The following is a 144179-nucleotide window of genomic DNA, read 5'->3' as shown; positions in this document are numbered from 1 at the left end:
AGGGCCTTGTGCCAGCATTTGGTTTAGTGAACATAAAACTTTGCTTTGTTTCAGTCCTCTAAATTGTTTAAAGACAACCTGAGACAAAATAGGTTTGTAAATCTATGGGTGTGGTCTAGTCATAAAGCCAGAGGTCTGAAAGCTTTACAGATGGTGATGCAGACTGCTGTAAAAAACAAACAAACCCGACTGTTATGGTATGTATATATGTTTATATGTTTGCTCTGCACTTTACTCTGCAATTTCATTCCATAACATTTGTTATACTTTTTCATTCTACTTAAAAATCTGATCCAAAGAATTCAAAGTATCTTTCCAGTCCTGTACCAGCACATTTATTTTTTCCTAAAACATCCTTCCTTTGGCATCCAGTAGCACACGGCATTCTTAAGTTTTCTTTATGAGCATCAAAATTACAGCAGTTCTTTAGAATCAGGCGTTTAATTGTAGACTTTTAAAACAGATAAAAATTGTAATTATCGTTTTTAATCTTTTAAGAGGAATTTGAGATATTTATCCTTTGGTATTTGAGTCTTGATTAAGTAAGTTATTCTGCTTGGATTTGAAGCAGAAATCCATGTGATCAATCAACCTGAATCAAGGATTTAAAACTGTGAATGGCTTGAGGGCACATATCACATGTAAATGATTGAATAATTAGATTTGCATCATCCTATTGGTAATGTCCTCAGAAGTTATGCTAATAAGAATAGGAAAGACTTAACCAGTTTTTGGTTTTTTTGCATAAAATTTGAACTCACCTACCTCACAGCTCTCAATAGCTTTCAGATTCAGAAGTAAGCAGACAGATGGATCATTTAATGCAACTCAATGAAACATTGAAAGATTTGACAAACTTAAATGAAAGAGCTAGTTTTTAATGTCAGTTTGTTAGCATTTTAGCTGACCTCAAAATCATTCACTGGCCTACTCATTTTGACGATAATGGGTTGGGGGAGAGAGACATGAACAGTGCAGTGTACACATGCGCAATCCAAAAAGATCACAAATGCATGCCGTAACAGCTCGGAGATATTGGTCGGTTGGGAGAAGAAGGGAAGGCAAAACAAAGCAATTCTGCAACACCATTGGGAGTGGGAAGCAGTGATCAGCTGCATGCATGTTAGATACAGTGGAACACGGATACCATACCTTAGGGGTGAGCCGATGAGCAATGAAGGAGGGGTAGGGTTACTCCCTGCATTGTGACGGCGCCGTACTGCCTGACGCCTAAATGTGCTGCGCTCACGACGAACTGTGACCACCTCCTCACTGGCTTGTGCTGCTGCATCAAGACAGACCAAGTCAAATTGGAGCCCAGTCCAGTTATGTACAGAGCATCTCATGCTTTCCCCCACAAATTAACTTCCTGGCAGCAGAAGGAACAATTGTTCTGATTGCAGAGTTTGTTCACATAGAGTTTAAGTGTGGAACTATCATTTAAAAACAAAACAAAACCCACCAATGTTGTTTTATGTCTGCCTTTTAAAATATATCTTTATTTTAAATTAATTTTAAATGCAAAAACAATCTATACTTATATATTAAATTGAACCCATGAACTTCTAAAATGCACAATATGCTTTTCTGTATTAGAAAGTTAACGACTCTGAGGGAAGGTGGAAAAAAAACAACCTTAAATCCACCTTGGATTTAGGAACTAAATTTAATTATTCTTTGGACCTTGGCCTTAAGTCCTTTTGAGCACATACAGAAAGTCAAAAGAAAAATCAATTTTACAGTTGTCCCTTTGCCTCCAAGAAAATAAAATTCTGTAGTGCAAAAAGCATGTGTGCTGCATTAGCAAGATTTTACAGCATGGAGGACAAACACTCACTCCATTTAGTTCCAAAACAATATGCTTGAATTGTTTTAGCAACCAATTACAAACATACTTGTTCTGGAAATGTATAAATTATAAAATGGATAATTTTTGATCAACGATCTGAATTGTGCCTTTTCTTTTGATGATTTAACTCAATCCATCCTGGTTCCAATATACTCAAGCATGACACATAAGCTCCAAGGGTCAGAGATTCCCTTCTGTTAAATCCTCCTGAATTTGTTTTGCAGGGAGATCAATCCAGCCTCCTTCCAATGGTGGGATGGATGACAGAAAATAAACTGAGCTTGAATCCTGGCAAGACAAAGGCACTGTGGTTGAGTGGTTCCCATGTCCAAGGAATCAGTCAATTGCCTTCTCTGGATGGAGTTGCACTCCACTAAAAGGAACAAGTATATAGTCTAGGGTTGCTTCTCAATCCAGCTTTGCCACTGGAGGCCCAGGCAGCCTCTGCAGCTAGAAGAGCCTTTTACCATTGGTACAACAGGTATGGATGTTCCTGAATCTGGTAGAGCTTGACCCCAGTAGTTCAGCCATTAGTGACTTCAAGTTTGGATTGCTGTGATGTATTCTATGTGGGGTTTCCCTTGTGATTGATCCAGAAATTCAGAATGCATCAGCACGGTTGGTGACATGAGTGTGACCCTGCCAGCATATAACACCTCTCCTCAGAGACTTGCATAGGTTACAGATTTGCTACTGGGCCAAGTTCAAGGTGTTACTTTTAGCATCTAAAGCTGTTAGCAGCTCAGGACCAGTTTATTTGCAAGATTGCCTTACCCCATATATGCCCACTCAATCACTTCAGTCTGTAGAACTGACACTGTTACAGGTGCCACTTAATATTCATTCCACACTTGTAAGAAACAGATATTTTAGTGCAGTGGCACTGAAATCTCTGTCTAGTGACATCAAGCAGGCAACTTCACTGTACTCTTTTCAAAGCCTGCTAAAAACATGTTTGTTTAGGCAAGCCTATGCAGATCTGTAGATGCTGACGTGTTTTGATTTTAGTTTACTGTTGATTTTAATTACATATTTGATATTTTTTAAATGCCTGTTTTTAACTTCGTATTATTGACAATGTTAAACATTCATAAATAAAACCTCTAAGTGGTTTGCAAAAAATCAAGTAAGCAGGCAGTTTACAAAGTTTGTTATCTACTGTTCTATAAACTGGCATTTAACCATAACATTACATTAAAAACGGCAAATGAATATCAAAGCATTATGCAAACAGGAATACACCCAATCCCATTTAACCATACATCAAAGGAAGCCCGTTTTTCTGGATTAAAGCAAATCAGAGTATAGGACAGGGGGTAGGGAAGAGTGCAAAAACAGGGCTAGTTCAACTGGTGCTAAATCACGGTTTAACATTATGTCTGAAGACACCATCAAGTTCTGCTGCAATCCTATTAATGAGTTCAGTCACCACTCAGTGGTGGAGAGCAGAATCCTCTAATGTAGCTCATCAGCTTTGAGATGGAGCTTTATCTGATCAATTCATTAAGCACAGAACTTTTCAAGCACTGCCTATATTCATAAAAGTGAAGCACAGATTTACTGTTAGATCAAGATACAATTCATGTAAAGGCCTGCTGCTATAGTAGCTAGCTGTGCCGCTGCTTGGACAAAAAAGGAAAATCTACCAGTCATCCAAAGGAATGCAGTGTCATTGTCAGAATAGTGTTGAAGCTTCTCCTAGTTAGGTTGTGTATGTTCACTCTCCCACCTACTTCCACACAACAGCAAGCTTTCCACGTAATTTTCAGAGGAGGAAGTGCATGCACTGTTTTACAAAACAATTGCTTGGTCCTTACATGCCCCCTTCCCGCAAAATAAAATCTTAGATCACATGTGTCTCCATTGACTGACCTGCAAAAATCATGGATTTGGTGCTTTCAAGATCAACTGTGAAGCAAAAACATTGATTCCCTCCCGCCTAAGGGATCTCTTCAAAACCACCATCAAATCATAGGTCATAACAGATGTCTTCTATGATTTGTTGGTGCATTTGTTGTCATCTAATGTAAAATATTCATGAAGATCTGCGCCTTAAATCCTTGTTGCAGTGGTGCTGTCATCTAGAATATTTACTGAGTGTACCAGTGTAAGTTCTTTTAATATCTTTGGGAGGACCCCACGAAAAATCATGCAAATTCAAGAGGATACATTTTAGTTCTAATGGAGCTCTATTTTACCCAGACCCAAGGAAAAGGCAAAGTGTGTCTCTGTCTGTCTCCTGGGGGCAGCCAGAAAGGAAGATACCTGAGTGTGCCCATGGCCATCTCTCAAAATTGCATGTGCATCTATAGGCCCAGAAAAATTTGTGATCCCCGCAATATTTGTTTTAGCTAATGCTATAATATAATAACTAAACCCAGGTTTTCTGCAACTATATAAAAAACCCAGATTTCTCTTGAGTTATAATGAATTCTTAAATTCAAGTAAAACTTATTGTATCTTTCTCCCACAGGTAGCAGAAACTTCCAATTACTGAGTTTTAAGGGAAAGCAACAGGATTTTTAAAAACCATGACAGAACTGAAACACTAATGTGTTTTTACAAAAGCTCCAACTAATGGAGGATAAATAGCCAAATTAAGTGTATAAGGAATTTCACTTCAAGATGTAAATTAAAAATAAAATAAAATGACAGAGACAACATAAGAACATGATGTACTACACAAAGCAGGAATGGGTATTTGTAAGTCTCTCAGATGATGTTGGATGCCAATCTCACCAGCCCCAGCCGGTATGACAAGTGATAAGAGATGACAAGGATTATAGTTCAACAACATCTGGAAGATCATAGATTTCCCACACCTGGCATAAAATATGCTGTATAGGAAGCTGCAAAATAGGATTTTTAATATACCTTTAGGTCATTCTGTTGGTGTTTTCCCTCTCAAGGATGGACTGAACCAGACTAGCTTTAATTCTGCATGATCTTGTTGTATCTTGCATACAAGATACATTCCTTAGATGGAAAACAACAAAGAATTGTGGAATTCTGTACACGACTCCTTAGTGCCAAAGCATGTTTTTGTGGTGGAGCAATATACAAACAACATATCCTTGCCCCTCTGTATTATGGAGCCATTATTTCTAAACATCCCCATTGTACCTGCATAGAACCCTATATGCATTACTGATCAAGCTGTTCTTTGATGCAAATCATAATGAATCCAAGGTGGCTATGGAACATTAAGAAAGGAATTACAAGTTCAAACAGTCATTTTAATTATAAGTATTGGCATATTTTCCAGGCAGATACTTAACACATCAACTTGACAAAGCAAATGCATAGCCCAGTTAAAAGCTTTGTAGAGAAGCAGTGACAAACTTGCAGCTTCTGATATATTTATTATCAGTACACTCAAGGCCTCATATCTATTAGCACAAATGTGTGTTTTAGTAACTCTCTTCCAGGATCAGTACTATCTTCTATAGCCTTTGTCCTAGAAAACTTCTCAAAGTTCTAGATAACAGCGGCTTACAGTTTCCACTTAGATTCTGTACCAAAGCAAAAGTATGAGAGATCATTACATCTGCCAGAGAAAAGGATGTAGCGGTTGTTAACAGAGATCCTCTCTAGCCTTCCCATTTAATCCGCTTGTGCACTGCTTTATTCAGAATCACACTGCAAAACTGTAAGTCTCTGTAAAGTCCTTCTGTCCCTTGAACATGAAAGCACCCTCTATTCTTGCACATGAACTTTAGGCAGAAAACCATCAAAAGAAGTAGCACGTTCAAGGGAAGGTATACATCAAAGTAGCCAACCTCTACATAACAAAAAAGCCAGGTATGTTGGAACAGGATTCACAATTTATGGAAAAGATGAAGCACATGAATGTGGCATTAGGAAAGCAAGTTGTAAACAGTCTAATTCCAGACAGTGAGGCTAGAAAAAAAATGAACACTGAAATATGAGGATTACCTTTGCTCTGTTTAGATTAAAGTATGGACATCTATGTAGGAAAGAATAAGTACAGCACTAGGCAGAGCTCTCATTAAGTCACAAACTGATTTCTATAAACCAGTGGCACCAATAGATGAGATTCCAGTAAGGATGTATAACCATTAAGGACATAGATTCAGGTAGGTAGCCGTGTTGGTCTGACACAGTCGAAATATATAAAAAAATTGTCCAGTAGCACCTTAGAGACCAACTAAGTTTGTTCTTGGTATAAGCTTTCATGTGCATGGACATACATAGTTAACACGGAGGGAAGACCTGCTGGAGATCAGGCACTGATGCTGACTTTGAGGAAGTGCTGGCCCCCCAAAAAAGTTATGTGCATGGAAATACAAAACAGCCTGACTTGCGTGTGACTGCAAACGAAACCAGTGCTTAGCCCAAGCTCTCAGGGAAGTTCATGGCCACTTCACTGCTGCCGGCTTGTTTTGCTGCTGCGCTGCGCTAAGCTGGGCTCATGGTTTAACTCTCTCCAGACTAACTGTGAACTGTAACCAAGGTTTGTTCTTTGTTTATAGCTTGTGGTTTGGGCTGGGAAAACTGAAACACAAGCCTGGGTTCAAATTACACGCTAGGTCAAGCTTAGCATGGCAACAGCAGCAAAATGACCAGGGGGACAGGAATAATCCTTGGTATCCTTTCAAGGCACAAGTGAAGAGAAGGACAAGCAGAAGCAGAAGCAGAAGCAGAAGGAGAAGGAGAAGGAGAAGCAGAAGCAGAAGAGAGAATTTAAAGCACGTTTGGCAAAAAGGAAAGCTTAGGAGCCAAAACTTCTTTTCTAGGGCCCTCAAGATTATACTTCCCATACCCAACTTCCTATAAGGTTTTTGTCTCCAGCCAACCAGGCAACAGAAGTGCACAGAGCAATAATTTCATCTCACATCTTGACAAAGAATTCCCATGTTAACTGGCAACAATATTTTCTAGTTTGCTTTTAGCAGCTATGAGTGGTAGGGTAGTGTATCCAATGTTCGTTCAAGTAACCATTATTGATAGATAATCAATATGCCACTTGATATGTCCATATGAGGATGTATAAATTAATAATTTGTTAATTTACTTCCACAACTAGAATTAACAACGATATCCAATTGATTTCAAAAGTATGTAGGTACACCGCAAAGCATATCTGCAGTCTTGATTCTATCTTGTCCAATTATGAGACTCGTCTTTCACAGATTCATAGCAAAGGTCTGACACCATTCCAAAGTTTTAAAACAGACAATGAAATAGTTCCTCTCTGCTGCATGTAATGCCACTATCTGTAAACTACTCTTCTGTGCCAAGTTAAGTATGTTTAACTGTCAAGAATAAGTACTATGTAAATCCCAATCATTAGTCAGTTATTACCCCCTTGTAGGTCAGGAGAGGACAATTTGTGGCCCTAATTTCAAAAGCCTTCTGCAAGCTATCAAGTCAGAACTGTGACAAGACCAATCCATTCCTGCCCCAGCTACTCTCTGGGTAGTCAACTTTTACCTCTGGCCCCAGTCACTTTCACCAAGTGGCCTCCAACAAATTACGCCAGAGAATATGTGGCGCTTCACAGGAAAAAAAAGGTTGCCTAGGTGTTTACAATGAATATCCCAACTTTGTTTCTAGGTTATTGCATCACATTTGCCTGACACAGACATAAAACCACCCAAGTTCTTAACCATGAGTGGGAGCACCCTATGGGCTCCTGCATAACTTGCACACTTCCTTTCTTTTCTGTTTTCACATATGAAATGCCCCTCCCTTTCACTTTTGGAGCTAAAGCTGGTTCGTACCACCTCTGTATCACAGTTAGCTCAGATCAGAGTTTTCAAGCCCATGTCTAATCATGATTAAAAGGGAAGGAGGACACGAGACAGAGATATTCTAACTGTGGTTAGATTAAGCAGTGTGCTGATCAGAGAAGTGAAGGTTGAACACTTGCTAATCCAAATTCAAGTTAATCTCTTGCTGGCATTAGATGGGAAGCAAGGAATAACCTGCCACAAAGGCATAATAAAGGCAAGAATGCTATCTTAGATGAAAATTAAGCATGCTTGCATCACTGATACTCACAATGCAATTTTATGCTTATTCTTCATAAACTGTTACAGTTGTTTCATAAGATAAAATAAATTATTCTGCCCAATATGCTGCATTTAGGCTTAACTTTAAACACACTCCTACAAAATACCAAACATCTGCTATTTGGTAAATTAAGCAAAAAGTGAACAGTTCAACAAAAGCATTCATACAGTTTCATTTATACATACCCATGTCTTGCAGGAACTTAATTGAAACAACCAAACAAAAGCCCATGGGATTATTATTAAGCTCACAGGAGATTCCCATGGGCAAGAAGCAGTTTTATAAATCAGCATCTCCATATGGGGACTGCTGCCATTTGTGTGGCTGTTGCTCAAACAGGAACACACTTGATTATGTAAGCTGGCATTTATAGGTACAATCCTTATGTGAAGGCGCATGTTCATACCCAGGATGACATTATGTGAGTGTCTCCCATAAGCTCCTGATATACATTTGAAGGGTTGCAAGAAAGAGCAAAACAGCCCCTATGCCTACGAACCAGTCCTCTAAGACTGAGACTCCCAAGTATTATTTTTCAACCTCTACAATAACAATAAAAAGTAAAAGAAAACTTGAGTGGCAAAATCTGAGCCATCGCTTAGCCCAGGACTAGCAAAGACTAAACAAAGGAAAGATATAGCTCACAGCATACTTTAAAGATGAAAAAGCACGGAAGATAAAGTTTTTCTGGACTCCAGAACATGTGAGTACAAAGAGCTGATCTCAGTGCCTTCAATGAATGTAAATCCACTTTAGCAAATTGTTTGCACCTTCTTTAGGCCTACTTTAGTATAAGAACTACTCCAATAGGCAATTCAGAAGGTGAAAACAAGCTCAGTTTTACATTTAGTAAACATAAAATGAAAGTGGAAGTTACATCCAACAGCTTGATGGTGCTATTAATCCTAGTGCAAATAAGTGCTGTTCTGGATATGAAGGTAAAACTACACCAAGGCCTAATTATATGGTGCACACAGATTGGCCACACTAATAAGGTGTGAAGCCAAATTTTACAGGGAAAATGATACTCTATATATATATATATATATATATATATATATATATAAAACCACAATTGTAACTATATTGCTTACTGATTTGCTACTGGATGAGGACTGCAAGTACTTTCAACATTAGGCTATTTTGTTAACAGTAACTAAATTATTTCAGAGAAAGAAAATTATGGCAAGTAATTATGCTAGTTAAAGCATCCTAGAAGGTTGCACATACACATTTTCTTCAGAAAGTACCATCCTTTGAAATAATGTTCGGTTGAGACAACCACGCAACTATTTACAAAAGCGAAAGAACTCTAAATAATACTGGCAGGAAGCGATCTTGTAGTATTGCACAACAGAAAATGATCCAAGAGATACAGAGGCTCCATACGAAGGCATTAGCTTCATAAACAGAAAGCTGGAGTTCATTACAATGGAAATGGTGCTATTAAGAAAACAATTGCAATGACTAGCAGTGTTACATCCAGGACTCCGATTACTTACCAACACTTCCCTGCTCCTGCTCCTCCCCTTCAGCAAAAATAGTCTGGTTTGGTAAGCTATTCCTAGAACGAGTGACTGATTCTAGTTGTGAAGCCCTTCCCAACAGAGATAGCTCATCAAGCACCTCTCCCTCTTTGGCATCCAAATCAGATTTAGAAGTTGTTAGTTGTTTTATGGTATCTGGCATCATTAGATTTGGATCGTTCAAGCAGGCTACAGTACTGCTATCCAAGCTTAATACCCTGGTACGACTCTTGGCACTGTTTGCGCTGGAAGTCCGTCGTGTTGAGTGCTTTTTGCCATTTGCCTCAGAGGCCAGGTGGATTTTGTAAGTGTACTCCAAGTCTGTGCCCCTCTCTTTTGCAATATATTTGGTCTTTAGGGCATTGTACTTTCCCTCAGGAGACTGGCACGAATGGGAGGTGGTGCTGGACGAGCTATCACTGCTGAACTGGTGGGCTGACTGCATGCTTGAGGTCCTGCTCAAGTCACTTTGATCACTTGAGTCCTCGTCATGACAAAAAACTGCACTGTGGGGTTTGGTACCAGAGACACCTCGGAAGGAAATATACTCCTTGTGTCGACTCGTGTCAAAACTACTAGCCCGTTTTTTCCCTGTCCTTCTCCTGCTGGACTTGTGAGCTGAAGCTGTTCGGTGAATTAAGCTACACGATTTGGGCCGTACATCCCCGTCCTTTTGCTTTCCTACCATCTCCTTACAAGTTCTCGAGTCAACCACAGAAGACTTCTCTTTCTGCTCATCTCTTTTCTCAAGCGTTTTCCCAGGAGGCTGGTCTGCTTGTGTCGTCAGTTCATTTGCGTGAGGATTCTTATTTGCTTCTTCTGAAGCAGAGGTACTAAGAGCCCTCTGATTGTGTGCCTCCTCTGATGCGTTCAGACTGCCTTGCTCTTGAATGTTACTGCCAACGCTCATCTCTACTGCAGTTCTTTCGCTACTAGTCCTTTTGTCAGTAGCAAAACTACAATCATCAGAATCAACAGAGCAGTCCTTTTTCTTGCTGCTTTTCTTCTCCTCTTTAGGTGACTCCTCATGCTCCGACAACACACTTTCTATGTGAGTGGAGCTCGTCTGCTCACTTTTGTAGCTGCTGACAGTACTGATAGTATCACGATCGGTGCCACTACAATAGCTCTCCGTTGAGCCACTACTTCGAGTACTGAGGCTTCTTAGACTATCTATACTTTTGTCCGCTTGTAATGATTTGCTCTTGCAGCTTCTGGCCAGCAGCTGTGGGCTGCTACATTTCAGAATATCATCCAGTTGAAAGACTCCAGAAATGCAGGAGTTCTCAGCTAAGGATTCTTTGGATCCAGATCGAGGCTTGGAAGCTTCTAGTTCACTGACAGGATCCAGGCCTCGCCTTTGCTGATAGAGGGGAAAGTCGTTCAGCGAAACATCTGGAAAAGCAACAGCTGAACTAGAAGTCCTGGGCACCCCTCGTGGCCTATGGTCTTTCCTATAGGAGTGCGAATGCAAAGGCACAAGAGAAGCCATTTCAGTGTCACATGCATTGGACATAGATTGATCTACATGGTGGTTATTAGGGAGGCACACTTTGTCAGTGCTATCCCGTGGCAACTCCTGTGCAGATGATAATGATGGTTGAATGGACACAAAGGAATCAATGGAGACCAGATGGAATGCCTTCCGATCAGCTGCCAAATCTGTTTTAAAAATAAATAAAAAAGAAAGTTGTATAGGCATGTTTGCAAATTAAGCTAGTTGCTTTATGTTTAGTAGCTTAAGTTCGGGCAAAGAAAGCAATCAATTTGATTATATTTTTGTAAATTCCTACATGAAACAATTGCTGTTTGCTTGTTCACATTTAAATAGTGGTTATAAAATGTTTAAAATACATTCCCTTTTCATCTAACATGTACACATAGCATTTACTCTGGTGTCCACTATTAAATTACGCAGAGACAGGATCACTTTTTGTAAGTTTCCACTACATAAGCAAATCTTATTTGAGAAAAGATCAGAGCCCATCAATGCAGTGCAATGAACAATGGTAACTAAGGTGACTGTTCTATTAAATTAAGAGTAGTGTAGGCGATAAGTCTTTCTCAGGCATTATATTCAGGGTACAACTCTGTCTGGGGTTCTTGCGCACTTTCCCACTTATTGTGGAGGAAATGGACTGCACCCACTTGAATGTGGTTATCTTCCAAACTACCTGTGCAAATAAATAAGGTACAACTCAGTTCATTTGTTATATTCCCCTTACAATTCACAATATGCCACATCCAAGATTAACATAAGGTGCAGTGTTCTCCCTGGAATGTAATGCCAGAACAGACATAGTGAATGTTGTTGTGCATGCTACTTTAAGTGAAGATATCAAGTCCATTTTATTTTTGAGGGATTTTTTTCTAATACAGAAAATGCATTAGACAAGGAAATCAAATTATGGTTTGGCTGCAAGTTCATCTTTTAGGGGGCTTCTTTTCCACACAATTCTAATAGTGTTGATTGCAATCAACTCTCTTATTTGACATGAATGAAAAATTAGTTCAGTCTACATTTTAAATCAAGCCAACCAGATTCATTTCAGTCTGGCTTCAGGCCTAGGTATGGTACTGAAACAGCCTTGATCACCCTGATCCATGACCTTTATCAGAAGAAAGGCAGAGAGAGCACTACTCTCTTGATTCTCTTGATATCTCTGTATACTCCATTGAGTATACCGGGTGCTGAGGTCTAAACCACTGAGCCACTTCGGCTTGCTAATCATAAGTTCAACAGTTCAAATCTGCCCAACGGCGTGAGCTCCCATTGCTTTGTCTCAGCTCCTGCCAACCTAGCAGTTGAAAAGCATGCCAGCGCAAGCAGATAAACAGGTACCGCTGCAGTGGGAAGGTGAACGGCATTTCCGTGTGCTCTGGCTCTTGTCACAGTGTTTTGTGCGCCAGAAGCGGTTTAGTCATGCTGGCCACATGACCCGGAAAAGCTGTTTTTAGACGAACACTGGCTCCTTCAGCCTGAAAGTGGAGATGAGCACCACAGTAGAATTTGACTGGACTTAACTGTTCAGGGGTCCTTTACCTATTACCATTGTTGAGTATGGTACCTTCCTTGAACAACTTTGGGGATTGGGGCACTGTTTTACAATAATTTCACTTTTATCTGTAGGGCAGGTGACAGAGATAGCATTGAGGAACTACTACGCAGACCCATGGTATTTCAGGGGTCCATCTTGCCCCATGCTGTTCAACATCTATATGAAACCACTGGGAGCTGTCATTGGACTACCATGCCTTCGGTATGGAGATGACACCCAGCTAGCTTTCCATGCCATCTGAATCAGGAGGGGTTGTTCACGTGCTAAATCAGAGTTTGGAAAAAGTGATGTGCTGGATAAGGGTCTATGGACTAAAGGGGACCCTGTGAATCAGTTTCAGGAACCAGCTTTAGACGGGGGAACCCTCTTCCTGAGAGGTATGCATTCTGGGGACATTCCAGCTGTTGGTGGAAGCACAGGTGATCTGTGGCAAAGTGAAATTATGCCCAGCTAAGGGTGTCTCGTCAGCTATAGCCATTGAACCTCTGTGATTCATGCTGATAACTTCCCAGAAATTTTTATGCTATCAGCCAAAGGTCTGGATAAATAATCAGTGTTTCCCAAACTTCAGTCTCCAATTGTGTTTGAACTACAATTCCCGTCATCCCTGACCACTGGTCCTGATAGGAGATGTAGTCCAAAAACAGCTGGAGACCCAAGTTTGGGAAACACTGCTATACATATTATTAATAACAATAGGAAGAAGAATCATTTGTGCACCTACCTAGTACGTACAGAACATGTGGGAGAAAAATGTGAATCAAAACACAGCTATCAATCATATTATGCACCTCCAAATTTAGGGATGCTGCTTTGGTTCAAAAATTCATTTAACACAAAAATGCATGCAATTTTTTTCCTGGGGAGCCAGGAAAGCATCCAAAATGCTTTATCTTAGAGGAAGAATGCATATAAAATGTGCAATTCAAATGCAAAATGTCTGTGCATTATTTTAAAAATCTGTAGAAAACAAAAACAAACCTGGACAGACTTATGACTTAGTGCATGTAAAGCTATCTTAGCATGGAAATAGGTCTGATTTGTCAATTCCAGCAATTCTTCACTGTTAAAAGTAACATACATCACATTGATAGAAAGCTTAAATAATGGAAGCATCTCTACAAGGTAGAGATCATGAAATAAATATTATTTCATGGACCTTGGATACAAATTAGAAAAAGGAGAACAAAATGTTTGGGGCCAGATCAAGAGGCAAAGCATTGCAGTTACACAAATATATAAACAAGCCCACAGATAATACCCTCCCTGCCATCAAATTAGCACATTTTTCCTGACTGTTTTCAATCTCTTCTATTTGCTTATAGGAAGCTTTGTCCAGTGACAGAACTAAACTGTTGATAAACGTATTAAGAAGCATTTATCTAGATAATAAGTAGTGGCTTTCATCACATACAATTAACCTAAGAACAGTTGTCTATGTCTTTGGTCATGATGTGCATTCTGGTAAGTGAATATGTGGACTGGGCTTTACAATGTCTGTACCAAGATCAACATACACTCAGTTCAGCAGTTCCTACTGTTGGTGGAGGGGGGAGAAAATAGAAATGTATATGTGTGTAAAAATATATTTAAAAAGGAGAAATCAGTAATGAGTTGACTTTCTGGTGAAGTCTTGTGTCACAACAGAAAGAATTGTGCACATCCAATCATTAATGTTGTATGAATGTCATGTTAAGTATATAAGCTTACTGAGCAAAAAAATGCTGCAAACTGGAAGCCTGTGAAAATGCCATATGGCCATGTGGGAAGATCTCTTCATTAATTCTGTTCCAGATAAACTTTAAAGTAACTCATCAGTGTTTCATTTTAACTCACTGCAAACCTATGTCTATAAAGACTCATATTCTATGCATATGAATCTATGAAGGAAAGCACAGTAAAGTGCCTCCTTCATTCACACTTTGCCAGAAAAACAGAATAGGCGTCAGAAAACTTTTAAAAGGTGCTAATTTATTAGAAGGGGTTCACACCATCAATTTGCTTATGGAACGGATTTATGACGCATGCTTAAACCTATCAATTGGTCACAGCACAATATGCAGCTAAACTAATAACACCATGCAAAACCATAATTTCTAGACAGTGTTCGTCTTGACCTAAATAGCATCTCAATGAGCTTAATATACGACAGCTTGCATAACAACATAATGTGCCTTACCTTGCTCCTCGCTCCCTTCTTTACAGAGACTAGAACTTTGGCCAAGACTCAGACTGATATCATCAGAAGTCTTTGCAGTGTCTGTATCACCTGCACATCAACAGAAATAGTGTGTTAGTTTACAAAGCTGTATCCTGCAAACCTAATAAGAGAATGCGTCTTTGAGGGGCATTATTTCTAGCTGGGATACTTAAGTACTGCACGTGGTATTATTTAAGTAAGTTACAACATTCCATCCTGCCAAAGTACCAAATGAGCACAAAAAAGGTAAAGGACCCCTGGACAGTTAAGTCCAGTCAAAGGCGACTATGGGGTTGCAGTGCTCCCTCACTTTCAGGCTGAGGGAGCTGGCGTTTGTCCATAGACAGCTTTCCGGATCATTTGGCCAGCACGACTAAACCGATTCTGGTGCAACAGAGCACTGTGACAGAAGCCAAAGCGCATGGAAACACTGTTTACCTTCCTGCTGCAGCAGTACCTGTTTATCTACTTGCACTGGCATGCTTTTGAACTGCTAGGTTGGCAGGAACTGGGACAAAGCAATGGGAGCTCACCCCATCATGGGGATTTGAACTGATGACATTCTGATCAGCAAGCCTGAGAGTCTCAGTGGTTTAGGCCACAGCACCACCCGCGTCCCCCCATGTACCAAAATGAGCACAATAGCATTGGTACTCATTCCTCTTGTACTAGTGCAACACTGCATTTTACAGCTCATGAAGTTATGCACATGTTTAAGTGAGAATCACCAGAGAACTTTTGTTATTGGGTGGCATATACAGGCTGTACAGAAAATAAAACAAAGAATGCTGTGCAGTGAGGCTGCTACTATGTTGCCCAGTCACCATCCTGTCCACTATTCCAGTATCAGACCATTTCTGATGCCAACAGCGCTATCTGCAAAAAACAGTATACACCCACCATACCCAATCAAGAGCCGTAGGCCCTCTTTCAACAGCAGCTCTCATGAAAATGACACATGATGAAGTGATGAACAAATACTAAAACCAAGGGAAATTTCATGATTTGAACTTAAACTGCAATTTTTGCCTTGCATCTCTTGCCTCTCCACAGAGCCATCCAATACTCAGAGATTCTCTAGCCTACCTTCTCACAGTTGGAAAGCAGAGCAGGAAGATTACCAGGCACTTGTCAATTAGTATGCACAACACTGTGACACAGAGAGAGATAAAATATGTCCAAAGCAGAGAAAAATCTTGCTAAAATGGCTTGGACAACAGGAGAAGGAACCTGGACCATGAGTTAGAAGCAGCTATCTACTTAGGCTGACAGAAGCACCAATATGTCACAGAATAGGAAGTCTTTCCCAATCTAGAACCCAATGACAAGAAACACCATGGGTTGGCCTAGAGACCACACAACCAATGGTCTGCCACCAATCTCTGGCTGCTTATGATGCTGAGCAATATAGCCCAAAATCATGGGCTGTGCATGATTTCAAGATATAGTGGCCAGGAAAGGGTGTGCCCATTGGAGGAAGCTAGAACCTTTCCCAACAAAACCATTGGGTTATACAGCTCATATCAAATACAGAACAGTATGATCCAATCAAAATGGATAGAGATTGTTCTGATAAGCAATATTTACTCAAAACTGGGAGGTGAGAATTACTACAAAGCATAACATGAAAGCACTGAAGTATTTAGCGGTTAGTTATTTCGCCAAAGGCATGAACACTAAATAGGAAAGGTCATCAACCAGCTCACTTACTGTAAGCTTAAATGTCACAGAACACACTTATGAAACATCCAGGAATTCATATATTCACTGACAAACAAATGCTAATTTTCTATTTTATAAATTCATCTAATCCAAAATATTTTGGCAGAACATAAAACTTCCATTTGATGTGCCAGATCATATACAAGCAGCAAGTTAGCATAATATTGCAACCACTGACTACAGGAGAAAATGTGAAGTGGAGAAAAATATGGCTCCTGTCAATCTGCTTTATGGGTGGGTGCAGCCATTTTATGTGAACAAGCTGCAATAGCATTTTATTATAACACTTTTTGCTAAGTCTTGGCGATCTTTACAAATAGTCCTACACTATGCATCACTTTCCCATGAACCAACTGTATGTTGATCAATTGAAAAGGCTACTTGATACCAGTTGTGCTTGAAGATGAATTTAATAACTAGGCCTTACCTTTAATCGTAGCTGCAGTTCCACGCCGAGATAAGCCAGATCCAATCTAAAATAAAGCAACAAAGTTTATTTCCCTGCCTAAACAATTACGACTGGCAAAGACAAGTTAAATACCCAGTTTCTCCCATGTATGCAGCAGGAGTATGGCACTTGCAAGAATAATAAAACCTGAAGAGCTGCAACCACTGGCGCTCCTTGTGCAGATCGCAGCCTCTTTGATCCAGCAGAGGCTTGTGCAGGTGGAATGAGGAGAGAGATGACTTTCACCAAGTCCCTCTGCAGTTTTCTGTCCCACCTCCCATGCTGTTCTAAAGGGTTCCCAAACTTCTGCAGCAGATTTGGGGAATTGGCAAAAGTCACCTCCCTCCTTTTCTACTGATGGAAAGCCTTCACTAGATCCAAGTGGCTTGTCACTAGATGCAACTCATAGTTGCTTGGTTTCTCTTTCTGAAAAAGCCACTGCAGTGGTGCCTCGCAAGACGAAAAGAATCCCTTCCCCGAGTCTCTTCGTCTAGCGGTTTTTTCGTCTTGCGAAGCAAGCCCATTAGCGGATTAGCGGATTAGCGCTATTAGCGGTTTAGCGGCTATTAGCGGCTATTAAAGGCTTAAGGGATTAGCGGATTAGCTGCTAAAAGGCTATTAGCAGCTTAGTGCCTTAGAAAAAGGGGGTGGGGAGCGGAAAAAAATTGCAAGAATCGCAAGACATTTTCGTCTTGCGAAGCAAGCCCATAGAGAAATTCGTCCTATGAAGCGCATTGAAAAACGGAAAACCCTTTCGTCTAGCGGGTTTTCCGTCTTGCGAGGCATTCATCTTGCGGGGCACCACTGTATGTTGCTACTGTGTTGCTCCTTTTCTAGAAACTGATTCTTCAAGACTTCATAGAATATTTTTTGTTAAGAGAAAAAAGCAAAGTAATTAATTTGGCATGATAGCAAGGAAACCCCGGCAATAAATGCCACAAAATAACTGCAATACATGAGGACACTTTAGTTTGCTGTTTTAGTGATAGGAGTTAAAACTAGATTCCTTTCCACAAACACACCTTCCCTGCCATTCACAAAAGCATTTGCGCCTCAGACAATAGAAATAATTAGGTGTGAAAGAACAAACAGGTTTAATCTCTTTCCATTCTCACAAATTCATCTTCACAAAGTTTTGTCAACATCTGAAGAATAGGAGTGTATTATGTGTTTCAAGGAGCCACAGCAGCTCAGGATTAAAAACAAAACATATAAAGGGCAGCAGCCAAAAACAAAAAACCCCAACAACGTTACTTCACTGCAGGAACAGCTTCAACATGCAACTTAGAAACATTTGAAATTACGCAATTTTTGATCCACACAATTTTGAAATAGGTAAGAATCTTCTAAAACCTGCAAAGCTGAAACCAACAAACTAATAAAGTATGTTTAAAAGACTAGCAAAATGAGATTCTCAGCTGTCCTCAGACAGAGAAGACAGAACTAAAAATAAAGGTAACATCATGTATTAGAGCATATTTCTGCTGAACTTAACTGGAACAACAACAGTATCCATTATAATGGTATATAAAAAGAAAGCAGTTGTTGCATGATTATTTCTTACCTGGTTATTTAGGTCTAGGCCAGCAAAGGAATTTCGTGAACTACAGCCTACAGGAGGAGTGGCTTCTCGTACAAACTCTGACATCTCGATCCCTCCACCAGGATCACTAAATATGAAATGTTTAAGAAATCTTGATTATTACAGTATTCTGGTTGTTCATGACAAATAAGTCAGAAGGCACATCTGGGGCAAGTCTCTAGACAGCTGATAATGAGTTCATCTACTAAGCATATAGAACAGGGTTGTGAAACCTTTGATACTCCAGATGCTGTAAGACAACAACTCCAATTATCACTCCTATCACTGAATATGATGGCTGAGGCTAATAGAGTTGACAGCCCAACAACACCTTGAGGACTACAGATACAGAAACACCACTACTACAATCAAAGTTTGCAGCAAAGTTTCAAATATGGCTGCAGAGATTTTGCTCAATTCCTTCCAACCAAAATAAACTTAGACAACAGTGCTTGTCTATATTTAGGGTGTCCATCAGAATAACAGATTAGAAGACCTTTCTAACAGAATGGATGGACTTGATGAAGTACGTTCAAAGGGACTAAACTTGCAGAAAATTGCAGTCAAACATAAATATGCATGAGTGCTAGTTGGTACATGAAGGGGTTAAGACTACAGAACTGGATTGCTAGAATCAGTTAGGTCACACCCCTCACCAGAACTACAACATGCTTTAAGTTGTTTAAGCCTTAGGTCATGACGGGGGGGGGGGGGGGAGTATCCATCACATGAACTTAAGTTTCCTTACCTAGGTCCATTACTGTCCTTTCTTCTGGCAGAAGAGTTCCCTTGTTCTGTTTTTGCACCTCTATCCATACGTTCACTGGCATTATTCTCCACAATCTCACCTTCATCAAGTGCCCTGTGCAGACGGTAGTTTACCATCTTCAGAACAATGAATAGAGCGGCTATCACAGGGCAGTAGATTGCTACTATCACCATAGAAGAAGGAAGGGCCTTTCAAAAGAGACAAAAATAAATGAAGTCATTAAGGGTGCAAACAGAAAAGTCACCTATCATCAGGATCTTGAAGTTTGTGTATGACAATCTGAATATACCTTATATAAATATCATTTTTATACTGCATTCTATGCAATGTTGTCCAAAACAGGTCTTATTGATATACATATTAGGGTCATGGGGAAGAATCCTGAAACATATTCACATATTTAACCACATACAAGTTCATTAACGTTAGCAAGTAACACTGAATTGAGTAAATGTATTCAAGTGAAAAAACAGCCCTCTTTGGGTGGTAGGCTAAAAGTTAAGTAAACATGTGAGGAGGTTAGTGGGAATGAACATGCTAGTTCCACCTCCTATATCACTGTTCTTGACACTGTTTGTGAAGAGTGATTTTCTGAAGCAGGATGTCCTCCCTGTGTATTTTAAAATAGACACCTCTTATTCAAAGTGGCTGAAGAGCACATCTTTATTTGCAACAACACAGGGACAAAAGCGATGAGATCTCTTGCAATTTTCAATAAGAGGATTAATATTTCTTAGGTTTAGCTCTGGGCTACAATATTTTTCTATATCTAATCTTGCATTTATTATTATCACCATCATCAGTTTATTAATCATCTTCTGTACAATCACCCAACGTGATGTACAAGAAAAAATAGCCAAAAAAGTTTAAAAACCATTTAAATAAACCCAAGTCCCCATATATATTTAAAACAAAAACAAAACAAGTAGGTATTCGTAGCCTATACCCATTTATACAGCCGTGAAAGCCTGTCAAAATAAAAATGTTGTCAACTGTTTCCAGAAAGAGCTGATAGTCGGCACCTGTTACTTCTCAACAGGAACTCTGTTCCAAAGTACATGGGCAGCCACACTAAAAGTCCTGCTGTCAGTTATTGCTGGTCAGGCTTCTGAGATCTTTGAAACTTGCAGGAGAAACGTAGCCACAATAATCTACTGGACATATAAGGGATAAGGTGGTCTTATCCAAGAGACTTTTTTTTAAAAGCGCCCATTTCTAGGTCATGACTACGATCCACACGAAAAATAACATAAGTAACAGTGCCAGAAATAGTCTCACCTGAAGACTTAAATAGCTCCCTTTGGTCAAGGCAAATAGGGAAACACGAAACAAGACTTTTGCTGTACAGTTCCATAATCAACCCCCAGGCTCATTCCTCCTTCTCCCACCCTCATATTGCTTTCATTACTCTCAATAAAGAATTTAGATTTCGCTATATAAAGAATCCCTAGCCTCTGTTTAGGTTTACAAATAGTTTTTTCCACTTCTGAGGCAGAAAGGATTAGTCACAGACACACCAATCCATTTTAGCTATAATGCATCCTTTGTTAAATGTTACCCTGAGAGAAAGGGAAGGAAGTTATGGTACTAAGGTTGCATGTAATGGAACCACTGACATACTTTTGCTTCCACCTGTACGACCCGGAGCAGAAATTCTGCAGGCCTCTCATGAATTGCTTTACATGTTTTTCCCCCCTTTTAAAACAACAAACCCCTTGGTAATGATCATTGGCTCAGGTGACTAGTAGACGGCAAAGCAAAATAATAAAATAACCCTTGGATCACCTAAGTACAGTGACCTCGGAAAGTAATGATTAATTTTAGACAAATAATAAGAAAAGCAAAAAGAACCAAGCACATTAACACAGGCAACTCAAAGTCAGCTACCCTTACCCGCAAGGCAGCAGAGGTTTATTATATATTGCAAAATGAAATTTTAAAAATTGTACTAAAAAATAATAATCCACTGAAGATTTTGCACAAGATTATACAGGGAGGGTATGATTCTTCATCAAAATTCCCTTAATTATCATTCTAGCAAATGTGCGTTTTCATTATCACCCCAACTGATAATATCCTCTTCCAACTCCTTTTTTTCTAATGAACAAATGATTATGTACAGATCAGAAACTGTAGACCCTGAGCAAGCCATCTCTTTTCAGCAGCTTAATGCATACGAAAGCTGTCAGAAGGCTACACTAATTAAAACTTTTTCCCCTGACAAGATGTAAATGACTTTTATTCATTCAACTATAGTTGTAAGCAGGTACCAAGGCAACCACCTAGCAATTATAAGAACACTATAGAGTTTCTAACAATGCATTTTCCCAATTTAAACAGTATTAGACAGTATGTGCACATATATATGTGTGTGTCAGATCACCAGTATTTCTTCAAGATATTACAAGGCAACACCAGGGAAAAATGCACCAAGGAAAACTAGCAACACTCCTGTCACTTTATTTACCTGGCACTTTCTTATGCCACAATGTATATTCAGTACCTGCCAGATTCACTCCAGCAACGTCCTCTAGCTATTACTGCACAGATCCAGCCTCTTTTATCAAGCTCTTGGTGTACATTCCTCACAGTTCTATGAGTCTGGATAGCCAATTAATTTTCCGTTTTCTTCAACTATCCAGTTTGCTCCATACATCAGATCTATTCTACTCTAAAGGTCATCCGTTTCAACCATCCATTCATGATTCAAAAGCCCTCAGACTCCAATATGACTCCAAGTTCATAGCTACATAAAAAAATAAATGTGCTAGTGTCAAGGCCCCAACTGGGAACCCCAGCACCTGAGACTTCACATACTAAGCCTCTTGTGACAGCATGCTCAGGTGCTAGAAACTCCTTCCAACACAGCAAAGAGCAGGATGCAACACTGACCACAGATCCATTGACCAAGCTTGATTTTAGATAAGGATGCTGCACGGCCCCAGCCCTGGCCCAGCCCCATACTATCTTGGAAGGACAGAGAATGTGGGAAGTATATTTTAGGAAGCCTTATAAAAGGGAAATGACTTGGCATAGAGACCATTTGGCAAGAAAATATGCATTAGAGGAAAGTGGGCTTCTGAATTGCTACTGTTAAAAATAGAATTTGCACTCTCCATTTATACAGCGTTGAATATAATGAAAAGGTTATTTGCAGGAGTGTTTGATGAATGGTTCACAATGGATATTTTGTATAATGCATTTAACTGATAGTCTCAACCACAGTTTTACTCAGTACAATTACTTTTTATTCTTTTATCTTTCCCTTCAAAATATTTGACTCCCTTAGATATAAACAACTGATTGTCTAAATGTAGCCTGAACTTACTGTTTTGCTATAACCAGGCCTTTGGCTGATTAAATATTGTATGACCTCTTAAATGTGAGGTCATACATTTACATGGAGCGGATCATTAGTTGTTTTTGTTTTTTATTATGTATTTTGAGTTCTCATTTTGAATTTTTTTGTTATGAACCACCCTATGATCTTCTGAAGATGGGCAGTACTGTATAAAAATTTAATAACAACATTTTGGTGCCCCATTACTGGAGCAGTACTTTTTCCCATATCAACATACTCATACTCTAAATTCATCTACTGGGGCTCTTCTCCATTGACCTCTTCCACCAGAAAAATAACAATCATTTTCAAGGCTTTCTTGGCATGGCATCCCAGTAATGGAATGCCCTATTCAAACAGGTCTACTTGGTTCCGACAGTGCTATCATCAATTAACCATTTTTCCCAAAAAAAGAAGAAGAAGCTTTGACTTCAACTCTATAGATTAGCATATCAGCCAAATATTTTATCTGTTACTTGCTTTTGCATTTATTGTATTGGTTTTATACTGTATACCTCCCTGAAATTTAAAATATACATGTTTTAAATAAAGTTTGCTGTTTAAATGAAGGTAGCTAAGTGTTATTAAACTTCAAAATTCACATTATTCTGAAAAAGTACTTCTCCAGCCCAATTAACAAATGTGTACAAATCAGAAATCTTGAAATCATCAGCAGGTTAAAGGTTTTTTTTGTCTTGTTACACACACAACTAAGAATATAGCAATAAATAAAAGTGTAAGAAAACATAACCAATTAAACATTCCAGTGGCAAAGAGAGTTTAATAATAAGTGGGTGGAACAGAAGAGAAGATCAAGCTATCATAATTGAACATGTTTAAGAAATTTTAATATAACGATTGCCTCATTTTATCTTTGTACTTTGTAGGTTTCTGAAGATGCAGCAACTGGACAAGCTTCCAGCCACATTAAACATTGGAACAATTCATCTCACTCAACAAAGCAGCCCAATTAGGCTTTAGTGCAGACCTATTCTAGGCTACACATCTGGACCACTATGATCTACTGCAGTGTTATAGCCATATATAAGGTATCATTACAAAACTTTTCAGATTCTGTACAGTCACAAAGGGACATAGAATTCTACAGACCTAGCGGTCATTTCTGTGTTTAAAATGAGCCATAGTCTTGATTTTTAAAGGATCGGTAAAAACTATTGAATGTCTGTATATAAAAAGTTCAAGCACATACTGGTGCATCAAATAAATCTTTTCATCAATAACAAACCCCTTAAAGAGTTCTGAGCCACTACTAAACCTTGCTGTTTCTCCACCAAGGTCATATTTGCACCTTCCCCCTTTTCCTGCTCTGAGTTAGGGAAGGGTGATGATGGGCTTATTTTTCAACAGCAGCACTTCAAGTTGTACTGCCCAGCAACAGCCAAGATCATAGGCCAAGCTCTCTTTTCTACAGGGGGGAACGTCCTCAACCAATGCTCAGTGACAGTGGTCCAAATCAGAACAGGGAAGGAGGGAGGAACCTGACAGGCACAATTGGTGGCTTGTTAGCAAAGCCAGTCAAAAATTGCAGATCACTGCCTTGCATATTTATTCAGTATAGGTGTACAGTGGTACCTCCGGTTGCAGACGGGATCCGTTCCGGAGGTCTGATCGGATCCCGAGGTTTCTGCAACCCGAGGACTGCTGCGCATGCAGCGGTAGACCGCTTCTGAGCATGAATGCACGGCAAAACCCGGTAATATGCTTTCAGGTTTGCCACTTTCGCATCCCGAAGTTTATGTAACCAGAGGGTTACTTAACCGGAGGTACTACTGTATATGAGAATAAAAAGGTAAAGGGACCCCTGACCATTAGGTCCAGTCGTGGCTGACTCTGGGGTTGCGGCACTCATCTCGCTTTATTGGTCGAGGGAGCCAGCGTACAGGTTCCAGGTCATGTGGCCAGGATGACTAAGCCACTTCTGGCGAACCAGAGCAGCACACAGAAACGCCGTTTACCTTCCCGCCAGAGCGGTACCTATTTATCTACTTGCACTTTGACGTGCTTTCAAACTGCTAGGTTGGCAGGAGCAGGGACCGAGCAACGGGAGCTCACCCCATCGTGGGGATTCGAACCACCAACCTTCTGATCGGCAAGTCCTAGGCTCTGTGGTTTAACCCACAGCGCCACCCGCATCCCATATATATGAGAATAGAAGCACACAAATTACTGTTAGGTACCTTCAAATTTACAGGCTAGAAAGCCTAGAAATGAGTCAGACAATTCAGGAGATTCATGCAAGGTATGAAGAGAATAATAATAATAATAATAATAATAATAATAATAAATTATTTATATCCTGCCCATCTGGCTGGGTTTCCCCAGCCACTCTGGACGGCTCCCAACCAAATATTAAAAACACAACACAAAACACAATAATAAAATATTATTTATTATAAAGACATCTGAAGGCAGCCCTGTTTAGCGAAGTTTTTAATGTTTAAAAACTTCGCTAAACAGGGCTGCCTTCAGATGTCTTTATAATAAATAATATTTTAATTGAATAATAAAAATGTTAGTGCTCTGCAGATGAGAATGTCTGCAGAGAGAATATTGCAAATAAAAAGATGTCCATGTTGAATGGGGAGGGGGGAAAACATTACTGAAATTTGTTCAACATAACTACTGTTCACTGTTTTATCTTTTGTAAACCACTTTGAAGTTTTTAAAAATCAAGTGGTGTAGAAATATGTAACATATCTACAGGTGTAGAGAATGTGGAGTTGCCCAGAGATTGAAATTGCTCATAGAATGTAGAATCTTACTAGTTGGAAGGGACCCCGAGGGCCATCTAGTTCAGCCCCCTGCATTGCAGGAAACTCAGCTAAAGCATTCTTGACAGATGGCCATCCAATCGCTACTTAAAAACCTCCAAGGAAGGAGAGTCCACTATCTCCCGAGGGAGACTGTTCCGCAGTTAAATGATCCATCGTTAGATGAGCAGTGAGGTAGCCAAGTTTGCTGATGATACCAAATTGTTCAGGGTTGACCGGTGTTAGAAACTGAGATAAGAAAGCTAGGAGCTAAATAGTACCTTAAACCTAGGTTACGGGCACCACAATGGAGTGTCTAGGGCCGGCACACTTTTTTTATAACAAGAATACAAAGCTGAAAATTAATTAACTGTGGCTAAAAACTTATCTTCATTTTTCACATGGTCTAGTCCTCATCTGAAGACTGCAAAAAAGGCCATACTTCTCCTGCCCGCCCTCCTAATATTCTTATGAGGGTCCCTTCTCCAGTCTTGAGAGAGTGGCTGGAAGTGGGGAGGCAGAAAAAAGATCCTCCTTTCCTTCTAGCAATGGCAGTTTTAATCTCAAATCTTGGGCGCAATACTGCGCCCAAAGCTCAGAAACTGCTCACATTAATGAAATCCCTGTTGCAAACCATGCCTAGAACAATAGGAGATTTGAACACTGGGGTTGACCCAGTGTGTGACAGCTGCGAAAGAGGAAAATCCCTTATTGGGGATCATTAGACAAAGGACTGAATACAAAACTGACAATATTATAATAACATTATACAAATACTGTTTAGAGCAGGGATCAGCAAACTTTTTCTGCAGGGGGCCGGTCCACTGTCCCTCAGACCTTATGGAGGGCCGGGCTATATATTTTTTAATTTTTTAAAAAACAACGAATTCCAATGCACACTGCAAGGGGGGCAAGTAGTCCTCCTCCCCACCCCACCCCACCCCCACCTTTTCGGTTTGCCCCCTGCCTCATTTGCCGAAGGGCTGGCTGCGGTGGCACGAAACGGGCTTCCTCCCCACCTAGAGAAAGAAGGCGCTGCGCTTACCTTCCCAGGGGCTGCGCACCACCACCACCGCAGCTACTGCGCAGCGGTGATGGTGACAGGAGGAAGAGGCTGAGCGGCGGAGGCTCTGCCAATCAAACACCGCACCTGGTTTACCTCAGCGCGGCACGGGGATGACTCCGCTGAAGTAAACCAGGCACGGTGTTTGATTGGCAGAGACACTGCCGCTCGGCTTCTTCCTCCCATCGCCATCACCAGGAGTCTCAGCTTCACGGTGGGTTCCAGCTTCATGGTGCGAGCCAGATTTAGGACCCAGGTGGGCCTGATCCGGCCCAGGAACCATAGTTTGCCGACCCCTGGTTTAGAGTTCCAGTTGCATCACTCCAAAACGGATACTGTTGACACACCAGTAAGTGAAGCTTAAAGGCACTTCCATATAAGCTACTCGTAAGCTTTGAACATGCCGTGCAAATCAGTTCTTTGGTAAACAAGATTGCTCTGGCAAATCTATTATTAATAGATTAATGTATTGAGATTTCACCAACAGCCACCAATGTCTCATTCACAAAGAGCACCTTGACTTAAAACTTCATTTTAAAATGTGTAACTAATAATTCAACCTCTTCACCACACCAGTAATTTAATGCTCTGAGTTCTAGACTCCCCTGCATATTAACCCTTTCCCTGACTTAGGAGGACTGTCCCCTTGTAACTTATTGAAACATCTTCACCTTGCCAGACTGGATCAAGCTTGAGCGCTCCCCGCCCTAAAGCACCATGGTGATGAAAACAACACTGCAATACCCAATTGCCTCAACACCCCCAGAGATATATCTACTTAAATGCAGCTACTCCTTTAATTATGCAAATCAACACAGTAAAGGTTCCTCAGAGTGCTCATAAACAAAACTGAAGTTGTCAAACCGAAGTTGCCATGGATTTTTTTTAAAGCCCATGTATGTTGTTGCCAGGATGCTTAGGAATCCAAAATATTTATTCAGCCCAGAGTCTAAGAACTGAATGTTTGATCTCTGTTTTTTAAATTATTTTTGGAGCACTGTATATCAGAGACCCCTTAGAGTTTACCTTCAAGAAAAAGCATTTGTCATAGACCTGACAAGAAGGGTGTTGACCCAGTTTAATACTCATCAGCACCTGATTAGAGATGGGTTTTATACAGATCAACAGTGGCCCATGACAGTATCAAATTCAACATATATGTGAAAAGAAAATTGTCTGGACATTCAACATAGTAACATAGTTATATAGTTTCTTCTTTGAAGAAAAAGAATCTTTCAAAGATGAGGGTGTTAGTTGAAAGGGGAGAGAAAGGAAAGGTTGCTGGAGCCTGAATTGGTTATGGCTACTCAAGTAAGATCTTTGGGTCAAGAGTGAACAGTTCACTAAAGACATCAGCTAAATATGCTGAGGAGGTGAAAAGACAGAGGAACACAACTGGAAATAAAGCTGCCACTATCGTCACACAGTGACATAAATGTACGGCAGCACCACACTGGGACTAATATGCACAATTCAGGTTGCCAATCTATGGGACACTATAGATGAAATATTTATGGGTATTTAGTTTTAAGAAATATGAGCTAGGGAAAATGTGTTACAGGTTTATAAAATTATGTGCTGGTGTGGAAAGATTTAAAAGACTCTCCCTCTGTCACAATATTTGTTATTAGTTATTCCTTAGCTAAGTTTAATTCCAAATTATCAATAAAACTCAAGAAAGCATAAGAAAGAAAAAACATTATAAGAAGAACACAAACAGCAATCTAACATCAGAAGCAACAAAAAAATCAATTTCCAGAGGGATCACTGTATTAGTATTTTGCCGCAAACATGGCACCTTAAAGATTTACCAATTACCAATTTATTATATATAAAATAAAATCAGTATCGATGCTCAGTTAAAAAGCTTTATTCAAATAATTTCAAAGCAAACAAAGCAAGTGCCCTGCAAGCATCTCTGGGAAGTTATTCCACAGCCAGACCAGGCCTTCTCCTTGGTCACTACCCATCAAACCTCCAAAGAGGGGAAGGAAACCTTTAAAGCAGTCCCTGATGAACTGCAGGTTTCACATGAGAAAAGGTGGTTCTTTAAATGCCTGGGTACCAAGCTGCATATAGGGCTTTCCAGGAAACAATGGCAAACTATTATTACTACAATCACCTCTTACACACATTTAATGTGATTTCAACCTTACGTGGTTGAAGGCCAGTTGTTTGGAATCACACACATTAAATGCATGGAATGCACTGCTTATTGCACTCTGGAGTGCTTTTGTGAGATGTCTCCTTTGCTTGGGGGCGGGGGGGCAAGGCCCAATCACCGCACTGGCTCCAGAAAGGTAACGATGTTCACACAGGGATGGTTCAAGTATAAGCGTTTTTGCATATACAAACCATCCCCAGATCATAACCCTATGCAAGATACATTCATACTGTACTTTTACTGTTATTTTATTTGTACCACACTTTTCTATCAGAAACACCTAGCAATTTGAATTATACACTAAAAACAAACATAAAGCTCCCCCCCCCTTTTTTTTTACTAGTTCTGGACTGAATATCCCTTTCAAAACTGGAAGGAACAATTGGCAATTTAGGGTGAATTTTTAATCCTATGATGCTACCCTGAAATCAGCCTTCCGCAACCTGGTGTCCTGAGGACTACAACTCCCATCAGCCCTGATCACTGACCATGCTGGCTGGGGTCCAAAACACCTGGTTGGGGAAGTCTGCCTTAAATACACCAAGAGATCTCTCTTCTCACTTTAATAAAAGCCTTGCTGTTGCTTCAAGCAGTGGTGCAGCTGCTCTAGCCACATTCCTGGAACAGAATGCCCTTGGGAATGACCCCACGTCATAACGTAGCATCATTCCCAGGGACATTCTTGAGGAGAAAAGATGGCTGTCCCCAAAAGACTCTTATTTTCGGTTTGCCACTTCAGCCATTTAAACCTGCAAATTAAGTTCTGCATTAACAGAGGTCCTCTACTTTCCCTACACATTTTTATTCTTTCCCAGTTTTACACCACAATTTCCTCTCATGCCCTGCCAACTCCCTTCCTCTGTCTGCATCCAAATTTAAAGTACTGTAAACTGAATTGTGTGTGTGTGTGTGTGTGTGTGTGTTTACATCATCATGTCTGTGTAGCCTGGGAACAAGTCAACAGCTGATGTGAAATGGACAATGGGGGAGGGAAAACACAACCAGCATTTCTAAACATAACACATTTGTGTGTGCTAAATATCAGAGTTATTTGTTAGGCTTTTTATAAGACAGTTTGGAGAAGCTTTAACATGCCCATTAAGGGTCTGAGCATTTCTTTGGGTGGCAGAACTCAAAGCAAACCTTATGTTAGCATAGCAGAGATCTATCCCTACACCGACAATGTACCTCCAGGCTTTCATGATGCAATTTCCTTTTACCACTCTGTTGACAAGAGTTCTGCTTGTCTGCCACTTCCAAATATAGTCCTTTCAAAAACTTTTTTAGACTTACAGAAATGTACAGAACTAATGCAGCATTTTGTGCACTTATGTAAAGGCACATAAAAAGCCCTAAGCAAACACCAAACCAACAAAACAAAACTGGCTCAGTATACACACACACACACATATTTTGCTTCATATGGAAGTCCAACAGTAGCAAATGAGCAGGTGGGGGGACGGGACAAGGGAGGACACAAGCTGAGGATTGCTCAGCCCGCACATGGCAACGAAGACAGCCAAGTTAGAGATTAATTAAGAATTTCTGTACCAATACATCTCCATGTGTGACATTATGACTCTACAGGAACGTTTGTCATTCTTTGAAGCAAAGTAACCTGTACAATGCAGCTATACAACTGCTGACAGCAGTACACTGGTTCCCACATATTTGCATAATAGGAACTGCTACTAGGACACAGGTAAGATTCTATTCATCACTGACACACAGTCAATTCATAAGGCAGACAAAGCTCTTCAATCAAGTATAAAAATCTATAGTCACCTTTGTACAGTTTTTCAGGCTTTTCATGTTATTAACAGAATCTACACCCAATTATGGAAGTCTGTTTTTCCTCATGCTATTGTGATTACTGTGAGCCACTTTGAGCGCAAAATTTGTTGTTGGAAAAGTGGAATGCAAATATTAAATCAAATCAAAGTGAGCTAAACTTCAGATGAGCGTACTGAATTCTCTAAATTGTTCCTGCTACTGTTCCTTCTAGTTAAAGGGTTGCCCCCTACAACTCCCTTTTTGAAAGAACAAATACGTAAGCTTAGGACTCAAATTCAAACACCAACAATGGTGAAACACTTCCTGGCACACATCTGGATATTTCTTATGCAACAGCCAACATAGCCACACCCATGTACAGCAGTTAGCCCCATTAATTCTGCCCCTCAATAAGCAACACAGTAGGGCTTTACGGCAAAAGACAGGCATGGCTAAAACTGCCGATCATAGTGGGAAGGGTCTATTACAAATAAGGCAGAGCTTGGGCTGTAAGAAACCCACACCAACCCTTGCTATTGGTCTATGCCACTGTGCCAACTGGGGCAGGGGGATTTACCCTGAAATGTACTTGAAAAATGAGAAACTGTAATTTTGAAGCTAACCAATCCTGTACACAGTCACAAACCACATCCTAAACGACTCCAGTTACCTCAAAAATGTGCTGTAAATATTTCTGTATTGTGCAACTGCTTCAAGGGCACAGCTCCAGAATGCCTACAGTAAACAGCACTTCAAAAAGTAAGGAATGAGATGACCACAGTGGTTCTATCTATTTAAAATATGTCTAGACTACACACATGGCAAAATATGAAAAAGTTAAAACAGACAATAATGATTCAAACCATTTAACTTACAACTAATTTGATCTATATCTATATATTTCCTGTTACCATCCAAGGCTATGCAACAATTATTTTCCCCCAAAGAATCTAATAGATTACCATTTTCCTGCTTTTTCCTCATTTGCACAAGAGACTAACAATAATTATTCTTATGCATCTGAAGAAAGAGGATTCTAAAACAGTCACTGCTCCAGCAACAGCTCTGAAATGTCAACTCAATTCCATCACCTTGTATATTTTTCTCCTGGCAAAGCAGGCCTTTACAAACTATATCCTACCCATGCAGACTCCAGTTCGGGGCAGTGTACTGAAGCTCAGGGGTAGAACACATGCTTTGCTGGGAGAGAACCCTATATAAAACCCTGGAGAGCCACTGAGCTAGACAGACCAATGATCCAACAGTGTAAGGCAGCTTCCTCCAGTCACAGTAGCTTGGGTTAGCATTCTCCAATGATGTACAATAGGTTTTAAGAGAAGGGCAGACAACATCTTTTGCATTTCCTACTGAGGCACCAAGAACAATTTGCATTTACAAAGTGGGCAATGAGCCAGCAACAGCTGATACATGTCTTCTTGCTATATAAAAGGCTAAAAAAGAAATCGAAACACTGTCACTGCAAAATGCTCGTGCTCATGATATCATCTCTTAAACCATGACCACACTGAAACTGTTGATTTAGAAACACAGCACATTTGGAGTTCTTCCTTTCCCCCTTAATTAGGCCTTTCAAAATGCCACTCTAGAGGTTCATGCTTCTCTCCACTAGAACTAGAAAGAACACATTTTAAAGAAGCATTAAGTCTGGGAGGTGCTAAGAAGAGTGTGGAGGCCGCACAAAAGTTCCTTAAGGATCACCCAACACCAGTAAACCCTCACAACCACACAGTGAGCCTGTGTCTTGAGTGATTAAGTACAAAGGTTGACAAAACAGTTGTGCAATTGCTTCAGCATGTTTGTATCACTCATCTAGCCTTCCCACATTGACTATGCTACTACAAAGTTTTTAGATGTAGACACACAACAGGCACACGTTAACTGCAAGTGGGCACATACTGAGGCAAATACATGTATCAAATTATGTACAAATCAACCCAAAACATATTCCAAATATGCCAGTTTGATTTCTAATGGTCTGTAGTATTACCAGAGAAACAAAAGAGTACTGGATCCCAGTTACACTTGGCTATCCTTCAGAAAGACAACTTGCCTGATAAGGCAACTTTCAGAAATGGCTTTTGCTAGAAAATGTTTAGTCATAAGCAAGCTATGATTGCTCATCTATTACACATTACAGCTTCGGATAGAAAGCCATGAGCTGTCACTGTCTCCCATTTCCTTGCCAATAATATATTGCTTTCAATCATGTGATAAAGCCTCCCCCACACGCGTGATAACAAGAAATAAGCCAAGAAGACTGAAGTTCAGAAATGTAACCATAGCCATGGAGTCTTTCCCAATACTTTTTTAATTGCAAGGAGTTTACTCTCCTGTCAAACTGCAGCAATTGCTAATGAAACAAGTAGACACTTGCACTGAGCTCTTCACTCCTATAGTTGCAAGCTCATGCAGGGTTCTCCCTGGAGTCTCATTTGATGAACCACACATACATCTTTTACAAGTCAGCTTTTGCCTTGTATGTTTACTTGAATTTACCAGGAATGAAATGTGATCAGTGTCTGGTTGCCACAGCAACACCACACTGACAAAAAAAATTATTCTCATGCATAGTAGGCAAAATAAAGTCATTGATGGAAGTGGGGGTGAAATAGTATCACTATATGAATGCCCTAGCTAGAGGTGCCCATTTCCCCATTCTACTCCACAACACTCTCAGTTAATTATTTTGGATCCTGAAAGCTATATTACCAAAAGTGGCACCAGAATGTTAGTGTCATTATGTCAACAGGCAAGCATTTAGAAAAAAAGATTCTCAGAAACATCCTGCATACTAGCAACATACATCATGGAGGCAGGTGCCTTAAGGTAGAATAAAGGGACAAAGGAGCTGGGCCAGGACTGGGCAGCAGAGTCTCAAACTCCGCACTTGTCAAATTTATTGCACATCCATGGATTTGACATTGTACAGATAGCCTACAAGCTAATATGACTGGACCCAAGTTAATAGTAATTTAATATGTATATAATATCAAATGGCAAGAGAATATGATTCACTGCTATCCCACATAATTCATCCCACGTATTAACTCACAGTATACATGGGGAAGGGAAACTGTGGCCCTCCAGATATTGCTCAAGTATGATTCCCATCATCCCTGACCAGTGGCTAAGAGTTGCAATCCAAAAACATCTGAAAAGTTATGGCTCCAAATTTAAACCATACTAGCAGAAAGTGCCGTAGCTTTTCAGAATTGTGTGCAATCCTTGTCCTATCCCAATAGTTAAGTGCTGACCCTCCACATTAGAAGAAAGACAAGTGTTCCTATACTTGTTATTACCAGGACAACATTCCACCAAAGGCATACATAAATGCATTCTATACTTCAGCCTTTTAACTCACATTTATACAAGTTAAACTTAGCAACAGACATCAGCACAACCAAAGATAAAAAGAGTAGCCAGGGCCTGAACCTTCGGGTATTTATCAGAACTCCAGCTGTGGTATTCTTTGTGCAAGAGAGAACATCTTCTACCCGACCTCACAGATATATTTTGCAACATTAGCAGTAACATTTCCCTTCCAGCTGTTTCTGTACTTTTAGGGACCACAACGATAACAATCACAGCAAAGATGTGCAATGGTGTGATTTATGCACAGGCCTTTCTCTGCTGCTGCGTGCAGGGCAGTGTACACATGTTGAGAAGCTGCAGCCAGTAGAGGATTCAGAGGGCACAAGACACACAGCAAGAGGATCCCACGTGTAAAACTGCCACCCACCACTATTTACACAAGAGACGGAGCATCACCTCCACACTTACACAAAGCACTTTTTGTGCATAAATTCTGTTGCGCATAAAGCGGCCCCAAACCAGCGGATCAACCCTTACAGTATATTAAAACCAAAACCAAAAAAAAAGGGAGAAACCACCAAAGAGCCATTACACCCGACGGGCCAGATGTCACATTTCCATTACTCATTTTCTGTTTACGTTTTTAAGTGGCAGGAGAAGCAGCCTCCCCGTTCGGCCGATTTCACATTTCCAGGCGCGCCAGATGCAAGCGCTCCATCTGAACGGACTGGCAGCGGTACCTGTGGAACAGAACCACCCTCCGCCTCGCAGAAAAAGCCTCGGAAATAAAGTGGAAACGCGGGGTGAAGGGGAGAGAGCGGCTGAGGGGGTCGGGCGGCAGCTAGCCAGCGCAGTCCGGCTGGGAAGGGAGACCCCCCCCCGAAGGGAAGAGGCAGGGACCGAGGAGAGTTAGGCCGGGCCCCTCACTCACCATGTACAGCGTGAAGGGGAAGCCGAGCAGGAAGAGCCACAGGTAGAGGTGCAGCGCGTTGACCCCGGCGCCCTGGTGCGGGTCCTGGTACCAGCCGCCGCTCAGAGCCGCCCACACCCCCTGGCGCAGAATCTGCAGCACCTGGGAGCCCATGGCGCCCTGGCCCGGGTCCCGCCAGGCCCGAGCACCCGCTCGCTCTATCCGCCCTGCGAGCCCGGCCACAACTGCCCGCCGCTTCCACAGCCCGAGCCTCGCGACAGCCACAGGAGCCGCCACCCCCTCCTCCGCCTTCTCCTCCTCCCCCCACCCCCCGCCAACGCCGCCGCCATCTTACGTCCGGGCCCCGGGGTCGCGCGCGCGCGCACCCGCCGCTCGGCTGCCCATGGACCGGCGGCCCTTGCGGCGCTCGCGGCCAGGCCGCAGACACCCCCCCTCTACCACCCTGCGCGCGTTGAGCTGGCTCTGCCTCTCCCTCCGCGCGGAGACGAGGAGCCGCCGAGGCGAAGAGCGGCGCCCCGGCGGCTCAGCGCGTTCTCTAGCTCGCCCCCAAGCGAAGCAGGCGAGCGGCTGGAGGGACCCCCCCCCTCCCCGCCACAAGCCAGGGCTCTGCTCGGCAACGGCGTGTTTCTCGGGCTGCATTGGGAATGCAGCAAAGCACCCAGAAGCGCAGGCATTACAGACGTCGCTCCTTTCGGCCTTGGGTTGGCAGCTCGGAGCCCGCCTCGTATTTTCCCCGCGTTTCAGTTGTTGTTGGCCCCGATGCATAGCACTGGGGAAGCTTTCAGCCGTGAGACGACAGAAGTTCCTGCCAGAAAAAGGCCGCCAAGCGAATACCTCCCAGAGGAATGTCTTTTTTTTTATTTTTAAAATAAAACAATGGTTTGAGTTTCGGCCATTTTTTGGTTTTTAATTATTTTAATTATTTTGCCGCTTTGCCCCAAAGTTGGGGCCGAAATACGGAACACACACACACGGCTGCGATCCTAACCACATCTATTCCGCAACAAGTCCTGTTGAATCCAATGAGACTGACTCAGGAGTAAGAGGTGTTAGGATTGCAGCTTAGTTTCTGGGAGACACAGCCACCCACCTCGCATGGGCCGCTGAAACTGCTCTTTTGATCCGTGCAACCGCAGAGTTTTAGCTGCCAACGCTGAACAAACATTGAGGGTTGTAGTGTGATGGGCAAAACTGCATTCATAGATGCCAACTTTTCCCTTTTCTTGCGAGGAATCCTATTCGGAATAAGTGAATTTCCCTTTAAAAAGGGGGGGGGGAGAGTTGACAGCTATGACTGCATTTTCATAGTCACTCCTTAGTTGAAGCAGATCCAGAAGCTGGGAGATGTGGGGCTGCAATCCCAACAGAGACGGTTGGGATTGCAGCCCCAGATCTCCCCCGAGGCTACATCCCCTGTTGATTTTACACCTGTGCAGAAAGTGACCCTTGCAGAGGCACCCCACTTCCCCAGGCCCCCGAAGGGGGATGTTTCCGAAGCCTGCAGAATTTTTTTTGAAGACTAACGTGGGTTTCCATTCGGAACTGGATTCATCAGACTAGAAGGAATGAACGAACTCGGTTATATTTTCGGAGAGCGGCTGCAGACGCCCGAAGCCTCCCTCCCTCATCTCGCGAGGTTGCGTGCTCCTGCGAGAACACAGGGAAGCGTCTCTGTTGCCATGGCGACAGGGCAGCCCTCCGTACACTTGCTCCTGGTTGTCCCGCTGAAAAGTCTGCTCTTCCCGGCAGTGACTGATGAGTGCCCGCCCCGCTTTTTGAAACTTCCTTCTGTGGCTTCGGAGCGGTGAGCCACCCCAGACGAGGTTCTGTCTTCCAGCCTTGCCACATTCCTACGTATCTCAATTACTCCCCCCCCTTTTTTTCTTTTTGCAGGGATGGGGCACCTGTGGCCCTGTAGCTGTGCGTGGACTCCAAATCCCATCTGCCCCAGCCAGTCTGGATGACGAGAGTTGTAGTACATTTTGTGACAAGGGGTGCTTACTCTTTCATCAAAGATCACCATGCTGGGAGGATGTAGGGACAATATCCTACAAATGGCAGCTTGATGCAAACAGGATTTATGATTATTTATTAACTTTCTATACTGCCCTTCGTCCAAGGATCACAGGGCGGTTTGCATTATAAAAAGACATAGTAACAAACAGAATGATAACACTCCCTGCCCCAACACATTTTAAAAGGCTATAGATTGCCTAATTAGCCAAAGGCCTGGGAGGAGAGGAGTGTTTTTGCCTGGTGCAAATGATAACTGGACAGTTTCCTGTTATAGAATTAATTGTGAGCGTTGGGACAGTGTACCCATGGGCAAAAGCTCAGGTAAGGGAATACCCTCCATAGACCAGCTCAAGTGCGTTATTCCTATAAGGAAGCATGTTTGCAACAAAGATCAGTGGTTTCTGTGAGTTGCTCTGGCACCTTTGCTAACAGCCTGACTCCATCTTTAGTCCCTTCTGCTCCTTACTTCTTGGAGGAAGAGCTTTGAACCTAGACTGTATCACCAAGTTCAGGAGTCCTGAATCATTCCTTTGCATTTCTTTTAAGCATATGTCACTTTGGCAAGCTTTGTGGGTGGGCGAGCAATGAGGTGGATAATTGCCGCAGGCGTATCACCTGTAAGGAGCCCCAGCAACCTTAACAGCTAATGCACTTCAGCTGGGGGATAATGTAATTGATGCAAGTGCTGTTGTTAGTATACCGTTGGTGATAATACTGTTAATAAGACCTAGCACATATACAGTGTGTGCCGAGTACTCCACATAAATTATATTGTACTTACTACAATAGCCTAGTAAGGTAGGTCAGTATTATTATCTTCATATTGCAGATGACAAGCTGAGGAGCAGAGAAAGTGGTTTGCCTAAGGGCAGCTGCTGAGTTTTCATGCAAGAGGGGATACTCAGACTACTAAATTCCTTGTTCATTGCTCAGCCTCTTAGTCACTACACTCACTGATTGTTACATGAGTTATAATTTCCCTAGGAAATATATAGGAGAGGCAGGGACACCCCCCCCCCTTCAAATGCAGGAAGTACTTATGGGCACTGGTATGGTAAGAAAACCAGGGCTCAGCCCATGGTATCAAATATTATGGGAAACAGCCTTATTGGAAAAACTAGCCAATAAACTGAAACTGACATGGGGACAATAGAAGATGCCTTCACCCCAGTATGGCTCCCCTTTATCACATACACAGCCCAACAAGACAACGACAAGAATCCGCCAACAGCATATGAATCATCATCATAGACTTTTATTGCGCTAGCCATAGGCCATGGCATCATTCAGAAAAATAACATAAGGAATAACAGCAATAACCATAAAAATCATCAGGCACCACACATACAATATAAACCATGGTCGCAACTACTAAGATGGTTTGTTGCATAAAATAGAATAGCAGAAGATTCTCTAGTAAAATGTGCCAAATTATATATCTGAATCCTCTTTGCAGTTGACCACTATTTTATCTAGTTTTTTCCTCCTGATCTTCTTAGCTGCTAATGCATAGAGTGCTACTTTATAAGCTACAAAGTCATCAGTATCGCTCAGCAGCCATTTCACCCTTTCCACCCTATTCAAGTGAGTTCCATTCGGAAACAGGGGTTTTATGAATCTGTCTCTTGGGTCTATATATAACGGGCACAGCAATAAATAGTGGCACAGGTCCTCCACACAGGGTTGCCCACACAGACAAAGTCTATCTTCATAATGTACTTTGCCGTAGCGTCCATCCAACACTGCCAAGGGCATCGATTGGAATCGTAATTCTGTGAAAGTGGATCAATATGGCTAACCTGATCCAAAAACACCCACTCACTCACACATGAAAACAAAGTTCACCACAGCCAATCACAAACAAACAGCTACACCCTAGGCCAACCCCAACTTCTCTCACAATCAAAGAAACACAAGCAAATAGTAAAGAGAACCCGCACAAGTGACACTGACACAAAACCGCACACACACACTAAGTGGAATAGAAGCAACCCTAACCCCACTCACCATGCTCCCTTCCACCTCTTTCCCCCTTTTCTTCCTAATGTAACACTAATGTCTCAACAAATGAAACTGTTCTGTAGAAAATGTAACTTGAAAAAAGAGACATTGCACATACTTTTGTAAACCAAGAAATCTTTAATAAAAAATATGTTTTTTAAAAAACAGGGCTCAGCCCTACCAAGTAAAATTATTTTTGTCCCCCTCCCCGCAAAAGATCTCAAAGCTGTACTCTTATCCCACACATCCTTCTGTAATCCATTTTAACTGAGAAGGGCTATTTTTGTCAGTTTCCCATGCTCTGGCCTATCAGCTCTCTGCACCACTCAGCCAATCTCAATCCAAGAGTATTGCTGTGGCCAGGATGTCCCACCCATCTGTCTCCAGGCAGAAAAACTATGTGATCGTAATTTTTTTTATCTTATCAGAGCTACTGGCTCTTAGCTTTGGTTAAGCAGTTTTCCCCTCCCTCCTGATTTTGTGCTGACAATCCAGCCATGGATTCTAACCTTACCAAGTCTGTTAGTAGGTAGACCCAGGAGCCAATTTGACTTGTGTTCTGAGGATGCTCAGGGCTGTTTTCTTGAAAGACCACACCTATGCAGCCAGCCTCAAGAGTGTTTGTTCCCTGTCTGCTTCTTTTTCTCTCACTGCCTTTCTGAATGAGTGACCCCCACTGGACACACTGCAAGTGTCTTGTTTGTAAAATCAAATGTTTTTTTTTACTAAGACTATTTGCTTTTATGAATGGGGATAGTTGGAGGACTTACATTGTGTGTTTTGAAAATGTGTTTGCTAATCCTGAAGCAGCAAAACTTTATGCTGGGATGCATTTATTTTATTTTTTTGACCAGCAGTGGCAGTTGTGGAATCATCCTAATAAAAACAGAGACCATATTGGTGAAAAAGGTGCACCCTGTGCATACTAATGTCATTTATTTCTGAAGCTCATCATTCCTAATAACGTCAGTACATTTTCCTTCTCTTTAAGGCAATTGGCAAAAGTCTTGCATTTACATCTTTTCATTTCCTTTTTTTTTAGGCAGCTGCACCAAAAGATCTGGAGACCTAATTTAAAATTCCTCCTTATTAGGCAGTATTGGGCATATTACTCTGGTATGCTTTCACTCAAAGAGGTAGCCAGTTAATTGTGTTTACAGCAGGGATGGGGGGAACAGTGCTTTAAAGGCTGGCAAATGTATTGTTGCATGCCACCCGAATCTTTGAGCCGTCCAAGATTCCAGGGGTTCCAAGCGCTTCCTCAGGGTCCAGTTTCTTTGGAATGTAGGGCAGTGAAGACTGTGATATATGGTTTATTTACGTGTATATACACCTGAGCCCACGGTGGAAGGGCTCACAGAATTAACACCTCAGAAAGTCTTTGTTGGGAATCTGAATATGTGCAGCTAATCACACAGAGTCAATTAAGGTTTGGGAGGCAGCCAAAAGGTCATGTGAAGGAGTAAGTCTGCCTGGTGTTACAGAGGCATGGAGACAGCTCTATGATTGGTCAATCTCTCTCAAGGGAGTGATAATTAATGGCCTACTAACTGTTAGTTCAGTGTGTCAGTGTAGGAGTTGGAGGTTAAGAGTTGTGAGTCATGTATGAGAGAGTTAGCTAAAGATCTGTGTTCTGTTCTGTTCCTGTAAATAGTCCACTGTATATAATAAACACCTAACTATAAGTTCCTGGTTCCTGCTTTGTCTATCCTGTCTGCAGCCAAGTCGCCAATTGCTTCTGTGGATTCTGCGTGTACTCTGTTAGGTCTGGCTAAGGTCCTGCAACTAGTCAGAAAGTTGCGAAACACCAATAGGTTTTGCCAATAGTCTTGCCATAGCCTTGGATTCAAGCAGTAATCAAGCATGGCTCTCACTCTCAGACTTCTGCCGCCTTCTAGCCCAGTTCTCTTACACACTAGCCTGGCCTTTGTCTTTCTCACAACCCAGTAACTGGAGCCATTACCAATAAGATTCAACTATAGAATCCCCCCCCCCCCCAACTCACAATAGTATTATTACATATGTTTTCAGTGATTTCCAAGAATGATGGAGCTGGTGAAGTTGACTGTAGCTCAATAAATCTTATGCCACAATCCATTGGTCTTCAAGGTTCTGCTGCTGTTCTTTTTTATTTTTGTGTGAAAAATGCACTATGATTTACTTTACAGGATACTGGTGAGGGTAAAAGTGTCCACAGTATCTATAATGTATATATCTTTTAAAAAATCCGGGGGGGGGGGGCAGATGGGAAGCAAACCAGAACAACTGACCATACCCCTGTGGTCTCATGGCTATACGCCCCCCTTGGTTTCTTAGCAGCCCTGCCAGGTTCAATATATGCCAGCCACTACTGTGTGCAAGTAGATAAATAGGTACCACTCCGGCAGGAAGGTAAACGGCGTTTCCGTGCGCTGCTCTGGTTTCTCCAGAAGTGGCTTAGTCATGCTGGCCACATGACCTGGAAGCTGTACGCCGGCTCCCTCGGCCAATAGAGCAAGATGAGCGCTACAACCCCAGAGTCGTCTGCAACTGGACCTAATGGTCAGGGGTCCCTTTACCTTACTGTGTGTATGTAACTGTGTTCTGTTGAGCTAGAAATAAATGGATGTGGACTATACCATCTTAATACTGTTTCTAGATCTAGGGTAACAGAGTTTGGGGGGTGCAAGACCACCCACAACTGCTAGAGTTAGAGAATGTTAGAAATTAATAAATTGTAGAATTTATTTAGATAATATTTGGAGGGAAGATGCCAGACATTATATTTATGCATGCAAAACCAGGAAATTCCTGGGCAGAAGAACCATCAAGTTGTAATTACTGGACAATGGTCAGTCATTGACCCTCTGCTCTGAGTAAATAGCAGAGTTGGGATGGTGAGGTTACAGGAGGCATGAAAGATATGCCCTTTTGAAATTTAGAGGTTGGGAAAGAAGGAGGGGAACTCAATGAGCTGCTGTGAAGGCCAGAACCATCTTGGTGGGCTGACTGAAGGCAGGCTGGGAGAGAGGCACAGAGATGTCTGGGAATTCAATGCTAGACTGCTTTGAAGGATGGGCTCTTTCTGAGATGCGAATGCTGTGACATCTCTCTCCATTGAAAGCTTCTGGTGTAAATAAATCATATTTCAAAGACACAGCAGACTCCACCATGCCTCATTTCCCCCAAAGAGTTCCAAGACCCCTTGGAATCTCATGCACCACTCGCCAAAGATTGGGGTGGCCAGTAACAATACAAGGATGAAGGGGAAATGTGGAACCCAAATTGGAATTACATGTTGATCCAGGACACTGAAAAACAGCCTGGATGAGAACTGGCGGAACTCACTGCAGGGCTGAACAGATCAGAATGTCATGTTGCTATACTTCCAGGAGGGCAAAGGATTAGCCCTTTATGCAGCTACCTGTCAACTGTTTTCTTTCCTTTACATGTCTTCACACACAGAGTTTCAGTCTTCTACTGGGTTAATTGAGGTCCTTTAAGACTAGAGTAGCCAATTAAGGAAAACTCCTGCTGGTTAGAAGATTTCCACTTCCACTGAGAACAATAGCCAAAAATGAATTCTGAAAGGTTACTGGAAATGTCATGTTGTGCACTTATCTTCTTGAAAGCAAAGTTTAAGAAAAGACAGATTGGGCAAGCAACAAGCCTGTGACTACTCAGTATGCAACATCCACAGAGGAATAGCTTACAAGTCCATGATTTATGAGTAAGGGGCTTAATCCAGCAAATAACATTTTTACATTTCCACCCTTCTCTGTGAGGGGAAGTTAATTGCTGTGTGAGCAGTTGTCATCAAGCTTGAGAAATAATACTAATGATCCACTGGATCCCTGGCTTATTTTCTTTTCAGATAAGAAAAGACTGAAATAATGCTGGTAACATTAGGGCATTGTGTGTAGATCATAAAAAGAAACATAAAAGAACTCATAATGTAACTATAAATTTATTTCATTATTCCATCTAAACTGTAATATATGACTAGACCTATGCAGAAAATACTGTTATGTGATTATTTTGCTATCAAAAGCTGCTATAGACTATGTCTTAACTAGAAAGGGGTGAAATAAATTCCCTAATACAGTCTATCAGTAGTTAGAACCATGCAGAAGGCAAAAGGGATAACAGACTATGTTGGATTGTAGTTGCTAGGCAAACATAAAACTCACGTTTATGGCGGGGGGAGCTTAGAAGAGTCATATAATTGCATAGCAACCTTTAATTAACAGTGCAAACAATTTCAGCTGGTATTTCCATATTAAAAAAGACAGCAGGCGAATGCTAACTGCTCATTTACAATAACTGAAAAATAACTGTTATGACTATTAGACTACCGCTTTATTGTTGTAGTCCAATGTTTATTATCCTGAGCAGTAAGTTAATCCACTTACATTCTATTTTTAAAATGGAATATAATTTTCAAATATCCTCTTCTCTCAGGCAGTAGTTTCTCATTTTTTAAATAGATAATTGTGTAAAGTTGGTGTCTTATAGTTTGGCTCCAGACTTATACCATGCTTAAGAATGATTAGATCTGCTGCATTTATTTGAAGTTCATAAGCCTTGGATAGCATGCATAAGCCCAGGGATCCATATTAGGCCCCTTGAGAGTCTCCAGAGCAGATGACTACCATACAGCATACAAATCACTGAACTGCCTCCAGGATTAGGGTGTCTCTTAAAAGGACAAAGGAACTTATCCACCAGTGTTGGGTGCTGGATCCCACAGCAACAGCCCCTTCTCGCATTCAATTTACATTTCAATGCATGCGCCAAGGAATGAGTAATTTGTGATTGAAGAGACATGTTAATCATGGTTATTAATTTCAGTGTGTCCACTCTGAATGAAGGTAAGTTGAACACAACCCATGCAGAATTGTCAGAGGAAGAATGGTGGAGACTGCCCCCCTCCTCCTGCACTTCCCAGAGAAGAGGGAGATCAGGCATAGGCAAACTCGGCCCTCCAGATGTTTTGGGACTACAACTCCCATGATCCCTAGCTAGCAGGATCAATGGTCAGGGATGATGGGAAGTGTAGTCCCAAAACATCTGGAGGTCCGAGTTTGCCTATGCCTGGCATAGATTTACAACAGTGGTTTGCAGAAGGTCACAGTTCAGAGGCTACAGAGGGGAGAAGCTGGGAAATATTGAGAGAGGAGCAGGAGGAAGAGAAAGCACCTGGGGAGAGACAGCTGACAGGCTCAGTGTCATTGGAAAGCATGCCAGACCTCCCTGTCTCCCAGGCAGTGGCAGAGCAAGCCAATTGGGCGCCTGGGGTGGGGTGAGCTGCCTGCGGGGGCAGGACAAACCAGGGCAGGATGTTCTGCAGGGCCTCTGAGGAGTCTGCCTGCCTCTTTCCACTCAGCCGCCCTATAGCTTAGGGGGAGGTGGCAAGCAGACCGTTTGGGGCAGCGCAGAGCCTGCGGGCGCCTAAGCCACCACGTTACTCCCAGGAGAGACGCGTGGCTCAGGGGCGCTGCAGGCTCCGCGGTGAGTGCCGCCCACCATTTTGTCACCCCCCTCAGTGGTGGCACCCGGGGAGGGCTGCCCCCACCACCCCCTTCTTCCGCCCTTCCCCCAGGTCCTGGCGTGCATTGAGAGTAGGAGAAGAGGAAGCTCAGAGGCAGAAAGCACAGATCAGCCAATGTAGGGATTGTTATGTACTGAAGTTCTCACCCTGGGCCAGCAGGGGGATACTGTAGATAGTTATGCAAATGAAGGATCAAAAGTGACGTTCAGTGATTGGATAGTTTGCATGCAAATGAAGGATCGAAAGTGACGTTCAGTGATTGGATAGTTTTAGAAAGTTGCTACAGTAACTGTTGTACTGGAGCTCTATATAAGCAGGCTGACTGAGCCCTTCAGTTCAGTTCTGTCTGGCCTCTGAATAAAGAAGAGCTGTTTGAAGAATCGCTGTGTCGTCTGATATGTTCACCCACAACTTAACAGGGATAACATATAATAGGAGAGACGGAGGGGGTGGGACTTTACTCAGAGCAATGCCATTATCTGAGAGACGGCATTTCTACATCTCTCTCTGTGAGTATTGAATAAAATATGCTGTGAGGGAGGGGAATCAGATTCCCTGAAGCCTGACAAGAATAATGCTTCTGTATTTGAGGTGCTACGCCTCTGAATACCACTTGTCAAGAATCACAAGTGGGAAGAGGGCCATTGTGCTCATTTTCAGCTCCGTCTCCTGCCTGCAAAAAATGCCTTGCAGATGATCGCAGATGCCTTGCAGATGACCGCAGCACCTGGAGTCAGACTGGTAGTGTAACCACAGCAGTGGCCAGAGGAGAAATGGCTGCTGGCAGGAGTGCAGAGAGAAGAAACACCATTCTACACCTGAATCAGCACCAACAGACCCCTTCATCTGCCCCAACTTCATCTGCAACAAAACCTGTCTCTCCCGTATCGGTCTCTACAGCCTTGGCAGGTGCTGTAATTCTCCAACAGCTTGACTTCACCCCCGGAGGCGCACTCTTCCATGGTCTCCCAAGGCAGACGGATGCCAACCAATCCCACCCTGCCTTCAGCATGCCCCATTTCAAGGCCTTCCCTCAGGGTCCCCTGACAGGGATACTGCTGGCAAGCCTCTGGACCACCTGTTTTGTGAGTGCATGGGGGAGGTCTGTACTGACAGGAGGCTGGCTGAGCCAGCAGAAGTGAGCAGAGAGTTGCCTCTGCTCAATGGAAACCCTACACAGCTTGGCATAACGGGGATCTGGAATGCAGAGTGAATAAATTTTAGTAACATAAACATGATAAAAAGTCAAAATGATGAAACGGGGGCGGGAGACGACTTTTGGTCAAGCTCTCTTGTTCCATGTGGGCCTGATCCAGTAAAGAAATGTATAAATACTTCTAACAGTGTTTTTCTTGCATTAGTGCTACTAAATACAGTTGCCATTACATGTTCTGCGGCCCACATAAAACTCTACCATGACCTACAGTAATGGTTCTTAAATTATTTATGCTTTCTTACACAAATGAGTGCAAATTAATTTTATCAGAAAAGACTGTGAAATGTGCTCGAGGCATCTGGCTTCTGTTTGCTTCAGGATTCCTGCTTTGATGAGACCGCTCTTACTTTAGTTTCCAGGTCAGGAATTCTGCTAGTGTACATTATAATCAACTAAGGAACTTCCAACTTTTCTTTTTTCTTTTTTTGCTGAACTCAGGGCTGGTTTGACATGGTTTTATTTGTTTTATTTTTTTTAACCACCATAGGCTGTGGGTCTCCCTGCAAACTGAGTGGGTGCCCCAGATTTCTCTTATGTCTAGGATATTGCAGAAAACTCTGGGGTAAATTCTGAGTTTACATTGGAAGCAGTGCAAAAACCCAGATTCATGCATGTAGTGGGGCTCTCCATGTGAATGAAGAGTGCCCTGCAGAATCTTTAGTTATATTTACTTATGCGATTTATAATCATTAAAATCAATCCCAGAGCTGGAGCTACAACATAAAAACATAGGATGCATAAGGAAATACAACAAGCAAATAGTAAGAGAACCCATATAAGTGATGTTGACACAAAAACCCACACATATACTAAGTAGACGAATAGAAGCATAACCACCCGACCCCACCCCACTTACCACCACCCCTTTCCCCTCTTCCCCCCTTTTCTTCCTAACCTAATACTGCGTGCAACACTAATGTCTCACAGCAAATGAAACTGATCTGTACAAAACACAACTTGAAAAAGGAAGAGTTTGCTGCAATTCATTGGAAGCAGTGGAAGCTGCATCGGACGTTCGGCTTCCAAAAAACGTTCACAAACTGGAACACTCACTTCCGGGTTTGTGGCGTTTGGGAGCCAAAACATTTGAGTCACAAGGCGTTCGAGAACCAAGGTACGACTGCAGTTAAATTTTAGGAATGATTCCTGTTCTTAAGTAGCTGCATTGTTTTATACTTTTTGGATGTCACATGATCATATTATAAAGCGGTTGTGTTCTATGTTATATAATTCAGGCACTGCTAGGACTTGTTTCTTTTTGTTTTCCTCTTTAAAAATAAGATTTTATTAAAGCTTTTTCAGAATACAAGAAGAAGCCAATCTAAATAACAAAAAAAAAGAGAAATAAAAAGAAAACACATAATTCTCTCTCCTAGGTAAATCTTAACACTTGTCTCTCTCACAGAAAGAGATGGACCCTCCCAGCTCTCACCTGGGAGCTTTCCTTTCTTCTCCCAGGCTCTCACTCTGGGAGGTCTTCCCTTCCCTGCCTCTCACTCAGGGTCCATCCACCACCTTCGTCTGTGTGTAATCCTTGGACCCTAATAACAGCCCAGAGCAGGGGACACCAAAGAAAAACAAAATAAAAAAGAAGGAATAAGCAGTGGCGTAGCGTGGGGGGTGCAGGGGGGTGCCGGCCGCACCGGGCGCAGCATCTGGGAGTTAGGGTTAGGGGGCGCAAATCCACGGGTTAGGGGGTGCAAATTACTTGCCTTGCCCCGGGTGCTGACAACCCACGCTACGCCACTGGGAATAAGGAAAGGATAGAAGAAAGAAAGAAAGAAAGAAAGAAAGAAAAGACAAGACGGATTACCAATTTCCACCTGTTGGTTACATAAAAGAAATCATTCAAAACAATCACTACATGGGTGGCAAACTAAGGCCCAGGGGCTGGATCCGGCCCAATCACCTGCTCAATCCAGCTCATAGACGGTCTGGGAATCAGCATGTTTTTACATGAGTAGAATGTGTGCTTTTATTTAAAATGCATCTCTGGGTTATTTGTGGGGCCTGCCTGGTGTTTTTACATGAGTAGAATGTATGCTTTTATTTAAAATGCATCTCTGGGTTATTTGTAGGGCATAGGAATTCGTTCATTTTCCCTCCAAAATATAGTCCGGCCCCCCCACAAGGTCTGAGGGACAGTGGACCACCCCCTGCTGAAAACGTTTGCTGACCCTTGCTCTAGGATGAATGCAACTGCTTTACTTTCTGTTAAGCAATATTTTCCCAATCTTCAGACCCAAATGTCTCAAATTAATTCATTTTATTTTTTACAAAAAAGTCCAAAATGGGTTGTCTAATTATTATTATTAATAAATGTCAGCAATGAGTTTTCCTCTAATCCATTATATCAGCTTTGCCTCCAGTAACTTCAGCAACCAGTTTTGTTTTCCAATGTATGTCTTATCAATACAAAAATAGGTGTGGCGCAAGCAAATTTTTATTCTGAAAGTGTGGCTTAGAGAAAAAAGTTTGAAGACCACTGCTCTAGGGTTTCAGAGTAGGGATATTCCCAGTGCTGCCTGGAGATGCTGGGAATTGAACCTGCGATCTTCTGCATAGAAACCAAATGCTTTACTGCTGCGCTACGGCACTTGTGCCTCTAAGTCCTCGCTCCCTCCCAATCAAACCTCAGGCCCCTAAACTGTCATTGAGCAATGGGATCTTCTGCAGCCTGCTCCTAGGACAGTATTTAACTTAAGAAGGTGAGGAAAGCAATTCTAGATTTAATTTCCCTGTTTGTCTATTGGTAAGTACAATTTAATTGAATAGTTTCTACCTGTCCTCCAGTGCTGCACAAGAAAAGTTCCACTAATGTGAACTGAGCTTGCATTGATGCCCACTTGAGGACTGCAGTCTTTTTCTGCTTTGCCAAGAAAAACAATTCTTACATCAGGTTTGAAAAGCTATTGCAATGGCAACCACAAGAAGGCAGTGCTGCTTATTTTTTTAGTTATTAAAGTACAGTATTTTGCTAGACTAGAGGAATTGGAGAAACAGATTGCTGATCATTGTTGTGTAGGGATGCTTTGGAAGTTACCACATCCTCAAAGAATTTCCTTCTTTAGTTAAATGCATGTTTTAGATTAGTGGTTTTGTAATTCTAGTTAATGATACCAACTTCATATTATGTTTTTGGTGTACATGTATTCTGCATAATAAAATAACCCATAAAGGAGGAAATCACATATTTTGAAAGATCGATTCAATAGCATACATGAGCAAGAGATTGATGGTGTTCCTCTTTATTTGTATACATCTCTTAAAAAAACCCCAGCACATATATTTTGTTTCCCATGAATCAGCCTGAAGATTCCATGCATTTAATATACATTCATTTAAGATACTGTTCTTGTAAAGATAATCCTTGTGCATAGGGATTTAAATTGTATTCCAACGTGTATCACATGCTGCCTGAAAACAAGGAACTAAGGCGCCAATTATCTTGTGGCAGTGAGGGAGAAACTTTTGGAATAACATTGGGACACCAACTCCGCTCAAGGCATGACAGACAGTAGCAACAACCAAGATAGACATAATATTTTACAAGGACAGAAGAAACAACATGGACAGAATAAATGTCATACACAGGAAGAACAAGGATACAGTATGAGGTCTTCTCCTGTCAATTTATAAATCATTAAATGCGCCAATACGAGGAAAAGTTATAAATATTGCAGCTGTTGTGTAAGGGATTACTATTGTGACTGGAATGTAATTGAAATAAGATTTTGGACTGCAGAAATAAAGAAAACCCTCAAACCATCAATTCTAGCACGTGGGGTGCCACCTAAATTATGTAATTTGGTATTTGAATGATTGACATTGGGAATTGTATTGTCCTTTGGCATTGATATAATGAGGCTATTATTGGATTATTGTAATTGAAAACTAATAAAAATCATTATCACAATTATTCTCGTGACAGTAGAGGTAAGAGAGCTGCCGTCCTTTGAGCTTTCCTAGCAAGTGCCACACGGCCTTGCCGAATGAAATATAGAATTGTAGACCAACCATTGGACATACTTTCCCGTAATGAGCCAATGGCGAACAAAGAAGCGTTGTTCCTGTGAGCCGTCCAAATAGAATGCGTCTCCCCTCCCCGCCCCGTCTCCTTCCCTCTATTTCATTTTCTGAGCCACGCGCTTTTATTCGCAGCCCAATGAAAGCTCCAGTACGTACTCTATCTGAGAAGTGCTGAAGGAAAGGATAATTTAGCCAAGATGCAATCTTAGTTCCTTGCGCGGAGAAGGCGAAATTCCAGCCAATAGGGGAAGCCACCGTCGGCGCGGAACGGACCAATGGGAAGGGCAACTTTGGAGCGCGTGCGGGGGAGTGCGAGTAAGAGTCTATGGGGCGGGGATTGTACGCGGCTGAGTGGGCTGCGGCTAAGCAGGGGGCGGGGGCTGGGCAGCCGGTCTTCAATCAGGTAAAGGGAGGAGCTTGAAGGACTGCTGCAACCGCGAACGGGGATGGAGATCTGAACGACGAGTAGGCGGGCCTTAGAGGCCGCCCCTCCCCCTCCTCCCCCGGCTTGCCGGTCAGTCAGGTGCCTCAGGATGCGCGGTTGGTGCTTCAGCCTGTGGTGGAGCCGACGACGGCTGAGAGAGACGCGGCTCTGGCGGGGAGGCCGGGTGTCGCCGCCGCCTCCGCCTCGTCACCGCGGGCTGAAGAGGCGCATCTTCTCCGCTCCGGGCCCAGGCGCCCCCTCAGGGTCGTACCTGCCGCCGGCAGCCGCATGAGCTCTCGGCGGCTCCTCCCGCGGGCAGCGCCTCCCCCCTTATGGAGGAGCCGCTCCCTCGTCGCCCTCCTCCTCCTCTCCCCGCATGGAGCCTTTCGCAGCCCGCAGCCCGCGCCGCCCCGCTCACCCGCCGCTGCCGGCGGACGGCGCGGACGGCGAAGAGGATGAGGGCGCGGCGGCGGCGGCGGCCACGGCCAGCTGGAGGACGGCGGCGTCGGGAGCGGCCTCGTGCGATGGCGGCGGCGGCGGCCTGCTGTGGACGGCCGTGTTCGAGTACGAGGCGTGCGGCGAGGACGAGCTGAGCCTCCGCCCGGGCGACGTGGTGCAGGTGCTCTCGCAGGACTCGCAGGTGTCCGGAGACGAAGGCTGGTGGACCGGCCAGCTCGACCAGCGCGTCGGCATCTTCCCCAGCAACTACGTGACCAGCAGCTGCAGCAGCAGCAGCCGCCTCTGCCTCCGCCAGGGGGGCGCCGCCGAGCTCCAGTCCCGCTACTCGCAGACGCCCGCCATACAGTGTAGGAGAGGGAAGGCGGGAGGAGGAGAGGAGGGCATGGCGGGGGTGGGGAGGGGGAGAAGCCAACAGTGCTTATCCCTTAATTCCTTTAGGCCCCTGTTTCCTGGGAGAGGCTGGACTCCCAGCTCCAGGGGCTCCCTGCTGCAGACGACCCTTCAGCGTTAGAGGACGAGGTGGCTTGAGTTTTCGACCTGTGCCATCTGTATAAGCTGCATGTTGGTTAATCAAATGTGATTTTTAGCTCATTTTGATCGATTGTGGGATCTTTACCTAGAGGTGGCAGTTTCCCCTGTACCTACTTTTTTACCTCTCCCTGTTTAACGAAACTGCAAGGATGCGAACTTGCCCATATACCTTTCTGCTTCGAGAGGTAGGGAAGGAAGGGGCGTGGCACTGGGTTATATTTATCCTGCCACTGCTTTTTCTGTCTCAGCTTTGCTCTCAACACCAGTGAAGAGCTCTTCTGTTCCTCCCCTTCTCATCTCGGTTTCTTAATAAGCTAATTAAATGCCAGGCTGCTTCAGGTCAGATGAATGTTATTCAGTCTGATGGTATTTTCACTGTAACTACCTGATGATAGACCCAGGACAGCTTTCAGTACTGTCATCTGTTACTGAATGAGTGTATATGTGTGCTTACCTTATAGTTCATGAAAACAAAAGTTGTCCTTCCTCTCAGTAGAGATGAAAACTATAGAATATAGCTGCATTTTCCATCTGTCCAGCTGACTATTCTTCTTCATTGTCAGACATCTTGTTATGTCCAGGGTGTGTTTCTCCATTTTCAAATCCATCACAGTGTGATTCATTCTCCACATTCTACTCTTACTTTTGCTAACTACACATTTTTAAAGTAACTTGTTCTGAAGGAGTTAAGAAATGCATAGCCTAAAGTTCAGTGCTAGGTGAAGGCAGAGAAAACACATTTTGAGAGTTTATGAGGAAGATACATTAATTCTTACAATGAAGCTGCAAAGAGACTGCAACTTCCTGTATCTTTGGGCCTTGTAGGCCTTCCTTTTTTCTCACCCCTACACATGGATATACTTCTAAATCTGATCCATTGCTCACAGTTCTTCTGCATCAGCTGCCTTCGAGTGGGCTTGTTTTGAGGATGTCTTCCTTCTGTCAATGTTGATGTTGCACTGCTCTCCTTGAATGCAAGCAGATGCAAAGGAACTGAAGCACAAACTTTTGCAGGATTGTGACTTTTATTCTATTGTATGAAATTATATTTGAAATATTAGTATTTCATTATAAATATATTGTGAGCAAGGGATTGTAAAACTCTGTATCTTCCTTTTGGGGTTTAATCTATAAATTATTCATGGCCAGGGATTGGTGTTTCTTTCTAGGAGGTAGGAAAGGAATAGGACAAATTATCACTGATGTATAAGGATCAGGAAACCAGGCAATTAGCAGCAGCATAGTTCCTGTAACTGCTATCACAAACTGCATATGAGACTTTTTCTGTCTTAGAAGGCCAGTAGATGTTAGAGAGGGAAAACATATAACACAGCCTTACCTAATGGTTCAGAGGCCCATCTCTCTTGACTTGTATATGTAATCTGCTCAGTGCTCACCTGTTAAAAGTTGACCTGGCTATATACCTTGGTCTTTACTTTAGAGACAAGGGCTTGAATTGGTTTGTCATTTGAGTACTTGTTTGCAAGTAACTGTGAAAGGCAAGTTATGAGGGCATAGTGTCTCTTAAACATTACATTCTTACTGACTTAATATGTATTTAAACTATTTTTTTTTATACATACTATTTTGCAAAGTAACTGAGATGGTGTGTGCTAGGCTTTTTGTACCTACATTCCCCCCACAAAAAAGCAGCATTTGAGGCAGGGTAAATCATGCATTAGTAGTTAGAGGGCACTTCAGAACGCAAAAACAGCAAGGTTACATTAGAACGTTAAGAATACCGGCTGCCATGTTAACAACCATTTGTAGCATTAAAGGAGCTGTCCCTTCAGCACTGTTTGGTTTAGATCCTCAGTTTCCCTCTAAGAATGCTCAAGAGATGTTTAGTGTGCATCTTACAGCAGACATTCCACTCCCAGGGCCCAAATTATGGAGGCCCACTAGTCCCAAAATAGGGGTACAGGGGCGGAGCCAATAAGAAAGTGGAGGTGGAGATTGTCCGCTGATCATGTCAATCACTGATATCATTTTCTATTAATGCCTCATTTCTCTTTGGAAATTGCTAAATTCTTTACTACAGCAGTTTCCTTGCTATAGGGAGTTCCATAGTTCAGCTTTCCTCAAGCTAAGCACAGGCTTTGGCTCTGGAGGTATCATGACTCACTCTTCCCCTTTTAGCCAGAAGTTGCTGATCCAGAAGTTTCAAGTAGTGAATAATTCATCTATTCCCCCACCCTCTAAAAACATTTTATTTCTTCCATATTTTCCTTTCAAACTTGTATCCTGTACCCACTTCCAAATTGCCAATTTCTTTCAGCCTTCCTCCTCTTTTCAATACTTTCTCCTATGACATCTTTCCTCTCATTCCCTTCCTCTCTATTTCCCAGATTACTACACTACTACTTTATAGCTGATGCTGCTAGCATCTGCACGGCCAAATTGCTCAAACTCCCAAGACAGTAGAAAAGACTACTGCATGATGGGGGTAGGTCGTACTGCTGAGGGCCAGTAGTGGTCCTTGGCCTACAGTTTGAGAAATTCTCCCATGGTATGTCACATCAAAGTATTACTCAATGTAATAGAGCTTCTCACTACTCCTGAAATAGCTCACCAAAGGACTTAATGTAATTTCAAGCACTTTTAAGTAGGGAATTCAGAACTGTATTTCCTGCTGTCTGTCAGGCATTATGACACACTTCGACTTCCTTTTCCCTAAGTGAAGAAAGTATGCGAGTTGGCAATAATGTTTCCTGGTACTGGCATGCAGATTTCCTGTTTTTCTCTCAACATAAATTTCCTGAGTGGCTTTGTATTTTAAGTTTCAGAACTCTTTTAGTGAGTCTTTAGTAGTGATGACTCCTAGTCAGATGGACTACAATAGGTTTCATGTAATTGACCAACCATCAAAAGAGATGCGTGCTAGTCCTGTGTAGTCTGAGTGCTATAGCCTTAAGGCCTGTGTTCTGTCCTCCACATCTTACAGGGTGGAGGTAGATGTAGACTTCAGCATGTGGATAGATTCATGCAAGGGGAGTTGATCCTTCAAGCATAAAGGCCCCAAACTATTAAAACATTAGAGGTAGTCTGAATTGTGGCCAGAAACAAATTGGGAATTAATGCAGTTGATACAACACTGGTGTAATAGTACCAGGCTCCAAGGGCAGCACTTCATAAAATTCATTGCAGTAGTCTAACCTGAAAATAACCAGCCTTGAAACTCAGGTGGGAGGCGAGTTAAAATATAAACAAATTGTTCATAATACTGCTGCCTTTTCTGGGGAGGTCTTACCATACTGGTCATAGTTTTATTGCAGTATATGTACTATATCATGTTGCAACCTTAAAGTGCCATTAAATATGAGTACTGATTCCAATAGGTTACGTGTGGCACTTGCCCAGTTAATGAAAATGTAAAATGTTCTGTTTATTTGGCACACTTGAATTAGGCTGTTGGCAGCTATACATTTTTATAGCCGATGCTTCTCATATGAAAAGAGTAGTACAAGGTAAACTAAAGTAGTAAAGAATAGTAAAGGGAGATGTCTGCCTTTACAAAAAACTTCATTGCTATAATAATTGTTTATATTGATGGAAATAACTACATGTTAAGCACAAGCAAAGAAAAGTTGAAATACATTTTGTTTTCTTTTATATATTTGTAGCTACCTGTGAAACGTGTGTATCTTTTTAGCAACGAAACATTGTATTTTTGCTGAATATATCCAACTTTATAATTCAAGCCACCAATAAAACTTTATTATAAAATGACCTAAAATAGGTATATAGAATTGTTGCTTACAACAAAATTGCGTAGGGCATTTTAATGATACTACCTTGGTACAATTTTTTCAGACAAGTTCTGATAGCTATAAGAGCTTAAGAATTTGTTGACACACGCCTGAACTGTTACATTTAAATGGCAGAATAATATTATTTAAGGCAAGGAATAATGCTGAAGCTATCTACTGACAATATTTAATCTTGTAAAATAACTTATCTTTCTTTGTTTCTCCATTTATAGTACGGGAGATTGACTTCTCTGAGCTGGTTCTGGAGGAAATCATTGGAATTGGAGGCTTTGGGAAGGTCTATCGTGCAATTTGGCTTGGAGAAGAAGTTGCCGTCAAGGCAGCTCGGTATGATCCAGATGAAGACATCAGTGAGGCTATTGAGAATGTGCATCAAGAAGCCAAGCTCTTTGCCATGCTAAAACACCCCAACATAATTGCACTTAAAGGCGTATGTCTAAAGGAACCTAACCTTTGCTTAATCATGGAGTTTGCCCGTGGAGGGTCACTGAATAGGGTGCTGTCTGGTAAAAGAATCCCACCAGACATAATAGTGAATTGGGCTGTCCAGATTGCTGGAGGAATGAACTATCTGCATGATGAAGCAATTGTTCCTATTATACACCGGGATCTGAAGTCCAGCAACAGTAAGTGGGGAGTATAGCGGGTGTGATGTTGGGACTTACAGAGAAGTGGACAGCATAGATAAAATGTTAGCAACTTGAAATATATTCCAGCCACATAAGCTTGAGGACAAAATTGATGAGTAGGCTAGAATGAAAGGCAGGGGCATGAAAGTTTCCCATGAGACTTACTCTTAAGAGAGCCAGTGGTGTAGTGGCTAGACAGATGATTGGGGAGGCCTAGATTCAAATCCCCATTCAGCCCTTAATCCTACTGTATGGTATTGGACCAGTCATTGTGTCGTGGCCTGAACTGCCTAACAGAGGAGTTAAATTAAAGCACAGAGAACTATGTATGCCAGACTATGCAAGCTAATTGGAGCAACGGTGGGATATAATAAACAAATAAGGAACTGCTAATGAACAAAAAGAGAATGGCAAGAAAACAGTGTGGTGTAGTGGTTAGGAGCGGTAGATTCTTAATCTGGGGAACCGGGTTCGCGTCTCCGCTCCTCCACATGCAGCTGCTGGGTGACCTTGGGCCAGTCACACTTCTTTGAAGTCTCTCAGCCCCACTCACCTCACAGAGTGTTTGTTGTGGGGGAGGAAGGGAAAGGAGAATGTTAGCCGCTTTGAGACTCCATTGGGTAGTGATAAAGTGGGATATCAAATCCAAGCTCCTCCTCCTCTTCTTCTTCTTTAGAGGAAGGCTGGGAAACCTTTATGATTATGAGGGTTGTCTCCCCAGAGGAGAACTCTTGGGAGTTATAATGGATGGGGTTGGAGTCAGCAATTGGCGAGGTCATAGGTAAAGTGGGTTTGGCCAGAACTGGTGATGAGCCATGTATTTTTTGTCTTTCTCTTCTTCCCTTTCTCCACTTATCTAGCAGCTGAAAATCCTCATTCACTGTAATTAAGCTTAGATAAAATACTTTGCCACTCATGTGAAGGTTAACTTAAGCCCAACTGCTGCTTGGGGCTACGGAAGGGAGCTGAGATGGGGAGGCTAAGGTATTTCATGACACAGTGCATGCCAGTGTGGTGTAGTGGTTATGAGCAGTAGTCTCATAATCTGGGGAACGGGGTTCACGTCTCCGCTCCTCCACATGCAGCTGCTGGGTGACCTTGGGTCAGTTACACTTCCCTGAAGTCTCCCAGCCCCACTCACCTCACAGAGTGTTTGTTGTGGGGGAGGAAGGGAAAGGAGAATGTTAGCCACTTTGAGACTCCTTTGGGTAGTGATAAAGCGGGATATCAAATCCAAACTCTTCTTCTTCTTCTTCTTCTTCTTCTTCTTCTTCTGATAACACCAAGGTTGCGGGTACGATTCCCATATGGGACACCTGCATATTTCTACATTGCAGAGGGTCGGTCTAGATGTTCTGCAGGGTCCCGTCCAACTCTACAGTTCTATGATTCTATGACGCTTCTGGCCTAATGGTTCCTTTCCCCTGGTTTAGAGAACAGCCTTCTCCTAGAAGTTTATATTTTGTATTGAAGATTTTACCAACACAATTGTGAATTCCTTTCTCGCTCTTTCTTTTAAGGCACTGTTCCCAGTTGTCATCTCTGGTATGTTAGGAGAAACTTGTGACACTTAGAACAGAGTTGTGAAGGTGATGGAAGGTTAATTGCCCTTGCTTGTTTGGATGTCAAAAATGGTAGTGGCAAGAACATTGTGATGTAGATTGATTTCCCCCTCTTCTGTCTTTTCTCCTTCTGCCCCGTTTCTATGAGCATGAAGCATATCAGCAGTCTGGGAGTCCAGACTTCAAGACTTCTATTACCTATGAAGTCTTTGAACCTTGAAGACAGTTCTGTAATTTACCACTTTTCTCATCACTTGGATCAAGAAAGAATGACTTCCCTTACTTTGACAACACAGGCATATATGCAGTTTTATATAACACTGGGCTGCCGTATGAAAGCTGCAAGTACAGTGGTCCCTCGGGTTAAAGATGCTTCAGGTTACAGACTCCGCTAACCCAGAAATAGTACCTCGGGTTAAGAACTTTGCTTCAGGATGACAAACAGAAATCGTGCGGTGGCAGCAGCGGGAGGCCCCATTAGCTAAAGTGGTACTCACGTTAAGAACAGTTTCAGGTTAAGAATGGACCTCCGGAACAAATTAAGTTCTTAACCAGAGGTACCACTATACTGGTCTAATCCTGCTGCCAGTCTAGCCCATAGGATATTTCCAGAAGGTGGAGTGAGACTGGCAACAGTAGAATGGTTGGGCAGCAACTCTGGGTAGTTACTTAAGCCTTTTCTCTCATATCTGAATAAATCTGATTTGTAAAAAGCATCTTAGCAAATTACTCTTAAAATAAATGATGTAGAAAGGAGATTAATGTTATCTATATTATGGACCTGAATTATGTAGAGACTAAAAGTATAACATTTGAAGCAGTTCCACATGTTTTGTTAAGTAACGGTTTTACAGGAGAGTTACTCTGATTAAATTCTCTATCTTAGAACTTCATGCATACTCTATCTGGATAATTTTCAATATGGGTCAGTATAGCAGCATTAATAAGTAACTGTTCCTTCCACATTAGAAAGATGGAATCAAGCATGTGGATGAGAGGGAATGTGTAACATTGAGAGTATGACACAAATTGGGATAGCCTTGTGGGACTCTTGGTGAGCAGGTATCCTAGATGTGGAGGAGAAAGCAAACAAACTTAATTTTGATTCCTTTTTTCCTCCTCTTTGGTATAGTATATCTAGGATGATAAAATTGATTTTGTTTAGAACCCTCCTGTCATTTGTGTGTGCAACACCAGCTTCTCACTTAAATTTGTGAGGAGTTCTATTAAACTGGTTAGAAGTGAAGTTTGTTAACTGTGGAGAAAATAGACACTGTTGGCAGCCGATGTGTAACTAATTAAAAATAAACCTCTTAGCAAAGCTCCTCTCTGTCAGTTTCCAATACAATTAGCAGGATGCTAGCTGTCAATGTGTGTTAAATCTCTTTGACCTTGGAAATAATTTTGTCTTAGAACCATTTAGGTATTTGTTGTTCCTTGTATTAAGGAGATATCTACATGAACTAGTTAGTTCAGTGCTCAGATAAGTGCTTTATAAGATGTGTTCACATTTTCACAACTTTGGATAAGAGATGTTACTAAATAACCTTTTTTTTTGTAAAACTAGTTAGTTAAATATCTGTGAAATTCAATATCAAACTACAAAACATGACCAAATAGGTTTTCTAGCAAAGTATAGTAGGGCTACAACAGTTGTGCTCAGTAGCATTATTTTTGCCATATTACATTAAGTGAATGTGACAAATTCCACTACAAGCAAGAAGCTGTGACATGTCCTTATCCATAGTGTGTAACAAAGTGGCCACAATTTTTTGTTTAAATCTAGTTTCTGTCCCTCATAGTTGCAAAGCAGACATCATACATTTTTTCAAAGTTCTCTGTCTTCGTTTTATTTTTCCACAGTACATGAATCTGGATATAGGAGTAAAAGTATCTTAAGGGCAACACTTTAGGAAAAATAATATCATTAGATTTTTCTGGCAACTGATGTGAATCTTGGAGTACCAGGTAGTCTGGTTGGGAAGAAGTGTACAGGAAAAAGTTTAGACACCTGTTTGCTACTTCTCACCCTCAAATAACTCTGTTTTGCTTTGCAATAACAAATTAGCTGCTGGGATTTTCATCCCAAATTTGTTTCTGAAGATGGGGTTCAGGCTCTTAAACAGCCACTTGTGTGATCACCTGCAGTAGGTAAGGATTGTCATTAAGTTACAACGGGATTACACTAGGTAGGTAAGTGAGCAAGAGTTACTTCTGTGAACTCACTTGCAAAACTGGCATATTCCTGTTCTTAGTTCATAATTGGTTAAATGTGGGCTTTATTAATTTAGAACAAGTATGTCTCCAGTACTGTACAGTAGACCCACAACTTATGCAGGGGTTACGTTCTGGGGCTAGCACATAAAGTTAAAATTGCATATAGTCAAACGCATTGGGTGCAGTGGTGGGTGCGATTGCCAAAGTCTTTTTTTCCTTGACGTCCATCCCTTAAAAAAATAATATTATTTTTTGCTAGGCGTGTAAAGCTGAATGCGCACAGGTTAAAAGAGTGTAAGTTGTAGGTCTACTGTGTAAAGTGGCTGCCAAACTGGAATTTAACCTATATATTAAGCATTATTTTCCTCTTTGAAGTGTCTGATTAATCTCCATAGGAGTAATCAGAAATTGTTCTACCAAAGTAATTCCATCTGTTTAAGAACAGGTGAATAGGAGCTCTAATTTCTTTGCATACTGCTTTGGGAAGACTCCTCAACCTCTAATGCTTTCATATTGTTGCACAAAATCTTAATGTTTGAATTGCCATTTCTGAAATAGGATAGTTGAGGACCTTCTACACATGATAATTAGAGTGCATGTCTTTTAATATGCTGATAACTTTGTGTTTCATGGTAGCATATTGGCAGGCTGGTAGAGTAAGAATGTTGATGTAAAATTTTTAGGGCTACAGACTTAAGTATTGCAATAGAACAATTGTGAACTTCCTTAGTTGTAAAATGAAGTGCATACCTGATAAGCACAGGTAGAATTTGACAAATTGGTAGCACCTGCCCTAAAACAGCTTAAGTATAACAGTGCTCAGTTCCTGTTATTGTTTTAGTTCCTCATATTATTCAAGAAATAATAATAATAATAATAATAATAATAATAATAATAATAATAAATAATTTATTTATACCCCGCCCTCCCCGGCCAGGGCTCGGCTCAGAGCTGCTAACACCAAATATGAATTACAATAAAACGTAATAGAAAACAACAAACAAACAGTTAATTAAAATACTGCTTAAAATACAGCTTAAAACACAGCTTATAATGCAGACATGTACAAAATCTGTTTGGCACCCTGCTTTACCAGTGAACTGGGGGCTATGAACCAGCCCAAAACTCAGTGAGGATGCAACCAAACAGAGTTTTCATTTTTAACCTACTTTGTGGCAATGATAGAGTTGAAAAACAGTTTTTCTCCACTACGTGCGTATTCTCAGAGCATTATCCATTGGAACTCTTCTCTGTGGTTTAACAGTCTCACAGATGGATTGTCAAGGTGAAAGAACCCTCAGAGGTATGCTGTGACATGTTTGCTAAAGATTTTGAGGATAAAATTACTCATATCCATTTCTACTTGGTGACAGATAGTTCTGTAGCAAAGTTTAGGAAGGTGTCTGGAGCCCTACCTTGTATTATAATGAATGAATTTGGAGCCTAATTACCCAAGTTAATATGATGCTAATTGTGTGAATTCATTAAACATATGCAGCATAAAAAATGTAAATAATAGCCTTTGTGGGTAGCATAAGCAGCATCAGGAAGTGGGGAGTAAGAGCTTAATCATTGTAGAGGCAGCTTGATGTAGTGATTAGAATGTCATAGTAGACTAGGGAGATCCTGATTCAGTTTTCTACTCAGCCATGGAGATTACTGAATGGTAAATTAGGCTGAGAGATATGGACTAATTTCACTGGGTTTTAGGATGAAATTTGGGTGAGGTTGGATGTATGCTTTCTTGAGCTCTTTGAAGGAAAGGTGGGATATAAAACAATGAAATGAATCCTTTCCCCTACCTGTCCTAGTCCCAGCATTGTTTCTACCAGTAGTGATTTCGCCATTTTGAATATATATATTCAAAGTAATTTTTATTGGTTCCACCCAGGAGGAAGGATTAAGCTATCCAGAGTCCTGATGCTTATCTTGAAGCCCTACATGGTTACAAGCATACCTAAAGAAATGCTTGCTTTCCATATATTGCCATTCTGCTGAAATAATAATCTGGCATCCTTCTCCAAGTGCCTCAGCCATCAAAACTGAGACAAAGATGGCTTTCTACTCCATAATATTTAAGTTGGTCCTCCTATGATGATATTTTCTAACTGGCTCTGCTAGTTTTTCTAATAGCTTCATACCATTTTTACAGGAGTAAATATGCTTCATTGAAACTGCATTGAACTTGCTGCTACTCAGTATCCTCTGTCTGTCTTACTGCATGCATTCTGCTGACTTCACTGCATGCAATTTACTATCTATCGCAATTCATTTTGGTGTTGTGTTTCAGCAATAGGAGAGGCAGATGAAAAATGGATAACTATCAAGCAGCACAGGCAGCTAAAGTGCAGTGAAATGCAAGTTGCCAAAGGCGTTCTTTTGCAGGATCACTGTGATCCCTCTTGGGTAAGATTCCTTTTAGATGGAAAGTTTGTAGATGGAGCTTTGGCTTTGAATCTGCTTTTGTTGAGCTGCATCTATCCAAAATATCTGCAGTCACATATCTGTCTCAGCGTGCAGTTACATTGGCATTTTGTTGGTGTAAATGGAAGCATTTCAGGTTAAAGAGAACATATCGCTTTATCTCAGCTTTTCACTAAAGTTAATTTTGAACAGGATCTTATGGAAAGGACTTTCATTAATGGGTATTCATTATTCCATAAGGTCCCATCATGTCCTCATTCCTCAATTTAAGAAGAATATGACAAGCTGGAATGTGTGCAGAAGGTAACAAACATGATAAGGGTGTGGAAACCAAGGCTTATGAGGAACTGTTGAGGGAATTGGGTATGTTTAGCCTGATAAAGAGGAGATTGAGAGGAGATATAATGGCCATATTCCATGTATGATCTAGTTGAGATTCCTGAATTGCAGGGGGTTGGACTAGATAACTCTCGGCGTCCCTTCCAACTCTACAATTCTAAGTGTGGTCCTAGTGGCCTAGATCAGTTGTCTTCAACCATTTTAGGTTCTAAACCAAGGGTCACCAATCCAGTGCCTGTGGGCACCATGGTGCCCATGAAGGTTCTGTTGGCACTCTGGGCAGGTGTTCAGTCTCTCAGCTTTTCTTTTTGTGTGACGTGTGTTTGTTTGTGTTTGTGTATGTTTGCGTATGTTTGCATATGAAAGTGAGAGAGCGCGTAAGCTTATGCTTTCCATGGGAAGTCAGCTATTGGGGTTGTTGTCTCTCTAATTCGTGTTATGCCATGCTTCCATGGGAGCCATTTTGTGCATGGCATCCCCAGCATTCTCTAATTCAAGTGCAGTACTTTAACCAAAATCATGCCCAGCGGCCAGAAACTGAAAGCACCCAAAGTGGCCATAATTGGACTCTGGAGACTGAGCAATCTTAAAAGCATGGGTTGGGGATAACAGAACTGCACCACAGGGAAATATTTAGTAGGGATTTCATTTGTTTCTTTTGTAACCTTGAAGTCCTCTTGGACTACTGTAGCATAACGTTTCCCAACCTAGCATCTTCCAGATGCTTTGGATTGCACCTCCAATGATTCCTTACCACTGGCTATGCTGGCACTCAGGTTGATGGGAGTTGGAGCCTTTGGAAAATTCCAGCTTGGCTGCTGTAGAGTGTTGTCCCCAAGGCGCCATTTACTGGCTTCAACTGGTACATTGAATAAATAAATAAATAAATAAATAAACTCTGCCCATCTGTCTGGGTTTCCCCAGCTACTCTGGGTGGCTCCCAACAGAATAATAAAAACACGATAAAACATCAAATGTTAAAAACTTCCATAAACAGGGCTGCCTTCAGATACCTTCTAAAAGTCTGATAGTTGTTTATTTCCTTGACATCTGATGGGAGGGCATTCCACAAGGTGGGTGCCAATGCCGAGAAGGCCTGGTTCCCTGTAACCTCACTTCTCGCAGTTTCAAAACCCTAAAATGTATTTTATATAATTGACTTTTTATTTCTATTCTTTGTATATTGTATTGTTGTTTTACTGCTATGGCCGATGGCTGACGCAAATAAAGATTCATTCATTCACTTCTTGCAGTGAGGGAACTGCCAGAAGGCCCTTGGAACTGGATCTCAGTGTCCGGGCTGAACAATGGGGGTGGAGACACTCCTTCAGGTACACTGGGCCGAGGTATACATAGCTTGGCATCCTGCCAGAGAGTGGTTTGTCGGGAGCAGATTACATCAGTGCTGCAGTGTCTGCTTAAAATTCCTGTAGCTTTCCTGGGTACAACTCAAGACACACGCTTCAAATCTATGCAGCTCTAAATGACTTGGGCCTTGTATACCCAAAGAGCTTCTTTTCCCTCAAGTTCTGTTGCTGTTACTAAGACTGACAGCCTGAGAATGTCTCCTTGAGTTGGTGGATGAGATTTGTAGGAAAATAGATTTAGGGCTCTCTCAATCTCAGGCTATGTATCTTAAAAGCAAAGCATAATGTTTTCAATCCCACCCCCCAATTTAAATCAGTTTTTATTTTATTTTTAAAATTAACTATTTTAAAGTGAAAACTTTGTTTCTATCCCCTCTGTAGAAAGGTATTTAAAAAGTGTACTTAATAGATGACTGTTTGACAAATCTAATTAAAAACATGTATGAAATTTTTCAGACTTTATAAATAAGATATCTAACGATTTGCAGGAGCTACCATAAAAATGTCTCTCTTCAACCAGATGTTTGACTGATTAAAAGTCTTTGGCATTTTAAATGTGTTCGGGGCTGTTTTAGTTTTATTGTGTATTTTGTATTCTTATTTTGTATATGTTGTGAACCACCCTGTGATCTTTTGATAAAGGGTGATTTAATCATCATCATCATCATCTTAATCTTCAAAGTTATTAAAAATTCCCAGTAGGTTTGCAGTATTCAAATGTTTTACCATACAGTGCCTTGATGTTGGGTATTTGTTCTTGTAGTATAGTGGGAAGTTCATAGGAATACAGCCTGCTGCTTTGCTGGTGTCTTAGTTCTCAGCCTGGCTTTTTGCTTGCCAGGAATGACACTTTCTACCCACTTTGTCTGTGTTCCAGAGAGCCTCTTTAGTAGAGAGGCCAAATATATTTCTCATAGCTATCTCATAGAATCATAGAGTTGTAATACCAGTACAATTCTTGTCTATTACATCCCCATTAGGGGAGATGTGAATTAGGTTGATTTGCTTAAGAATGGTATTGATTACGGTTTAATAATGGTACAGATAATAGCATATTTATCAGTAGCTTGTATTGATTGTTTTATGGTATATTTTTGTAATATTTGTGTTCATAATTTGATGTACTCTACTTAGAGATTTTATATTTCAAGCAATTTAAAAATAACCTTAAATAAAAATGCTGAGCAAATGAAATTCTCCTCTACCCTTACACTTTAGACACATTCAGTGTGACATGTGCAGTAGCAGAGCTTCTGTCACTTCTTCACCCCACCCAACCCTGCACCTATGGACAAGATCTAAAAAATGTCTTTTTTTTTTTAGAGGAAGCATTAAGTATAAATTGTATGTTCACTAAACATTAACCTTTTTCGTCCCTGTGTGCCAGTATTGATACTTGAAAAAGTGGAAAATGGAGACCTAAACAACAAGAACTTGAAGATCACAGATTTTGGCTTAGCCAGAGAATGGCATAGGACGACCAAAATGAGTGCTGCTGGGACGTATGCTTGGATGGCTCCTGAGGTCATCCGTTCCTCCATGTTTTCTAAAGGCAGTGATGTGTGGAGGTAAGTATATTGGCACTAAACACATTGGAATGTTAACTTGCAGCTCCTGGAAACCTATTTTAACTTTCTGTGCTTGAAATTATGTTTACTTGTTGAACAGAATTCCTAAACACTTGAATTACCAAAGCATCGCTCCCCCCACATCTTGTTTTGATACTGTTTTTGTTCCTGTGCTTCTGATTGCTTTGTTCTAAATTCTTACACTTTTATTTTGATGTACATTGGCTTATACATTAGTTATCTGTATTGAGAATAGACAAACTACCAACAGTAATGTTATGTACTGAAGTTCTCACCCTGGGCCAGCAGGGGGATACTGTAGATAGTTATGCAAATGAAGGATCGAAAAGTGACGTTCAGTGATTGGATAGTTTTAGAAAATGGCAACAGTTACATTGTTCTGGAGCTTTATATAAGCAGGCTGACTGAGCTCCTCAGCTTAGTTCTATTCCAGCTTACAAATAAAGAGCTGCTTTGGAAGAATCGCTGTGTCGTCTGATATGTTCGCCCACAACTTAACAAGGTACAGGTTCAAGTCAGTTACTTAAACTAGATGCCCTTCTTTCCAGCATGAAACTTCCTGACTCATAAATTTTCTGTCAAAGATAATAAAACTTGGAATCACCAAATCGGTAAAATGCCAAAATGCCCTTTTTAAAAAACCCGATGTTCCAGTTTTGTTCCAAGTATTGTGTTTATATTTATAGTGTAGGTATTATACTTATAGTCTTAACCTTTTGTCCGTTATCTTGGCCCTCATTGCTGGGCAAAGAACTAAAAATCCCAGTTCTGTTTCTGCCAAAGACTTCAGTGCATAAATAGGATTGGTACATGGTCATGGCACAGGTTATAAGGTGAAGCAGATACATATAAGGTGTAGACAGAAGGCTATTAGCAAACTAGGATGTTGATCCAGCAGTGGCATGCCCCTAGCATCTTCCTTTTGAATATTGTGGCAGGCACAGTAGTCATACTCTGGACACTGGGCAAGTAAACAGATTTGGTCTCTGAGGTGTCTTTGTCAAGGAAGATGGTGTTGGTGCCAGCTCAGCATCTGATTTACTCTCAGTTGCTTCCCTAGAGGGAGGGGAGGCTCCTCTCTCCCTAGACAGAAAGAGGCAGAGGCGTCTGGGCAGGGATGTTTGATGTCACAGGGGTGGAACATTCCTTCACCAACTTGCTTGGATGTACCCGTCTATCTTCCAGAATACAGGCCCTCTACCTAGGTTCAGATGGGACACAGGTGGCGCTGTGGGTTAAACCACAGAGCCTAGGACTTGCCGATCTGAAGGTCGGTGGTTCGAATCCCCGCAATGGGGTGAGCTCCCATTGCTTGGTCCCTGCTCCTGCCCACCTAGCAGTTCAAAAGCACATCAGAGTGCAAGTAGATAAATAGGTACCGCTCCGGCGGGAAGGTAAACGGCATTTCTGTGCGCTGCTCTGGTTCGCCAGAAGCGACTTAGTCATGCTGGCCACATGACCCAGAAGCTGTACGCCGGCTCCCTTGGCCAATAAAGCGAGATGAGCACCGCAACCCCAGAGTCGGTCACAGGTCCCTTTACCTTTACCTAGGTTCAGACACTTCCTGGAGTCCCGGTTTCTCCTCCCCCATTCCCCTAGGACCCTTACCAGTTCATCCATCTCCCCAAACCCCTCAGGATCTGACCATCCCCTCTGTGACATCTCCACAGAACTCATTCATTACATCCATGTGTACTTAATTGCTGCTGTCACTTCTAGGAGAATTGGTTGGTTTTAAGAGAGAATTACATTATTAAACTTTTCTTTTCATAGCTATGGTGTGTTGCTTTGGGAACTACTAACTGGGGAAGTACCATTTCGAGGAATTGATGGCCTAGCGGTAGCATATGGTGTTGCCATGAATAAACTTGCCCTTCCTATCCCTTCAACCTGCCCAGAACCTTTTGCCAGACTGATGGAAGGTAAGTGTTGACTGCATTGGACCTGACAAGATACATGCTACTATTGGGACACAGTTCAGTACTGATTTTATGAAGATGCAAAACAATTTGGCTTCTGTAGTTTTTCAACAAAGTAGGTAGTATGTTGTTTCCTTTGTCTACTAAAATACCAGAAATGACAGGTGGGCAGAATGCTGTTGTGCTGTTGTCTGCAGGCTTCCCACAGGCCTTTGGTTGGCCACTGTGAGAATAGGATGCTGGAAAAGATAGACCATTGGCCTGATCCAGGAGTCTGTTATGTTCTTAAGAAAGCTGTTCTTCTACTGTATGTATTCTGCTGCAATGGATGCAGCTTTTGCACGTGAGAGGGTAGCACCTCGTAAAGATTGTGCCAGGATTTGAGTTGCACTTGATGTAATCCATTATTGACTCCTAAAGGCTGCATATATAAATCTACAATTCTCAGTTGGCAAGTTATACTGTCATGAAAGCAATTACATTTATACAGCTTTTGAATTACTATCTTTCTTATGAATTTTGACATGAGTACATTTCTCCCCCAACAGTGTCCAGAAAAATATTTCGGTATACTTAATCTTGGTGTAAATCTCACTGAACAGAGTTTAACTTACTTCTGACTAAACATAAACAGCATTGCACTGTAAGACTTTTGTCGACTGGCTTGAGGAACCCAAGGTTTCCAGAAGTTTGGGGGGGGGGGGAGAGAAAAAAATGAAGGTGTGGGGGAAACACCCCAAACCATTCAATAAAGGCTGAGCATACTCAGTGGGCACAGAACATTGATTTGATGAGAGCAAGAGATAGAAAATTGGAGGTGGTATGGAGTGTGCTTTAAGAAGTTGTTAGTGGCTGACTGGAGCCCTGAACGGAAGCACTCCACACTGTAATGTTTTGTTGCAGGTCCCACTTGTTTGTTTTATTATACAGTTTATATAATGCATTGTGTTCACTTTTGAGAACCTAAGAAAATACTGAACATTTTAAGTTTATAGCAATAGGCCAATAGTCTTAATTTTAAAACCAAAATAAGTTGAGAATAGAGATGCCATTGTTTCTTTAAAAACAAAAGGGCTTCTTGTGGTTTCTACTAGAACTGAGGAATGCATTGCAGTTATTTCAAGATTTTTAAATAATAAAACTAGATGAAGATCTTGTTTATAACTTCAGTCCTTTTATAAAGTGCTGCTCAAACCCATTAATTCTCTCACTGTGTAACTTCAGTTTTTATTTTGTTCTTCCATTAACTACGCTGGTGGGCTTCACTAAGCTAACAATACCAAACTTGCCTTCTTGTCTCTAAAGAGGTTTTTGGATATCACTGCAGTCCTCATTAGTGCAAATACTATGACAGTTTCAAGCCTGGGGAACTGAAAAGGCACAGGCCACCTGCATTGTAGTTATCCTGCTTACTCACTCATGCATTTTGTTGGCAGCAGCACTTCGTTTTACAGTATGCCATGTTTCCTTTCTTGTCATAATCCTGATGCAAAGAGGCAGGCACAATGCTGCTTCAGGATACGTCTATTTAGCTGATTGCCAGTAACTGATAAATAACAAGGGAGAAAAGAATAGGGAAAATTTGCAAAAAAAGTAGCACCCCCCCCTTTTCTGTGTCACTTTTGATCCAATTAATAGTGCAATCCTAACTATGTCTACTCCTGTTAATAATTTTTCATACCAAGTTGGCCGCATGAGTACTTTGACATAGAACCTGTGGACCTCATACTGCCTTGTTGCACAGGCGATGGGGGACCAAGGCCAAAATTTGACCCTGCACATCCCTTGTACTGCTTTCCTAAAGCTAGCTAAGCAAGGCACGAGACAAGCTGGGAAAGCACTAACTAGACTTTGGGAAGGAGGCGGGAGAACTCTATGGTCCTGTCAGAGCCCACACATGTCCTTCCCAGAGCCCAGTGCCTCGCTTACCTGGCTTTGGAAAGGAAGTGCAAGGTTTTCAGGAGTCAAATGCATGGGCGTAGCTAAGGGTGGGAGGGTAGGAGGCAGCTGCCCCCCTAAATCAATACAAATCAATAAAATCTGAGGTTCTGCCCCCCCTAACCAAAATCATGACTACACTCATGGGCAAATCTTGCTGAGGGCAACCAAAAAAAGGCCTCGGGCATGCATTGGACCACCCTGGTTTAGGTAATTTCAAATTTGTGTAAGGAAATGTATAAAGTCAGAGATGTGGGAAAGGCCAGTAGTGACATATTTGAATGAAAAGGCATCAAGATAGATCCTTATTAAATTCAAAGTACTTTTGTGAAACTTTTTACTGTTAGGAATGATGGGGCAAACTATGGCGAGTATATTATTTACTTTTCTGAATTAGGCATTGAGAGCCTGTAAGTGAGTAATTGATGTAGAATGGTGTGCATTAATTAGCATTGTTTCTGGAAAGCTTTGTAATATGGGGGCAAAGTAGGTGTGATGTGAGAGATCTATGACAAGAAGTTTTGTTTAGAGATGGTTGTAATAATGCTAACATGCTAGTTTCTAGTGTAGAATTTAAATTATTTGGGATTCTGTTGTGTAGAAAAAAGTTGGCAAATGGGGTATAATCATATGAATTCAAGAGTGGTAGACCAGAGGGTTAAAGATATCAACAACAGAGAGAGTACAGATTGTTGGCATGGCCCAGAAATACTCTTGCAACATGGCAACTTTTGAAGTAATTGTTGTTCTGTCTTGTCTTTATCTGTTTAGATTGTTGGAATGCTGACCCTCATTCAAGGCCCTCCTTTGCCAATATTTTAAACCATCTAACCAACATAGAGGAGTCTGGTTTCTTTGAAATGCCAAAGGACTCATTCCATTCCTTGCAAGAAGATTGGAAAATTGAGATCCATGAGATGTTTGACCAACTCAGGGCCAAAGAAAAGGTAAATGGTGCTGGATATTGATTTTATACTAATGTTGTTATTGTATTTTATATTAAGTGATTTTATTTAATCAGAGCTGATATTGCAATGCTGGTAGAAATAATGCATCTTGGGTCTGTGGTTTGCATGAGTGTATACTCTCAGTCTAAATTTGTCAAGCAGAAACTGCCAATATTCACATCTTTTGGAAATGTCCAGTGAATATTCAATTTTGAAAGCAAATTCTTGTTAAAATTAAGGATATTATCAAATATGAGATATTGTGTAACACTATGTTCTATTTGGCTACATGAAATATCTAATTCTACCTGAAGACTGAGCACTTGTCAAAAGAAAGTAGGAAGGTTGTAAAAAAGGTGATTCCTCCAGATTTCTTCCTCAGTCTGCTGGTAGAAGTGGAATACTGAAGTAGACATGCATAATCCAGTAGTACTATATTTAAAGTCTGATCAATATAATAACTTTTATTTTAAAAAAATAAATTAGACTTATTATTCAGATGATACGTATACGCAACTAAACGACTGTCAGAAGCTACAGCACATTGATTACCATTTCTCTGCAGTGCTTGACAGCACAGTGATGAGGACCTGTGAGTCCAGTTAGGCTCACCAGGCCTCCCCATTTATCCCTGGGAAATTAAACATGGAGAAGTTAAAGATGTGGGTGGACCAAGAAGGAGTTTGCAGACACCACCAATCAGCTGATCAGTTGCACCTGCAAAGCGTTGTGTATTATGTGCTACGTGTGTCTTTGCAAGTCGCAGCATTTGACTGTTAATAATAATAATAATAATAATAATAATAATAATAATAATAATAATTTTTATTTATACCCTGCCCTCCCTAGCCAAGGCCAGGCTCAGGGCGGCTAACAAGCAATAATAAAAACAAGTTGAATGAATACAACTTAAAAACAAGATTAAAATACAACATTAAAATACTGAAACATTAAAATGCAGCCTCATCACAGGAGGAGAAAGGAAAAAGAAAGAGGGGGAGGGAATCAAATTGGCTCCAAGCCAAAGGCCAGGCGGAAGAACTCTGTCTTACAGGCCCTGAGAAAAGAAATCAGATCCTGCAGGGCCCTGGTCTCATGAGACAGAGCGTTCCACCAGGCCGGAGCCAGTGTTGAAAAGGCCCTGGTTCTGGTAGAAGCTAATATAACTTCCTTAGGGCCTGGGACAACTAGGGTGTTGCTATTTATGGACCTTAAGGTCCTCCGTGGGGCATACCAGGAGAGGCGGTCCCGTAGGTACGAGGGTCCTAGGCCGTGAAGGGCTTTAAAGGTCAAAACCAGCACCTTAAATCTGACCCTGTACTCCACCGGGAGCCAGTGCAGCTGGAAAAGCACTGAGTGAATACGCTCCCATGGCAGAGACCCCGTGAAGAGCCTCGCTGCAGCATTCTGCACCCGCTGGAGTTCTGGGACAGCTTCAAGGGCAGCCCCACGTAGAGCAAATTACAGTAGTCAAGCCTGGAGGTGACCATCATATGGATCACTGTGGCCAGGTCGGGGTGGGAAAGTTAAGGGACCAACTGCTTGATGCGGCGAAGGTGGAAAAATGTCGCCTTGGCTGTTGCTGTAACCTGCGCCTCCATGGAAAGGGAGGCATCAAGGATTACACCCAAACTCTTAACGGAAGGCAATGGCACTAATTGGGCCCCCGTAAGAGAAGGGAGTTGGTCCCTCATCCCCATGCCATCCCGACCCAGCCATAGGACCTCTCATCGAAGGATTTAGTTTCAGTTGGCTCCCACGAAACCATCCAGCCACAGCTTCCAAGCATCTGGTCAGTGTGTCTGGGGCCGAGTCGGTGTGGCCATCCACCAGCAGATAGAGCTGATGGTGGTTCCTGCAGAGAGCTGTGCACCACACAGCTGATTATTAGGGCTTCAAAGTGCTGTGCACCACACAAGAGGAAAACGGGTCACGTCATGTCATGGTGACACCAGGTGGTTGATAAATTTGGCCCACGAGGTGGGAGAGTTAAGGATCCAGCCAGATGCATTTCCTCACCTCTGGTGTAAACCTTTTCCAGTGTTTTCATTCATAGGCCTTAGAACTAAAGATTACCAATCATAATTGCTGCCATTTTTCAGTGGGCAACTGAGATAATATATGATACTTCTAATCTGGAATATTGCCTTGTTTCCTTGCAGGAACTGCGGACATGGGAAGAAGAATTAACCAGAGCCGCTGTTGAACAAAAGAACCATGAGGAGTTTCTGCGGCGACGGGAGCAGGAGCTGGCAGAGCGGGAGATTGACATATTGGAAAGGGAACTCAACATAATTATCCACCAACTGTGTCAGGAGAAGCCGCGTGTGAAAAAACGTATGGGCAAGTTCAGGAAAAACCGGCTCAAGTTGAAAGATGGCAATCGCATCAGTCTCCCTTCTGGTATGTCCCAGTATAACAGGGCTAAACAAAGTTCTGTCTTGCACTCATATACCGTATTTTTCCGTCTATAAGACACCTACATGTAAAACACCCCCTATTTTTGGGAAATAGGGATGAGATATTATCCATGTATAAGATGAGCCCAGATTTTGAACATTATTTTAGAGTAAAAAAGCATAGTCTTATACATGGAAAAGTACGGTAATCGTTTGCTGTACCTTCCTTCTAGACATGTATGTAGAATATGCTCTGTGTGACCTTGGTGACAGTGGTTGAAATATCTAAAAAGGACTACTACAAATACATTTTTAGTATAAGTATCTGACTGGCAAATGTGTCATCACATGGGGTATGTGCAAAGTTAACAAACATTTTTCCACTAAGCCGCCTCTTCCCCATGCTTTTCGTTGTAACTATAATGCATTTTAAAAAATTCTTCATTCTTCACTGTGTACTCTGCAAGAGACCGCTAACATTTTCATCTTACTTTATTATAGTCTTGCAGATTACCTGAAAATGCATTGTGATTTTTCTACAGGCTGCAGTTTAATTGCTTGTTTAATTGTCACCTTCTTGTTTGGGAGCAGGCAGGGTACTGGGCACTGGTTCCTGTGCCTATTATAACTGAGTAGAAAACAGCCATACCTGCCAAAACACTCTTTGCAACTGTTGACAAAGAAAGACATATTGATTATTACCATCTCTTGGGCTTGTGTGAAAAAAGTGCATTCACTAAAAATACATACTGGATCATTTAGTGAAAAATGTACATCTCACTGGGGATTTAAATTTAAATTCATATTACAATGCTGCTAAAATGCTATAGCAGAAAGAAGGAATTCATTTCCTTAGGTGATGTCATAGTGAAGTGACGAATGAGTATATCAGGTCTTGTTTTATTAACAGATTTCCAGCACAAGTTCACTGTACAGGCTTCTCCAACGATGGATAAAAGGAAAAGTTTGATCAGTAGCTGCTCCAGCCCTCCTGCCAGCCCTACCATCATTCCTAGGCTCAGGGCCATCCAGTGTAAGTAGTTTGCTATAAAATTTGGCCAAGTGCCAATAGGTTATGGTTTCTGTTTAGGACAGGATTCCACAATGCTTCCTGTATAGCGGGGTGGCTAATAATAATAATAATAATAATAATAATACTTTATTGGTCTCAACTCAAAATGATTTACAGCTAAAAAACAACAACAAATTAACAAAAACCCACATAAGAACATTACAATAAAATAAAAACCCATTAGATTAATACCTTTTAAAAAATCAAGATCAAAAGTGGCAAATGGCCATCTTTTCCACAGTAAGGATACCTGCTCCCCTCCCCTGTAGTCTATTTTCATTATATGGGCAGTCAGTATGGTACTTATCAGTGCTGGGTAAGAACATAGGGTGAAGAATAAAATCTATGGGCATCTGATTATTTGCTTGCAGTAATACAAAATAATGGCATAAATGCATGCTCATGTTTTTCTGTCCTATTGTCCCCCTCCCAGTAACTCCCAGTGAAAGCTGCAAAACATGGGGGCGCAACTCTGTATGCCAGAAGGAAGAGGAAGGAGAAGAAGAAGAAAAAAGAGGCCAGAAGAAGAAAGGTCGCACGTGGGGCCCAAGTTCTCTTTGTCATAAGGAGCTAACAGCAGGCGAGGATGGGTGAGAAGCGTAATCTTAGCTGCCACTGTGCCATAAAGCCTCAGTCCAGCTTCCTTTTTTCTCCACAAACCTGCCATACTTTAGCTGGTATAATTGTTTGCCAAAGCAGTTTACATTCATTGCAGTTTACATTCATGTTATTTATTCCAATAATAAATTATACATTTAATAAATAGTAATATGCCCTTTTAGGGACGCGGGTGCCGCTGTGGGTAAAAGCCTCAGCACCTAGGGCTTGCCGATCGAAAGGTCGGCGGTTTGAATCCCCGCAGCGGGGTGCGCTCCCGTTGTTTGGTCCCAGCGCCTGCCAACCTAGCAGTTCGAAAGCACCCCCGGGGGCAAGTAGATAAATAGGGAGCGCTTACTAGCGGGAAGGTAAACGGCGTTTCCGTGTGCGGCTCTGGCTCGCCAGAGCAGCGATGTCACGCTGGCCACATGACCCGGAAGTGTCTCCGGACAGCACTGGCCCCTGGCCTCTTGAGTGAGATGGGCGCACAACCCTAGAGTCTGTCAAGACTGGCCCGTACGGGCAGGGGTACCTTTACCTTTACCTTTAATATGCCCTTTTAAAATGTGTTGGGGGGTATTGGATTGTTTTTGTTTTTGTTTTTATTTTGATTATGTATTTTGTGTTTTTATATTGTTATTTTACCTTGTGAATCGTCCTGAGACCTGCAGGTATAGGGTGGTATATAAATTTAATAAATAATAATATTTATACTCCACTGCAGATAGCTAAAAGAGAGAGAAAGAAAAAAGATTCACATCACTGCCTACTTGTTAAAATTAAAACAGAACATTCTTGAGTGTTAATACTTGAAACTTTCCCCACTCAAACCTGAAACAAAAAAATGTCCCCTTAAATACTACAACAATATGGTCTCATGGGGATCTGTGTGGAGGTTATTCCACAAAGGTACAACTATCTCAGAGAAGGTCTTGGCATTCTTTGCTCTCAATTTTAACAATGTAATCTGATGGTGTTTGAAGCATCATTTCTTTAGTTGATCATTAACACACGGGGAGAGGATTGCCTCCTATTTTTTTAGATTAGAGGCATAACAAATACAAAATCAGCTATCTCATCTGCAAGAGATTCATGTTCAAAATCCCATCTCCTCTTAGCCAGTCTGATTTCCCAGTAACATCTCTGCTACTTCAAAGATTGTTCTGTAATCTTAGTATTTCCATGCTCCCTTGCCCACCCCATTTAATCAGAATTATGTTTATTACTCAGTTTCTAGGTATAGAAATGCCTTTCTTTCCTGTCCTGTAGTCTGGCACTTAGGTGAATGCAGACAGAGAGAATTTGGCTAAAGTCACTGGCGCAAGCTATAAATTATTCTTTCATTGTCATAGGGTTAGCCATCTGGTTATTTGACCAGCCAAATAATGGCAGTTGTCTATTTGACAGCAATCAAATATTCCATGAAGCCAAAAACAGTGTGTACATGGCAGCTTACTTTCAAAACAAGGTTCAACTTGCTTTGGTAACTAGCCAAAATTTTCACCATGACCCTCCTGCTGTCCTTCAGAAGAAAATAGACGGACTTCTGGCATTTTCCTGAAATGAGAAAGGCAGAAGTCGTTTCTGTTAATTGGCTGGGAGAGAATTGGGCATCTAATTGTCCTGAAAAAAACAACAAAAAACCCAAGCAGAACATCCAGCTCTTCTTGAGTGCTTTGGGCTTTGGCCATCTTTGCAATATCTGTCCTATTAATACAGTAGTATCATTTTTGATTTGGACGAACCTATTTCTCTTAGGAGACAAAGGGGCACACATTTCAATTGAGTTTTGTGTTACATTTCTCATACTTCGGATTGCATTATGTAATAAAGTATACATGAGTCAAGATCCTAAATCTATTGATACAAATGGCTGTTGTGGTAGGTAGGAATAATGGAAGAATCATATTGGGTGGATTCAGCCCTGTTCAACAAACAGAAGGACTCCTTCAGTCTGTGCAATTGACTTATATCTAGTGGAGGCTCCTCGGGCAGTGGATTCTCCCAAATTACTGTTTTGTGGTTTATCAGCCTGTAACGTTTGCAACCAGTTTGTAGGATTACCTTGAGGAGGGAAGGTGACGGAGGAATATTTTATGATTCAGACTCATTTGCTCAGAATAAAGCAGCCAAACTTCATCTTTAAGCCTTCTGTTGGCAAAATTGTGATTACTACAAGGACCCTCAGGAGCACTGTATTGCTGCAAAAAATGACAGCTGTTAATGTAATCAGTTCTCTCTATCTTTTGGGCTATCCTCCCAAAAGCTGATCGCATCCTTCATAAATATGTAAGTGAAATCTAGAAGATGCTTATTGCTGAATTGGATACACAGCTGGTATATGTGGTCAGAAAATGGGGGATGTGGATGAAACAGGTTCTGCAAGTAAAACTCCCATCAAATTTGAGAGATGGCTCACATGCTTTCCTTTTGGATTGTGGTGTTAAGTAGCAGTCACTAGCAGCAGTGTGGATTATTCTTTGAGTTTTACTTAAGAACAGGATTTTTCAAGTTTCAGGCTAGTCGGTCTTTCCAACCAAGAATTACTTGGTTTCTTATGTCAGGCATCAAAACCAAAGTCTCTCCACATAACCATGTCAAGTGTTCTATAATTACATTTTAGACGTTCAGATTTTTCAGTGCAATAGTGCAGTATTCCTTCTTCATGTAATGTAGGGTTGACATATTTTAAAAAGAGAAAATCCGGACACAAAAGTTGTCGAGTTCCCGCCCCCCCCCCAAAAAAAACAGTTTTCCTGCTATTTAAGGAAATTCACCAAAATCAACACTTCCGAAATGACTTGTCATACGTCTGGATTTTCCGGACATTTCTGCATTTTCTGCCCAGACACTGTTTCCAACAGCCAAATCCTGGCTATGTTTGGGAAATTCTAGACGTATGTCAATCCTAATGTAAACAGAGGGAGGGGTCTTTAGACAATAAAGTCTTCAAAGATTTTTGGGCTATGCTCCCTAAATAAGAAATAATGAACACTCACAGCACAAAATTGGATTTTATGGGTTCTTTAAACCTGGGCAGGGCTGTGATAGTTCAGAAGTCCTGCTATCGATGGTCTGAAAGGAGCATCTCTTTGAAAGAAATAGAGCAAACCAACAACATGCTATTCTGTCTGGGGAAGAAGCACTATGGTGCTGGAAGACCATGTGGGAAGGTGATGAGCAGTCAGGGAGATTCCTTTAAAAAGTGCAGCAATGATGGAATTGGCAGGAAGGGCACTGTTGCCACATATTCGCTTGCCAGAAATCCAGGTGGGCAGTGAATCGGACAGAAATTTATTTTTATATACTTTGGAATTTATACTTGACCCCACTGCTCAAATAGGCCCTCATTTTCAGTATGTCTCAGAGTAAGTCCTATTCCAGGGCACTATGTACAATCTATTTTATTGTAAATTAATTGCTGTCCTATGTAGGGAAGAGACTGAATTGTTTTTAGCACCCTCTAGTGACCACCTTGGTTTTTTTACAACCCAGGAAAATAGAATACTTTTTCCAGAATAAGAAAAAGAAAAATTTTTTAACTCACAGGTTTTGTTCCTCAGCTAAGGCTTGCCAAAGAATTGTCGTCCTCTGTTTTCATTTATGAAGGAAGCAATATTTGCTCTGCCATGCTACAAAGGACAACCCAGAATATTGTGTAACTCTCAAGACCAAGATAAAGGCTACACTTTGTCTCTCTATATGAGAGGGATTTTTGCCTGTAGTAGGCAAAACCAAGAAATGCAACGTAAACCTTCTAACTGAGTGGAGGATAAGAATACAACCTTCTCCCAAATTACATACTTTACCTTGGCTCTTCTTATTTTTGAAGTGAGCATGCTAACTTCACTTTTGTATGTGTCGCCTGCTTAGTGATGTTTCTCTAGGTACTTAAATTGGGGTCCTCCTTATATAATTCTCTGAATGTAAGGCTTATGTTGCAGTTCAAATGCTAAACATACACAGATTTAGCCCTATGAACTGCCTAGATAAGAAACCAGCTGTGAATTATATCAAAGGTTTTCTGAGCTGTTCAGAGAAAAAGCAGAGTATAAATGAGATGATAAATAACATTGCAAGTATCCTTTTCCTATAATTTTATATCTCTAAGGATGAATGAAACATAGAAGAGAATAGTGCACTTGCAAAGGCAAATTCATAAAATATAATTTTTATTGCAAATATGCAATACATGAACTTCTTCTGTTGGGTTGATTCCTTCAGTAATAGGTTGGTCTGCAAAGAAAATAAGATTTTGAGTATATGGTTATAAATAAAACTGGCATAAATTCACTGGAATTTTCTGGGCTTATCTCACAGGCTCATTGTGAGGGTATAATATGCTAAAGCAGAGCTTTCCGAACTTTTCATGTTGGTGACACACTTTTTAGACATGCATCTTTTTGTGACACAGTAATTCAGTTTTACTAGCAAACCAGAGGTTAAACTAACCCCTTTCCAGCCCTGGGAGGAGCGTAGGGAGCATTCGCACCACACACCTACACACTGCAGCCAACACACCAATGTGTTGCAACACACAGTTTGGAAAGCTGTGGGCTAAAAGGCATGTTCTAACCTGACCCTAGGCCTTACTGGTGTGATGGAAAATGCATCAAAGGGTAACCATATACTCGGGGGGGGGGGTAAGGTTACCCTGGTAACCTTAAGACTGGACTGCCTCCATACATTTTAAACAAGCTTTTATAGGCTTGACTTCACTTGGTATAGAATATGATTGTTAAGTTTCTAACTAGGATCTGCTAGAAGAGCTGGCAAGATATGCTGTATAAACAGTTGATTGATGATCTGTTCCCAGGCACATTTCAAAGTGCTGATGGTTATACGCAAAGCCCTAAATGACTTGAGGCTTGACTCTCGGAAGTCCCCCTCAAGAGTCCCACTACCATCTGCAGTTAGGAGGGTTGTGACAAAATGCTACATTTTGGAAAGATGCTAGAAAAGCTAGTGTGATGTATGCTGTGTCTTTTTGAGTCCAGGCAATTTTTTTTTTAACATGCACATATTCTTGCATGCATAATAATTATCTTTGTTTTATATGGGTTATTGAATGTGATGCTGCTGTTTTTCTGTATTTTTATATATCACTGAATTTGGTTTTTTTAACTATATGTCACCATGGGAGCTTATTTTTCTAAATAAACTAATATTTGTGATAGATTAGAATAGTTAAGAATGAGGAGATAAATATTGGTCATAAAAACAGACAGAGGAAATAAAGTATCTGCATTTAAATGTGTCTTCTCTTTACTTTAGTCTAAAGTGTTTGGATGGATCCAAACAGTGGTCATCTAGTGCGCCAAATCTAGGAAAAGTTCAGAGAACACCAGTCATTTTCCCAGGATTTACAAGCCTAACAGAGATGGGTAGGTACCTGTTTAATGAATTTCTTAAATGCTCTGTATTCAGTCTCATGTTTGTTTCTGTCCACCAACACTTACCTCTTACAAAAAAGCAAACCTCAGAATCTGCTTCTGTAGTCTTAAATTTCAAGACTTACAGTATCATGAAAGTTTTGTTCACACCATTGGCCTGGTTGGGACCAAATGCAATTCCGCTTCTCCCCTCCCAGATTTATCAGGTCACTTCAGAAACTGGAAACACTCAGATAAAGATGTCCAACAATTATCTTAATGCATAGTCAAGTACATGTGGGGAAAGGCTACCTGAGTCCAAAGCCATTTATGGCTTTTAAGTACATGGTTATTTGAAACTATACAGTAAGCCACATAGTCAGCACAACACACTATTAAAATAGTGATTAAATGGCAAAATAAAAACTTAAATTCCAGTGTTATAAAATGTGATTTCTCAGACCGTTCCCTGGGTAGATTTGTGTGCTGTCATTCACCTTCAGGTGTTTTCTCCTTGATATATATGATCCATTGAAGTGGTGGACTATTTTGAGAGAAGTTGCTATGTGTGTGTGTGTACACAGACCCTCTCACACAAACCATGCCTGATTTTTATGTTGGAGGGTTCCTTTTTCCTCCCTCTGTTCTGTTTGCGTTGCTTCAGCGGCTAGGCTGAAGGGAGCTGTCCTTAGAAACATGTGTGGCTGCTTTGAGCAAAAAGTGGCTCATTGCTGTTTTAGCTGTGCATTATTTCAAATCTCAACTCCTTTTAGTGAGGATCATCTGAACTTATATTGCTTTTATATTGAAATTGGAATCCAATAAACTGTATGTGGCATGTACATTTGACAGCTGCCATCATTTGAAAGGGGCGAAGTTTCCATATTCTTTGTTCAAAATGCAAACATGCTTTTCCATGGTAGCAGTGTGTTTCTATTTTTACACACAAGATGAAGCATAACCCATTCTTATTCATAGTTGAAATATCAAGGCCCCACTCTTTTGTGTGTGTGTCTGTATCTTTTTTGCAGAGAATGAAGACAGTGATTCTTTGAAAAACGGAGAGACCAAGATGCAGCAATCACCTGGGTCTAACCAATCATACCTCTGCATCCCATTTCAGAGAAGTGAGGACTGGGATGGCCAGTCCAGTGATGCCAACGAGGAAACCACTCCTATGAACTCTACCACAAGCACCCCTCAGCTCACCCCCACTAACAGCCTGAAACGTGGAGGTTCCCAGCACAAACGATGCGAGCTTGCCTTTCTGGGCTGTGGGGCTGTCTTAGCTGCTGCTGGCCTGGGCTTTGATCTTTTGGAGGCTGGCAAGTGCCAGCTGCTAAGCCAGGATGAGCTGGATGCCCCCAAGGAAGAGAAGAAGAAACGTGATAGTATTTTCCAGCGGGCTGGACGTTCCCGTCGGAGCACCAGCCCACCTTCAAGGAAGCTCTTCAAAAAAGAGGAGCCCACAGTGTTGCTGGGCGAGCCATCCAACTCCCTGACCCTTCTCTCTTTGTCTTCCATTTCTGAATGTAACTCAACCCGTTCCCTGTTACGCTCAGACAGCGATGAGATTGTGGTCTATGAGATGCCAGTCAGCCCCGTGACAGTGAAGGCTCCCTTGCCAGTAGTTCGTAACCCACTAGTTAATATCTGTGTTGAAAGGTTCAAGCGAGATCCCAACCAGTCCTTGACTCCCACACATATGACTCTCTCTTCTGAAGCCCGGCAAAGGGGGCACAGACGGACTCCCTCGGATGGTGCCATAAATGTGACTGGTCCGCTTGCCAATGGATCCCCTTCCAGGAATTCTTCTGCAGCAGCATTAGGATCAGGTACGTTATTCTTTTCCATCCTTGTACTCCAGAAAGTGAATGCTCTTGCCATTGGACTTCCTGCAGATGTTGCCTCTGAGGTAAGATTGAAGGAAGGCAATAGCTGAAGGAAACGAGAGGCACTATGTATAATTTTTACTTCTGCACTTTGAGGATCTCAAACCCTCAGTGAGTTAGGGAATTCCCCTGCATGCGAATACAGGCTCTGTGGAATGAGCGGATGAGACCAGTAGTGGATTAGGCAGTCAAGAGGGCGGTTTCTGCACATGATGTAGAGGGAAGTGAGGGGTAGGCGGGGCTCATCAACCTGGGTAAGTAGCCAATCTAGGAGAAGGAAAACTCTGATCCTGAATCTCCGCAGCCTTGTTCCTTAGCCACAAGTCTAATGAGTAAACCCTACACAAATCTGGAGTGGAGTCCCTAAGATGGTTGGAAAGTGCCTTGTATGCCTACTTCTGGCAACTCCTGCAGCCAAGCTGGTGCCAAATGTATTGTTCTGCTTTCCTTTGGACCACCTCAGGGAGGCAGGGAGTGGGGTCTTGTCATCTGGGCAGCCCAGGACCTCCAAACACACTGCCCAGGCTTGCACTCTGGGGAGGTCACTTTGGTGCTGCTAACACAGTGGTTTGACTTCACCCCCAGAGGCGCAGTCCATTGTCTTTCAAGACAGATGCTTATAACAACAGAGGATGGAGATGTCCTCCATGTATGGGTAGGGTGGACAGTACAGAAGAATCCCCCAAACACTGGAGTAATGAAGGCTGCTTTTGTGTGGTCTTCAGTCATCTTTCCTCATACTTTGCAGCCTTCTGTGTGGCTGCTAGTTCCAGCTTCCCCTCCTCCTCTATTTCCCTTAATATGGTTTCCCTCCTTAAACACATTTTCCCCACGCCACACAAATTGCACGTATCCAGGTTCTCCTCAAGTGTTTTCTTCCTCTCAAGAATTCTTGCCACCCTAATGATTGCTTCCTTCTCTTCCTCAAACCCAGTTCCTCTCCCATTTAAAGAATGTCTTTAATTAACCCTATCTGGTGCATGTAATAACATCAGATTTGGCATTGGAAGTGATTCAGAGTCTCTCACCATAATTGTTTGAATGTGCTTAAATTTCATGCCAGTAGGAATATCTGCTTCTTGATTTATTGTCTTATTGGTAAATGACAAGTCACTGAACATCCCCTCTGCAGTATTTCAAAAGAAATACTACTTTGGGTAGAACAGCACTGCTGCAACATAAAATCCTAATCTATTCCCTTTACTAACAGTATAATAGACATTCAATGAGGGATTTATTTTCAACACAGGCTTGGACTATCAAAGCAAAAGAATCCAATATAGGCATTTATTTCCTAAACTGAATATTAGCTATTGTCATAAGAAACCTTTTAGACACAGGGTCTGGTAGATTATAAAATATAATTTCTAAAGCAAAGTAAATACTCTTACATTGTTGAGAAAGCCTGTAGCCATATAAAATATTTTGCATCAGTTCCTTCCCTTCTCTGTGCCTGATTTCTTTATTTAGCATTCATATACTGATCTGGTTTGGATTTGGCAGTTTACAGTATAAAATTAATACGATAAATCACAGTAAGAATGGCAAAATAAAATTACATTTCTTGTCTCATAAGATTACTTTTTTATTCCAGTTGCCATTCATAACTAGCAGCTTAAGCATGAAACTTCAGTAACGCTCCTAAGAATAACTTGAATGTGACTCTAGTTTGAAGTTAGTTTGGTCTAGATGTGTTAACTGTAATAGGAGTGCTTTGTTCCCTATTTTAATAGGGGGAAATTGAACATTCCTTTTACTTCAAACAGTGAATGGTAGTGTTGGTTAAAGGTGTAACTACAGTTACAGTTTAAGGGAAACTCGCCTTTTCTTCCACCTTTTAGGCTTTGCAATACAAAGATTCATTTGAATTAACTGATAAATTTGATTGATATCCAGACAGTCAAGGAAATAAATCTTTAATCAGTTAACATTAACTTGTCATCTCTTGGGATTAACCATTCCTACCACTTCATTCTGTTTCAGTGCTGTACAGTTCCAACTATAATAAGCAAACTGAAGTGGGTGCAAGATATCTGGTAGAGTGTGACTGTTTTGGGTACACGGACCCAGCCACTTGCACAACCCCCTCTGGGAAGAATTGTGAAATTTCCTCAGCAAGTAGAAACGGCAGCTCCCCAATACCATCCTTTAAAAATGGGATCTATTCCAAGCTGAGTCTTTTCCTTCTCCATTTGCCTTTTTTGAATTGCAAAATTGGTTCCAAAATGGGAGCTTCTGGGCACAGGTTAACACTTCCTAATTATAAAACCTATACCCTCCCCTGAAAATATGTATGTATTACCTAGAGACAGCAATGGTTATAGGGAGAAACTTTAGAACCTTCATTGATTTTCTCTGGCCCTGGGATATGTTTGCCGGTGGTAGTCACAGCTACCTAAGAGCTATGAACAGTTGGTAAATAAAATGTAACTGTAACATTTATGTAGTAAAGAAGTAAATTAGCTTCATAAGATTCATGTTTCACTATGAGCATCCAACATATTTTCAACGTTAAGTATGCTGTCCTCTTCCCTGTCTATGGCTGCATCCATACTGCTGGTTGCACTTTGGCACTAAGATGCTGGTGTGGGAAGAAAAATCAAGGGAAAAGGAGGTACAGGGATGCATATTGTGCGTTCACACAACAATCCTTAGACAGTTACATAACTGGACTCTGTCAGCCTTGCTGCCTTGCTACATCTGCCATTTTAGCTTGCAGTGATCAGCATGAAGATCATTGCAGCTCCCATGTGGTTTGCATGCATCAGGTGAACTGAATCAATCCTTTGTCTGACATCACCCTTTGTTTACTTAATGAGCCCGGTGTCTCTCTTCATCAGTGTTGTCTAACCAGTTGGTTTCTCTTTCTTCTCTCCCTTCCTCCCCCTTCCTTTCTTGTGTTCATTGTGTTTTCCCCCCTTTTCCTCCTTCTGGTGGGGGAATAGGTGTATTAAAAACTCCCAGTCCAAGTCAGGGTCCAAATGAAGTCCCTCGACTGCCAGACCCCAACCTCATCTTTCCTCCAACCCCCAGGCGCTATAATGCTCAGCAAGACTCCATGCTGGAGAGACCCAAGACCTTGGAATTCCTACCTAGGCCACGCCCTTCAGCTAACAGGCAGCGGGTTGACCCCTGGTGGTTTGTATCCCCCAGTAATGCTAGGGGCGAGTCCTCTGCTAATAGCTCCAGTACTGAAACTCCCAGTAACCTGGACTCCTGCTTTGCCAGCAGTAGCAGCACTGTTGAAGAGAGGCCTGCACTGCTTTCTTTCCGTGTCAGATTGCCTGAAGAGGAGCGGACACTGTTGGACATGGATGTTGAAGGGCAGAGCCAGGACAGCACCGTGCCGCTATGCAGAACTGAACTCAGAACACGCAAACCTGCAGCATATGAACTCAAGCAAGAGTTCTGGTCCTAGCATGAAATCCACAAGGGATTGGTAAGCTCCTTTAGATTCAGTTCTACTTCTTGCACTAAGAATGCACTTTGAAGACAGGTGAAGTAGAGAGATGCTGCTGAGGTCATATCACAGTGCTGTTTCCACTAACAGATATGGTATTGGGGTACCTGGCCTTTTGTAAGTACATGTAGCTAAGCTACACAGAGCTGCTGACTCTTCTTGTGGGGTTTCCTGTGGTCTTCCTTGTATTTTCATTACAGTGTTAAACTGCAACAAGTAATGTGGGCAAGTAAGCCTCCATTCTTGACTGTCAAGAACTCAGATACCCTCTGTTGGTATGGGTTTTGTAATAACCTCAACTCCTACCTTTTAAATGCAATGATAAGCAGTGTTTGTCTACACTGTTACAATACAGGAATATATATAAAGGTTTAAGTGTGTCTGAACCAGCATTCTTGTTGCATTTGATTGAGCTTTTCTCCCTTGGTGTCCCAGAACAAATGTTCACTCATTTTTGGTATGCATACAGTTCCTCCTCCTAGAACTGGCTGCTGGGGGGGGAGGCGTTCAGGATCTTGCCAATGAACCATAGCACCCACCTCTATACTTTTTATGCATCGTGCTGAAAAAAGGCGGAGCCCCCTGTTTCTTAGTTTCTGAAAGTAAATGTTAAATAAAAAAGGGATGTCTCAGGTCGCAGTGGTGCAAAAGGATTGGGGCAACGGGGTGGAGCTCTGATAGTGGAGAAATAGAGGTGGGACTCTGAGATTTTGGCTTGGACCCATCATACATAAGCATGAAGATAATGAGACACAACCAGGAAGTGGTGAAACACAATGGTTAATCTTGTGATTTGATATGAAACGTTACATTCTTTCATAAATTTTGGTAGTACATTGCATGAAAAACTGCCAATCAGGATATGCCCTTTCCCCCCTGAATCTTACTTCATTTAGGTAAGTAATTTCCAGGTTTAATAATCAATTTGTCTCCCCAATGTTGAACTGACAAATAGCCCACCCCAATACCATGTACATGGGTATTCCAAAAAGAAAAATTACAGTGAGCATTTTAGAGATTCTGGTGGAGAGAAACAGCTTGCACACTTGACCTTAATGACAAGACTTGGGGATACTTGGAAAGCAAAGAGAAGTCTCAAAGTCTCAGCAGGAACTGAAGAGCACATGCAATCCCACTGGTCTAGTATCAAATAGTGCTCAGAGCATAACAGAGCTTATTACCCCACCCTCTGCAATCTCCTCCCCCACCATCTCAGATTTCAGGAGGACTTCATTGTGCTTCCAAAGTTCAGCATTTTGCCATATAAGGCCCTTTCCAGGACCTTTGGTGTGCATGATTTTTGGCAAGCTACTGAGGCTAGCCAAAATCCCTGGACCCCTGCTGCTATCACACTCTTTTATGATTAGATCTATTTCTCCCATCTCATTTTAAATTATTGTTGCCATATTAAAATAAAGACCTATCTGAAGTTTTGAAAAAAGCGTTTAAAACCTCTCTCATGTAAGTTTCCTTTTTTTATTCCTAGGCCATAATCCCTTTTGCCTATGTTCCTGACATGTCATGAATTGTATCTATAGCGGTTTACTACTTATCTCTGTTGAAAAAGTGGGTATAGATCATTACTAGAAATCAAAAGTGGTCACTCTTAAGGGGTATTGTGTAAACTTGTAGAAATATTCTTGTCTAGCATCTAAATAATAAAAATCTGAAAATCTGTGCTAGTTCAGGTTTAATTTTGGTTCTGCCACCAGCTTGCTGTATGACATTAGGCAAATCACTTTTGCCATATGTGCCTCAGTTTCTCCATCTGTACCAAGAGCTACCTCATGCAGCAGAAGTGTAGTCTTATTGTGCAAGTTGAACCATATCAGTGCACCTTAAATAGAAGTGGGGCTATACAACTTTGTAACTTTATTGAGTTCTATATGCTGAGGAAGCAGTCCCCCTCTGCTATGTAAGTGATCTACTAGTTCAAGGTGAGTTTGTGCTCTATGCCAGTCCAGATGAGCCAATATAAACTATATTTTCTTGAAGACATGTAGACTGTCTAAATGGCTCACTCCATGAGAGTCAAGCCCTGCTTAGCATTTAACTTACTGCAGTTATAAGCACCTGCAAGTCAAGGGTGGTTCATTCCTAACTCTGGTACTGGTAATTTGAAGTCAACGACTTTCCTTATTCTAGATTGCATCCATTTAAAAAAATAAGGCGAGCCCTGGCAGGGTCTTGCCCTTGATGAAGCAGGTGCTGTAGAGCAGCATTTCCCAACCTTGGGCCTCCAGCTGTTTTTGGACTACAACTCCCATAATCCTCAGCTAGCAAGACCAGTGGTCAGGGATGATGGGAATTGTAGTTCGAAAACAGCTGGAGGCCCAAGGTTGGGAAACACTGCTGTAGAGCACTCTGAACTTTAGGAAAGGGGTGGGGGAACCCATGGCCCCCAAATAGTGTTGGGCTACAGCTTCCATCGCTCCTGACAATTGGCCATGTGGACTGGGGCTGATGGGAGTTGGAGCCCAAGAACATCTGAAAGGCCACAGGTTCCCTGTTCCCACTTCATGGTGATGTTTAGGCACTATACCCTTTTAAAGAATTCAGGCCCATTACTAAAACTGTGTGATTACCATTATGATTTAAATAATCATAGTCCAACAACCTGCAGTGCAAGAATCTTTTGCCCAATGTGGGGCTTGAACCCATGACCCTGGGGTTAAGAGTCTCATGCTCCACCAACTGAGCTATCAAATGCAGCTTTCAGTACACCATTTCTTTAAAGCTGTTGCCTTTTAGGACACCAAATTGTCCTTCAGGAACATCAGTTTCCTAGTATGTAATCTCTACAAGCCCACAGTATGCAAGTTTCCTACTTGTAACTGTCCTTTGCATGGTCCTCTGTGCAATCATACAACACCCCCCTGCATTTTCTGCTGCAAGAGTTTCTTGCAGTTTCTTCACTACTTCCACAACAGCTGAGTGAAAGCTGCTCGCTCCTCTTCTCCCAAGCTCTTCCTGAGAGGAGAAGGCAGGCATCCTAGGTTGTCAGCCCAAATTCTTGTGGTTCTGGAGGTTGCTGTGCATACCTGGAGATCCCATTTGTATAACTCTGCAGATGACTACTTTAACATTAATAACAATTTAATATCTGTGTTTCTATTTTTGATCAGGATGCCAAATCCAAAACAACTATTATTATTATTTTTTGCTTGCAAAATCAGCTTTCTTGAAGAGCTCATGTTTGCCAGCACTTAACTACTTAAGGTGACTTGCTTGGGTCTCTTTTATGGGTCTGGTTTATGTTTTGTTGAAAGGCTGTGTTCATGTGGAGTAATTCCGCATGTAGGATGTTTCTCATAGGCTAGTCCCTGTGATCTTGCATGCCCAGGTGTAGCATACTCTCACGTCTGATGTTTGTGTAGGTGCAATGTGAGAAATGTTTTGTAAGGCACCTTGTAGAGAGAGTTTGGTTCTTGATATCTGCTGATTCAGTCTACTGTGCTGAACCCCCCTCAGGGCTTTTGTCCCAATTGCCATGTTCACAAAAGTATCTCTAACGCAGTAGCATTAGAAAGCACTCCCCCAACCCACTCCCAAAATTAATATTACAGTCTGTTTACTACATAAATGCTACTGTGTGCTTTGTTTTGTGATGGTGGTTAAGTGATGTTGGAGCCTGCCTTTTAACTTCGGCTCAGCTGTAAACTGTCAGTGGGAATGACTGACACCCCCCCCCCCAAAAAAAACACCAAGCTTTGTGACACAACCTGTTGCCTCTTACCCTTTGGGGCTTAAAAATGGTAATTAAATGGCATCAGTGACTGGTTTGTTTCACTGTAGCTAACACATCTACAGGTTATACTTTTGCATAATCTACTGTATCTCTGTTCTTTGTAAATGTGTTATGTGTATACCTTTGATACATTTTTAATTTATGCTAGAGAATAATAACTAAATTAAAATGGAGCTAATTGAAGTTGATAATATATGTTTGCTTTTCTCTTTGCTTCCCCTCCCTGGATGTATGGTGGGGGATGGGAAAGTAAAACAAGGATGCCAAGCAGGCTTGGTTCAATGGCTACAATTATTATTGTATTACAGTGTAATGCTATTCTAGGCCTTGTCTCAAGATTAGAGCACACAAACTTGAATAAAACCGTTATAAACACAAATTGTGTAGTGAGAGCTTCATTTTCTCTTTTTTGCAAATGTTACCTAGAAATCTTGGGCTTTAATGATGTTGTGTGTATGTTATATCCTTGTGCTCGCTTTCTATCATATCCTAACCTGCTTTGTCAATACAGGTAATTTCTGATGAAGAGCACCCTTTGTGTGTTCTCTTCGGTCTTGAACCTGAGTGCCGTGGATTGATTTCAGTCAAGATTATTTCAATCATAGATTTTGAAATAAGTTTTCCTGTTTTGAAAAGCATATATTTCTTGAACAAGCACTGCTTTATCAATTAAAACATACTACTTTACTGCTAAACAGAGGCTTTATACAGCTAGAAGCATAATCAAAAACTGTGCAGCACATCATACAGGGTAGATTGTCCATTTATAGACAAGATACTATATTTCTGTTTGACTGTTTAGCTCTCCATACACATGATTACTTGAAGGGAAGGGTTGCAGATCTATGCCTATGGAAGTCCCATTGAACCAAGTGGAGCTCGTTTCCAGGTAAATAGTCGCAGGATTTATTTATTTATTTTTGGGATTTGTATCAACCTTCCCCCCTAAGGTCAAAGGGCAGACAGCATCAATAGCAACAGAAACAAACTGCAGACAGAACAACAAATATAGTAAGGAGAATCATTTTTCTCTCCATCTTTTAAAGTTTCCTGGTGAGGTAGGCTATATATTTTCTGTTGTCCTACTGATTTTATTATTATGTGTGTTTAGTAAGCAGCTTTTAGCATTTTAAGTAGAGGCAATGGATAAATATGGCCCACATATTTACCCACTTGTCTACTTCAAGTGGCATAGACATGAAATATTGTCTTCATTCCACCTGCTAGCCATTTCTTCTCCCCACCATACAACATGGTTTTCCAGACTTGGCCAGAAGTTTCTTTCTTTTCTTTTCTTTTCTTTCCATACTCTTTGATGTGATTCATTTTTATTCTGTACTTTTCTTCTCTTTCCACTGCTTCCCATCTCGGAACACTCCATGCGACTTAACATTCTCCCCCTTCCACCTCAAATTGAATCCAGAACAAATAGTTTTCTTTTATTAATTCCATGATACCCAGGCTGCATAATCTCACCAGCATTTGCTAATTTAACCTGTCATCTCTTGGATTAATTTAGAAGAGAAAGGCTGTAATCCTAGCCCTCACCTACCTATGAATAATCCCTACTGAATTGATTAAGATTTAATCCTAAATAGACATGGTTAGGACAGCAGCCTAAACGTTAATATTTCTTGCCATCTCTTAAATTAAAAAAGTTCACAGTAGCCAGAAGATGGCGCTCACTGCACTATAGAAACCATTTTATTCTCCTGTGAACCAAGGTGGTCTGAGCACTAACTCATTCTTTTCAGAATCTCCTAGTAGCTCCCCTAATATAATCTGATTAAGGAAGGAAAATTCACACTTCTCCATCTGACACAGCTAATACTAATGAGCATTGATTCTCCTTCATTTCTAATGAAAATCTGACAGATATAAGCCTCTTTAGAGATGGGAGAATGACACTCACTGTCTTGAAGAAAAGCCGAATTAGTTGGGGCAGCGTTCTACTTTCTGTGCAGTAAAGCCTGCTGAGGAGGTGTACAATTGCAGATTTGGGAGGACTTGCAGTTCTGTCTATTATCTCTGTGAAAATTTACACAACCAGTAAAGCTCTACTGCACAAAAGTAGGGTTCGAAATGTGAACACGCATGTGTAACAGTAGGCAGTGCCTTAGGAGCCCCTCTCTGTGGGTGAGAGTGAGGGGGGTGCCACTTTCAAAAGGGTTTTAAATAACTTTGTAAAAAATGAATTATTTCGATTTCTGATAAAATTAATTGATTCATGGGCATTTTTTTTTTTTTAGTCTGATGAAAAGCTTTTAGTTTACTCAAAATAGCAACTCTAATAAGCTGTGCATTTGGTGAACTGAAAATAATGAAATGATATTGGGCAGGAAATGAACTGCAGCACCCACAAAAGCTTGAGGGTTGTTTTTTTTAGTCTGTAAGGTTCCACAATACTTTGTGTTGCTTTTTTTTCTGTGACAGATCAACACAGCTGCTCTTCTGGAAATGCTTCCCTTCCCTCTGTCTTTGCAAATGGTGCATTGCATTTAACTGTGAGATAACGTATTCATTCTATAAAATGCAGACTAGTTCTGTCCACTACGTTTGTGGGTCAGGAGCAGCTTAGAACAGCAGTCCATTGCCAATGAGTTTCTCCTTTCGAGAACCCTAAGTGCTGAGGGTTGGACTAATTGGAAGCAACTGTAGGGGAGCAGATGCCATTTTAAACAGTGTGAGCTGGGATTGTGGGGGTCTTTCTCATTTTAAGACTATTTTTAAAAATATGTTGATGTAGGAGGCAGAAGAGAGAAGCATGGATGAGTGGACTCTGATAACTTGATAAAAATCCACATATTCTCGGGAGAGGGGAAATAAAGCAGTCCTATAAACTGATTTTAAAAGCACTGAAGGGGAAAGAGAATGGATGAACTCAAGATGATGATGAAATTAGTTTTGGAGAGCAGGAAGAATGGATTAAGCGTGATGCATGTATCCAGCATGTATGTATCCTGGAATTAATCTGTTCTAACTCTGTGACATAATATATGGTAAAAACTTACACATGGGAATGAAAATGCTTTGGGGCTGTTGGTATAGAATTATCCTCAACTGATGCATAGCCATAGAAGCAGACTTCTCCCCCCGCCCCTTAAACTGAAGATGCATTCCACCACATAGTTTGAAGGATCTAAGTTCACCTGAAGGATGGGATGTAAGTCATTTGACCCAAATTTTGACCTCCTTTACAGTGGTACCTTGGGTTACATACGCTTCAGGTTACAGACTCCGCTAACCCAGAAATAGTACAGTGGTACCTCGCAAGACGAAAGCCTCGCAAGACGAAAAATTCGCAAGGCGAAAGAGTTTTTTGTTTTTTGAGTTGCTTCGCAAGACGAATTTCCCTATGGGCTTGCTTCGCAAGACGAGAACGTCTTGCGCCTTTTTCTTAAAACCGTCAATGCATTCCTATGGGAAACCGTGCTTCGCAAGATGAAAAAACTCGCAGAACGAATTAATTTCGTCTTGCGAGGCACCACTGTACCTCGGGTTAAGAACTTTGCTTCAGGATGAGAACAGAAATTGCGTGACGACAGCGGGAGGCCCCATTAACTAAAGTGGTACTTCAGGTTAAGGACAGTTTCAGGCTAAGAACAGACCTCCAGAACGAATTAAGTTCTTAACCAGCGGTACCACTGTACTTGGCTTTGGGAAGGCAGCTTGAGGACTATGAAGGAGGGCATCAGATGTTGCTGAGGGCTGCCAAAAACAGCCTCAAAGACCACATGCAACCCCCGGGCTGCATGTTGAACCACCCTGCTCTAGAGCAATGCCAGTCAAGCCCCAGCAAGCACACAGGCCAACTTTTAATTTCAGCTGTCACAAATTGCACATGTCCAGCTCTTGTGCAATGTGTATTTGTTAGATCACATTGTGCACTGTAATTAACCTTTAAAACCTGTCCAAACAATTAGGGAAGTGGTCAACAGTATAAAGATGCTTATGATGATGCAGGCAGGGAGGGCATCTATTCCATTTACTTCAGCTGCCCCTCTTTTCAGGGACCCATCCCCAAGAATGTAAGAAGGGCTGCTGGGTCCGGCCATAGGCACACCGAGTCTCTAGCCTTGTTCTCACAGGGACCATCCTAGATGCTATGGGGAAGCAAAGTGCCTCTGATACTGGAGATAGGAGACCAGGGGTCAGCAACCTTTTTCAGCCGTGGGCTGGTCCACCGTCCCTCAGACCGTGGTGGGCCAGACTATATTTTGAAAAATAATAATGAATGAATTTCTGTGCCCCACAAATAACCCAGAGATGCATTTTAAATAAAAGCACACATTCTACTCATGTAAAAACATTCTGATTCCCAGACCATCCGCAGGCCAGATTGAGAAGGCGATTGGACCGCATCTAGCCCCCAGGTCTTAGGTTGCCTACCCCTGTAGTAGACAGCCGTTCTGGCTGGTGGCCACGGATAGCCTCATCCTCCATGAATTGGTCTAATCCACATTTAAAACCTTCTGAATTGGTAGTCATCCTACATCTTGCAGGAATGAATTATATAGTTCATCTATGCACTTTCTTTTGTCTGCCCTGAATCTGTCCAGTTCTGGTCCACTGGTTCTAATATGAGAAAATGAGAAACTTTTCTTGTCCGCTTTCTTTCCACTTTCACAATGTTATATAATTGACCTTTTTTCTAAGCTAAATCACTACACCTACAAATATTTTACTTTGTGGGGGGGGGATGCCTTACTCAGATTTCACTCTTCTTTTTTTACTAAAGTGGTCATTTTTCAGGGTTGGCCCTCCTCCTTGGTGGTCCCCCATACTTAAATCTGAGACCATATGCTACAGCTGGAGAGGTTTACTTTGATCTGTTGATAACAAAGTTTGAAATACAGTGAACTCTGCATCACTTGGACTTAGGTAGCCTCTGTAGTCAGCTGTTCAGGGTTTCTGCAGTTCTGCAGAGTCTGATAAGCAAAAAATGAAGCTCTGCTGCTGTTTGCTGATTCACAGTGACTGCTGATAAAGGAACGTTTATCTACAGTATGTTCAAGCAGCCCAAAGGTGGCAAAAATGTGTTTTAGATTGAAGGGATCACGGAGAGTATTCAGGATCTCCAGCTATAGCTGATGAATCTGCAAGGATTTAGATTCTGCAGTAATACATTTTGAAGAGATTGTGTCCATTGATTCTGCAGCTCCATTAGACTTTTCACTGGATTATACCCAGCAACTAGGATTATTCGACTGAGATGTTAAAGGAATTGAAGATATCAGGTGTGTAGGGAATATCTATAAGCTTTTCCAGGGACTCTGTGAACTGTTGCTGCCTTAGCTTGAACAAGTCATGTGGAAATCTAATTTCTGTGAGGAGCTAGACTTTTAATTCCCAGTGGTTACAATCCTCCTCGATTAGGTTTGCAAACAATGTGAATTTGGTGGGCGTATGGAACTTCCTTACTTTTGAACCTAAACTATTTTTCCACAACTACTCCTTGGGAATAAATCAGTGTCATGAATCAGAATACAGGCATCTTTCAACTAATGCACACTTATTATTTATGTAAACGTTCTCTCGCGATTGCTTTAGTTTGAGATCCAACTGCTAGACTGACGTTGCAAACTGAGCATCTCTGGAGAGCAACAGCATCCTTGAATATGGCCCTGGTAAAACTGGTCCTTTGTGGAAGATAATGGATACTTTGCCTTTAGTATATTAAGGAAGTGAGCAAGCACCAGAAGTTCTAGGAAGGGGTGGTGAAAAGTGGGGAGACTTGAATTTGTTTGCTGTTTTTATTGGTACCTTTAAAAAGCAAGCAACGGCTTGACATTTTGTGAACTTTAATTTTTTTTATTTTAGAGCTTTGAAGACTAGATGCTCCATTGCTCATGTTGTCTCCCTTGATACTTTTTTTTTAAAAAAAACCACGAATGAGCCATAGTTTTGTAGCAAAGCTAACCCGCTTCCACATGCCACATACACAGTCCATTACATGTGTGTTTGATACTATCTTCATGCAATAGCTCTGCAGTTTCTGCCTTCCCCACCCCAATTTGGAAGGTGACATGTTTCTGGGGCATGAGTGTACCAGTTGATTGGCTAAGTTCCAAAAGAAATTTAAGGAATAGAGTTGAGGTATTCTGGCTTTGTCCCTTGGAACCAGGGCTTTGTGTTCCAGTATTGTTGCATGCCACTCCTATCTCTAAGAAGTGTGAGATTTCAAGGATTCTGAGCACTTAACCAGAGTTCATGTTTCCTTTTGGAATGAGGCACAGTGGAATCTGTGGTGTCTTTATGATATATGGTTTACACATACACATATATAGAACATGAACCTACAATGGAGGGGTTCACAGCATCAGCAGCCCAGAAGAGCCTTGCTTCTTCCATAGCCACAGCTTTGGATTCAAATAGAAATCAAACATTTCTGTCTGACTGCGCTTTGCAGCTTGCTGCTTTGCTTCTAGTTCACATCACAGCCCCTTTCAACTCTAAACTCAGGCTTTTGCCCTTCTAACTATTTCAGAGTTGAAAGAGGGACCCCACCCAGTTGCCGTCTGGCGCACAGCCCCATGTCATTTGTAATTAATGGCCCAAGAGGAAACTAGCCTGGCTTATATTTTAACACTTGATGGATCTAGGGATCAGAGGGCTTGATTAGATTTTAACACTTGCTGTATTCAGGGGAAAGGGGCCTGGGACCTAACCCACAAACTCATAACAGTATTATTTGTATCCTTCTGTTTTCCCCAAGAAGTTCATGACAGCCTTGCTGGGATTTTATCCTCAAAGAACATCCCTGCGAGTTAAGTTAGGAATGTTAGACTGAGAAAAAGTGTTCTGAGACCACCTAGCAGAACCAGGATTGGATCCCAGCCTTCCCTAGTTCTATGTGTTTTTAATCTTTTGTTGGAAGCCGCCCACAGTGGCTGGGGAAACCCAGCCAGATGAGCGCGTTACAAATAAATTATTATTATTATTATTATTATTATTATTATTACTACTACTACTGCTACTAAACCACACAATTTTAAAGCTGTATTATGTAGTAGAAGCAGTTGCTAGACATGCCCCCATATCCCTTCTCTCCCTCCCTGCTCAGCAAAGTGAAACCTAGATAAATTCCTTAATTGCCAAATTTGTCATCAATTTAGATAATTAAATGAGACTTCAGAAACTATCTTAATTAATCTGTTGGTGGCATCCGGTCGAGAAATGCCTTTAATTTCCTGAGAGACATAGTGACTTTGTGTAAGGAAATGGAAGATAAAACGCCCGCAGGGTTTTGTCTCATAGGGGTTTTATGACAATGTAGGAAAAGATTTGAGAATATCTTAAACATTTGTTTGTGAATGACCAGTCTCTTGAGATATGATCCATTTTCTACTCACTGCTTTTGAGGCCATGGGTTACAGCATTCTGGTAAGTTATGAACAAAAAAAATATATCCTGTTCATTACTTCTAATGTCAAGACACTTTTTCAGCAGGCATCCTATTATTGTATGCAATAGATGAGTGAGCATCAGAAGAAAATCCCACATTTTTAGATCAAACTCATCTTGAAGGCCTGTTGTAGCCAGGAAATTTATTCAGAGCGACTGAGTGCAGCAGACCATCACTTGCCTTTAGGATCAACGACAGAATATCTAAGGTACAAATTTGCTCAAGGAAAAATATATGGAAGGGGCTAAGTTATATCAGAAATATGCCTAAATCCTCTGAGACGTAGAAGCGCAAGAGATTATACTCTGTGGTATACTGGGGCATCAATTGACAACATTACAGATAGGTGCTTTGTTCTTAACCCCCCACCCCCCCACCCTGCCGCCGCCTTCCTTAGTCCCTGGTAAGTAACTCCTGTTTATTTCACATGAAGCTCTGTTACTTCAAGTAAAAACCATCCCTCTGCCATAACCAAACCCTTAGCACAATAAACTAAATGCTCTGATAACTAGATTAAAAGATCAGGATTGGGATTCAGCTAAATTGTACTCAGAGCAGACCCCTTGAAATTAATGGACCTAACTTGGCTATGTTCATGAATTTTAATGGGTGTCCTTGGAGTAAAACGTGGTTGAAGACCACCCTGAAAAAACATACTGGGAAATTAGGAGGGGAATTCAATGTAACAACAGTCTTCTGATCGTTCCATCTGCACAAGTTCCCTCTGTGCCCTGTTCTGGGCGATATTCCTGACCCTCCAGAGTAGATATGGGGGAGGCATCGTGGGAGAAGTGCAAGGAAGCCCCATTGTTCTAGCATGAGCCCTTGGCTTCTGCCAGTATACCAAGTTAGTTAAATTGCAGCACATCTTGCCAATAAGTGCTGCAAGCTGTGTGCCCTATGCTCTGCATCTCAGGTTTCCTTTCTCTTCCTTGTTCATGAAAAAAGATTGAATGGTTCAAAGTTTAAAAATCTGATATGGATTTTCATTGTTTTAAAAAAGCAAGCAGCTGGATAAAGTAGACATACAACTGTACATGTGTACAGGATCTCATGTAGGACAAATGTCTGATTTGAAGCATCACTGATCTCTCTTTCATTGTTACAGCTTTAAGTGCATGCCTTAAAATTTTCCGAACAATTCCCCAGCGACCAAACTACAGCACTCAAGGAGATTTAGGGGTTCAAGTTAAAAATGGGTTAAAACTTCATCAGTCCAGCTATTTTCTATCAGATGTCACCATTAAAGGTCAAGCAAAGAGGTCCCTGATAGCTTTTGAATGCTTGGCGGTGAGGTCACCAGAAGGACGTGGTCTCTTTGATTTATTCTGTCATTTTGGAAGCCCCGTTCTCTCATTTTATGGGTTTGAAGGCAGTCTGGGAGAGAGATGTGGGAGCTGACCTAGCTATAGCTCAATTGGCCAGATGGATAATGGTCCACAAAACCGTTTGCCTTTGTGCCAGCTTATATTAAGGAAAACTCTCTTAATTCACCATTGGTTTTACACAATAGTTTATGGCTCATATCCAATGCTCTTGTAGTGTCTTATGCTGAAGAAATAAGAATGAGAGTGGGTCTTTTGGCACCATTATGCTCACCATTTAAATCCTTCTGGGAGGAGGTTATAAAGGGATGAGCTGCATTATTCGCAGACTGGTGGTTTTTGACCGATGCAGAGCTTCAGAGAAGCGGACATGGAGCAATGGATCCAAACTACAAGAAAGAAGATTCCACCTAAACATTAGGAAGAACTTCCTGACAGTAAGAGCTGTTCGACAGTGGAATTTGCTGCCAAGGAGTGTGGTGGAGTCTCCTTCTTTGGAGGTCTTTAAGCAGAGGCTTGACAACCATATGTCAGGAGTGCTCTGATGGTGTTTCCTGCTTGGCAGGGTGTTGGACTCGATGGCCCTTGTGGTCTCTTCCAACTCTATGATTCTATGTCTATTGCTTCTTCCTAGAATCCCTGTACATTCTGAACAGCACAACATCAAACTACCCACGTAGCTTCCCAGCAGCTGGTGTTTTCCTTTCTCTGGTTTCAACGTAAACTGCTAAACCAAACATAATAAAAATCCTTTTATCTATATGCCATTATGGTATAGGGTCATAGCTGTCAACTTTCCCCCTTTTTTAAGGGAAATTCCCTTATTCTGAATAGGATTCCTCGCAAGAAAAGGGAAAAGTTGACAGCTATGGATAGGGTAGGGTTGCCATATTTCAAAAAGTGAAAATTCAGACAGGAAATTCCAGATGTATGGCAACCCCTAGTATAGAACTACTTTAGCAATTCAGGTACCCAGGGTTTATAGCTTGCACTTTATCACTGAGGTGTAAATTGTTTGGCATCACGCACCAGTGTTTCCTGTGCAGCTGTATTCACTCTTCAGTCAACAGCAAAGCATCAGTACCCAGCAGAGACCTTTAAAGGTAGGGAAAGCATTTAAAAATAATTTCTCTCCCTGTGATTACAAAGGTTGCTGCTTGGGTGTCTCACAGTGATCCTGTGAAGTGTAATCAAGGATTAAAAGCAGTTTTAAGAGGCTCATCTTACAAGAACAAAGCACCATTATTAAAAATGAAAACAGACTTGGGTGCTCATCTGGCATTATTGCCTGGTGTCTGATGTCATAATCAGTGGATCTGAAAGCTCCATCTGTGTGTTCCACTTGCTGCCGCCACTTCATAATTATGTTGCATTGTACACTGCTTTTGTTCGTTGACTCATTGGCTGTTCCTGGCTTCAGATGAATTATTCAGCATCGGAAGCTGTTCTTGTATTCAGCAACAATCGTAGCTTGAGTTTCTGCAGCTCCTTCCAGCTAGTTTTAAATGTGACGGAAAGCAATTCACAGGGTCTTTACTCACGATGAAACACTTTGACATTTTATCTTTTTGGCAAGAGGTGTTTCTGACTACAGAAGCTCTGCATGTTCCTATTGAAGAAACAGGAGCACACATGTTTATTAAGACACTCTAGCACACCACCATCTATCTCTGCTTTTGCTTCCCTTGCTACAGGTGCCTTTTAATGACTGATAGAAATGTGTATATTCTCTTCCAATTAAAAAGCTGCCTGCAGTGGCAAAAAAAACCCAGCAATGGTATATCTGTCCCATCCTATTAGGGGGACTGCTCAGGGATTTGCATGCTCAGTTCCTCAAAGAACCATCTATGTAGAGCAGGAGGGATGAACTGGAAGTTGCAGGCAGACTACATCCAAACTTCTGTCGGCCAGTTTTGACATAAGAGCAGAGGCACCCACCTGCCAATCACCTGGTGTCATTTGTCATCAGGTGATTATGCTTCAAAGGAAGAATTGGGAGCACACTGAGCACGCACTCCCATTCCAGCCCTTACTGTAAAAATAAGAATCTGGGGCAGGTCTTGCATTTGATGCTAAATGCAGTGCCAAAAGCAAGCCCAGCTGGAGGCAGAGATCACCTGTCCAAGGGAATTCTGATCAGGAGCTCTCATGGGCAGCCATTCCCAGTGGAGCTTGTAGGTGATGCCATATTGAAAAATTCTGTATATGCAATGATCCAAGAGCCCATTTTCAGAGTTTTGTACTGTTTGCAAAGTGGCAACAAAGACCTTTATGTTTTTAGTTTTTCTGGCCAGTTTGTGTAATACGTTTTGGGATTTCACACATCTGCTGAAGCAAATGCAGCATCTTTGGGGAAAGCTCTGGTAGAATAGCAGGGACAAGTAATTCAATTGTGCTATATGCACAAGCTCACATCATTTTGCACCAAACTCCCTAGGTTTTGTTTTGTATTTACCACGTCTAATGAAGATTCCATTCTCTCTGTAAGAATGCAGTGGAACATTTGGACTGATCTTTTCCCCTTTCATTTCTCTTAACTACCCTGACTAAGTATACAAAATAAAGCAAATGCCATGGAATAGGTGGCTACCAGCATGCTCAAAGGATTTTGTGCAAATCATTGCAGCTTTCTCAGCAATTCAATGAGAATGGAGATAAAAGATTCCCAGAATGACTGAGGCATTCTGATTTAGTCTGTGTTGTGTGAACATATAAAAAAATGTGCACAGCATGTAAATCTTGCCACCTGTGTTGACAGGACAGTGATATGACAGCTTCAGTTAAGGGTCCAAAAGTTTTCTGTGGGCTACCTCTCCCATCATCACTCCTGATTATTTGATTGATTGATTGATTGATTGATTGATTGATTAAGATTACTTATATGTCACTTTTCCACCATCAGCTGTGCCCAAAGTGGCTTACAACAAACATTTAAAACATCATAATACAAATTTGCAATAATGCCTGCGGCTGATGAGAGCTGGAGTCCCACCAACATCTGGGCGACAACACATGAACCACCTCTGATCTAAAGCCACTCCAACTGTAGGGATTGGCTCAGATGCCCTTACCCCTTTAAGTTTCTTGTTCCTGCAGGTGTGGCTTCTATGTCACTTGAGTGTTTCATCTTAACTCTAGTTAATGTGTTGTCTTCATTTTGGATACTGCAGAAACGAAAGCCTTTGTGAATACAGAGTAGTCAAGCAGTCCAGGCAGAGTTTATGATGTTGTTAATATTCATCCACTGCACAGCCACCCCTGGAGATTAATAATCTTTCTTCTTTTGAATATTTCCCATGATATGTTTCTAAATGGAGGACAGAGGGATTCCTCAGCCTTGTGAAATCATAGCTGTTCAGATTCCGACAAGGCACATTGAGCTGACAGTTGCTTTTCCCTCTTTAAAGTCTGCAATCCCTTCTTAAAGTTAATGTCTTTAAGCTGAACAAGCAAAAAGAAATACAGAACTCATCTTCACAGTCCAATTAAGAACGTCTTCTAATTACATTCCCGGGACAGGGGCTCCTGAGAAATAGCAATATCTCCCCGTTCTGAGAGCTAAATCATATCTGCTGATGTTAGCACAGAAATACTATCTGCGGTTAAAAGCCTACTTGTTCTTTCCCTACTTAGTGAGATTGTCAGTTGTGTGCTAGAAGAAAAGGAGGAACTATACTGGCAGTCTGAAATAGAGTAACTGTCAAGCAGTGGAACTCACTCGTGAGTTTGTGGCTTAGATGGTGCTATAACCAAACTTCCAATTTGTAGGGGGACCCAAAATTGAATAAACGTTCTCCCGAGAAAATCGTAATTTTACAATTTACATGAATTACGCAAATGGTATAAAACGAGCAAATATGAGAATTTGCAGTGTTATTCTGTGATTGCTTTTACCCCATCTCTTCTACTCATGGAGCACCCAGAACTGCTTACAGCTTAAATGAAATACAATACAGTGGCAAAGAATCTGAATACAAAATAAAATCGGGGGGTGATTGTTTTCACTTGTAATTGTTACATGCCCCCCCAATCTCTGAGTAGTGTGAGATTCCAGGGGTTCTCTGGCACAGAGCCACTTTCTTTGTTGCCTTAATGACCCATATTGATGCCATTGCTAAGAAACTTACCTGGCTAGTCCAGCAATTGAATCCATGTTGGATCTAGGAATTAGAAGGGACTCAGGCATCCAGCCGACCCTACCCCAAACTCACAACATTATGCTGAAATGTATCTGCCAGCAGCGGAGACTGCGGGTTTCGCTTCATGTGACACTCCAGTGTGGTCTTTGCATTTCCTATGTCTGTAATATAAGTGTGCATTGGCTGCAATGGCCCCTTGATTTTCAAATGTCTCTCTTCTGTTTTCCGTCGCCTGAAAGGAGCGCTACCAAGATACAAAGCCTACTTTGTGCCATTTGTGTCACAAAAAGTTCTGCTGTTTTACTATGATTCTTATTGTATTATTCTTATCATCACCCCATGGAAAAACTGAGCCATGCTGACATCTCTCCAGGCAGCCAAATACACCAGGGAGCTTCTTCCCAGGAGCCCATCTTTGCTCAAAGGTTTGGGCGAGAGAGACAAAGACAAAGTCCTGATTTTGTTCCCTTTTCCTAGAGCTATGGTGTTGTGAAAACGCACCAAATAAAATGCTCTTTTTCTTCCTTTCGCAAGATAAACTTTAAGGAAGTAGTTAGCCTTCTTCCTATAGCAGTTGTTACACTTCAAAACACCCCAGGAATAGTTTTTACTGATTAATGCAATGCTGCAAAATGGCTCTGTATTATTTCTGCAAGGTTCTCTGAACAAGCTGACAAGCTGACTCCTACAATTTGCCCAGGAAGCTGACTCTCCCCAAGTTCGTTCCAAGCTGTCTGTCTCAGGTTGTCAAAATCTAGAAAGGAATGAAAATGGCTGACAAATCAGTTACCCTTGTGAGCCATTGTTGCTTGAAAGGTGGCATGGGGGAGGAGGGGGAAAAACCCTTTGTGATCAGCATCTACCTCCAGCTTCAAATCCCCAGCTGCCTTTGCTAAGCAAAATCGGGAGAGACATTTGTCCATATGTTTCCTTCTGGGTAAGCCGAACATTAAAAGTTCTGTCAGCAATTACAATGCATTTAAACTGCGTGCTTAATGCCAACATTTGAGTAGGGGTTGCTGAGAATGCATGGATTTATAAATAAGAAGTTGTTCAGAGCAGCAAATAGCTAACAGAGAAGTCTGAAGTTGGCTGAAGCAAGGTTATACCACTGCTAAGGACACATTATCATCTCTATCAAGTAACAGAAAAGGAGAGAAACTTGACTCATCCATGGAAACTGCCCCGCCCCTTGTATTGTTATGAGTTTGGGGGGGGGCAGGCCCAGACCCTTATAATGCTTGGGCCCACCTTCTAATTCTTGGAATAGCCAGGCCAGCCTGTTAATCGCCCCCTAAGTATGGATCCTTAGGGGACAAAGGAAGTGCCTCTGTTCCAGAGACAGTTCCCTCACTGTCTGCTAGTTAGAAATACAAATGGCCAGAGAGTTGAGCTAGGAGCTGGATGAGAGAGCGGGAGGATGGCAAGGCAAAGAGAGACCCATGCTTGATTTCTGCTGGGATCCAAGGCTGTGGCTATGGAAGAAGCAAGACCCTTTTACTGCTGCAAAGCCCTCCATCAGCCGGTGTGGTGTAGTGGTTAAGAGCTGTGGACTCGTAATCTGGGGAACCGGGTTCGCGTCTCCACTCCTCCACATGCAGCTGCTGGGTGACCTTGGGCCAGTCACACTTTTCAGCCCAACTCACTTCACAGAGTGTTTGTTGTGGGGGAGGAAGGGAAAGGAGATTGTTAGCCGCTTTGAGACTCCTTAAGGGGAGTGATAAAGGGGCATTTTTCAAGCCCTGAACAATTTGGGGCCAAGCTACTCAAAGAATTGTCTGCGCCCATATGAACCTGCCCAGATATAAAGAACACCCACAGAGGGGATGGTTAGGTTGCCAGGCAGAAAAGATTTCGGGCAGTTACAGAATTCTCTTCCTAAGGAGATACATGAGTCTTGAAAATAGTTGTGTTTTGCAGTGCTTTAAGGAAGAGAGTAGGTTAGGCAGTTGAGGCTGGTCCATCAGTGTCCATGAGACACTGCCCCATCAATCTCTGCCTGCCTTCAAGTCAGCCCCTACTGGCCTGCCTTCTTACAACCAGCCCAGGAGGTGGAGCTGCCTGACAGTTTCCCTCTTAGTCTCAGTGTTGCACTTGTAAATCTCAGCAGGGAAGAGGATGTGAACAAAACCAGAATGAGTTGGCTGTGCCTGTCATTGGCTCTGGCTGTTGATCTCCTTGCTTTCCACCCTACCAGTCCCAATGTGCACCAACCATCACTAAAGTCAGGCTTGTATTATGTTTTTCTCACGGCTGTTTAAATTTTACTGACTGGCTAAATTGAAATGACGTCATTGCACTTTCGCCACTTTTTATTATTGTTCCCTGTTTCATAATATTAAAGTTGATGGAGGTTTTCATCTATTTTTTTATTATCACTTTTTCACACTTTGTCTTGGGGAAAATTATTATTATTATTATTTATTAGAAAGGTTGCTTATATACACCTCCTTCTTTGGCTGCAGAGGTTATCCCTCAGCATATGATGGGCTGGAAGGAGCCACTCAACCTCAGGGCCGAGTCTAAATGTGCAGCTCCACAGCCCTCTGTTGTCTGTGTTCCTTCAGGCTAGTAACATATGAAGAAAGCTTCCATTGTTTTAAAAATTAGAGAGAGTCTATCACATTGTAATGCATAACAATCTTCATTTACAGTGGCGTAGCGTGGGGGTGCAGGGGGGGCCGGCCGCACCGGGCGCAACATTGGGGGGGGGGGCGCTCGCACTCGCAGCTCTCTGCCCCTACCTGGCTCACTCACTCTCTCTCACTGCAGTGCTGGCTGTGTGAATCTGATCCGAGCCGCCGGGTCGCCGCCCACTGTGGAGGGGTGGGTGCCAGGCATGCGGTGCAGTGCAGAGAGAGAGCGAGGGACTATCTGGGGGAGGGACAGTGCAGCGGGGGGGGGGGGGCGCGCAAATTACTTGCCTTGCCCCGGGTGCTGACAACCCACGCTACGCCACTGTTCATTTCTCCAAGGCCCACACGATGATGATGCACCCAGCAGTGGCGTAGCGTGGGTTGTCAGCACCCGGGGCAAGGCAAGTAATTTGCACCCCCTAACCCGTGGATTTGCGCCCCCTAACCCTAACCCCCAGCTGTTGCGCCCGGTGCGGCCGGTCCCCCCTGCACCCCCCACGCTACGCCACTGGCACCCAGTGCTGGATTGAGGCTGGGGCAGGCAGTTCCCCTGCACAGGGTGCCCAGCTGAGGAGGTGCTGAGAAAGGTGTGCAGGATGGAAGGCGAGAGGGATGAGGGCATGTAAGAAAGAACTATTTAGGGTGGGGCAATCAAATGTTGTCCTCCCTCAAGGCACCATATTACCAAAGTCTTCCCTTGGTGTACCTTCCAAATTCCCTTCTTAGCTGCATTGGCCTCTTGTCTAATCCAGGCTTGACTATTCCTACATCATCCACAGGGGAGTTTAATGTGGATTTGAAGCTACTTGTGCCTCATTTTTTTAGTGTCACCCACATGAACATCCCCCTGACCCAAAGGCCAGCCTGCACTTTCCCCTTGTTCCATCTGGATCTTCCTGATGCAGAGACAGTCCAATCAGAGAAGTGAATCCAATATAAAATTGCACGTTGCCCAGCTGTGGAGGCACTGACATGCCTTGTTTGGCCAGGGGCTTCATTGATGTGTGTGGTGGCGTTTTGCGAGTGCCGTCTACAGCCACACTCCTTGCTCCCATCACCCCAGAGGAAAAGGTGCCGCATTTGTGGGTTAAAAATAAATGAATTAAAACAGCTTTTTTGCTCTACCCCAGTGGAAAGGATGCTGCATTTGTGGATTAAAAATGAATTAAAACAGCTTTTTTTTGCTTTTTTAGACTTGCTCTAGCACAAAACAGCTGTATTGAAAAAATAAAAATGGCTTCCTGTATGCGAAAAGGCAAGTGCAGCACATGAATGGAGTGTGGGGCAGCGGGGGATGATTATACAGCCTTCAGAAATGTGAGCAGTTTTCAATTAGTCAATCTGCAGAACAAAGCAGGACCTCCCCTTTTCTCTCCCTTGTGGATCAGAGGTGCCCAGGCCCCCACCTATCTGGCTATTCTTTGCCCTTGCAAGGCACTTCTGGGTGGGCTGCTGGTGTGGCTGGGTAGAACATACAATTATTATTATTATTATTATTATTATTATTATTATTATTATTATACCTGCTTTTTTGAACTGATCTGGTAGATTAAAAAATGTGTGTGTGTGTGTATATATATATATATATATATATATATATATATATATAGAATGACTATTTTGTCTACATTGGCTTTGGTGGAAGTTTGTTGTTGCACGATTCCACATACATTCTTTTTTAATTTCAAAAGGTGTACACACACACAGGTAAACAGATACCCATGTACTCACAACTGACCTCAGGTTTTGGGAACTCACAGAAGTTGGAGAAGCACTGCCGGGGAGGGGACAACAATGCACAGCATGAACACACACACCAAAAATTAAAGCACTGTCCACTGTTTATCCACTATTTTGGAGACATAAAACTGAAAGCACTCGTGTGAACAGCAGAGCACAAACATTCACATGGTAAAATTGACCCCACATGCACCTTAGTTTTAAGACTAGTCAAGCACTCCTGCAATTGCCAGATTTAAATACATGGAAAGGGTTGGGTATTCCTTTCTGCATGGGCCACGTCCTTAGTGCCAATCAAGTTCTTATTCCTCTCATGCTCTGTCTTTGATGCACCCTGTTACTTTTCTCATCAAACTAATTTTTCATTTGAGTCTTCTCCATTTGTTGTGGCTTAAACAAAATGAAAACCTGTGTGCTTGAATGCACGCGCGCGCACACACACACACAGCCAAGCAGCCACCCACACATATATAATGGTTGACAGAAATTTATGCCTGCCCAATAGCAAATGTGAAGTGAGTGGTATCATTACATCTGCAGGTGTTCTTTCATTTCCACCTACGGTAAATATTAATAGAAAAAGCATCAAGTCACGCAATCATCTTCCACTTCAAAGCGAGTAACTTCCCTGTAGTTCACTTCTTTTCTTTGGAAGGCTTGTCAAGACCTGGATCTTTGTTCAGCTGGGCATCCTTCTGAGCAAGTGAATGAAGTCAAGCTAAGAACTTTATGAAGGTAGCCATTTAGAAACTTTTAAAGGGCAATTCCATCTGATAGCAGTTAGAAGTCTCTGGGCAACTTGACTATTGTTGTTTTTAATGGATAGGCAAGGGGAGCCGGTCTCTGTTTGTGCATCTACATTGCCTTCACTCGGGGCCCGTTCCAATCATGTTTTGTTCTACTCTGTCTTGGCAATGGCTTGCCTCTTTCTCTGTATGTCTTTGGTCTCTTCAAACGCAAGCATATGTATGGTGAAAAAGCTGTCCAACGGCTGTAGCAATTTCACCAAACATCACCTGCGACTCCCCCCCCCCCTTTTTTAAGGGTGGGAGGAGTTGCTATGTGTGTGTTTCACTGTATCAGGTTTGTGTAGTCAATATTATACTTGAAGGCACTCTTGTGTGTCTTCACCATGTCAAGGGGAAACTCTGAAAACTGAAATGGATTCTGGCCATTCAGGCATTATTATTTATCACACGGGGATGCAAGAAGGCATGATATAAAGACCGCCCCCCATAATGGCCTTAATAATGCACTGCAAATTTATGTGACAACCAAGGCCTCGATCACATATGGTTATAAACCAGTTGATTTCATGCAATTATGGAAATGGTAAAAGAAGATTACTGCTGAGAGGTCTCTCTCTTCCCCTAAAGCTGGAATGAGGAAACCAGTGGCTGGCTCCAGACCAGGAAAAGTCTGAAGTTGTGTGGAATCCTGAAGGCATTTCGGCCTCCATCCGGCCTGCCACTCACTTCTGCCTCTTATTTAATTATTATTTATTGATTTAAATGTCCCACCTTTTATGTCCAAGCAGTTCAAGGTGGCATACATAGTTCTTCCCATTTCCATTTTATCTGCACAAGAACCCTGTGAGGAAGGCTAGGCTGAGAGGCAGTAACTGGCCCAAGGTCACCCAGTGAATTTCCTGGCCAAGTGGGGATTTGAACTCTGGTCTCTCATGTCCAAGTCTGACGCTTTAACCACTACACCACACTGACTCAACTTCCCACTGACAGCTCTCTGCTCTCTGATACATGAAGAAAAGGCAACAAGGTTCCTCGTGGCTCACTGATTCACAAAGCTAACACAGTTTCTGCTATAAGTGTTGCTAAAAAGAGAGAAAAATCCAACCTTGCTCACCAAAAGTGAGGTCCCAGGTCCATACTGCTACCATACCCTCCAAGTGTCCTGATTTTCAAGGGACAGTCCTGGAATTATGAAAGCCATCCTGACTTCTGATTGGATCCCACAATGTCCTTGTTTTTCCTCCGAGTGCTGTTGCCACCAAGCTCAGGGAGCAGGATGAGCTGGTGCTGCTTCTGAGCGGTGGCGGCAAAGGAGCATCCCATGCCCTCTCTATGGCCACTGCTGCTGGCCTCCTCTCTTGGGCAGCTCATAGCAGCTGCTGGAGAGCAGGTGAGGAGGGGGAGGAGGAGGAGGAGGAGGAGGAAGAGGAGGCCCCAGGGCCCAACCCCACATGACACACTGGCTCTGAGGCAGGGCCACCCTGGGCGGGAAGAAAAGAGGAGCAGGGTGGAGTGCAAGGAGTCTCGATTTTTTTAATTACAAAAAAATGCTTTCTAATCTTCTCTGTTTCTAAAATTTATTTACTGGTGTGTGTTTTTCTTTTTGTAAATCTAACAAAGAACAAAATAAAATCAGGATTAAGGGGTTTTCTCAGGATGGTGGAGATGTGCTACTACAGAACAAGGGGCACTGCACAAACCTCAAGAAAAATAAATAGCCCACAGCTTACAGAAGACTGAAAAACATGACCTACAAAATACTGTTTCATCATCAGGATGCAAAGACAGCATGAGGATTTTGACTGGCCTCCAGCCTATAAGTATGGTTTAGGCCAATTTCATAGTGTTGGATGTAAAACCTGGTATATCTGTGAGAAGCTACTTGCATGGTAAGATGTGACAGGGACTCTTGCCCATAAAACAGGACCGCTATTAACACTTAGCACGATAGGTTTCCGTCTGCTGCTCCACAGGGAGCTGTGTAAGAGTGCTGGGCTGTGCCCCCCGAAAGCATTTTTTTAAATGACGAAGTGCTACAAGGAAGAGAAGTGTGTTTCTACCATCCACACTGCAGAAAATGTCTGAGAGCTGGGTGATTATGACAGACAACAGCATTCCACTTGGCAATAATAAATGTGCATCTGAGTGAAGAACTACATTTTTTAAAGTTGATTTCCATGAGAGAGAACATTAAGAAAATGTTTAGTTTCCAAATGAAGTGAGCCTAAAAAGCACGTGCGCTTAATATTGTAAAGGGCCCTGTAGTCCTTGGATGAAGGGCGATATAGAATTTTAATAAATAATAATATTAATAATGGCTTAGGCCAGGAGAGGGATTTGGAGGGGAGGCTTGAACCAAGTCTTCCTGCTCCATCCCTCCTGTTTGGCTCTTTGGATTAAGGCTTCTTCACTGCATAACCATTTCCTGGCATCATCATTCCCCGTACGAATGAAAGAGAGACGATTCAGAGAGGCACTAATACGAGACGGAAGGATTGCAGACTCAGTCCAGCGTACCAATAATAATATTTAGCACTGTACAAACATCAACTCAACAAATCCTCACAACACCCCCTGTGAGGTAGGGAGGCATTATGGTCCCCACTGTACAGATGGAGAAACTGAGGCACAGAAAGGGTAAGTGACTTGCCCACGGGTGGTTATCGAGATGATGGCAAAACCATAATTTGGTGCTCCAGTTTGCACTGTCTGAGCTGAGACTAGTTACATGGTCATGCTGCCTCTTTAGGTCAAAGGGACCAGGTGCACCTTCCGAAAAATATTATTATTATTATTATAATATATGGGGTTGCTGCCTGTTAAACAACATGTATTTGATATTAGTTAACCATTCCACAGTTTCATTCCCCAAACAATACAGTGTCCTTTCACATTCTGTTTCAGGTTCTTCCATGCCCCTAAAGCCCCACCCAGTTTTTGGACTCTATATAAAGTACATTTCTCCCCAGTGTGCTTTCATCAGAATGTATTGCCAAATAAGCCTCTGTGGGATGGGAGGCTGCTTCTTGCTGCAACTTAAAAATCTGCAGGTGTAGAAAGCTGCCCAGCGGGGGTCTGGTTCTGGTGAGGCAGCTGCAGACTCTCAGCCCTCCTTGTTGCCTCTGGATTTGAGAAGAAAGGCTGATGATCCTTCTGTTTGCTGGTGAGTGTGACAGCAGCAGCGAATGGTAAAAGCACAAGGTGGAGGAGATGGCCTTCCATTGCTCCCTTTGAACCTTTGGCCAGAAGTCCCGGAAGGCCATTGGCTGTATCGATTGTGCTTTGAGGGCTTCGATTTGTGCCATCAAGCAGCCAAAGCCAGAACCAGGATTTTGAGTCTCTTCTTTCTAATACCAATGAACAACCCCACCCCACCCCACTCCAGCTGGGATCAAAAGCAAAGCAGGAAGTTGGTGGGAAGAGACTGTCAGCTAAGGTGGAGCCATGAGAGAGGAAAAGTCCGCCTGAGGGGCGTTCAGGGGAGGAAACATCCCCTCATGCAGTCCGACGCCTTCTCACAAAGCTTCTTTTTCCCTCTGGGAACATCTGCTCAGCTTCATCTCTGTCAACTGGATGTACCGCACAACGTTGGTATCTGCAGGGGGAAGAGGGTCAAAAGACACCAGCTTAGGCACAGCCACCAGTCATATTAGACCAGGCATAGGCAACTTCAGCCCACCAGATGTTTTGGGACCACAACTCCCATGATCCCTAGCTAACAGGACCAGTGGTCAGGGATGATGGGAGTGTAGTCCCAAAACATCTGGAGGGCCAAGGTTGCCTATGCCTGTGTTAGACCATAGTTGTTAAGTGTGAAATATGCATGATTGAGACATCGGGAGGCCATCAGGTTGGCGAAGGCTGGTCTACATGCTGCAGGGATCACTAGCAACACCATGGCAGACATGTGGCAGGCTCTGTCCTCCAGATTATCTGCTTTGTGCCATAGAACTGAACAGGAGCCGCTGAGAAGCGAGTCCATTCCAATCAACATAACCCCACCCCTTCATCTGCATAACCCCACCTGGTTCTGTTTCTTGGACCTGCTAGACTTTGCTGAGTGACTCCAGGTGAACATGTCAGAAAAGCAACTACAGCCTGAGATGTATCCTTCATGGAAGAGAGGAACTGGTGCAGAGCAGTGGGGAGGACACACACACACACGGGAGCACAACTCTGGGACTTTTTCCAGAGCAGGAGCAATGATGTCACCTGCCAGAGAGCCAGGATAATTGATGGGCCCTCTTTGCTGAGTGAAGTGAAAACCTTTGCATCTGACAGGTTAGCACAGAGGGAGCCAGAGAAGAGGGAGATCATCAAGAAAAAGCTGGGCGCCTCTTTTCCTTTCCTACCTTGAGCTAGCAGTTTAAATGTGAACACTTCTTCGTGCAATCATTTTCATTTCTAATTAAAAGCTCAAGGTTGCATTTCAGCTGGCTGAAGGTCTTTTGTTAAAGCTCACTCTGTTTAACAAGTTGAACTTATGCAGTCAGAAGTAAGCACTGCTGAGTTCAGTCAGCCTTACTCTCAGGTCGCTGTGCACGCTAGAACTTAAGAAGACACCTGCTGGATAAAAGCGGGGCTTTTTTTTAGCCGCAACTCAATGGAGCTCCTTTCCAGCACCAATCAGGTGCGTCCCATTGCCGTTATTAAGAGAACAAGGGAGGCATTCCTGGAGAGTTCTGGCACCTCTTTTTCTAGAAAAATAGCACTGAATAAGAGCAAAGGTCAGTAACTTGTCTTCACGGTGGCCAACGAGATGCCCACAAGCAGGTTCTGCGCACAATAGGCCTTGTCTGCTTGCACCTGCTTCTGAGACACGTGATGCAGTCATAGTGATCCTAATAAACCGATCATTATGCTATGTACTGGTTTTTTTGTGGGCCGCATTGTGTGTAAGCATGGATTAATGCGACTGCCTGAATTTTTAGATTTTGCTTGGGGCACATCTTGGAGGGCACTGTCTTGATGAATCCTTGCACTTCAAATGCAACACCAAAATGCACTATCAAATGCCTCCTAGCCATGGTCAGGCTATGCCTCTGGGTACAAGAAGGGTACTGCCTTTGCACCTTGCTTGCGGGCCTTCTGGAAGCTACTGGCTGGTTAACTGTTGGAAACAGGATTCTTGATGGACTTTTAGACTTGACAGCCTAACAGGGTTCTTGGGTTCTAGTACTTGCTTCACAGAATAGGGCAAAAATCGCTTTCTCTGTCTCTGGAACTGTTTGGAATTGTGTCCTCTGTTGCATATATTTTCTTTTCCTCTACCCATGCCCTTCTTCATCTCCCTTCTCATTTCCCCCCCCCCCCATCTTGCTAGGTAAATGTTAAATGCTCAGGAAGTTATGATACTATGCAGATGCTGCTGCAACCTTGCAGTGTTCCTGGCAAACTGTGCCCTGTAACGTGATCATGCATACAGGAAGGGTGGTTTTAATTACTGAAGTCAAGTGTGCGCAGATTCATTGTCTAAGAAATATGAAAACTGAGATCCTAGCTGCTAACCTTGGGGGGGGGGGAGGGAGACAGAAGAGAACAAGAAATCTGATTCTCCACGTGCACTCAAGGTGAGCACCCGTGACATTTTGCAGTCCAAAGTGACAATACTGCATGATCAAAGAACTGAACCCAGGGATCCCTTACAAGGTCTTAAAAGATCTTGGGCTACTGGAACATTCACTTTCGGGTTTCGATTGTTGGGGAGCCAATTTGTTTGACAACTAAGGTGTTCGGCAACCAAGGTATGACTGTGTATATTTCAGGACTTCACTGTTGTTTCCCTTTAATGCACCATCTCCCTCTGTCTACTGGTACTGAGTGTAGCCTGAGAAGAGTGGCAATATGGGTCAATGCACCGAGCTGTTAACCAGAAAGTTGGCAGTTTGGGCTCACTCAGGGGTGGCTGTGGGCAGGATTCCTAGATGACCCTTGGGGTCCCTTCCAACTCTATAATTCTATGATTCTATGATCTGTCTATCTAATTCTTTCCTAGCCTCCCTTGGTGACCACCATCATCTTGTCAGCTGGATCTTTGGAGCTATTTTCTCAGTTTAAATGCTATATCCTCAGTTCAAACAGATAAGAGGTATCATTTGTTGGGCCAATAGTGCAGTCTTTGCCAACTTGATACAACAGGGGCTGAGGAGGTTGTAGCCAAAAAGACCTGTGCACATATTGAGTACATCTATTTCCTATCTTAAGTGCCCCAGTTCTTTTGTTCTTGTTTTAATGTGGGTATTGCTGTTGTGCCGTTTCCTATTTTTGTATTGCTGTTTTCAGATTTTATTGTTTTAATTATCTGCACACCACTTTTGAGAGTCCTTGGATGAAACAGCAGGATCGAAATAAATAACATGATGGGCAATTAGGAAAATCTGTGCATTTTTTACTCGCTCTGTGGCTAATCAGCTTCCTACAGCACCCTTCATAGTAAGGAAAGAAAACCGGATTTGACGCCTTGCTGAAAATTTCAAATACGTTGAACTACAATATAAGTCATTATACTCCTAATGGATCTTAACCCCCAAATGGAACCCAAGTAATGAATGTCGCTTCCTCTCTTATCCTCTGTAAATTTCCTCATGACATACATTTACCATCTTGAATGTATGCCAAGTGAACATAGTGAGCATTAATTGCCTAGGCATGCTAGGAAATTACACATGCTGAAGCTTGCAGCAACCAGATACCTAAAAGTGGAGGGAGAAGGGGGAATAGATGAAAGTGCAGCCCAATAATGTGCCAATTGGAGACCATCAGCACCACAAAAAAAGAGAAGCGGTGACCCACCACAGCATATATCCATCCACGTAGATAATTTATCAAAGACATTCTGTTTTCAAGAGCTAGGGGCAGAATAGAAGCAAGTTAACATGCCAGAAGACATTCTCAGTGCTTGCTAGCTAAAACTCTCTCAGGCAAGTCTTAGCACAGAATCTCAGATTTTTTTTAAAAAAACAAACAAACCACTTATATTTTCAGAAGCAAAGTCTGAAAGATCCTGCAGGGCTTATTCCTTCCCCAGCCACCTGCAAGCCCCGATACCCGTGAAAAGAAACTCTTCACTGAAATTTTGATCCAGGCTCTTTTGGCAAACATTTCCATTGATAATAGGCCCTCTTCTCTTCTTAGGAGTTGAGTACGAATGGCTTTGCATTCAGTTGGAGTTGATAATACTGCAACTTAACATCCCTTACCTCTTTTCCATTTGGTTAATGTCTTGCAATGCTACGTTTTTTCATCAGAGAATTTGTACCATTTTATGTGTGTGCTGGGGCACCCACAAGAGTGTTTGTGGGTCTGGGAATGTGTACCAAGTATGACTGCAAGCAAGGCAAAGTGGTCAAAGCCCACAACACTGCTACAATATTTTGTGGTGCCCACCAACTTGGGACAGCTTTGAAAGTGATAGGCAGATTTCTTCATGATAAGGCTGCCAATGGCTGCTAGCCCTTATGGTCGTGTACTATCTCCAACGTGCTTCCGAACACCAGTTACTGGAGAAACACCAGTGGGGAGAGTTGCTTCTGGGCTCCTGTCCCACTTGTGGGTTTGTCTGGGATATCTGGCTGACCACTCTGCGAAGAGGATACTAGACTAGATGTGCCTTCGGTCTGCAGGTCTTACATTCTAAAGGAGCTGACATACTTGGGAAATAAAGAATGCAAGTAAACAGTATATTGCTAAACTGCCAATAGTTCCACCCTTTCTCTGTTGCTGCCCCACATGCTTGATACTGCCTCCTTGAATACCTGCATGATGCAACGTCTCTTAGTTCCTCCTCCATACCACCTTTTTTGTGATGCTTTTGGTACAACCTCCTAGTTTTCATGAACTTCTGCGACCCAGCCTGTAACTAAGGCTAAGCACACCCCACTGAAATAGCTGCATATGACCCCCTTGTTTGCCCCTTCCTCCCCTTCCCTCTGTTGTTTCCCATATGTCAAATTTTGAACTGTCAACTCCGTGAGGCAGGGACCCTATCCGCTGGTATGCTGAAAAGTGCCTTGCACTCTGATGGCGACAAGAAGAAGAGGAGTAAGACTAAGACATTATCACCATCACAGTTCTAGTAATAATATCCTCTATTCTGCCCCCCTCCTGTAAGCTCTTGGATTCCAAGTCCCATCTGCCTGGCTGGTGGTCAGGGATGGTGGGAGCAACATAAAGAGGAGGCCTTTCCTCTTTTCTGTAAATCTAGGACTGATGGTAGGGGCCAGCCTCTGCCTACCTTTCCAGAGAGGAAATTGCCAGAAATTAGTTTCCTGAGGCTCTCTATACAGGGAGATCCTGGCAGAAGAAGAGTCAAAAGTTTAAGCTGTACCAACAGCCTAGCTCATATCAGGAGTATGAGAAGCTACCACAACTTTTTAATGGCCTCCTGTCCTCCTCCAGATTGCCTTGTTTAATGAGGGAACTGCAGAATTACCTCAGATCCCTCTCAGCTTGTTTTGTGGGTTGAGGTTAAAGGGCAGGGAGAAAAGCAATTTGGGCAGGTTAGTTTTCAGCTCTGTAAGCCTTTGGCAGGAAAATAAATAGCTTTAAGAGATTTGCTTCACCACCAGCAGGCTTTCAGAACAGAGGAGCCTTCTGTGAAGCAAACTCCTGCTGGCCATTTAAGAAATTCTTTTGTTCAGGGAAGTAATTTTCCACCGGCTTGTCCTAATGCATCCTTATTAAATAGATATACTCAGACAGCACACTCTTGGGATACTTCAAGCGTGAGGCCTCACAAAAAGCTAAGGAGAAATAAATGCCACCATTTCACAGACAGAAAAACTGGGGGCAAGGAAGGCTAGAATGGTAGTTAAGAGTCATAATAAACATTTATATAACACATTACTGTTGAGAGTGCTCCAAGCATCTTATATCACCACTCCAGCCTTTTTCTTTTTCTAAAAAAGAGCTGTCTCAGTTCTTCTTGGCTGCACCACTCTCCCCTCAAAATGCAAAGATCCAAGAGACATTTCCAATGTTTGGAAGACACTGACAGGTATCTTCCTCTGGCAAAGCCATGAGGGGCAACTGAACAAGGGCTGGAGGACAGGAGGCATCCCGGCAGCCAGATATCTAGGACCCAAATAGCTAAAGTTGGGTCAAGCAGGGCAGGACCAGGGACAGCTCCCAGGGCAAACTCACAGCAATAATGGAAGCTAAATAAAAGACTTGAGGTCAACGGAGCACCTAAATTAAGGGTGGCTAACCTGTGGCAACTGGTCCTGATTTTTTTGAAAACAAAGAGGTGGAGCACCATGGTTTGTTGGCAGTTTCAGATCAGTTCTCTTTCTCTCTTTACATAAACAGGAACTCACTCTAGTCTTTAAACATTCTTCTCAAAAAATGTGGTTTAGAGGCAACTTATTTTAAAAAAGTAAACAAACATCTATTATATAAATGAATAAAAGCAGATTGTATGCCATAAAAGGGAAACAGAGATGTGTAGAGGGGTTATAATTCTGATGCAATGTACAATGGCTGGAAAAACTGACCTGTATCTGAACTTTACGTGGACCTCAAGAAGAAGAATTGAGCGTAATTCAATTCCCTCCTCTCATTAGTTGTCATCTTCACGAGGCATTTCCTGGAACTAACTGAAAGGCAGAGGAGGGATGGTAGCCTCTAATCTAGCCAGGCTAGTTGAAAGGGTGTATAAACACACTGGCTGAGTATGTATAGGGTGTGCAGCTGCTCAAGCCAAATGGAAACCGCTTCAGGCAGAATGCTGCCCAAACACGACAGATGGAAACAAAATGCCTCACATGGGATATTAAGAGGACAGAGTGAGCCTAAATTTGTTGCATGTCTTGTGGAAAACGGAACACCACGCATCTTGCATTTCTTTGACTAAAGCAGAGACCTTGACCTCAACCCATCTGGATATTAGAGTCCCAATCCATGGGTCCTTATGAGCAGATCCCGCCCCTGCTCCATTCATTTGCCAGTCAGATGCTTGCTGGTGGCAGTTTTGATTGTGCTGATAACTGGTGGAGGTGGCATCATGAAGGTGACTCAGCACCTCTGTCCAAAAGAGGTCCCTGTGGAACGCCCTCCCATCAGATGTCAAGGAAATAAACAACTATCTGACTTTTAGAAGACATCTGAAGGCAGCCCTGTTTAGGAAAGTTTTTAAATGTTTTATCGTGTTTTTAATATTCTGTTGGGAGCTGCCCAGAGTGGTTGGGAAAGCCAGCCAGGTGGGCGGGGTATAAATAAATTATTATTATTATTACCAAAATGGACTCTGCCAGCAGTATTTAGGTGATGTGCCTGTAATGCAGCAAGGGCCAACACATGTACTATCCTTGGTGCGGAGAGGATTTATTCTGGCAGAAAGCCAATTATTTTTAAAACATGTGCCACAGCTTCGTGGTCCCCATGACATGCATAGATGAAGTTCCCAGGTCCATTCCTTGCAAGCCTCACTTTTAAAGTCCTCCGGTACCAGGACTGGGAAAGACCCTCTATCTGAGGCGTCAGAGCTGATGCCTCTCAGAGCTGAATGGGTTAGAGTTGGGTTTCTGCTTCTGAGGATCAGCTTTGGAGAAAGTGCTCCATGAGGCAGGTGAAAGCTCTTCCTGCTAGCAATTCCCTTTGTGAATTGTGAGTGCTCCCAGCTGTCTCTTGAATCAGCACAGGAGGCCTATCCATCATAGCCTATCTGTGTGGAGGCACCATTATGTTATGTGTTTCCCTGCTTCTATCATCATTCGTTGCTGAAATGGTGCAGGGAAATGCGGAATGCGATGATGTTATGACACGGGTAAATAGGGAGAGGGAGGAGAAGGCATCACATTGAAGTGACAACTCCATCCCAAGTTTAATACCTCCTCCTGACTTTTGTGTGTGCTCTCTGTGGATGACAAATGTGAAAGGAGCGCAAGAGAGCACAAATTCAGGTGCAACCTGACAGTGGTTCCTCCTTACCACCAGTACCTGTTGGCTGTCGGGACCTTGCTTCTTTCAAGTAGTAAAGTGCCTTGTTGTAGTCTCCCAGGTGGTAGAACGCTACGCCTGACCGATAGAGTGCCTTGAAGTTCTCTCCTTCCTTCTTCAGTACTTTCAGGCAATATTCCTTGACTCTCTCGTAATTCACCAGCTCAGCTTGAAGGAGGCAGGCTACGAGAGAAGAGGAAATGAATGACAACATGAGGCTGTTTAGAGAGCTGCTCTTTCCCCTTCTTCACCACTGCTGGGGGAACAGCGAGCGAGAGGTGATGCTGATGACTCAGGAAATGGCACGGCCATTTAGCCTGAGCATCAAATCCAGTTTGTCAGTCCTTAATCTCAAGAGAAATGGCCTATTAGATATTTCAGTAAACATACATTGGTAGGTGTTGTTTTCCTTGTAAAAGAGGCAGGGATTCTCTGTGGGCTAGGAAGCAAACATTAGAAAAACAGGTAGGTGGCTTTGAATTAGCAATGGAAAAGTGAATGTGGGCAGTGAATTGTGACCGGCAGTTTCAAAGCAGATCAAAACAAAGGGAGGACTTTAAAAAAAAACCTGAACATAATAGGTTACTGAGTACAAAAATACACATTATTCCTAATCTTTCTCACTCTTGTGACTTCTCTTTTGATGTTGTGAGTTATGACTAGAGCGAATTAAAAGGGCGACAACACACATGCACTAGCAATGCTGCTTCCTTATGTTATAAGGCAAAGGGGATTTCTAAAAGGATGAGGATAGAAACCCAAAATTTGTTCATTGTTCAAAGCTTGTTTTGGGCAGGTCTTATTCATGGACTGCACCCAACTCTCTATACCCCTCTAATAATACTACTACATAGCACTTTAAAGCCAAGCTTTTCTCATACATTATCTTAGTATCCTTTATCCAAGTTGCCGGGTCAGTATATAACATCCCCCCATATTGCAAATGAAGAGCGGACTGAATTGCCTAAGAGTTCATGGGAGAGACAAGATTTCTCCTGGGCACTCCCAGCTCAGCCTCTGAGTCACTAAGAGCTACTCAACAACTGCTGAAGAAGCAAACCCGCTGCGTACACAAAGTGGCAATTGCATAGCAGGAGGCTGTTTTCAGGCTTTGTGGGCAGGACTCATTGGTGGGGCTGCGGTTCAGTGCTAGAGCACACTGCATTGCATTGCAAATGCATATTTAAAGGTCCTGTCTTAGTTTGGCCCCTGAGCTGATCCAAGCAGCAGAAGACTGTGCAGAGCAGGGACCAGCAGGGGTGACACAGTCCAAATGAAGAACATCAGTGCCTGCAGGATCAGGCCAATGGCCCATCTAGTCCAGCATCCTGTTCCTGTAGTGGCCAACCAGCTGCTCGCAGGAAGTCCATGCACACAGGACCTGAGGGCAAGAGCACCCTTGCCGCCTGGGATTCCCGACAAGGATTGCCAAGGAATTGTTTTGCAAGCTTCCCATGCAGCTTTAACCCTCTCTTCTCTTCCTCGCCTTGTGTCCTTCGCTTCCAGTTCAGTGCAGCCAATCATGAAGCCAGCAGGGCAGGAAGCAGCTGTCTGGACTAGTTACATCTCAGAGAAATGAGCTTTACAGACTGTATCCCTGTGGTGGTTGTGGGGAGATGCAAACCCGTAAAATGGTGGCTGTCATCAGAGAAGGGCACACACAGCAGATTTCCATAGCAAACTATGCTGCGGTGCAGCCTCAAAAATGATGTGCAAAATGCTGCTTTTATTCACTACTATTCTCTCCTGCCTGTCAAATGCTGATTTCCTGTCCCCACTTCTAACAGAGCTTGAAATGATCGTGCCTAGGCTTCCTCTCCCCCTCCCTCTCTCAACACTTTTGCGTTTAAAGTGTGAATTTCATGCTAGAGCCCTTGACAGCTTGGCGACTGCTGTTCTATATTTATGTGTCGAATAACAGGTACAGCATTGGCAGCAGCTGCCCTTGAGGTATCCAAGAGGCCCGTCCAACAGCACTGGAGAGCAATCCCTCAGCATGGGATAGTCTCAGAATGGTGTGGGAGGGTCCCGGAGAAATCAAACTTATATGAAGTGTGAAAGGTGAAGAAAGGCAGTGCTACGGGCATCAACACGTTTAGCGTTAATTATCTAACAGGGAGCTTGCTTTGTACCAAGTCAGGACATCAGTCCATTGAGCTCAGGGTCGTCTACATTTAGGATGCAGAACCTGGTGGCCCCCAGATGTGGCTGGATGGCAACTCCCACCACCCCTGCCATTGGCCATCGGGGCTGAGGGGAGTTGGAGTCCCAACAACATCTGCAGGAGCCACAGGTCCCTCACCCGCAGCTCATGGACAGCAGCTGTCCAGGGTTTCAGACAAGAGTTTTCTCCAGTCCTACCTGGAGATGGCTGGGATTGAACCTGTGAGTGTTTGCATGCAAATGACATGCTCTGCCACTGAGCTACACCCCTTCCCTTACAGCAAAGACCTTCAGCCTTCCAGATGTTGTTAAACTACAAATCCCATCAAGCTCCACCAGCAAGCCAGTAGAGGATGATGGGAGCTGTAGCCCAGCGACATCTGGCAGACCCGCCCCTGCCTAGCAACTCTGTCTTCACTGATGAGGATTTGCCAGTTCCCCTGAAGAGAGACTGGGCTTCAGTGTTAGAAAGGAGACAGGCCAAGCTTATTGATCCCATTCTGACTGTGGGTGTGAGAGGCCCAAGCAGGAAGGCTACTTTTTGGAAATGCAACTGAGAGTCAAGAGGGCTGGGCTACATGTCTCAATGGTCTGACTTTAGCATAAGGCAGCTCCCAGTGTTCATCTGATAGCTGTATCACACTTAGGCCATGGCTAGGGAATCTTTCCCAGCTTGAGGTGCTTTGTTCTGTCATGGGGCCACATGGGGTTGCCATGGGGTTGGAAGGGCCAGAGGTAAAAGTGAGTGCTGCAATGGACACAACTTTTAACTTTTACAGGGTAGGCTACATTTCAGTCACACATAAATCTCTCTCTCTCTCTCTCTCTCTCTCTCTCTCTCTCTCTCTCTCACACACACACACACACACATATGCCCTTCTCTATCCAGGCAAGCAAGAAGCAGTATCACAAGGACCCATTCCAGCCAAGCAAAAACAGTCAAAGGGAATGTAGAGCAGATCCGGTGGAAGGTGTAGTTTGGGAAGGGAGGATGGTTTAGGGAGAGTTCCAGGGGCCACACTGATAAGGCCCTGAAGGCCACATGAGGCCCCCCAGGCCTGAGGTTCCTCACCCCTGAGGCATCCTTTCCCACATTGACCCAGTGCTGTCAGAAAAAGATCCTTTGCATAGCTGTCCATATTACTAAGGACTCCAAAGCACGTCTCTTTAAGAGGTTTCCCATTGCTAGCAGCTTGCAAACAAAGAGGGTTTTTCGACTGCCTCACAAATGACATGCTACTTACAGCCTCCTTGATCGTGTTTGGCATTAATTAGATCCGTTGGCTATACTACTGCTTGGCAGACGTACTGTGGTAAATGGGAAAATTAAAAAAACTAAGTGCCACTTTCCAACTAGCAGCTGATTCATTTAAGTTTCCTATTAGTTTATTAAAATTATGTTAGCTATGCCCTTCAGTGTTCATACAATGTGGCACTAAGTGCAGCAGAATGTGTGTGAGCCTGAAAATCTAGCCAGAATCGATTTGTGCTGCACCAGGCAAGATTCAGGGGCCCAAAGGTAGACTTAGCAATTTGGGGGCATGGGGTGGGTGGAGGCAACAGCAACAACAGTGTGGAATGTTTTCAACTGTTTCTTTTCTGCTGAGAGATGTGTTTGGCAGAACAGGCTTGGAATGGGGGAAAGGAGCTGGTGCATTTATGCAATTTTAAATTTGCAAACCACCCTGCGGCCTTTTGGTAAAGGGGTAGCATAGATATCCCCAAATGTCTTGAATAAATAAAACTACAGGTCAGGGAAGGGAAATTAATACTAAGGTAGCCGGGACCCTAAATTCTGAATTTCCCTGCAACCCTGGGATTTCTGGGAGATAAAGGCTTTTGAGGCTACAGCTTCTGATGTGCAAAGATAGGTCAGTGATGGGTTGAAGCCACCAGCCTGGCATGCTTTACTAAGATATGGTTGGATGAAGCAGGAGAAAAACCTACTTTATCTCTGCTGTCTCCCATTGAGTTCTCATGTCTGCAGCAGCCTAGGGGAAGAGTGTGCGAGCCAGTGGGCAGTGCAAGGAGGAAATCTCCACCATCAGCTTTCACATGGGAAAAGGTGACCTATATTGCCTCCTTGTGCCCAGTTCTGGATGTGGGAGACAGAACAGGGATTCAGCTGGTGCATCAACCACCACACCACCCAACAGAAACACATAAGAAGAGCCTGCTGGATCAGGCCAATGGCCAATAGCCAAGCATCATGTTTTCACAGTGGCCAACCAGATGCCCGTTCCAAGATGCTTGCAAGCTGGACCTGAGCATCTTTTCCACCTGTGATTCACAGCAACTGGTATTCAGAGGCATAATGTCTCCGTCAGTGGAGGTAAAACAGAGCCATCATGGCTAGTAGAAGGAAAACCTAAGTTGACAAAAGCTTTTTCAGGCTCAGTTTTGAGGACCCTGACTCTGCTGGTAGTAAGGGACATCAGCATCCTTGCAAGGCCTTCTTGTCTAGGATAGATGAGGGTTTCTTTGCCACTGTGACAACTATGGGACTGCCTCTGGGTGCAACTGGACCACTGCATGTCGCAGGTCAGGCCCTGGGTTGTCCGCTTTATGCCATGTGCCCTACTTTGTTCTCCGAGAGGCTCCGGAATCATGAAAACTGGACTAAAGTAAGTCTGAAGAAGAAGAAGAAGAAGAAGAAGAGGAGGAGGAGGAGGAGTTTGGATTTGATATCCCACCTTTCACTCCCCTTAAGGAGTCTCAAAGTGGCTAACATTCTCCTTTCCCTTCCTCCCCCACAACAAACACTCTGTGAGGTGAGTGGGGCTGAGGGGCTTCAGAGAAGTGTGACTGGCCCAAGGTCACCCAGCAGCTGCATGTGGAGGAGCGGAGACTCGAACCCGGTTCACCAGATTACGAGACTACCGCTCTTAACCACTACACCACACTGGCTCTTAATGAGAACCATTTGTCAATTGAAGCAAACAGGTGATTTGTGGTAAGATTCATTTAAAAGGTCAGTCAAGTCCATTCCATTCAGCCCAGGCTTATGGAAAGGCAAATGAGAAAGCAAGTTCAAGGAAAGAAAGCGTGGCATAGGAAAAGGTTGGGCTTGGATGCAACTTCAAAGGCTACCCAGCTTAGAGGAAGTTTTCACCTTTCGTCTTTCATCACATGCGCACAGTGCCTTCTCCAGGGTTTCTGCGGGTTGCAGTTTCACTGTGACTTTTAGCCTTACTTTGTTTGGGTACTGCTCACATTGTTAAAAAAGCTGAAACCATATAAATAATAGGAACTCAGTAGAGGCAAGACCCAGTTCTCTGTATTAACCAGCTTATGTTGCTTTGATGAATACCCTCCCCCCCGGCCCCCACCCATCCAACCTCCTCTGCTTTCTGGCCAGTTTCTACTTTTCCTTTTGATTCTGGTTGTGGATTTTTCAGTTTTTTTGTTACTGTTGATTAAGCAGGTTAAATGCCCCGGGGAGTTTCTTCATCTCTGTTCCTGTTGTGTGTGTTTTTTAATTACCCCAATCATCTCTGCCCTCGCTTTTATCTTTCAGAATCAATATTCATCTTGTAGAGCCTGCTGAGGCTCTTCCTTTTCATTTCCTGACTTACTTTTCCTCCTTTTGCAAGGCCTGTCAGGAAGCAGATGCTCAGATGGGTGTGGATTGGGGGACTGGGGCTCACCATGGCAAAGCTCTGCCTCCACAGCAGAATACCAATAATGGCTGGAAACCACAGGAGGGGAGAACGCTCTTGTGCTCAGGTCCTGCTTGCAGGTTCCCCAAAGGCATCTGGTTGGCCACTGTGAGAACAGGATGCTGGGCTAGATGGGCCACTGGCCTGATCCAGCAGGCTGTTCTCATGTTCTCATCATGCATGCAGGTTTTTGGGCAGCATCCATGCAATGTTGTTGGCATCAAAATACCAGCCCCTATTCCTCCCCACCAAAAAAAAATTAAACCGGAGCTTCCTTATCTGGAGAAAACCAAGCAAGCTTTTTTTAAAAAAACCTGTTGCCAATTTCCCATTTGCAATATCTCAGTGACCTATTTCCTGCCTGGAAGCACCAGAAGACTGCCTGAAGAACCCCTTTCTTTTCCTTCCTTGTTGCTCTTTGCCAGAAAGATCCCGTACATTGTTCTGCCCTTTCCTCCTTCTTTCTCTTGGAACCAACAGTGAGACTATTTAAAGGAAACCACTGAAGTATAATTTGACCGCTCTGATTTCAGGATCTATGTTCGCTTGTTTTGAAATCTCATTCCCTGCTCCTACTGGTGTACACATACACATTTCACACACCTGACAAAGCAGGCTCTAGTCTAGTCCATTTATGCCATAATACTGTGATCATCTCCAAGGTGCCAGAATACACTGTTGTTTTTACTGCAGCAGATGATCGTATTATCCCTAAGGGATGCTAGTCTCTTGTGAATGTCTGTGCTGACTGAATCCTATGGAGAAGCTGAGAGCTTCATTACCTGCATTACAACAATCATGACAGAAAAAGATAGGACAAAACTCACGATGCCTCAGAGGCTCACCAAGGCTACCTGGAGCGGTCCAGTGATGGTTCTCTGGCTATTTTGTATGCTTTGTCTGAATGAACCTCTCAAGTAAGTGGCTGACCACACTGCTATTGTTTGCAAAAGAAATGGGCGGCCAAGTGGCAGATATAGGCATAGAAAGTCTGGTTTTGATGGTTCTCACTTCCATGTACAGTGGTACTTCGGGTTACAGACGATTCAGGTTACAGACTCCGCTAACCCAGAAAAAGTACCTCGGGTTAAGAACTTTGCTTCAGGATGAGAACAGAAATCACGCCACGGTGGTGGCAGGAGGCCCCATTAGCTAAAGTGTTGCTTCATGTTAAGAACAGTTTCAGGTTAAGAACGGACCTCCAGAACAAATTACTGGTAAGTTCTTAACCTGAGGTACCACTGTAATGCATTTAGGATTTTAGTGCTTTAAAGGTGTATGTATGGGGTGTGTGAGGTGTTAGGAGAGCAGCAGAATGTCATACTCCTTCTGGGGTAGTTTGTCCACCTTTGGCCTCTACCCTGGCACTCAGCAGTCACACCCTGGAAATGGCTTTGATAGGCCAGCTAAACCAGGTGAAGGTAGCTGATGGGTTTCAAACCCTTGGTGAGTTAGGGACTTCCCTGTTGCATCCTCCTCATGCAGCCCTGCAGCATCACAAAGCAGTGTGGGGTGGTAAAGGTTGTTACACCCACCAAGGGCCATGGGCGGGCAGAGGCACAGCACAGCGTACGGCTGGCAAGGAGTAAAATGCATCCCTGAAATGTGCTTGGGGCCACCGCCTCTCTGGCTCTCCTCACGCAATGCCACTGGTACCATGGGAGCATCACCAGCAAAAATCATGAGGACGCGTTAGGGTCAAAGGAATGACCAGAGGCACTGTGGGAGCAGCTGGGGGTGTTGCTACATTAGCTTTGGTATCCAATGGATTCTTGTGCTTTGAACTTTGCTTCTGGGAGAGCACGGGATTGTGACCAGCATGACACATTGGTGTAAAGCTTCAGGGTTAATGTGTCCATAGGATCTGTTAAAAATGACTAGTCCTAGGAACAGAATAGTTCCTAGTCTTCACGCCAAGTGGAATGAAATCCTTTAATGCCACAATGGGTAGGACTGGTTTGTTTACCCATACAAAGGATGCTTATCCGCAAGGCTCCAGGATGGCTGGCGTGGTGTTGCTGTGTTACTCTGACTTCCCTAGAGGATACTCACACAAAACCAACTTGAACGGTTCAATTGTTAAAGGGCAGAGCAGCCTTGGATTTGAGCTACAGTTGCTACAAAAGAGAAAGAACACACCAAGAACCATTTGCCCTTTGAGATTGTGATACTAAATCCAAAGGAAGAATACAAGTCCCTGACCCATACTCATAGGCTTGGTTCAGACATAATGCTCTGCCAAACCGTGGCTTAGGGTGAAGCAGCAGACCTGCAAGCACTCAAAGGGGAAATGGCTGCCACTTTGTTCCTTCCCCGGTCTACACTACCTGGAGCTAAGCTATGGTTTGGCTCAGCATTATGTTTGCATATAATGCTGAGCCCAAACCATAATGTTACAGTCCGTGTAGCTCTAATGAAGCCATGCACTTAAGCCAATGTTTATTCTTGGCTTACCACTTGTGCTTTGTCTAGATGACAGATTGTGAGTCTTGGTTTGGACGACATGCTGAACCAAACCGTAGCTTAGCTCTAGGTAAGCACAGCAGGACCAGAGCTGCCACCATCTTTCCTCTGGGCACCTACATAACATGCCAATTTATTTCACACCTCCCCGATTGCAATATGCTGTGAAGGCAGCCCATCATTCTGTATTGGTTACTCCCCATCCCATCCTCCATTTGAGAGGACAATCGGAGAATATATTTAAATCCCAAAGTTGCTAACTTTGGTCTTTGATTGTTGAATGCTAATCTAACCATAATGCTAATGCTAACCATAACCGTAAGCCTTTGCAGTTAAACACAAGCAGCACCTTCAGCCACTGTGCCTAATGGCCCTCTTCAAACTCTTTAGATTAAAAAAAAGAAACATTTATTCTGTTAATTAAGATGAAAATTGGAATGGGTGTAATTAATTAATTAAACCTTGCAAACCCCCCCGCTGAGATGGTAAGTAAGCTTCATTATCTCCTTTTGATAGTGCCAGCTCAAGATCACAAAGCCTGTGAGTCAGGAATAAAACCCAAAGCTGTTGATTCACAACTCTGTACTTAATATGCACAATAAACATCTTTGTTCTTTTTCTTCCTTTCAGCTCTTGCATTTCTCTGAGCATTGGGAAATGGACAAAAGAATGGGCTATTAGGTTCTGCCAAGTCAGGGTTGGTTTTAGTCCTAAGGTCATGTTTCTGCATGGAAGGTATTTTATTTACTGATAATTGATTGATTTGTATTTCTAGCCTACACTTGATACAATGAATGATCCCAGGACATGTTGTTGTTGGCATTGATCTGTCTCGATAGACAATGGAGTGCGCCTCTGGGGGTGAAGTCAAACAAGCTGCGTTAGCAGCCCCAAAGTGACCTCCTTGGGGTACAAGTCTGGGCAGTGTGTATGGAGGTCCTGGGCTACGCAGATGACAAGACCTCCAAAGTCCAAAGCACAAGAATCCATTTGAAACCAAAGCTGGTGTAGCAACACCACCAGGCAGTCTGGCATAGGGAGTGGTATCTTTGTCCTAAACCATTTAGGGCTTTATAGAAGAGCATTAACACCATGAATTGGGTTCAGCATATAGGCAGCCAGTTCAGATGCCTTCAAATCATCAAAATATCACATGGTGCTTGTGGAATAACTGTACCATTTTTTAAAAAAGCTGTAATAAAAGTGATAAGGGATATAGTGGATAATAATTTCCCTTTGGATATTACTACTACTACTACTACTACTACTACTCACCCTTCACCAATAGGTCTCATAAAATTTAAAATTCATAATTAAAAACAGTTAAAACAATGAAAAACAGTCAAAACTGTACAGTTAAAAAATACAGTTAAGATATTTAAAAGATACAGTACCTAAACAAACTTTGGCGCTAACGGAAAAGCTGCTGGTAACTGCTAAGTTCAGGAAATGCAACAAAACGTCCTTACCTTATTCATTCCCAAAGAGTCTTATAACGGGGAGCGGGAGAATATCAGGGTCAGCAATAGTCCCATTTTACGGATGTATACAGACCATGGACAGTCCCTAAGGATGATCACACGCTCCATCCCTGCATTAAAGCCACTCGGGAGGGGATTGCAGAGCAGCCTAGCCCTGCCCCTGCCCCTGCCCCTGCCCCACCCACCAACCAGACCTCACCTGCAAGTCATACATTCAGCAACTATAAGAAGGGACCCTGTGCATACATGAGTGTGCACATGTAGATGTAAGTGGATAACCTAGGACAATCTAGAGTTTACCTCTACCGTCCGAGGCAGCATGCTTCTGCATACCAGCTGCTGGCAATCACAGCTGGGGAGAGAGCCATTGTGCTCATGCCCGGCTTGCTGGCTTCCCATAGGCATCTGGTTGGCTGCTATGAGAACAAGAGGCTGGACCAGATGGGACACAGGCCTAATCCTGCAGGACTCTTCTTAATATTCTTATGGAGATCCATTCATACATGCCTAAGGCCCCTCTCATGTTCACTGAAGATATGCTTAGAGGAAGATGTAGCCAGCAAGCAGAGCAAAACGCTTGTTTGTGCAATGTCGGTCCCTTTATGCCTGCTATTAACATGCGAGGAAACTCCTCTGAAACTCCCCTCTCTTGTTTTCCGCTTCATCAATGTTTATTGTTCTGATATGTTTACAGGAAATAATACTTTCCACATCAGAAGCAAGGTGGGCAGGAGATGGAAAGCAGCAAACGGTGAACAGTGTGCCTTCAATGCATCCAACAAGAGGTTAAGGACAGCTCAAGAACAGAAATAGATGGAGGGTCACCTGTGATTCAATAATGGATAAAAAGAGCAGGCAAAACGGTAGAAATGAGCAATTATTCACTTGAGCCGTTATTTGGTTATTTGTTACTGACTGGGACAGGGCCATTAGAATCTAACCTACTGACCCAGCTAATCTCAGTTTTGTGGCAACATCAAGACGTCGTTCCCGCCCCTTCCCCCTGTTGTTTGTGGTTTCATTCTGACAGAGGCAAAAGAAGGTCAAGTCCTTCCCTTGCTCAAAGTCACAGACAGGCAATGAGTCATAACCAAATGGTTGCTCGGAGCTCTGTTTGCCTTGTAATCATATGCCGACGTGATGGGATTTAGTTTTGAAGGAGGGATTTTTTAGGTTTCGTAGAACCTGCCCTAACCATTTCAGGAAGCAGCTGCCTTGGTTATGTGATGATAGTGATCAGAAAACTAGCTTGGGCTTTGAATCCTGTTCTCTCCCAGGTCCATGTACCCTATTTAGCAGATCCAATGGGCAACTCGTTCAGAAGAACATAGTCAAGCATCTATAAAAGCAATACAGGTGTAGCCAAGGAACTTCCATTTCCTAGGACAATCAACAAGCAGGCAGTGGTGAGAGCTTTGAGGAGGCAGGCCTACTGATGGAGGGGGCACCACTGAGAGCATCTTGCTGAAGTCCCCACCCACCCCAGATCTGCAGGCAGGCACTCACAGTGGAAAAGCAGCAGGAGAAAATGGGTGAGCTTCTGTGGTGCCTGCTTCTGCCAACCTAAAGCGTTCCACAAACCTTCTGCTCCCCTCATCCTTTTTAATGAACTGTGTGTGTCTGCAATGTCACCTGCTCCTAGGATGGGTAGATGGGAATGCATCCTAAGGAGCATCTTTAGCCATAGCAGCCACCTCCTCAAACATTATCCCTTCTCCTGGTACATCAACTCTGCCACACACATACACAAAATAGGCTTCTAGTGATGAAGATTTTAGCCTGCCCTGTTTTGTTTGGTGATGGGCACTCCATTTTGATATGCCAAGCATCCTTCAAATACACTGTGACCCCCCCCCCCGAAACAGTACGCTGAAGTCACTACAGCTGTGCTCCCTTTTGTAGCTCCGCAATACAGCTGGAGACATCGGAGGGGCAGGAGATCATGCATTACAGTCAATTTTTTATAAGGTATGGAACGGTCGCCAAGGAAACCCTGTTGGCTTGACCCACTAATAAACTATGCCAGGTTGTTTGGATGTCAGCTAATTTAGTCCTATTAGTGTCAATGCGTATCTGTATTTCAGTGATTTGTGGATGAGACTGTCCTTGCTGCTAAGGTTAATTATGCTGTCCTCTAACAGGCCGGTTGTCTTGCACTGACATGGCAAGGTGACTTGGGATGTCAAGCTATGCAGAAGGGAAGCTGGGTGCATTCAGAGGAGCCATGGCAGGCAGGTGTACTAAGATGTCAGAAATAGGAGGAGATGGATCAATGGAGTTGCCCTGCATAGGACAAAGCAGGTCAGAGCAAAAGGCATCTTTTATGCCATTCTGAAAGCATTCTGACCCTTATGAAATCATGTAGACCTGTGCACCTGATCTACAGCAGTGTGTACTACTGAGGGATCCATACAGAAAGGACGGCACACAAACTTGTCTCACTTGTCTGGTAGACAAAACGATGGGCTGGTAACTGTCAGTGGGCATCCTTGCCAATCCAAGGCAAAAAGCCCTGTGGGAGCATCGAGGGAAAGTGCAAGAAATGCGCTCTCCCCTCTGTTGTAGTAAAATGTGGAAGGAACAATAACAAAGCCGTAGAAGGAATTAGAAAAAGCACATCGTATCATACGCCGCCGCTATTGTGATGCAAAACAGTTCCGAGCACCCGGGTAGACATTTTCAGCAAGGGAACTTGCAGGCTCAGCGGAAAGGCTACCAGCACTGCCAAAACGTCACCCAAAGCCATTTCAGATCCGTTTGATTGGCATCTCTGTACTGACGATCATGCAGATGTTTTCCAGTTAACAATATCTATTTTTCAAAACTAGGGAGCACTTCAGCATTTGCTGAATTATTAATGCCGCAGCCCTGATAATGTATATAGTACCTTGCAAGCACAAAGTGCAATGGGAGAGGGAAACAAATCAATGTGTGTAGTGTTGCTTCTTTTCACAAAAGAGGAGGAATTAGCCTTGGATAAGGATAGCAATGTTGCAGCATTTATACCTATACAAGAATGAATTGGGGGGTGGGGTGAGGACAACCCAAAGTCATTTGATGTTCTCTCTCCAAAATGTTCCACTACAGCAAAAAGAAAAATTGCATGTTGGATGAAAAGAAGGGATGACATTTCACAAAATCATCAAATGTGTTTTGAGAGAAGCTAATTGCTGCTTTGACTTGCAAGCAAAAGAGTTTCAGCCTTATAGCTTCAGGGGGAGTTCACACATATATGTTTATCATTCCTTGACTGCAACATCCCAGGAGGGGTAGAATGCAAGAAAAAGCTACTGCAGATCAAACGCCATTGCCTCTGACAACATTCAAATGCCAACCTTCTCAAAGGAGGCAATTCACATGTTCGGCAGTGAGCAACAACTGATTTACAGGCACATGTTAAACGGTTCCTAGGTGTATGGAGATCCAGCAGACCTGAGAAACATGCAAAAGGCAGACAGGAGAGGAGCAAGAGAGCTTTCTGAATTCTTGGCTTTCTCATGCCTCTGTTCTGTGAATGCAAAGTGCAATTCACAGAAAGATCCTTTTCTATGAGAAATTGAACTCTTTTCCAGAGCTCCTGTGGGCACAAAAAGGCTCCTTTCCCCACCCATGTCAGAGCAACCCACTGGCCACTGTTTCTTCCTAAGAGCTGGAGAAGGAGAATAGGCACCCAGCAGCGCAAAGGATGCTGCTGCACCGAGCAGGGCTGGATAGCTCTGCCAGCACAACAAAGCAATGAGCTGCCTTTTCGTCCCAAGGTAGGAATCCCATTGCCAGACCTTTGGAGCTGTGCCACTCTCAGCCATTGTGGCTCACGGGAGCAGGCCAGAGCTCTCTCGTTCAGCTGACCCTCTCTTGACAGGGTTTTCCATTTTTCTATTCCCTACTCAAAGTGTTTCCAAAGTGCAAAGACTGGATTGGCCAGTCTTTGCCATCTCGTAGGTCACAGTCAACGTTTGTTGTTATTAATAATTGTATGCCTTACAAAAAGCACAGAAACAAATCTGCCAGTATAGAACAACTGCCATTCTTTTCATGGGGCTGTCGCACTCTTCTCTACACCAAAGTGCTTTAGGCTTCTTATACATTCATAGCATATAGTCAATAAAATGTGTATTTAAAAGCTTGAGAAAGAGGGCAGGACAAGAAAGAGAAACTTGCATGATCCCCACTGTATCATCCCTCCCTCCCTCCCTCCCCCTCTCTCTCCCTCTCTCTCTCACACACACATACACATAAACACACAGAGCTAAGGTCAGTTTTGGTTGGAGTAAATACTGCAGGAACAGAATACAACTGTTTGTAAGTTGCACATCCAGGCTTGGCCACAAGTTCCTGTTGGTTCCCCACAGCTGGCACAAATTAAAATTTAACTGACCTATTTGATATCTACAATTAAAACAAAAACACCCAACATATGTGATGGTGACTGATCCTAGGACAGACAAGTACTCCACTTCCCACTGCAACACTCCTCATACCAAATGACTGAACTGAAGCCATGGTAAAAACAATTGCAGGAAACAGGCAGGTGGAAAAAGCTGGTGTATAAGCTCGGAGGACGGAAAGCACTTTCAAGTCCCCCGACATCAGAGCAGCTGCCCCGCAGAACTGCAGGTTCCTATTTACACAGCTCTTGAAAGACATAAAGAACAGAGACGTTAACCCCACTGCATGATGGGTTTTAAGAGTTAGAACATTGCTAGGCACCATAGTTGGCTTTGCTTGTTTTGTCGACTGCTCAAACTTCCAAGAGAGATCTGCTGGATGCTGCCCCTCTGTTCCTGTCCCCCTCTCTTCACCACATACTTAGGGAAATATTCCTCCCCCCACCACTGGATTTCTTCCAATTTATCTCTTCTTTAGTGGAGCTTCTGGCTTACCCTCTTGGTCTCCTAACACAAATTATACACCATGACCTAAGAACTTTGCTGTTGCTTCCCTACTCTCTCCAAACATACATCACTGCTGTTGTGCTCCCTCGTGTGTGTGTGTGTGTGTGTGTGTGTGTGTGTGTGTGTGAGAGAGAGAGAGAGAGAGAGAGAGAGAGAACCCACAGACCTTAAAGATGAAGGACCTCTCCTGGTGTCCCCCTTATTGCACATCTTATGGTTATTTGTAAAAGATGGTATAAGGACATTTATATGCAATCCCATTTTCAATCCTGCCAACGCCTGCGAGAGTTTTGGGGTAGACAGACTACTTCGTTTCCAGCCAGGGAACGTCCTGTAACTTCCTGACAAAATCCTGTGACTATTCATACCCCCCCATGTTCCAGGGCTGTTTTTGCTCTGCTTTTGCAGCTCTGTGCGCAAGAGCGCACCCCTGGAAGGCAATAATGCAGCATTCGGGAAGCATCGCAGAGCGATTAATAAAGCAGAATGATGTGTGGACAGCCGGGTATAAATCCACCACTAATGCCCTGTTATTGCCTCGATGACATGTTGCAGAAAAACACCCGTCTGGAGGGGCCCTGACAGATTTATTGTGGCTTCAGCTTTCCTGGAGCAGGGCCCACTTTGGCAGATGCATGAAGTGTTACTCACAGTCAACAGATACCTATTTCTATCTGTCAACTAGGGACAACGCATCATGCATCTGACAGGATACTGCCTTACAGGGAGTCAGATCATTCGGCCATCTAGCTCAGTATTGTCCACACTGACCGGCAGATGCTCCCCAGGGTTTCTCTCATTCCTACCTGGCAATGCCGGGGATTGAACCTGCGACTTGAGGCATGGAAAGCAGATGCTCTACTGCTGAGCTAGGCTTTCCCTTGACAAAGCTGGCTCTCGTCCACGAAAGCCTATGCCAGGAGAAAAATGTGGTCTTTACGATGCCACAAGACAGACATTTCCTCCTCCTCTCTCTCCCTCTCTAATGCTAAAATATAAATGGCAAACCTTCTGGGGCAGAGACCTACCTCCGTGATTATTTTACTTTGAGAAAGTTCCATGATGTATTGACCCGCACATTTGCACACTCGAGCATTAGATATTGGGGCTCCTGGCAGTAGTTCTATCGCCTGCTGGCTCTTCCTAATAAATAAGACTAGGAGGCAACATGCAACGGAGACCTGAGAAAGCCGCCTGGCATCCTGAGCCAGGAGCGTATAATCTGCTGCCTCGCTGGGGGCGGGGGGGGGGGGGCGGCCGCTGGGAGAGGCGGCCTCTCCTGACCCTGGGGAAAGAGGAGGGCGGCCTCCATCTGCACTCAAGTCCGGAATTCCGGCCATGGGAAACGGCACCTGTCGTCGGCGCGGCGCTTTCCAATCGCCCTTGCAAGTAGGGGGCTAGACTGGGCACATTTCCCCATGATCCCTCCCTCGCTCCCCGGCGCCCCTCACGCTCTGCTCTCCGGGCAAAGTTTATTTCCAGGTGCCGTCGGGGCGAGAGCAGCGGAACGGCGCGCGCCCCTCGAGTGATCTCCCGCCAGAAGGAACGCAAGAGCCCCTTTGCTGACCTGCCAAGCTGTTATAACAGTCGATCTCGATGCTCTCCAGCAGCTGGCTCTGCTCGCCCGTGAGGCTTCTGCCCAAGCCGCCGCCGCCGCCGGATGAGGAGGAGGACGAGGGCGCGGCGGCGGCGTCTCCGTCCCCGACGTCGTCGTCGTCCTCCTGGGCCAGCAGCAGCCCCTTGAGCTCCAGCAGCGCGCGGTGGTACTTGCCGATGGCCTCGCGGAATTTCTTCTCCTTGTAGCACTGCGCGCCTTGGCTCTTGAAATCCAGAGCCCTGCGGATCAGCTCGTCCGGCTCGGCGCTCTGGCTGCCCCCGCGCTGCAGGGCGCCCACCGACGACGGCCCCGCGCCCCGCGCTCCGTCCGGGGCCGTCCGGCTGCCCGCGCTGGGCTTCCCGGCCGCGCCGGAGCACTGCCGCTCCATGCCCGCCGCTGCCTCGCTCCTCGCCGCCGCCTTTCGCCCTGCCTGCCCGCCCGGACACTCAGGCGGCGCCACAGCCTCCCGTCTGGCTGCGGCTGGTGGTGCCACCTCTCGGCTGGGCTCGGCTGCTCGCTCCCATCCTCCCGCGGCCAGGAGGGAGACGCCGCCGCCGCCGCCGCTTCTGCTGCTGCTCCTCCCCGCGCGCGCCGGGTGTCTGGCTGCCGCCGCCGCCGCCTCCCGCGTCGTGTTATGTTGGGGCGAGGATTGCGAGGGGGGCAATTCTGGCTAACCCGGAAGGAGCTTCTCGCTCCGCACGCGGGAGGGGAGGCGAGGTGGGGGCGAGGAGGCGCGGGTCCCTGATCAGCTCAGCTCAGCTCACTCCCCGAACTCATTCGCCGCCGCCAAGAGAAATGGGCGCTCCGGAACTGAGGGGCAACGAGAAAATCTGAGGAGGCGACGCAGGCAGGGGAAGAGTAAGCAAAGGAGCGCGCGGCAAATCGGCGGGACGGACGCCGAGCCACGCGCGCGCCGCGGCGACCCACCTTCCTCGCTGTTTACAGCCTAGGTACGCGAGCTCTTAAAGGCGCAGGCGGCGCTTTCTGATTAGGGGCAGGAACCGGGGAGGTGGGGGCTCTCCGGCGCCTGCGCTTGGCTGTGGGAGAGGAGCGGGCGGCGCCTGCCTCTGGCACAAGGGAGACTTGTGCGGGAAACGCGCGGGGTTCCCGCAAAATGGGAGCTGCGCTGAGCGGCTGGAGCGGGGGCGCGATGACACGAAGCTCAGGGGGGCAGTGGCGGGACGGCTGAAGTCCAACAGTTGGAGGGCATGGTCGGTCCATTTGGTTTCAGAGCCCAAGAGCTGCCTTGCGCGGAGTCTCGTCGGTACAGTGGTACCTCGGGTTAAGTACTTAATTCGTTCCGGAGGTCTGTTCTTAACCTGAAACTGTTCTTAACCTGAAGCACCACTTTAGCTAATGGGGCCTCCTGCTGCCGCTGGAGCACGATTTCTGTTCTCATCCTGAAGCAAAGTTCTTAACCTGAAGCACTATTTCTGGGTTAGCGGAGTGTGTAACCTGAAGCGTATGTACCCCGGGGAACCACTGTATTGTCCACATTGAGTGGCAGCAGCTGCTTTTCAGAGGACATTCCCAGCCCTACCAGGAGGTGCTGGGGGAATCAAGCCACCACGGGCAGAAAGGCAGCTCCCCCCCCCCCAGTAAAATAAAATAAAATAAAAAGAATCAATACAAATCTGAGGTTCTGCCCTCCCAACAAAAGCCTGCCCCCCCCCCCAACAAAAATCCTGTCTATGCCCATGGAACCAACCTGGGGCTTTTTGCATGCAGAGCCTTTTCTTTCGTCCTCAAATGGCTCTGGGTCTTTGGAAGGCCTGTCCTTCGTGTCATAGAATCAAAGAATTATAGTGTTGGATGGGACCGCAAGGGTCATCTAGTACAAACCCCCCCACCCGGTAGTAGTAGTAGTCTTTTTATTTATACCCTGCACATCTGGCTGGGTTTCCCCAGCCATGGGGTGGCTTCCAGAAAAATATTAAAAATAATAAAATGTCAAACATTAAAAAAATTCCTGCTACAGGGCTGCCTTCTGGTGTCTTCTAAAATTTGTGTAGTTCTTTTTCTCTTTGACAAGTGATGAGAGGGCGTTCCACAGGGAGGGTGCCACGGCCAAGAAGACCCTCTGCCTGGTTCCCTGTAACTTCACTTCCCACAGTGAGGGAACCTCCAGAAGACCCTCAGAAGTGCACCTTGGTGTCCGATAATCTCCTTCCTGTTCCCACTGCTCAATAAGGCTTAGTAGGTGTCCCACAATTTGAAATGTTGGTCCAGAAAATCATACATCTTCCTAACTACAACTTTCAAGGTGTCCTTACCTCTTGAACCTCCTGCACTGTCATCGTAAAAACATAAGAAGAGCCTGCTGGATCAGGCCAATGTCCCATCTAGTCCAGCATCTTGTTCTCAAGGTGGCCAACCAGATGCCTGTGGGAAAGCCGCAAGTGGGATTCAAGCAGGAAGGTATTCTCTCCTCCTGTGGTTTCTGGTAACTGGTATTCAGAAGCATTATCGCCTCCCAACTGTGAAGGGAGATCATAGCCATCATGACTACTAGCCCCTGATAGCCTTTTCCTCAATGCATTTGACCATCCCTTTTGCTGGCCCAGTTGTACACACTCTCCCATGCTTACCCACAACCCCCTCAGACAGTGGCGTAGCGTGGGGGGTGCAGGGGGGGCCGGCCGCACTGGGCGCAACATCTGGGGGTTAGGGTTAGGGGGCACAAATCCACGGGTTAGGGGGCACAAATTACTTGCCTTGCCCCGGGTGCTGACAACCCACGCTACGCCACTGCCCTCAGAACAGAGTCACAAGCCTCTCCCAGTCCTACAAGTTCCCACATGCTTCCACTCTGCCCAGGTCCTTGGCCATATTAACTTCTGCTTAAGGCTGTGTCCAAATGGCACCTTTCCCCTATTTCCATTGTGACTGGGTTCAATTAAAGTGGATTTGGAACTGTTGTGCAATGAACCCCCCCCCCCAATAATTAGTTGTTTCCTGTGGTAAATAAAGTGACGAACTGCACTGGGAAATGTGGGGTAACATTTGTGGCTTGACATGGCATGGTGGTGTAACCCCTCCACAAACAACTCAGATTGAATGCTCACTAAGCAGCTGGTGCCTTATAACCTCTATGCAGACTTTGTGCAAACAGGTCAGGGTGAATGCTTAAGCGCTCAGCAATTTTGTTCTCAGGGTGGCCTGTGGGAAACCTATAAGCAGCTCCTGAGCTCAACAACACAGTCTTTGCTGAAAGCGTATTCTTTAGTACAAGTGTACTTGAAAGCTTCATTATCACCTCTTGCCAGACCAAGGAGGCTCCATAAATGATCCCTGTGCTCCCAACTGGTGATGTCATTGCTCCTGCTCTGAAAATGTCCCAAAGTTCTGCTCTTCTGTGTTCCCCCTTCATTATGCCATGGTTATTACCGGTAACTACTACCAAAGCCCAGCTGCGCAGCTGGAAAAACTTTGTCCCCCTCCCTTCAAGATTAGCAGTTCCCCCAAGCTACAACAACAAAAATGATATGAAGGACTTCCATATGCATATGTGTGCATACATGGACACGTGAGATAGATTGTTTGCAAATATAGGTCTAATTGAAAGAAAGTAAAGGCTTGAGGGGTGTTTGCGTGTGTGTTTCTACAACAAATAATGGTGTGTGTGGTAGAAACCAGAGACAGAACCTGTGAGCCTTAATCATATAAATTACAGATACGGTGTGTGGGTGTGTCATAGAAGTAAAATAGACGAAAATCCTACTAGACTGCCGTTAGTCATCTTTTGGCAATTATCTCCAGTTCAGGTATAAACGACTCAATCAGTATCTTTGTTGATGGCATTTAATTGCATTTTGATGAATTCCATGCAATAAAATGCACAGTGCTGGATTTTAGAGTATTCTCTTTGCCTAAGGAGGAAAAGGAAATTGTCCCAGGGAGTTAGCAATACTTCCATTATAACAGGTGTCAACACTTATCTGACATTGTTCACAACAAACAAGGCAAACAAGGGCTTAAGGGGAAGATGGTAGTGCCAGGCAGACTTTCTCAAACATGGCAGGATTTACTAGTGCAGAAAAAGCTAGACAGATAAAGCCTGGAGAAGGAGATAAAATAAGCGGGTGGAAGCACTTAAACAACAGATAAAGAATTTTAGCATCAGCATAGCAGGGCTATAGACCACCCAGATAAATGATGATGTCTGTGTGTTTTGCATTATAGACTTGTTACAAATGTCACATCCAACACACACACACACACACACACAGAGACACACACACACTGCGCTCTGGTTAGTCACGGATAGTCTTATAATGTATTGTCTAACTGAGCAAACATTTTCTCTGCTCAAAATGCTGCTGAAGAACATCAGTTTTACTATGTAGAGTATCTTCCTTTTGTATGATGGCTGGGCCAACGACCAGAGTGTCAATCTTGGACCTGAGACCCTGCTTCCAAAGTCAGGCTCAGCCATGAAGTCACATGATATCCACCATTGGCAAGTTGCTCTTAGTTTCCTGTTGGTAAAATGGATCTAGCAGAGATGGGGATGGGAGGGAGCCTTATTCCATGCTAGACCGTTTGTCTGTCCTAGCTTGGCATTGTCTCTACACAATCCTATATATAAGAATAATTTCAAATCTATTACAGACTGGGATAATATTCACTTAAAATGTTTGTTTCCTCACAACAGCTCTGTGACGTAGGTTAGGCCGGGAGACTGTGACTGGCCCAAGGTCACCCAGTGAGTTTCATAGCTGAGCAGGGATTTGAACCTTGGCCTCCCAGATCCTAGTCCAATACTCTGACTGTTACACTATGCACACTCTCTTTTAAACATGATTGCAATCTATCTGTTGCTCTTTGACCACCGGGGCCTTAGTCCCTGCATCCAGATCTTTTGTTTATTTGTTGTTTAAACCCAACAGTGCACACGCAGGGAGTTTTGCAGCATGAAAATAATTAGAAAGTAGTCAGGCTGCTTCCCCAGGGAGCTGTCAGGATGTTGTCAGCTGCTCCTAGCTGGTCACCTAGGAAAGTATAAAGACAAAGGAAAGTTTCTTACAGTCCTTTTTTATTTAAATCTTTACAGAACCCAGCCTCTTGGATAATGCTGTTGTCGCGAGTGAAGCTTCACCCCATCTCTCCCACTTCCTCGTTCGCCACTTCTACAGGTGCTGCTAGGTGCCCTTTGTCTTTGAGCTTTTTGCTCTCCTACTTTTAAGGCTCGCCGGGTTCTGGGAGATGGAGGGTCTGGAATGCTCTCTAATGATGACGTGTCAGCTGGGTGTTGTTCCGGCTCTTCCATTATTTCCCAACTTTCCCCCTCATCTGCCTCTGAGCTGTGACCTCCCTCAAACCCCTGTTGTAAATTTATACTGTCTTCCTCTTCCTCCTTCCTGGAAGGGTCAGGGTGGGGAGGCAGTCTCCACCATTCCTCCTCTGCCCAGTCCCTGACAGGAGCATACAATATAAAGTCTGGTGGAGCCGGGGTGAGAACAGAGGGAGGGGTGAAGCAAAGGTATCAAGGGATGAATGGGAGCACAGGCAGTTTCATGTAAGCCTGTTGTTTTCTTGCAATTACTTAGGTTTAAAGAATTAAGAACAGATTGGTACATCTCCTAAAGCAAAACAGAAGAAGAAGAAGAAGAAGAAGAAGAAGAAGAAGAAGAAGAAGAAGAAGAAGGAGAAGAAGTCTGGGCAGAGGGAGGGGGTTGGGTGATGACTAGGACAAGGATATATTCAGCCTTTCCTTGTCTGTGACTATCTACTTAGTCAGCCTGTTTATGGCCACAAAAGGCAGTGTTTGTTGACTTTAAGAGTTTTAGGGACACAATGCAAATGGGACGAAAAGTCTGTCCATGTCCAAACATGAATGGAAATGTCCATCAAGGTATTTATTGTAGAGATAGGCACATTCCAGGGTGTGGCTGATACTTTTTTTTTAAGGTTACCACTGATTTTGAAACTCAGGTAGCATATAGATTATCAAGCAGGGGAGTCTAGTCTATGGAGTAGATGTTTATTTGAGCAGCTCTCTTATCATAGCCAACTTACAAGGCAGAGACCTGAGAAGGCATTTGTGGATGAAGGTTTAAACTAAATATTTTTGGACTGGTAGGTTGGAAAATACACATTAAATGAGAGAGACAACTCACTCTGACCTGGGGGCAATCTGGCTTCTGTCAAAAGAGTGGTTGCCTAGGTCATCTGAATGCTTGCAGTGCAATTTCAGAATGAGCCATCCTGATTCAGAGAAATATTAGACATGCACACAATACCTTACGCATTATGGCATCATCATCCAGTCTATGAAGAGTACTGTATAGACTTACCCAGGTAAATATTAGATTGACTCTAATGCTTTGGGCAGAGAGGTAAGAGGGGGGAAATCCCAGCCATTGCATCTGCCAGTGTAACGTTTAAAAAAGCACAACATTTCACCACTCTCTACAAGGAGGCTGATTTTGCATTAAATAAGTGGAATCTTTTGTATATGATATACATATTTCTAAATAATTGCCTAAACACTAAACACTTTAGAAACACTGGTTTCTAAATGATGAAGGCTGCAGTCTGAACAATGTACAGCTTATTTCTGGTTGTCTGGTAATGTTTTAGCATTTTTGTTTGTTTAAAATGAAGGTTGAGACTGGATCCTCCACTGCCCCCACTTTAAGATCAGCCACTCTCACCATTCATTTCATGTTTTAAATAGTAGTTTGTCATGCTGTTCATCTTATATTCCAAGAAGGATTCCACTTTTTAAATTCACACTGGGAATAGATAGGATCAGTTGTTTTGTTGTGTTTTAGATCAGGCTTTATAGGTTTACTGTTCCTACTAGAAAGTTCTGATACTGGCAAAATCTAATTAATACAATACAGCATTGTCTGCAGTCAAATACTTGAAATTCACCTTGCTTCCTCACTGGGATGCATGGCAGCCATCTAATTAACAATGTCAAGCATTTGTGTATTGAGCTTGTATTGTTACAGCATATCCCCCTGCTTCCTTCATTGTTTTTCTTTCAGTGGTGCTCTGCCTTTGCCACCCATCTAACCCATCTTCACAGAAGACTAGAATCGTAGATCTTGCAGAACTTGCTCTTGATGCGCAGAGAACAAGATTCCATTGCTTTCATATCTCTCCTAAGCTTCACAGGATGTCTCTTCTACAATTTTTCACATCTTTAAAACCTGCCACTCATAGGTTTCCGGTGCCAAGAAATTAGATAACTCATGGTTTGAGTTTGCCACCTCTTGTGGCTTCCCGTCTCATATTTTAATCTCTCAATTTCAACTGGATGCTTTCTTTTATTTCTGTCTTCTCATTTAAACTGTGTTGCAATGTGACAACAGTATGCTATATTTTACTCTCAAGGATGGACTGCTGGAATATTTTAAAGTCAGAAATTTTTATTATAGCATATACTAATAAAGTAAGATAAAGGACCGCTGAACAGTTAAGTCCAGTCAAAGGCGACTATGTGGTTGTAGCACTCATCTCGCTTTCACGCCGAAGGAGCCGGCATTTGTCCACAGACAAATCTGGGTCATGTGGCCAGCATGACTAAACCACCTCTGGCACAATGGAACACCGTGACAGAAACCAGAGCGCATGGAAACGTATTTTACCGGTATATTCTACTAAACACACACACACACACACACATATATACACATACAATACAATACAATACAATGCAATACAATAATAATATACTAATATTGTCAGGCTGCTGCCAACAACTCTCAGCTGGTTGCAAGGAATGTACAAAGACAAGGTATTGTTTCTTACCATCCACTTTTTAGTCAGTATTTACAGAAAGAGGCTATGGAATCCAGCCTCTTGGATAATGGCGTTGTCTCGAGTGAATCTCCACCCCCCATCTCTCCCACTTCCTCCTTCGTCATTTGCATTGTCACTCCTACGGGTGCTGCTACGTGCTCTCTGCCTTTGAGCTCTTTGCTCTCCTACTTTCAAGGCTCTCTGGGTTCTGGGAGATGGGTGGGATGGGGTCTGGAGTGCTTTCTAAAGACACTGTATCCATCAGCTGTCGCTCCCCTGGTGCTTCCTCTTCCTCCTCCCCTCCCATTATTTCCCAACTTCCCCCCCTCATCTGCCTCTGAGCTGTGACCTCCCTCAAACCCCTGTTGTAAATCTAAACTGTCTTCCTCTTCCTCCTCCCTGGAAGGGTCAAGCTGGTTTCCTCCTCTGCCCAGTCCCTGACTAATATACAGATTCCTGCAAGGCACTGGTGGATGGGGCTTCCCTTGAAGTTTCAACAGTTCAGTGGAATGCATCGCCTTCATCTTAAAAAGGTTGGGTCTCTCTTTAGTAGCATACGATTCCAGCATCCTTACTTAAGAATATAAGAACATAAGAAGAGCCTGCTGGATTAGACCAATGACACATCTAGTCCAGCATCATCTTTTCACAGTGGCCAGATGCCTGTGGGAAACCCACAAACAGGACCGAGCTCAAGAGCACTCTCCCCAAAATAGATGTGGATAATATTATTGGAACCCTGCGATTAGCCAAGAACACCTTCTTAGCATCAAGTTCAAGTATCAGGAGCAGACAGAGATATTTGTAGTGGCTGTTCTATGATCGTTGTGCTTCCTCCTTCTGGAGATTTGTCAGAATTTACAGTATCTCTGAATTCTTTGCAGAAGTGTTGCAAAATTTTGCTATTATTAGGGCTGATTTGTGTGTGTGTGCTTGCAACTAAGTGAGCTGGGATAGAAATAGAAGCACATTGCCTAGTCTGCATTCATACTGCATGATTTCCTTCATGTATCGCAGTCCTGCTTGCCAGGGTCACACACAATTACCTCTGGACTGTGGCCTTTATGTGACACAATCTATTTTCTCTTTGGCTTATGCATTGCCTACCTTTTATACACCTTGGGTTCCCTCCCTTGTGGGCCATAAGGCACACCAACTATGCTCCCTTCTCCAGCAACCTGTCCCTATGACTAGGATGATATGTTCTGCATACCATAGTGCCTTGTCATTTGTGGAAGGTGACATTTGATTAGTTAAGGAGTGCCACAACAATACTTGGAAATCCTCTCGGTATGAATTCAGATACACCCAAGTTTTCTTTCAATCTCTTAACCCACAAGAAGTGGGAGTCTTTCCACTCCACCCACAGGTGTAGTCGTCTTCAAAATAAGATGATAAAATAATACTGACACAAACCTCCCCCTCCCCATGGAATAGGGACTAGAAAAGCTAGATGCCTTGGTACTCCCTGTGATGTTTTCCTCCCAATTCAGTTTTTCAGGCTGATTCTTTTGGAATTGCCACCAAGTCCTGTGCTGCCAGAAGATCTGACTAGCTAGGAATGCAACGCTGTTTAATTTTTATTTTTTTATTGAATTTACAGTGGTACCTTGGTTTACCAACTTAATCCATTTTGGAAGTCCGTTCTTAAACCAAAGCATTCTTAAACCAAGGCATGCTTTCCCATAGCAGCGGGGGACTCAATTTACAAATGGAACACACTCAACAGGAAGCAGAACATGTTCTTATTCCAAGGCAAAGTTCACAAACCAAAACACCTACTTCCGGGTTTGCAGCATTCTTAATCCAAGTTGTTCATAAATTAAGCTGTTCTTAAACCAAGGTACCACTGTATATACCACTCTATACCCAGAGGTTTCAGGGTGGCTCACTGAAAAGATCACAATATATAAAATAAAAATATGAACAATAACCCAATAACGCCCCCAAAAGAGCCACATTTTAGAAGGGTATAGGATGTCAATCAGGTCAACCAAAGGAACGGTTTTGCCTGGCGCCTAAAGGTGTGTAATGAAGGTGCCAGGTGAACTTCTCTGGGGAGAGCATTCCACAGATGGGGAGCCACTGCAGAGAAGGCCCCGTTCTTGTGTTGCCACCCTCTGGACCTCTCAAGGAGGAGGCACACGAAGGAGGGCCTCAGAAGATGATCTCAGGGTCTGGGTAGGTTCATATGCAAAGAATTTTATTTCTTCTCTTTCTTTGTTAAAGATGTAAAAAAGAGAGCAAGAGGAATTCAATCTCACACTTTAAACAGTCTTACAGAACAATCCACTTCCTAAGTCGCGAAGATGTGTTGCTCTATTCAGCCCCATTCACATGTTCATTCATGTAGATATGAATGTGTGGAAGAAGAGGATCACGGCTACTGAATCTGATTGCTATGTGTTCATTATTCAAACTTCTGAACAGAGTCAGGTGCATATGTAACAGCACAGATGTCTCCTGTAACAATACAAAACAAACCTGTACCAGCTCCAGATGTACACATCTTAAATCACAGATGGGGAACCTGTGGCCCTCTGGATGTCTCAGACACTAGCTCCCACCAGCACCATCACTCATGGCCAACTGGAGTTCTGGAGGACCCAAGGTTCAGTTGGTACAACTGAAGCCGAACTCTGCCCTATCATAATCTTTCCCACCCTTGCTCTTGTCTGCACCTTCCCCAGCACACATTTGTGGTTCCTCTGCTGACTCTTGCCCTCTCACTGCAGTCAAATTATTAAAACATATTGTGGGGGAAAGCAGCAGAGATCTGTATTTTGACAGCTTGAACTGCATGCCTGGAAATTATGTTCTGGAAGGACTTCTCAAGCGGGCAACTCCATCACATGATTTCTGTAATAGCAACACGCACAGATTCTATTTAAATTCTCACGTGAGGCTTTTAGACAAGTTATTTAAGGGAGGGATGTGCCTGCTTTGCAGCTGAAAAGGTGCCAAGTAATGAATAAAGAAGCATAAGTAAGTATCGGTCACACTGGACTTCCTCTCCCCAAAGGGATAAGGACACACTGGAAGTCGAGCATAAAAACCTCAAGGGGGTGTGGTGCATTGAAAGGGCTGCAATGGGAGGGTTCTCCTGGCTGTAGGCTGCCCAAGTGGGTCCTCAGAGCTCTTAACAGCATCAGGGCCTGTCCTCAAATTTGCTTCCCCACAGCAGAACGTATGAGTGACTGAAATTCAGAGACATGGAGCAGTACGGA

At 43.1% G+C, this 144179-nt stretch overlaps 3 protein-coding genes and 2 long non-coding RNA genes across 8 annotated transcripts in view; 2 read left to right on the top strand and 3 right to left on the bottom strand.

The window, feature by feature from the left end:
* PCNX1 (pecanex 1) overlaps positions 1-34933 on the bottom strand; it is an 81517-nt gene extending 46584 nt beyond the window's left edge. Inside the window, exons 1-7 of the mRNA XM_083399245.1 lie at positions 34567-34933; positions 19171-19379; positions 18405-18510; positions 16820-16865; positions 14650-14739; positions 9388-11073; positions 1153-1285 (exon numbers count right to left, since the gene is read on the bottom strand). Of these exons, the coding sequence (XP_083255371.1) occupies positions 1153-1285; positions 9388-11073; positions 14650-14739; positions 16820-16865; positions 18405-18510; positions 19171-19379; positions 34567-34719 (2423 nt within the window). The 5' untranslated portion in view covers positions 34720-34933. The remainder of the gene's footprint in view (positions 1-1152; positions 1286-9387; positions 11074-14649; positions 14740-16819; positions 16866-18404; positions 18511-19170; positions 19380-34566) is intronic.
* A 14516-nt stretch (positions 34934-49449) lies between these two features.
* MAP3K9 (mitogen-activated protein kinase kinase kinase 9) lies at positions 49450-88392 on the top strand. Of its 4 annotated transcripts, none has more exons than XM_083398190.1 (13): positions 49450-50588; positions 54755-55168; positions 64468-64648; positions 66443-66591; positions 69298-69473; positions 71636-71876; positions 72783-72905; positions 73378-73534; positions 78816-78925; positions 79945-80748; positions 83751-86096; positions 86167-86470; positions 86624-88392. In XM_083398190.1, the coding sequence occupies exons 1-11, from the start codon at positions 50159-50161 to the stop codon at positions 84221-84223; spliced, it is 3258 nt and encodes a 1085-aa protein (XP_083254316.1). In that variant the 5' UTR covers positions 49450-50158; the 3' UTR covers positions 84224-86096; positions 86167-86470; positions 86624-88392. The 4 variants fall into 4 exon arrangements, with proteins under 4 accessions (XP_083254316.1, XP_083254317.1, XP_083254318.1 ...); XM_083398192.1 differs by having other exon boundaries at positions 49451-50588; positions 84037-86096; XM_083398191.1 differs by lacking the exons at positions 86167-86470; positions 86624-88392 and having other exon boundaries at positions 84034-85262.
* LOC310657977 lies at positions 72350-98535 on the bottom strand. Its single transcript, XR_014502059.1, has 5 exons — positions 97773-98535; positions 95366-95598; positions 77089-77173; positions 74998-75098; positions 72350-72542 (listed from the first exon to the last, which is right to left on the bottom strand). It is a non-coding gene; the product is annotated as an uncharacterized lncRNA (long non-coding RNA).
* Positions 98536-108514: 9979 nt separating this feature from the next.
* Positions 108515-133743, bottom strand: TTC9 (tetratricopeptide repeat domain 9). The gene is made up of 3 exons (XM_083399130.1): positions 133171-133743; positions 116943-117125; positions 108515-109602 (listed from the first exon to the last, which is right to left on the bottom strand). Exons 1-3 carry the CDS (start codon positions 133586-133588, stop codon positions 109523-109525), a joined length of 681 nt encoding a protein of 226 aa, XP_083255256.1. The 5' UTR covers positions 133589-133743; the 3' UTR covers positions 108515-109522.
* Positions 133744-133925: 182 nt separating this feature from the next.
* On the top strand, positions 133926-140543 carry LOC310657990. The gene is made up of 3 exons (XR_014502068.1): positions 133926-134150; positions 138254-138335; positions 138750-140543. It is a non-coding gene; the product is annotated as an uncharacterized lncRNA (long non-coding RNA).
* The last annotated feature ends 3636 nt before the right edge of the window (positions 140544-144179 follow it).

This window comes from Podarcis tiliguerta, assembly GCF_965153285.1.
Source record: "Podarcis tiliguerta genome assembly, chromosome: 1".
Taxonomy (NCBI): Eukaryota; Metazoa; Chordata; class Lepidosauria; order Squamata; family Lacertidae; genus Podarcis; species Podarcis tiliguerta.
This window is presented reverse-complemented; position numbering and strand designations above follow the sequence as displayed.

What these genes read in the sequence shown, in the direction of transcription:
- MAP3K9 (XM_083398190.1), top strand. Translation starts at nt 50,159, where the DNA reads ATGGAGCCTTTCGCAGCCCGCAGCCCGCGCCGCCCCGCTCACCCGCCG. An exon ending in AAAGGCAGTGATGTGTGGAG is followed by an intron (nt 64,649 to 66,442) that starts GTAAGTATATTG and finishes TTCTTTTCATAG; the next exon opens with CTATGGTGTGTTGCTTTGGG. An exon ending in TAGGCTCAGGGCCATCCAGT is followed by an intron (nt 72,906 to 73,377) that starts GTAAGTAGTTTG and finishes TCCCCCTCCCAG; the next exon opens with TAACTCCCAGTGAAAGCTGC.
- TTC9 (XM_083399130.1), bottom strand. Translation starts at nt 133,588, where the DNA reads ATGGAGCGGCAGTGCTCCGGCGCGGCCGGGAAGCCCAGCGCGGGCAGC. An exon ending in CTGTTATAACAGCTTGGCAG is followed by an intron (nt 117,126 to 133,170) that starts GTCAGCAAAGGG and finishes CTTCTCTCGTAG; the next exon opens with CCTGCCTCCTTCAAGCTGAG. An exon ending in AAGGTCCCGACAGCCAACAG is followed by an intron (nt 109,603 to 116,942) that starts GTACTGGTGGTA and finishes TTCCCCCTGCAG; the next exon opens with ATACCAACGTTGTGCGGTAC.